Below are 144,179 nucleotides of genomic sequence, written 5' to 3' on the forward strand. Positions count from 1 at the left end.
CACAGCTTAAGGGCATCCAGTAAATAGCGGAGACGAAGCCTGTGCTCTTTGCCGTGTGTGTGTGTGTGTGTACAGAGGGAGGGCTGTAGTATAGAAGACTGACCCTATCCCTGAAAACTCTGATTCTGTAAGTCTGGTGTGGAACCAGGAAATCTTTATTCAAGCTCAAAAACAACCAACTTCACAGACTCATCTTAACACTTGCATATGAAACTGCCAAAATTGCAAACGCCTGCAATCTGTAGCGTGACTCCTGGGGTTCCAAAGCACCTCTTCAGGAATGATTCAGCAAACTGAACTCATGGGTCCCACAGGGCTTCTTTAAGGAGCCCCTTTTTTGGAATCCCCATTGGGTAGCTCAGAACAAAGGCCCTCTCTGGAGAAGGTGACTATGCATTTCCCCAGTGCCTAGATTTGTGCGGATTTCTGTGTGGCTTGTGGATTCGAGCAGATCTTTGGGGTCTTCTGTAGCTGGATGGGTGTGATGTGTAGAACAGGCAACAGAGGCTAAAGAGCTGTTAGTGCTGAGCCAGGGAACTCAGAGGCAAACCTATGGCTCACCTACCTTCTTAATCCCCTAGGCTAGCCTTTGGTTATATGGTGACTTATAGGATACCCATAGATCCCTATGATTCAATGACATATATTTATTATTGTTTATTAAGAAAAATTGGAAGACAAGCTTTTAAAGAAGAATGTATAAATTATCTTCAGGCCCATCATACAGGAAACTTCAGTTAGTAGTCTGGTATGTTTCTTCCTGGTCTGCTGAAGAGTGGGTGCTACAGCCCAGACCATCTGGGTCCTAATCATGCTCTTTATTAGCTGAATGGCCTTGGGCAGATTTCTTTTTTAAAAAAATGTGGTAAAATTCACAAAAATACAACAATACAATACACAATTCTTTTTTTTTTTTTTTTTTTTTTTTTTTTTTTTTTTTTTTTGAGACAGAGTCTTGCTCTGTGCCCCAGGCTGGAGTGCAGTGGCGCGATCTCGGCTCACTGCAAGCTCCGCCCCCCCGGGTTCACGCCATTCTCCTGCCTCAGCCTCCCGAGTAGCTGGGACTACAGGCGCCTGCCACCTCGCCCGGCTAATTTTCTTGTATTTTTAGTAGAGACGGGGTTTCACCGTGTTAGCCAGGATGGTCTCGATCTCCTGACCTCGTGATCCGCCCGTCTCGGCCTCCCAAAGTGCTAGGATTACAGGCTTGAGCCACCGCGCCCGGCCTACAATACACAATTCTTAAATGCACATTTCAATGTCATTTAATACATTCACTTTGTTGTGCAACCAACATCTCTATTTAGTTGCAAAACATTTTCATCACCCTGTAACCATGAAGCAGTCACTTCCCATTCACTACCACTACCAACCCTTGGCAACCACTAGTCTAGTTTCAGTCTCTATGGATTTACCTATTCTGGATATTTCATATACATGGGACCACATAATTTGTGATCTTTTGTGTCTGGCATAATGTTTAGAGGTTCATCCATGTTATCCAGCAATTCTTTTTTTTTTGTTTTTTTTTGGGGGGGACAGAGTCTCGCTCTGTTGCCGAGGCTGGACTGCAGTGGCGTGATCTCAGCTCACTGCAATCTCTGCCTTCTGGGATCAAGTGATTCTCCTGCCTCAGCCTTCTGAGTAGCTGGGATTATAGGTGTGCACCACCATGCCCAGCTAATTTTTTGTATTTTCAATAGAGACAGGGTTTCACCATGTTGGCCAGGATGGTCTCGAACCCCTGACCTCAGGTCATCCACCCTCCTCCACCTCCCAAAGTGCTGGGGTTACAGGCGTGAGCCACCGCACCTGGCCATAATTCACTTTGTAAAAGGTGGAATAACATTCCATTGTATGGGTATGCCCCATCTTTGTTTATCCATTCAACAACTGATGCACATTTGGGCTGTTTCCATCTTTTGGCTATAGCAAATGGTGCTGCTCTGAACATTCTTGTACAAGTTTTTGTCAGAACACTGTTTTTCAATTCTTTTGGGTATATACCTAAGGTGGAATTGCTGGGTCATATTCTGTGCCAATAATTCTATGCTTAACTTTTTGAGGAACTGCCAAACTGTCTTCCACAGCAACTGCGCCGTATGCTATGACCACCAGCAATGTACGGGGCTTCCATTTTCTCCACATCCTTACCACAACTTGTTGTTTTCCCTTAAAATATTATTGTAGCCATCTAGTGGCTGGAAAGTGGTGTCTCATTGTGGTTTGGATTTGCATTTCCCTAATGACTAGTGATGTTGAACATCTTTTCATGTGCTTATGGGCCATTTGTAGATCTTCTTTGAAGAAAGGTCTATTCAAGCTCTTTACTCATTTAAACAATTGGGTTGTTTGTTTTCTGTTGTTGAGTTATAAGAGTTCTTTATATATTCTGGACATTAAGCCCTTATGAAATATGTTATTTGAGGCCGGGGGCAGTGGCTCACACCTGTAATCCCAGCACTTTGGGAGGCGGAGGCGGGTGGATCACCTGAGGTCAGGTGTTCCAGACCAACCTGGTTAACATGGCGAAACCCTGTCTCTACTAAAAATACAAAAAAATTAGCCCAACGTGGTGGCGGGTGCCTGTAATCCCAACTACTCAGGAGGCTGAAGCAGGAGAATTGCTTGAACCTGGGAGGCGGAGGTTGCAGTGAGCTGAATTGCACCACTGCAATCTCTAGTCTGAGAGACGGAGCGAGACTCCATCTCAAAAAAAAAGGAAAGAAAATAAATATGTTATTTGAAAATAACTTTCCTCATTCTTGAGCAGCTTCTTAACCTTGTGTGCTTCCATTTCCTCATCTGGAAAATAGCTATAGCTACATTCTAGGGAAGTTGTAGGGATTAGATGAAAGGATTAATTTGTGGCAGTTAGCATAGTGCCTGGTATATAGTTAAATGCTCAAAAAATGTTAGTTGTGTATATACAGGCATCATTCTGAAATAAATGGGGCTCATAGTCTTCAACTTGAGATTATGAGTATCTTTTCATGGTACTGTATATTTTTGACAATATGCTGGTTTTTAATGCTGGTCTAGTAGTCTGTCATTAGAATGAGACATAATTAAACAATCCCCTACTTTTAGGTGTTTAGGTCTCCACCCAATTCCCATTTAAAATCCTCTGAGGTTTGTCAAGTTGTCAGTGCTTCATTTGTTGCCCCAAGTTTGATGTGAGCTAGGTGAGTATAATAATACAACAAAATTAGCCAACTCATATTTTGAAACATAAAACAGTGAACATCTTTAATAAGAAGATGAAACTTTGTCAGATACATGGACATTTTACATGGACAGATTCACATATATTACACACACACACACAGAGGTAGCCAGCTTCCACGATGGCCCCAGTGATTCCTGTCGCTCTGGAGTTCAGGCTCTTGCTCTGAGTGTACACTGGATTCCATAACTTGCTTCTTTTTTTTTTTTTTTTTTTTTTTTGAGATGGAGTCTAGCTGTGTTACCCAGGCTAGAGTGCAGTGGTGTGATCTCAGCTCACTGCAACCTCTGCCTCACGGGTTCAAACAATTCAGCCTCCCGAGTAGCTGGGATTACAGATGCCCGCCACCATGTCCGGCTAATTTTTGCATTTTTAGTAGAGATAGGGTTTCACCATGTTGGCCAGGCTGGTCTCGAACTCCTAACCTCAGGTGATCCACCCACCTCGGCCTCCCAAAGTGCTGGGATTACAGCATGAGCCACCATGCCTGAGCTCCATAACTTGCTTCTGGTGAATAGAATAAGGTGGAAGGACCAGGTCACACAAGGCGGTATGGCATCATCACAACTTAGGAACACGTGTACACAGACACACAGCATTTATATTTTAGCACATGGTCACAAGTCTCAGATGCTTGCTTGCTGATCTAATGCTTAGAAAATAATGAAGTATAATGCTTTATTTTTTTTACTGCCTTTTTTTTTTTTTTTTTTTTTGAGACAGAATCTTGCTCTGTCACTCAGGCTGGGTTTGCAATGACATGATCTCAGCTCACTGTAACTTCCGCCTCCCGGGTTCAAGCAATTCTTCTGTCTCAGCTTCCTGAGTAGCTGAGATTACAGACACTTGCCATCATGCCCACATTTTTGTAAATACAAGGTTTCACCATGTTGCCCAGGCTAGTCTTGAACTCCTGACCTCAGGTGATCCGCTTACCTAGGCCTCCCAAAGTGCTGAGATTACAGGCATGAGTCACTGAGCCCGGCCTTGTTACTGCTTTTGTAACATCTGGAACATAAAAAGGTAAGATGTGTTGCTTATATTAACACAATTCAAGGACCTTGGCACTGTCAGCATACACTAGTTGTCTAGCAGATATCACTTTATTCCATGGATGCATTCCCAGAACACTACATTAGGGAATACTGGCATTTTTGTAAATTGAATCATGCTTAACATTGATGAGGACTGCTAGCCAGAGGAGCCTATAGTGAGCACTTTTGTACCTGGAATAAATTTGGTAAATAAAGAGGCATTTCCTGACTTGTCAATATTATAATTTTAACATATTCTGTTTTCTTTAGATAGGGTACAACTGCATCATTCCTATTGTCATTATCATTTTCTTGACTTTAACAAAATTCACAGGTCTCAATCAGATTTCCATCAATGGGGAGTTTCAATGATAGTAAAAAAGGCATGGACAGAAACAAGATTCTGACATCACACACCCTTCCTGAGGAGGAAGACTGCAAGATATTAACAGGTAAATGATCTTACACTTCGAGAGAAAACACTATGGGGCCCAGGCATGTGAGATTTGTGGTAGAACCATCTTGAACTGATTCTCCAACTGCGGGCCAGGCATAGGGCCCCAGGAGATCAAGGTAAATGTGAGATACTGGCTTGTTATAAGTAAATGTGAGATACTGGCTTGTTGTAACACCAGTTGCAGGGCCTCACCTCCAGGGTTTCTGATTCAGTAGGTCTGGGATGGGGTCTGAGAATCTGTATTTCTAGCACGTTCCCAGGTGACGCTGATGCTGCTGGTCGGGGACCACACTGAGAACTGCTGGCCCAGACTATCACTGGAAGTATTCTTGAGAAACTCTCAGCGGAGGCTGCCTGTGCAAAGAAGAACTGGGGGCCAGGGTAAGAAGGGGGACGTCCATTACTCTATACACCATTTTTTTTGTATCATTTTGGTATTTTATCATGCACATGTCTTATCTATTCAAATAGTGTACTTTAAGTTCATGTTTCCCAGCACAATAAAGGAAGGTTTTGTTCTTCCCTGAGATGCAAAATAGTTTTGTGGTTAGGAGCCGGGTCTTATCATCTGGCTCAGTCACACTGCGATCTTCTGTAAGGTACTGTGGTAGTTTGAAAATATGTCCAAACTCTTTGATACGTTTCCCTTCAAGAGATACAGCCTATGTCCTCTGCCCTTGAATGTGAGCTATTCTTTGTGGCTTCCTTCTAATAAATAGAATATGGCAGAAGTGTTGTATGACAGTCGAGATATCATAAAAGGACATGCAAGACACTGTGGTTTCCTCCTTGGTCCCTCTCTTGGATCATCCACTCTGGGGGCAGCCAGCTGCCATGTTGTGAGGATGCTCAACTAGTCCTAGGGAGAGGCCTATGTGGTGAGAAACTGAGGCCTCCTGCCAACAGCCACTGAGTGAGCCATATTGGAAGTGGATCCTCCAGCTTTTAAAGAACTGTAACTCTGGCCAATTTCTTGACTACCACCTTCTGAGAGACCCCAAGCCAGAACCACCCAGCTAGGAGTTTCCCAATTGCTGACCCACAGAAAATGTGAGACAATTAATAAAAGTAGTTTAAGCCACAAAGTTTTGGAATAATTATTAACCTTGCAATGGATAACGAATACAGCAAGTTAGTCTTTGTAAGCCTCAGCTCTTTCGTGTGTACAATGGAACTGATATTAGTGTCGGTGCCATAGGGCTATTAGATTCAACTGAGACAGTACAGACAAAGCCTGTGAATGGTGCCTGGCACATGGTAACCACTCAGCAGATGCTAGCTATTGTCATTCATGCCCATCTGAACTTCTGGTCGGTGGTTTCCTCCCTGTCAGATGGGCTTCATCCAAGGCAGTGCGCAGAGCTCAATTCCCGGCCCAGGGAGTCACACACCTGTCACCATCCTGTGACCGACGGCCTGAGTTTTGTCCTTTTCTCTATGCACCAGAAGAAAGAGATTGCCTTCATTTTCGAGCTGTTCTGAGCCGTGTGGTCACACCTGGAAAAATCCCTGCAAGTTGTACAAATAGGCCTCCCTGAAGCTGGGAAGAGGAGAAAACTCACTCCCTTTCCTCGCACTGCTCCTGTAATCGTCCCACCATCAAATAAGCCCACTTTGTCCTCCTGAGTTTTCCCAACAGGATTTTAAAATCACGGCTTATAGAATCAGGCTGGATTTTAATGACTATTTTTAACTGTCAGGGCATTAGAAAGTCTTAGCCCTCCTTCTTCTTATAGCTGGGATTTGTCATGGCTTAAGTTTAAATGATCTCCATAAGGAATTTATTTTCGGTTTAATGGTCTACCCAAGGTCTGACTTTCCAAGTGATTTTCTTGCCAGGTATAGAAACAGTGTCAAAAATTTGATATGAGTCGGGTTTTGACTGAGCTGAAAGATGCCAATATGTTGGTGATATGCCTTGAAATAAACAGCAGGGAGGAAAGTGATTGTTTTGGGGGCAGCCTGTGTATGGCATGCTTGCACACTAACAGAATGGAAGTCTTGGTACTAGGAAATACAAACATGGTACAGAACTGGGCTCAAGGCCTGACATTCTGCCAGGGGAGCACAGCAGAGAACCAGAGCTGAACCCCAGAGCCAGCAACACAGCCTCAAGGGTTTCTCTGGGACCCTGATCCTCCCAATGGTTTTATTGAGTGATGGTGGCAGAAGGTGAGTGTTGAGGGGTTTAAGACGTTCTCCTTTCATCAGAAAGACAGGCTCAGAAACTACAGCAGACTCTCACCTACAAGTGTTGGTAGCACCCTAGACCCCACTGAGTTGAGCTAGGGAAGTTAAGGGCAAGAAAATGAAGGGGGGAGTTTATTAGTTAAGATGATTTTGTTTGTAAGTGGCAGAAACCCAACTTATAATAGTTTAAACAAAAAAGCAAATGCATTTGACAGAAATGAAAAGTTCGGAGCAGGGCACTGCCTTCAGGCCTGGCTTGATCGGACATTGTTTATTCAGTTATTGGTCTCAATTCCTTTTGCTTTGTTCTCTTGGTCAGGCAGGTTGTCCCCATGTGGTGATAAAACCTGGAACTAACATTGGCTGCATGTTTCAATCCTACCAACCCTGCAGCCCCAGGGAAAGAAAGGAGCCTTTTCCTAATGCTCCAACTGAAGTCGTAAATTTGACCGTCATTTTTCTAGGGTGGATCTCGTGTTGATTCTTGAACTGTCGCTGGTCTGGATCATGGAAGGAGGGCTGCCCTACCAGTTCCTCCTGTCCTGGGAGGGACAGACAGGTGGCATCCTGAAGGGGAATGGCGGTGGTGCTGCAGCGTAGGCCTCCACCAGTTTGCAGACTGCTGCTTCGGAAAATAGAGTAGCTCCTGTGTCCGCGGCTTCACTCTCTATGGTTTCAGTTACCCATGGTTAGCTGCGGTCTGAAAATATTAAATGGAAAATTCCAGAAATAAACTGTTCATAAGCTTTAAATTGCATGCCATTCTGAGGAGCGTGATGAAATCTGAAGCTGTCTGCTCCATCCCACTGAGGATGAGAACCCTCGCTTTGTCTGGCACATCCACACTGGTATTCCCTGGATTTGCTGCCTGCCCGTTAGTCACTTAGTAGCCACTTGTGACCAGATGGACTGTATCACAGTGCTTGGGTTCAAATAACCCTTATTTTACTTCATAATGGCTCCAAAGTGCAAGAGTAGTGAGGCCGGCGTATTACATTTGTTCTGTTTTATTATCAGCTATTGTTGTCGATTGCTTACTGTGCCTAACTTGTAAATTAAACTTTCTTTAAATTTACTTATCATTTATTTATTTATTTGGTTTTTAAATTTTATTATACTTTAAGTTCTAGGGTACATGTGCACAACGTGCAGGTTTGTTACATAGGTATATATGTGCCCTGTTGGTTTGCTACACCCTTCAACTCATCATTTACATTAGGTATTTCTCCTAATGTTATCCCTCTCCTAGCCCCCCACACCCTGACAGGCCCCAGTGTGTGATGTTCCCTGCCCTGTATCCAAGTGTTCTCATTGTTCAGTTCCCACCTGAGTGAGAACAGGCAGTGTTTGGTTTTCTGTCCTTGTGATAGTTTACTGAGAATGATGGTTTCCAGCTTCATCCTTGTCCCTGCAAAGGACATGAGTTCACCCTTTTTTATGGCTGCATAGTATTCCATGGTGTATATGTGCCACATTTTCTTAATTCAGTCTATCATTGATGGACATTTGGCTTGGTTCCAAGTCTTTGCTGTTGTGAATAGTGCCACAATAAACATACATGTGCATGTGTCTTTATAGTAGCATGATTTATAATCCTTTGCGTATATGCCCAGTAATGGGATTGCTGGGTCAAATGGTAATTCTAGGTCCTTGAGGAATTGCCACACTGTCTTCCACAATGATTGACCTCATTTACACTCCCACCAACAGTGTAAAAGTGTTCCTGTTTCTCCACATCCTCTCCAGCATCTGTTGGTTCCTGTAGATTAAACTTTATCATAGGAGTGCATGTATAGGAAAAAACATAGCATATATAGGGTTTGGTACTATCTGTGGACCCCACTGGGGCTCTTGGAATATATCCCCTGTGGATGATGGGGGGCAGCTACTGTACGGAAACCTAGCTTTGCTTATGATGACTGTCACAGATATGCATGCAGCGACAGTGCAATTTTGACTGCTGAAGGGAAAAGAAAGGGTGTTTTTGAATTTGGAAACCAAATCACCTAGTTGGTAAATGATGGAATATTTTTTACCCTTTTCCTCAGTATCTCCTCACTGTCCAGACTTGTGTTTCTTTCCCCACAAAGATTTTTTTTTTTTTTTTTTTTTTTTTTAACAGAGATGAGGCATCACTATGTTACCCAGGCTGGTCTCAAACTCCTGGCTTCAGGTGATCCTCCCAACTCAGCCTTCCAAAGTGTTGGCATTACAGGAATGAGCTTCCACACCTGGAAAAGACTTGTGTTTCTTTCAGGTTACCTTTCTAGAGCTTTCCTCTGATTAACAAAATTCTCCTCTGAACCCCGTGTGATGCTGGGCTTATGACTTTCCCTTTGTGGGCCTCAGTTTCTTCTGGGGAAAAAAATGGATGTAATAATTACCTTGTAGGGCTTTCTTAAAAGGCCAAAGGAAAAGGAATCAATTTAAACTAAAGTTACTTAAAATACTTACTGTGTGCCAGGTACTGGGTGAAGTGGCAGTCTAATGAGGTGAGAATTATTACCACTTGTTTACTTAACAGAGAGGTTAAGTAACTTGCCTGGATCACACCAGCGACTGAGGGACGGAGCAGGGATGTGGACTCATGTTGTCTCCTTGTAGGGCTGGAGCGTCTAGACACTACTCCCTTGCTCCTGCTTATCAGCAGAGGATTAAACGATGCACACACATAAAATTGGCACTCAGGGCTGCTAGAATCTACAGACCCTCCCCCACCAGGGATGTGCCAACTTAGACGGGAAAAGAACAAATTCTTTATTTTCACTAACCTCTCCCTGAAATTTGGGCATTTTGGGGCATTTTAAAAATATTATGAATGTAGGCTACAAACCAGTAAGTTTTTTTTTTTTTTTTTTTTTTTTTTTTTTTTGAGACAGAGTTTCACTCTTGTTGCCCAGGCTAGAGTGCAATGGCGCCGTCTTGGCTCACCGCAACCTCCACCTCCCAGGTTCAAGCGATTCTCCTGTCTCCTGCGTATCTGGGATTACAGGCATGTGCCACCACGCCCGGCTAATTTTGTATTTTTTTTTAGTAGCAATGGAGTTTCTCCATGTTGGTCAAGCTGGTCTCAAACTCCTGACCTCAGGTGATCCTTCTGCCTTGGCCTCCCAAAGTGCTGGGATTACAGGCGTAAGTTACCATGCCCGGCCAAACCAGTAACGTAATAACTGTGATACCCATATCACATTACATCTGCAGATATTTTATATCACTTATGCTTATTACTAATTTAAATTGTTAGATATTAAATCATGGTATTTTGATATTTTCTTTTTTTTGACTGCTGTTCTGATAGATCTTTTCTCATATTCCTTATTTTATTTGACAAATAAAAATTGTATATATGTATGGCATATAACAAAGTTTTGAAATACATATACACTGTGGAATGGCTAAATCAAACACATAAGTCTTGTTATTTAATGTAGAATAAAGAAAGCAGGCTGGGCACAGTGGTTCACACCTGCAATCCCAGCACTTTGGGAGACTGAGGCAGGCAGAACGCTTGAGGCCAGGAGTTCAAGAACAGTATGGCCAACATGGCAATACACCATCACTGCTAAAAATACAAAAATTAGCTGAACATGGTAGTGTGCACCTGTGCTCCCAGCTACTCAGGAGGTTGAGGCAGGAGAATCGTTTGAACTTGGGAGGCAGAGGTTGCAGTGAGCCGAGATCGTGCCAGTGCACTCCAGCCTGGGCAACAGAGTGAGACTCTGTCTCAACAACAGCAAGACGCACATATACAAGTTTCTCGTAAATTTTTTAAAAATCAAAATATTTTTTATTTCTAATTTTAAACAAATTCTGTAAATACATCTCAAAGGACAAACGTGCTTCTCTGCATAGCTTCAAAAGTTGCCTGTTTTCATTTCATTCTGGAACTAAAAATATTCTTCTAAAACTAAAATGAACCATTGGTGATCTTACAGTTTCTAATACTGTAAGATCTACAATAGGATAGATGTTAGCTGAGTTTATTGCAAATTGTAAAACATATTCTTAAAACTGTATTTTCATTTTCTAAATTTCCTTTGTCGTTTGCTGTATTTTATTTTATGCATTGAAAAGCATAGGTCTACGCCCTGGGGTCTCTGGCACAAAAGGGAAGAACCTAGGAGAAGGGGTCGGAAAGGAGGCAAGGCTGGACAGGGCAGGTTTAGCCCCCAGCTGTTCCTACTGAGGGTGGTGCTGGAGAGGGTAGGAGCCCCACACAGAGGCGGGGCTGGGTGAGAACCCATGGGCTGTACCCTCCACCATGCAGAGTGACCCACCCAGAGCCGGGCTGTGACTTTCCGGTTGCCAGGAAGCTGCTGGCCATGACAGGAGGTGAAGGAACTGAGGGCCTCTGACGTCACAGTTTCAGTGACACAGATCTTCCCAGTGGCCTCAAGCCTGTGGCGGGGCCAAGGTCCTGATGTGGGATCACCGGTGGTGTTCACCCCTGGACACCCACCCAAGGGCTCAGGAATCAGACAGACATGGGGCCCACTGTGGGCTCCTCCAGGTGCAGACCGTGGCCACCATTTCTGTCTCAGAGTCTTGGATTCCCCATCTGAAGAGTGGTCACTCAATCTCTGCCTCCCAGGGCTGGTAGATGATTGGATCAAATAAGGAATCTGAAAGTTCTTCATGAACTGTAAAGTTTTGTCTGAATGGTAGTTATTTTCCTTATTCCTGTCTTTTTAATCTTTTATTATTTTTTTTGAGATGGAGTCTCACTCTGTCACCAAGCTGGAGTGTAATGGCGTGATCTCGGTTCACTGAAAGCTCTGCCTCCTGGGTTCAAGAGATTCTCCTGCCTCAGCCTTCCGAGTAGCTGGGACTATAGGTGCCTGCCACCACAACCAGTTAATTTTTGTAGTTTTAGTAGAGACAGGGTTTCATCATGTTGGCCAGGATGGTTCAATCTCTTGACCTCGTGATCTGCCCATCTCGGCCTCCCAAAGTGCTAGGATTACAGGCATGAGCCACCGTGCCCAGCCTATCCTTATCCCTGTCTTCAGAGGGAGGGGAAAGAGACATTTTAATTAAGGCCATCATTCCCTCACCTGGAGAGGTTCAAGAACAGGGGAGGGGCAAATGGGGTCAACAGTTGCCCATGACCTTCAATGTGCCCCTGGCTACACTGGCCACAGGGAGGGGCAGTTTAGATTCCTGTGCCTTCTTTACTAGGAAGACCGTAGAGGCCTGGTTCATGCCTAAAAGGAATCTTTTCAAGACAGCTATGGGCCTGTGTGTTTACGTCAATACGTATGTATGTATGTATGCATGTCTCCCTTTAAAGCCCTCTATTTCTGGGAGGAAATTGGGTTTCTAGGACATAGCTATAGTTATTCAGTTGTCTAATACAAAGTACAGAAGATGGGGAACGCAGATGAGATGAACAGGCAGAATGTGATACTTCTTTTGAATTTACATTTAGATCCTAGAGGGGCTTTCTTGGACTAATGAAGTGTAGACAGTGAACGTGCTAAGTATGACTTGAGAAAGTAGAAGCTGCATGCGCACGTGCACACACAAATGCGCACGCATGCGCATACACACGCATGCACACACGCACACGCACACGTGCACACACATGCACGTACACGTGCACACATGCACACAGACGCGCACACATGCACACACACGCACACACACGCACTCACACATGCACACTTCAATTTCTTTCTGAATGGGATGTGAGTCTCTGCTCATTTACAGTCTTTTCCTGGTTCCATAAACTTGTCCAAAGTGATATTCCTGTCCCACCCTCCCTCCCCCTCTGAGCCCCTTCCCTCTCTCTCTTCTTTCTTTTTTTCTGGAGTGATTGATCCCTTGACTTAGGCTCAAATCCCAGCAGTGCCACATACAGGATGTTCTTGGCCACTTAGCATCTCTGGGTCAGATTCCTCCCCTTAGTGGGGATAGTAATAGCCCTCCTAGGGTAGCTGTGATGATTAGCTGGGATGGTTCAGAAAACAGGCTTGGTGCAGTCCTTGGCACCAAGATTGTCATCTATTCCCTGTGTAGGGGAAGGTGCAGTCGGCTGGGCACGGGGCAGGAAAACTGAAGAGAGGCTAAGTATTGTCATAAACATTTGTACAAAGTGCTTCAGGGACACCAAAGTAGAAGTGACTAGATAAAACAGTAAAACATTGAATTGTTCAGAGGCTGAGGGACAGAGGAGATGACTTGCTCAAGACACTGGGGATGTGTGTCATATCACTCCCTTTATATCAGCTCTATTTCCTTGCAACTCTCTTGAACTCTCAGAGAATAGTAATAAGTAACATTTATTTGCATTAATTATTGCAAATGTATATTTGAGAACTTTCTGATTTATTTATTTTTGAGAGAGGGTCTTGCTCTGTTGCCCTGGCTGAGTGCATCACAGCTCACTACAGCCTCAACCTCCCAGGCACAAATGATCCTCCTGCCTCAGCCTCCCGAGTAGGTGGAACTATAGGCGTGTTCCACCATGCCCAGCTAATTTTTGTGTTTTTGTGGAGACAGGGTTTTGCCATGTTGCCCAGGCTGGTCTCGAACTCCTGGGCTTAAGTGATCCTCCCCGCTTGGCCTCCCAAAGTGCTGGGATTACAGGCGTGAGCCACCACTCCCAGCTGAGAGCTTATTCTGTGCCGGGCGACATGTTATTCAATCTTCATAACCACAAGCAATGTTTGCCCTGTTAGTGCTCTTGCAGTACAGATGAGGAAACTCAAGTCACAGAAAGGGTAAGCCCCCAAGTTAGCATTAATCAGGGGCAAGTGGACTTTCTCTGTGGTCCCAGTCTCAGAGCCCCCTGGTGTCCTCCACTCCGTACTATCTCCTTACGCAGAAGGAGGATGACAGTTCCTTTTCCCAGGCCATTCCTAAAACACAAAATAACTCCTTTCTACTTTCATTTTGGGTTTAAGAGAGATAATTTTAAACCTGGGGTACATCAAACCTGGGTTGGAGTCTTGACGCCACCGCTTACTGAGATGTGGCCCTTGGAGAGCTCCTTCAACTTTTTGAGCCTCAGTTTCTCAGCTGTATATTAGATTGGTGTTTTTAATAAATCTGCAGTGGAAGCCAACATGGAGGACGCTGTGCTCCAAACTGACCTACCACAGTCACCTCACAGACCCTCCTGCCCCCTCTCCGTCTTATTCCCGCCCATGCCCTGAGTCCTTCGGGGTTCAGTGCTTATTTTGGGGTTTCCTCAGTGCTTTACGGTCCTCTGTTTTCCTGCTTATACAACACAGGGACACTCAGGGCAAAGTCACGGGCCTGGGCCTTGGAGCAGCACCTTCTACAGATGTCAGAGTTTGGAGCTGGGCCTTTTAAAGGATACTCAGAAGTTGAGAGTGGGGAAGACTCTGCTGGGACTTTCTATCAGCCCAACTGGTATTTGTGAAAAATCTGTATCAGGCTTCCTAAAACACCAGTTAAAAAAGGCACAAAGAGGCCATAGACCTGCCTTCAGGGCATCTCCAGTCTGAAGTGAAGGTGTAGAATTAAGTAGAATATTTCAACAAAATGCCCTAAGTTCTTTCGGGATCCATTCACCCACCCGTCCTCCCATTCATCTACCCACTCACCCATTCATTCACCCATCCACCCTCCCATCTATCCACACACCCATCCCATCCATCTACCCACTCATCCACCCATTCACCCACCCACCCTCCCATCCATCCAACCACCCACCCATCCTTCCACTCCATAAACCCTCTTATCCATCCACCTATCCATTCCCCTATCCATCCATCCACCCACACACCCATCTACCCATCCACCCATCCACTCTTCCTTCCATCCACCCATCCATAGACCTTCCCATCCACCCACACACTCACCCACACACCCACCCATTCATCCATCCCACAAATATTTGAGGGCCTCCTATCTGCCTATTACTGGAGACAAAATGGTGAGTGAAATGAATAAAGTTTCTGATCTTTTGGCAGCTAATAGACAAATAATCAAAAAACATATTTAACATGCCAGATGATATAAATGTTATGGAGAAAAGTAAAGCATGATGGGGAGTAGAGAGGAATAGATAGGAGGATTATGTGTGGGTGTGTGCAGGAATGTGTGTGCACATGTGCAGGTGTGTGTGTGGTGTTTTTGTGTAGTTGTAGATGTGTGTGAAGGTTGCATGTAGGAGTGTGTGTGTGTGCAGGCGAGTACTGATGTGCAGAAGTGTGATGTGTATGTGTGTGTAAGTGTGTATGTGTTTGTGTACATGAGGCTTTCTTTTGATGGGGAGATTTAGAAGAACACTCTGAAAAGGAGACACTTGGCCGGGTGTGGTGGCTCACACCTGTAATCCTAGCACTTTGTTACTTTGGGAGGCCGAGGTGGGTGGATCACCTGAGGTCAGGAGTTTGAGACCAGCCTGGCTAACATGGTGAAACGCCGTCTCTACTAAAAATACAAAAATTAGCTGGGTGCAGTGTCTTACACCTGTAATCCCAGCACTTTGGGAGGCTGAGGCAGGCGGATCATGAGGTCAGAAGTTCGAGATCAGTCTGACCAATATGGTGAAACCCCTACTAAACCCCTACTACTTTGTCTCTACTAAAGATACAAAAAAAAAAAAAAAAAAAAAAATTAGCTGGGCGTGGTTGCATGCACCTATAATCCCAGCTACTTGGGAGGCTGAGGCAGGAGAATCACTTGAACCTGGAAGGTGGAGGTTTCAGTGAGCCGAGATTGTGCCATTGCACTCCAGCCTGGGTGACAGAGCGAGACTCTGTCTCAAAAAAACAAAAACAAAAACAAAAATTAGCTGGGCGTGGTTGCGGGTGCCTGTAATTCCAGCTACTCGGGAGCCTGAGGCAGGAGAATCGTTGGAACCCTGGAGGCATAGGTTGCAGTGAGCCGTATCACACCACTGCACTCCAGCCTGGGGGACTAAAGTGAAACTGTTGAAAGAAAGAGAGAGAGAGAGGGAGGCAGGGAGGGAGGGAGGAAAGGAAGGAAGGAAGGAAGGAAGGAAGGAAGGAAGGAAGGAAGGAAGGAAGGAAGGAAGGAAGGAAGGAAATAGAAAAGGAGATATTTGACAAAAACCTAAAGAAATGAGGCAGCAGTCACATGAATGTCTGGGAGGGAAGCATCCCAGGTAGAAGGAAGAGCAAGTCAGAAACCAGAATAAAGAGAAAGAGATTCTCATTTTTCCAGGACAAGTTGCAGCAGGAAAAGTTCACTTAAGTGGATACTTTAAAATATGAAACTAGAATTTCATAGCAAATATAGTGAAATAAAAAGTGTGACTGGGATTTTATCTTGAAAAATGAAATGAAAAGGTCACAATAGACGTTTATTTTTATCTTATGTTCAACAAAATATACATTACAATTGCACCTGTGAGCAAAATCTTAACCTAACGAATGGCGTTGGGCTTTAGCATGCTATGTACGTACCCTTCAGATCACACTGACTTCCACAGCACATCACAGAGAGGATTGGTTTTATAAAAATATTTGAGGGTTTTGCCTGTTTTCCTAAGCCTCATTTTAAATGTTGCTATTTAAACTGTCTTTGAGGTGCTATCATTTATAAAGATCTTTTCATCAATTGTAAACTGTTCTAACTCCACCATTTCCCCACTTGTCAAAGCCTTGCTGAGTGATTGGAGCCGTTAGCCAGCATGACTCTCTTGATTTCGTGTGATCCTGTATTTTTGCTAGGTTGTACTGCTGGGTGACAGCACAGGGCAGTCAGCAGAAATGACAAGAGCGTGGACCCGCCTCTGCACACCAAGGGAACTCAGATAAGGGAAGCCATATCTGAGCAGGACTCAGTTTGTTAAATGGCCAGTTCATTAGTGAATATTTCCATGTTACAAAGGCCTATGCCTCCCTGTGCAAGCTCATACCAGGGGGCTCAGTGAACTCAGCTGAGGGGAGCCCCTACACAGCAGTAGGGTACTATGGGAATTCAGAGGGAGGGGACCTATCTTTTTATGTCTGTCTGTCTTTCTTTCTTTCTTTCTTTCTTTCTTTCTTTCTTTCTTTCTTTCTTTCTTTCTTTCTTTCTTTCTTTCTTTCTTTTCTTTCTTTCTTTTCTTTCTTTCTCTTTCTTTCTTTCTTTCTTTCTTTCTTTCTTTCTTTCTTTCTTTCTCTCTCTCTCTCTCTCTCTCTCTCTCTCTCTCTCTCTCTCTTTCTTTCTATCCTCTCTTTCTTTCTATTTATTTATTTATTTTTAGACAGAGTCTTGCTCCGTCACCCAGGCTGGAGTGCAGTGGCTTGATCTCAGCTCACTGCAAGCTCCGCCTCCTGGGTTCACGCCATTCTCCTGCCTCAGCCTTCCGAGTAGCTGGGACTACAGGTGCCCGCCACCATGCCTGGCTAATTTTTTGTATTTTTAGTAGAGACGGGGTTTCACCATGTTAGCCAGGATGATCTCGATCTCCTGACCTTGTGATCCGCCCGCCTCGGCCTCCCAAAGTGCTGGAATTACAGGCGTGAGCCACTGCGTCCGACCTCTTTTTATGTGTTTCTAAAAGTGCAACCGAATCCCATAAGCATAAGGAGTTACCCCAATACCCCATTACTTAGCAAGTTCCTAACATATGTTTTCTACCTGAACTCCTCACCGCCACTCTGTGAAATAGATGTTATTATTTTTACCCTTCTACAGATTCAGAAACTGAAAGGCTAAAAATGGATGTGCCGGCTCACTGTGGTGGTGTCAGACTTGAATCCTTACTCTGTAGCTTTCCAAATCACCAAGCACTCGTGGAACACAGTGTTTTTGCGGTTTCCAGCAGTTTCCCACTTATCATCTTTCATACACTGGTTAACAGAGGGCTTGCCCATCAGGAGTTCTGTGTTCTAGCTCTGTTCTGTTGCTGGGTGATACAGGCAAACTTCTTCCCATCTCTGAGCCCCATCTGTAAAGGAGACAGCTCCTCTGGTTCTGTCTCAGGAACTGAAGTCACTTGCTGAGAAAGTGAATAGCTCTGCTAGCCCATGAATAATATTACCAGGGATCAAATAGCTACTACGTATTGAGTACTTTCTCAGTGCCAGGCGCTGTGCTTCATGCTTGGTGAGCACCGTCTTGTATATCTTCAGATAACTCTGTGAGGCTAAGGAAAACAAAAATGGGAAAGAGCAGCTTTGGAAAAACAACACAGCTGGTGGGGACGGAGCTGGGGTCTGGCTGCCTGCCTCTCGCTGAGGATGCGCAGGTCACCGCATGCGGGAAGATCCCCAAAGCAGCAGAGAAGTGGAATTTTGGACATACAGCTCAGGTGTTTCCTGGGAACTCTAGAGTTACTCAAAATTGTTTTTGGTGAATGATCAGCTTGTTTTTGTTTTTGTTATTTCACTTAATCTTTTGTGGACTAATGTGTCTATAAGACACAGTAACAATGGATTTCTAGGGTAAAGTAATAGTGCAGTGATTTCTAGGAAGTGCTTGGATGTTGCACAATGTTAAGTGTAAACACTCATTTCAATTTATCCTTCGAATCTTCTTCAAGAAGGAAAAAGGAGGTCGGAAAGTTTGGAAGATTAGGCAGAAGAAGATACGGGAGACAGGCTGGAGTTTTGGAGGAGAGCAGCAAGGCTCAGACTTAGAAAAGCAATTGCTAGGGTAGGGAGGCAGGGAGAGAAGGGAGGTCTAGAGAGGAATTTCTATGTGGCTTTAGGCTCTGGGATGAGACCCTCATCCTTTCTTGTTTCCTTTTCCAAAGACTTCAGTAGAAACTGAGGTTATTTTCCAAGGCGCTAGGGGACTGATGAGGGTTTCTTTTGAATGCTACTGTGTGTTGAAGGCCACGAAGGTGGGTAAAGGGGAAATGCAGCTTTTCATGGTCTCTACCATTCATTTCCTTCCCCATTTACAGGAGAACGTTTCCAGGCTAGACTTTTCACAAGGCAGGTCTTAATGGTATAGTTGTATCGATAGTGATCAAGTTAGTAATAATGGTAATAGAAATAATAATAATAATAGTCAGAGCCATTAACATTTATTGTACACCTAATTCGAGCCAGGTGTTGCAGGAGGCAAGTTATGCACATTTATTACACAACAGTTGTATGGAGGTGGGTGTGAAATCTCCATTTTATGATTACCAAGTGTATAATTTATTTTTAACTCTCAGAGGAAGGAGGAGATGAACCCTAAATCAGGAAGTAAAAGAGCCGTAAGAGCTAATGGACCAAGGCTACCAAACTGGCAGAAATGGAAGTGACAACAGGAGTTGATGGGGGAAAAAGGACAGACATTAGAAAAACAATAGATAAATTATGAGCTGGTTGTGGTAGTCTCGGTAGCTTCCAAGATGCTACCTGCCCACAGGTGTCCTTGCCCTCTGCCATTCATGCCCTTTTGCAGTCTCTTCCTAACATGAAATCAGAGCTGGTCTGCACATGCATCCAACAGAATATGGTGGAAGAGGTGGTGTGTGATTTATGAAACTAGATTGTGAAAGGTCTTGTAAATTCCACACTGATGGCTTGGATCACCTGCTCTGGAGGAAGTCAGCGGCCATGCTATAAGTACACTCAAAGAGCTCTGAGGAGATGATGATGGTATGGAGAGGAATTGCAGCCTCGCACCAGCAGCTGTGTTGTGACTGCTCTCTAGACTGTTCACATGGATCCTCCAGCCCCAGCCAAGGCTTCCGATGGCGGTAGTCCTGGCTGACCTCTGTCGGCAACCTCATGGGAGATCCCCAAGCCACAAGGGCCACGCGGAGCTACTCACAAATTCCTACCTATAGAAAACATGTGAGATAATAAAGGATTAATGTTGTTTTAAGTCACTAAGTTTTGGAGCAATTGTTATGCAATCAGTAATTAATATATAACAATTCTAGATGAATCTCAGGAAAACCAAATCTTGTTTCTCTTGAATGGGATTTGGCCTTTCTCTCTGAACTAAGTGTGAATCCCTTAAAAAGAAAGCATTTCTTACTATTTATAATTCCACACACCTTTGAAGACGGGTTATCCTCCTAAATGTTGGGTCTGATGGTATCACTGGAATACTGAAATGGATGTTTAATTGAGTGCAAGAGCCTGGGACTAGCTGTCAGGGAGAACCAAAACGCTCCATAAATGAGGAAGAACATTTGGAACTTCCCTGGTGATTCAGGAGAAAGGGAGAGGACCAAGAATGAATGCAGAGGAGAGAAGGAAGGTGCAGAGTTGGAGGAAGGCTGCTTCTTTTCCAGGTTTTTGATGAGGCTGCCTAACTCAGCAGAACTCATGCTCAATGAAGTGTTCGTGTGTCCCCAAGAAGAAACCCTTTCTGTGCTGTTGGATAATTGCCCATGGGCAGCGATGGGGACCTAGGAGCTGGAGGCAAAGCGATGGGGACCTAGGAGCTGGAGGCAGAGAACCTCCCCATGTTTTTGAGGAGGCTGCCTAACCAGCAGAACTCATGCTCAGTGAAGTGGGTCCCTAAGAAGAAACCCTTTCTGGGCTGTTGGATGATTGCCCAAGGGCAGCGATGGGGACCTAGGAGAAGGAGGCAGAGCTGGAGGTTAGGGGAGGAATTTGTGCTTTCATAGGTCATGGAACTAGGTGTGAAGGGATACAGGGTGTCTGAGGAGCAGAAAAGGCCAACTCTGAGCTTCCTACTATGTGCCCGGAACTGATCTGCAGACAGCCACCCAGATATGAAGTCCCGTTCTCACGGAGCCTCCCTGCTGGGGGGACTAAGTTGGGTATATAACCCCATCAACTACTCTCCCGCCCACTTTGCTCTTTTGCATTGTATATGACAAACTTTTTTTTTTTTTTTTTTTCAAGAAGGCATAGGTCCTTATTGTGTCAGCTGAGCAGAACTGTAGTGAGCTGGACTTTGGCCTTTAGAGCAGGAATTTGCAACCTCTGATGCTGACGGGGCGTGACCAGGCATCTGAAACCAGGGCATGCTCTGCGTTTGCCTCTCCTGCTTTGTCTTTCTCCAACCTAGTGCTGGGCTGCACAGAAAGCCTGCAGTCACTGAGGTTCTCCCATGCGCTTAATGTGTAATATCAGCCCACTGAGGTGAATAAAACTCACAAAAGTTTACGGTGTGTAAATCACGGTTATGTTCCACCCTGGGCCTCAGCGCAGAAAGGCCTGATTCCTTCTTAAGAGTTGTAAGTGGAAACAGCTTTTCTTCAGTGTCAGAAGAGTTTTAGGATTGTAGCAAACATGTGAGAGGCAAGGCAGGCACAGCACCCTCTCTCTCTTGGGAATGGGCGTGAAAGCTTGGATGGGGGCTTCACAGCGGCTTTCTCCAGGGATCCAGGGCCACGGGACAGCCGCAGTGGTCAGCATGGCTGGATGACTGGGCAGTTCTAAAATCATGGATAACAGAGGCCAAACCCAGGTCTTCCCAGGGAAGCAGAGTTTTCTTACCTTCCACTGCCTCCTGCCACACCCTTCCCCACCTATCTCAGTAACATTGTTCCTAAACTGACCTATTTTTTTTTTTCCACACCATGTTTTCATATAATCAGGTCCCACTGCCAGGATATCAGACCTTCCTGCTTCCACCTTCTCTGTTCTGCAAATTCTTACCTATAGTTCTGACAGTAGCTGCAGCGGCCTCCCTCCACACCCCACTGCAGAGTTCCCACGGGCCCTGGCTCCTCCTGTAGTTTTACCCTCATCTATGGTACTTACTGGTGACACATTTCTCTCCCCTACAGAGGGTAAGCTCTAGAGATCAGAGATTATGTTTTACTCTGAACGATGACAGCTACGATTTAGGGGCAAGGTCAGGAGTCCCAGATACGTCATTGCGAGCCCTCAACATGGGAACTGCTCCCTTCCCTCCCATGTTACCATAAGGCAACAGAGGTTCAAAAGAGCTCAGTGCTTTGTGCAAGGTTTCATTTGGGAGGAAGCAGGGTCAGGAGTAGGGCCTGGACCTTCTGTCTCTGGAATTGAGGCGTTTCACCTTCACTCTGTATTGTTTGCTGTGAATGGGCATCAACCAGGAGTTTGAAATGATTTTAGTGCCCCAAGGTTGCCGTCTCCTTACCCTGGCAACCCTCGACCAAAGAGCACTTTGAAACCTGAAGGAGTCGAGGAGCCTTTTAAAAGCTCTCAGACAGAGACCAGGTATTAAGTCCCCTTGGGAGGATTTTAAAAAGTTCCCAACCAAAAAGCAAATCTTACAGATCATTGAGAAAAAAGGAACATTTGCTCAGCATTTTCTTAAAAAAAAACATTTTTTTTTCAATGATTAAGTCCACACTACGATCTAAGTTTCAAATACTCCAACAAAAATCCTCTTTATTTACATCCATTTATGTTCAATTCGAAAGGTACATCCCTTACAAATATTTAGAACAGAAAGATTCCCAAAAGAAGTGTCAACACATATTACTATCACCACCATTACTGTAAATAGAATCACCACACTCTAATGCTTGTACTAGTTTAAAGCTAGGATATAAAAGAAAATAGAATTTAAATGATAAAGAATTCTGATCAAATGTTAGCCTTTGGGCTTATTTTTCATATCTGAGAGCTTGTTGCCAACACCAGCTTTTGAGTGTGATCACCTAACAAAGAATGAGTTTCACTGGAGTATAACTTTTCTCTAGGTTCCTTCTCAAAAAATGCACCTGGCTTACTAGCAAGAGTTCCACATAAATGTGGGCTTTCCCCAGTTTGCTATTACTTTGTTTCTTCATTTGTCAGCTTCTGTATTGTCTGCCTTTCTGCACCAGAGTTTCAGTTCCATAAGAGTGAAAACCTAGCTTGGTTTATAACAGAATTTATGGCATTTAAGAGGGTATCTGGCCAATGGCAGGAACTCAATACATTTATCTATCTTTATTTTGCAGAAGTAAAGTGTCTTGCCCAGGGTCCCAACCACGTTTAATGACAAAGTAATAATTTGCTAATATAATCAACAAATACTTATTTAACATACGCAGCAGACCCCGGGCTAGGCTCTTGGCATACAGTAAGAAGCAGGAATAAGAAGATGAATAGGGTTTCTGCTTTTAGGGAGCAGGCTGTCTACTTATGGCTAGAGAATTGAACTAGCATAGTTCCTTGTTTCTGTGTTAAACAATGCAGGGACCCAGCAAAAACTAACTTTGCTGCATGCTACACAAAATAAGTTTGATTCAAGACCCCCGCCTTCCTCTGCCCACCAATCCAAGACGATATGTCATCAACTCTGCCCAATTTCAATCAGTTCTTTACCTTGCAAAATCTGTCTTAAAATCATCTGTCTCAGGACCTAAAACCCTACAAATATATATATATATATGTATTTTGAGATGAAGTTTCACTCTTGTCACCCAGGCTGGAGTGCAAGGGTGCGATCTCAGCTCACTGCAAACTTCGCCTCCCGGGTTCAAGTGATTCTCCTGCCTCAGCCTCCTGAGTAGCTGGGATTACAGGCACCTGCCACCATGCCCAGATAATTTTTGTATTTTTAGTAGAGACAGGGTTTCACCATGTCAGCCAGGCTGGTCTTGAACTCCTGACCTCTGGTGGTCCACCCACCTTGGTCTCCCAAAGGCAGGTAGCATGCGCTACTGCGCCTGGCCACAAATATATATATATATTTTTAAATTTCCGTTTTCAGTACACTACTGAGACTCTGTTAAGGTTGTCCTGTCCCTTATTGCAGAACTTCTTGTACACTTAGCTTTGTTGATGAACAGGTTTTTCTGGTAGTCTTTTGGGGCTCCCACAGCTGACAGGGCGATAAACAATATTTAAATACGCAAATAAATGAGCAAGATCATGTCAGAAATGACTCAGTTCTATGCAGAAGAAGGAGGAGATGACAGAGAGTGACGAGGAATGGGGTGGGGGGCACGGTATAGGAAGTATAGCTCTAGTGGCCAGAGAAGGTGTCTTGTAAGCTGAGACTTGAGGGCTGGGAAGGTGGGATTCTGGGATAAACTGAAAATTCCCAATAGAGATGCTAGCTTCTTCAGAAGCCTTGAGATGGTCTAGAAGGGCATAATAATAAAGCCTGTGTGCCTGGAATGCAGCAGACCAGAGGGCAATGTCATGAAGTCAAACAAAGGCCAGAACGTACAAGGCCTCACAGGCCACGAGAAGGAGTTTGGATTTTATTCTAGGAGCACTGGGAAGCCACGGACATTTGAAGCAGGGAGTAGCTATCAATGAATAATTTAAAAATAGCTGAAAATACGACTTATTCAAATACATAGTAAGAACATGCTAAAGATTTATGTAACTCATTAACAAGGAAAGCAGCAGGATGATAGAGCTGGTTCAAAGAACATTTGAGGAACTGAGATATATATGGTCCACTGGGAAAGGCATGCTAAAATAAATTTGCTAAGCTAGAAACATAACTATTTCATGTCCTACAGGGCAATAACATCCCAACTTTTGCAGTTATCTTTTCTATTTCAGATAAAAATTGTTTGTATTTGCATTGTGTAGACACTTACATGTTGCCCAGCATCTGAGCTCAACTTCTTCTGTCCAATTCTTCTTCTTTCTCTTCCTTTACACACATGGTGACCCCAAGAGTACCCTCTAAAGAGACTCATGTAGGTGCATCTCCATTTCAGTCAGGATCACGGAGAACCCAAGCAGCATCATGCATATCCACAACTCAGAAGTTTACAAGTTAATTTGCAACTTCACAGAGCTTGAGCCTTAATAATAGCAAATAGCAAATCAAACAAAGGTACATCCCCTGGATAATTAATGTTTTGTTATCATTAAGTTAAATAATTGAATGAACTCATTAGACAGCCGACTTTTTGCATCGTTTTCATGTTTTGGATACTTTTTTTTTTTTTTTTTTTTTTTTTTGAGACGGAGTCTTGCTCTGTCGACCAGGCTGGAGTGCAGTGGCGGGATCTCAGCTCACTGCAAGCTCCATCTCCTGGGTTCAAGCGATTCTCCTGCTTCAGCCTCCCCCAGCAGCTGGATTACAGGTGGGTGCACCACGCCCAGCTTTTTTTTTTTTTGTATTTTTAGTAGAGATGCAGTTTCACCATTTTGGCCAGGCTGGTCTCGAACTCCTGACCTCAAATGATCTGCTTACTTCTGCCCCCAAAGTGCTGGGATTACAGGCGTGAGCCACATTTTTCTAAATTGGAAAATGGAAGCTCTGAGAAATGCTGGAGTCACAGTTCTGGGAAGTGGCAACTCCAGAGTTCTGTCTCCTACATAGCCTTATTCCTCTGATGGTAACAGCCCTCAAGGTTCTTTCCTTGCCAGAACTGCCCCTTGTGCCATTGGGGTGGCAAGGAAAGATACCAGCTAATTCTCCCAGACCCCCAGGTGACTTCTTGACAGAACATGCAATACATATGCATGCAATTCAAATTTAATCAATCCATTCTGTAGGATTACCTCTTCAGGTATGCAAAGATACATGCACAAAGTTGTTAGTTGCAGCATTGTTAATAATAGCAAAAAGTTGTATGCATTCTAAACATCTATTTAGAGGACAGTGGTTATAAAAATGGTAGTTTCTCTATTCTACAGAAACTGAAGAAGTTGTTAAAAACAGAATGTAAAGCATTTGTTATGTGTGCTGATGAGGAAAGGTGCTCACATTAAATGAATCAAGAAGGTTCCAGACGGATTATGATTGTCATCCCAATTTACAAAACCTCAAATCTAATCATGGTGTGTTTGTATGACAGAAGCGTCTAGAAGGACACACAGCAAAACATGATGATTATTTCTGAGTAATGGAAGAAGACAGGAATGTTCACTTTTAATTTATGTAACTGTATTTTTTCAAAATTTCACAATGAGCACAAACAATGTCTTTAAAAAATTGAGGTAAAATCCACATAACATAAAAGTCATGACTAACAATTTTAAAACATACAATTCAGTGGTTTTCAGTGCATTCACAAAGTTGTGCAACTATCATCACTATTTAATTATAGTACATATTTTTCAACCTAAAATGAAACCCCAAACCAATGAGCAGTCACTTCTTATTTCCTTCTTCCCCTGGCCACCACTAATCTCCTTTCTGTCTCTATGGTCTTGTCTATTTTGGACATTTCATATAAATGAAAACATATAAAATGTGGCCTTGGCTGGATGTGGTGGCTGGCGCCTGTAATCCCGACACTTTGGGAGGCCAAGGTGGGAGAATTGCTTGAGCTCAGGAGTTAGAGACCAGCCTCGGCAACACATAGACACCTTGTCTTTACTAAAAACCAAAAAAATTAGCTGGGCATAGTGGCATGTGTTACTCAGGAGGCTGAGGTGGGAGTATCACTTGAGCCTGGGAGAATGGGACTGTGGTGAGCTATGATTATACCACTGCACTCCAGCCCGGGTGACAGAGCAAGAGCCTGCCTGAAAAGCCAAACGTGGCCTTTAGTGTCTGGCTTCTCTCACTTAGCATCATGTTTTTGAGGGTCTTCTGTGTTGTAGCATGTGTCAGTACTTCGTTCCTTTTTTATGACTGAATAATATTCCTTTGTGTGGATAGACCACATTTTGCCTCTCTGTTCATCAGTTGATGGACATTTGAGTTGTTTCCACATTTTGGCTATTATAAATAAGGCTTCTGTGAACATTTGTATAGAATGTTAAAGACTTGTTTTGTTTGAACACCTGATTTCAGTGATCACGGGTATATGGCTGTTTATGAGGAACCACCCTAGCTTTACCACAGCAGCTATGGCAAGTGAAAGTCCCACCAGTAATGAACAAGGGTCTTCTTGATTTCTCCATGTTCTGACCAACTTTTGTTTTTTTTTTATTTGACAAAATCGGAGCGTGGAGGGTGTGAAGTGATCTCTGGAGGGTATGATGTGATATCTTATTGTCGTTTTGATTTTTGTTTCTTTAATGACCATTGATGTTGTACGTTTTTTCACATGCTTGTTGGCCATTTGTATATCTTCTTTGGAGAAATTTCTATTCACTGCTTTGCCCATTTTTAAATCATCTTGTCTTTTTGTTGTTGAGTTGTGAGAGTTCTTCATATATTCTGTGTACCAAACCCCTATCATATGTATTATTTGACAATATTTTCTCCCATTCTGTGGGCCATGCTGTCACTTTGTTGATAGTGTTCTTAATGCATGAAAATTCTTAATTTCAATGAAGTCCAATTTGCCTATTTTTTTAAATTGTTTGTGCTTTTGGCATTATATCTAATAATTCATTGCCAAATTCAAGGCCAAGAAGATTTACCCTATATTTTCTTCTAGGAGTTTTACAGTTTTAACTCTTCCATTTAGATCTTTGATTTATTGTGAGTTGATTTTTTCTTTTTCTTTTTTGAGATGCAGTGTCACTCTGTCACCCAAGCTGGAGTACAGTGGCGTGATCTCGGCTCACTGAACCTCTGCCTCCCGGGTTCAAGTGATTCTCCTTCCTCAGCCTGAGTAGCTAGGCTTACAGGAGTGTGCTACCACACCCTGCTAATTTTTGTATTTTTAGTAGAGACAGGGTTTCGCCATATTGGCCAGACTGGTCTCAAACTCCTGACCTCGTGATCCACCTGCCTCGGCCTCCAAAGTGCTGGGATTACAGGCGTAAGCCACCGCGCCTGGCCATTTTTGTATATGCTATGAGTGGGTATGCAGTTGTCCCAGCACCATCTTTTGAGAAGATAATTCTTTCTCCTTGAATGGGCTTGAGCCCCTTGTCAAAAGCCAATTGACCATAAAACTGAGGTTTCATTTTAGGATTTTCAGTTCTATTCTGTTGACCTGTGTGTGTGTCCTTATGCCAGTACCACATTAATGTTGCCTTATAGTAAGTTCTGATATAAGGAAGTGCGAGTTTTCCTACATTCATCTTGTTCAAGATTGTTTTAGATAACCAAGCTCCCTTGCAATTCCATATGAATTTGAGAATTGACTTTTCCATTTTATGGCATAAAAGCCTGTGGAATTTTAAAAGGGGTTGCATTACTTTGGGGAGTATTGCCATCTTAAAAATATTTTCTTCCAATACAAGAACATGGGATGTCTTTGTATTTATTTAGGTATTTAATTTCTTTGAGCAGTGTTCTGTAGTTTTAGGTATAGAATTCTTACACCTCCTTGGTTACATTTATTTCTAAATATTTTATTCTTTTAGATGCTATTGTAAATAAAATTGCTTTCTTAATTTCATTTTCAAATTGTCATCACTAGTGTACAGAAATACAACCGGTTATTGTGTGTTGATCTTTTATCCTGCAACTTTGCTAAATTCTTTGCTTATGAGATATGAGAATTTCTTTTTATGTGTATTCTTTGGTATTTTCTACATATAAGATTGTAGCTTTAGTAAATAGAGATAATTTTACTTCTTTTTGTCCAACCTGGATACCTTTTATTTCTTTTTATTGCTAATTGCCATGGCTCAAATTTCCAGTACTAGGTCGAAGAGAAGTGGCAAGTGTGGACATCTATGTCTTGTTTCTGATCTTATGGGGGAAACTTTCAGTCTTTCACCATAAAGTATGTTTTCTGTGGGTTTTTCATAGATACCCTTTATCAGGTGGAGGAAATTCTCTTCTATTCCTAGTTTATTGACTGTTTTCATGATGAAAGGGTGTCAGATGTTGTTAAATGGTCTTTAATCAACCGAGATGATCCTGAGTAGTTTTTTCCTTCATTCTATTAATATGGTGTATTTTAGTGATTGATCATCCTATATTGAACTACTACTGAGATAAGTCCCTACCTTGTCATAGTGTATGATCTTTAGTATGCTTCTGGAATTCAGTTTGCTAGAATTTTGTTGAGGATTTTTGAATCTCTCTCTCTCTAGTAACTTCCTTGCTTTCATTGCTGATTTTCATAATTTGAGTGCTCTTTTTTTTCTGTCTTGCTAAAGGTTTGTGAATTTTGTTTTGTGGTCTTTTCAGAGTACCAACTTTTGGGTTCATTATCTCTATTTTTATATTCTCTTTTATTTCTCTCTGCTGTAATCATTACTTTTCTTTTCTGTGTGATTTGAGTTTATTTTATTTTCTTTTTCTAGTTCTTTAACATGGAAAGTTAGGCTACTAAGTTGAAATCTTTTGGCCAGGTGTGGTGGCTCACGCCTGTAATCTCAGCACTTTGGGAGGCCAAGGCAAGAGAATCACCAGGTCAGGAGTTCAAGACCAGCCTGGCCAACATGGTAAAACCCCAACTCTACTAAAAATACAAAAAATTAGCTGGGTGTGGTGACAAGCACCTGTAATCCCAGTTATTCAGGAGGCTGAGGCAGGAGAATTGCTTGAACCTGGGAGGCAGTGGTTGCAGTGAGCCAAGATCGTACCACTGCACTCCAGCCTGGCAACATTGCCAGACTCCGTCTCAAAAAAAAAAAAAAAAAAAAAGAAACCTTTCCTCTTTTCAAGTGTAGGCATTTATAGCTATAAATTTCTTTCTGTGCATTGTTTTCACTGCATCCCATAATATTTGAAGTGTTTTGTTTTCATTTTTATTCTTCTTAAAGGAGTTCCTATTTTCCCTTATGATTTACTCTTGGTCTGTTGGTTGTATAAGAGTGTGTTGTTTAATTGCTGCATATTTGTGAATTTACCATCCAGATTTATTTCTAATCTCATTTCATAGTGATCAGATAATATACTTCATATGACTGCAAAATGTTAAATTTATTGAGATTTCTTTTGTGGCCTAACATAATTTATTCTGAAGAATATTCCCTGTGTATTTTAGAAGAATGTGTGCTTCGCAGTTGTTGGAGGAAGTGTTTATATATGTCTGTTAGGTCTAGTTGGTTGACAGTGTTTTCAAGTCTTTTGCACATTGCTTGTAGGTCCCAACCAGGATATTGACATCAATTCAGTCAAGATGTAGGTCAGTTCCATCAATACAAGGATCCCTTGTGTTGCCCTTGTATAGCCATACCTGTCTCCTCCAAAATCCTTCAGCCCAACCCTAGGTAACCACCAATCTGTTCTCTATTTCTGTAATGTTGTCATTCCAAGAGTGTTATAAAAATGGAATCATATAGTATGTGACCATTTGGGATTGGCTGTCTTCACTTAGCATGATTTCCTGGAGATTCATCTAAGCTGTGTATATCAACAATTTGTTCCTTTTTATTGATGAGGAGAATTTCAGCATATATAACTTTCATAGTTAAAACATGCAGGAAAACCTTATTTTCTTAAAACCACATAAGTTCACCTTTACAATGTTTTAGAAGCTTGACCACTAGCTAAGGGTTATGGTAACATATAGATAAGGGATAGTGCCTGTCCTTAGGTTGCATAATTATGGACTAGAGGTACAGACAGATACAGGAAAAAATAGCTACAAGGCTACAAGGTGATAAGTTCCTTAGTTCTTAGATAAACAATGTTCTTTGGAAGCCCAGAGGAAGAAGACATAGTTTTACTGGGGTGAGGGAGGTAGACAAAGGCCAAGGGGTAGTAGTATTTTCCAAGTGAACAATGATTTCCAAAATAAAAAAGACCATGTTTGCCAAGGCAGTTTGAAGTGATGACTGAAGGGCCAGTGCTGGAGTACTCTTAGGACATTTAAAAACCTTTGTTCCACTTTATATTAATGTGTAATCTTAGGCAACTTACTAAACAATGTTAAGCCTCAATTCCTTCTGCATGTATAAAATGAGGATGATGGTTTGACATGCATCCCAGGATTAAATGAGATGGGAGGATTAAATATATACGATAGGCCTAGCACATAGGATGCACTTCATAAAGGTGATCTGCAATTATTATCATTATTACTTTTAGTTTATTGTTGCCCCACCATCTACTATTCTGGCCTCTTGACTTCTTTATTAGTGATTTTGGGCTGCTATAACAAAATACTGTAGACTGGGTGGCTTAAACAACAAAAGCTTATTTCTCACAGTCTTACAGACTGGAAGTCCAAGATTAAGGCACCAGCAGATCTGGTGTCTCATGACAGCCCTCTTCCTGGTTTGCAGATGGTCAACTTCTCTTTGTATTCTCACTTGGTGGAGAGCAGAGAAGGAGAGCAAGTTTCTCACATCTCTCTCTCTCTTTTTTTTTTATGATGGAGTTTTGCTCTTGTTGCCCAGGCTGGAGTGCAATGGGGCAATCTGGCTCACTGCAACCTCCGCCTCCTGGGTTCAAGTGATTCTCTTGTCTCGGACTCCTAAGTAGCTGGGATTACAGGCGTATGCCACCACACCTGGCTAATTTTTGTATTTTTTGTAGAGATGGGGTTTCACCATGTTGGCCAGGCTGGTCTTGAACTCCTGACCTCAGGTGATCTGCCACCTCAGCCTCCCAAAGTGCTGAGATTACAGGTGTGAGCCACCACACCCAGCCCCTCACATCTCTTCTTATAAGAGCACTGTCTTCGTTCATTTTGTCTTGCTATGACAGATACCACAGACTGGATAATTTATGTGGAACTGAGATTTATTTCTAACAGTTCTGGAGGCTGGAAAGTCCAAGAGTAAGGGGCTGCCTCTGATGGGTGATTTCTTGCGGTGTCATCCCATGGCAGAAGGCAGAAGGGCCAGAGAGTACTCACACATGAGAGAGCAGAAGGGGTCACATTCATCCTTTCATTAGGAACTCACTCCTGAGATAACAGCATTAATACATGTACAAGGACAGAGCCCTCATGATCCAGTCACCTCTAAAAGGTTCCACCTCTTAAAGTTTCCAACACATAAACTCTGGGGGAAGTTTTAAACCATAGCAGGCATGAATCCCATTTATGAGGATTTTGTCCTTGTTAGGGTCTCCTTTCCTAATACTATCACATTGGGGCTGGGATTTCAACATGTGAATTTGCAGGAGGGATGCAAACATGCTGTCCAAAACAACTTCCTTGTATCAGGAGGCTTGAAGAATGATCAAGACTTCTTGCCTGAAATTTCCCCAAGGTTCAGTGTTTAAGGTCACATTTTTCTGCCGTAACCATCCCACAGTGGAGTTTTTGCTTGGTCTTACAATTCTCGTTTCTCTTGGTGAGTTGCACAAGTGGATTTGGGCATCAGAGGATGACCCTGAAGAAATGCCTGTGATGGAGTGGCTTCTAATTAGGGATGACATCTGTGGTTGAGATGAGAGGACTTGTCGTACAACTTTGTGTTGAGTGTTGTCAGGAAGCCTTTCCAGCATCTACACACACTGGGTGTTTACTGGACCTCTCTGGATCTGCGCTACCTAACTGCTGCACGACTACATCCATAACTCCCCACAACTTGTAATCATGGCTGCCCTCAAAAAAGGTCAAGGGCAGCCGGGCTCGGTGGCTCACGCCTGTAATCCTAGCACTTTGGGAGGCTGAGGCGGGTGGATTGCCTGAGGTCAGGAGTTTGAGACCAGCCTAGGAAACATGGTGAAACCCCGTTTCTACTAAAATACAAAAAATTAGCCAGGTGTGGTGGCACGCGCGTGTAGTCCCAGCTCCTTGGGAGGCTGGGGCAGGAGAATTGCTAGAACCCAGGAGGCAGAGGCTGCAGTGAGCCGAGATTGTGCCATTGCACTCCAGCCTGGGTGACAGAGTGAGACTCCGTCTCAAAAAAAAAAAAAAAAAAAAAAAAAGAAGTCAAGGGCAAAGCCAAGGCAGCACCAACTCTCTGGTGCCATGAAAACAGGAACCTGGATTTCTAGTGTCCATGGTCTTCCTGGCTCATAGTCATTTCTGTCTGAGTGCATTGGCTAAGAACAGGGCTGGGGAAACTACTGTCATAGGCCTAATTGGACCCACCACCAGCTTTTGTATGGTCCATGAGCCAAGAACGGGGTTTATATTTTTCAACTGTTGGAAAAAAAATCAAAATAAGAATAATTTTTCATAATACCAAAAATTGATATGAAATTATAATTTTAGTTTCCATATAAAGTTTTACTGCTGGGCTCACTCATTTTCACAATACTGATAGCCACTTCTGTGCTACAACAGCAGAGTTGGAGCAGTTGAGACAGAGACTGGCATGCAAAGCCTAAAACATTTACTATTGGACTCTTTGCAGAAAGAGTCTGCTAAGCTCTGGTTTACAGCATGAGCCCTGGAGCCAGACTAACCTAGGTTTGAGTGCTGTCTAGCTGCACCCTGGGCGAGTGACTTACCTCACTGAGCCTCACCATCCTCGTCTGTACAGGAGGAATGAGAGAATGGCATGAGTCTCCTAGGGCTGTCATGAGGATTAAGGAAGATAGCACAGTGCTGGAACATAATCAGGACCTGGTAAGTCGTCATTGCTAGTGTAATGACAATGACCATTTTTTTTTTTTTTTTGAGACGGAGTCTCGCTGTGTCGCCCAGGTTGGAATGCAGTGGTGCAGTCTCAGCTCACCACAACCTCCACTTCCTGGGTTCAAGCAATTCTCCTGCCTCAGCCTCCCAAGCAGCTGGGACTACAGGCACATGCCACCATGCCTGGCCAATTTTTGTATTTTTAGTAGAGATGGGGTTTCACCATATTGGCCAGCCTGGTCTCAAACTCCTGACCTTGTGGTCTGCCCAGCTTGGCCTCCCAAAGTGCTGGGATTACAGGCATGAGCCACTGCGTCCAGCCAACAATTATTATTTTAACTGTGTGATAGGTACCACGGACACACACAAGAATGAAGTGCCATCTGTATCCTTGAGTTGCCCACAGTCTTGGTAGGGAGGCAACAAAAATGTAAGACAGTTATAACACAGTGGGTTAAATATCAAGAGAGGAGGAAACCTGGCCAGGCATGGTGGTTCACGCCTGTAATCCTAGCACTTTGGGAGGCCAAGGCAGGTGCATCACTTGAGGTCAGGAGTTCGAGACCAGCCTGGCCAGCATGGTGAAATCCCATCTCTACTAAAAATACAAAAATCAGCTGGGTGTGGTGGTAGGCGCCTGCAATCTCAGCTACTCAGGAGGCTGAGGCAGGAGAATCGCTTGAGCCCAGGAGGCAGAGGTTGCAGTGAGCCGAGATCGCCCCATTGCACTCCAGCCTGGGCAACAGGAGCAAAACTCCATCTCAAAAATTAAAAAAAAAAAAAAAAAAAGAGAGAGAGAAGAAGAAACCTAACTGCAGGAAGAGATGGATGGATGCATTAAAGGTGACAAAGGGGCGGGAGGGAAGCCTGCAGTGATGGGTTGGGGTAAATATTGAATATTCTTGAAGAACAATTTCTGTATTCTAGGCACTGGCTAAATGCTTTCCATGAATCTTCCTTATTTAGTCCTTATAATAATTCAGTGATTCTCAACCAGGGGGAGGAGGAAGGAGGTTTGACCCCCAGGGAATATTTGGCAATGTCTGGAAACCTTTTTGGTTGTCACGCTGGAGGTGGGGCTGCTACTGGCATCCGGTGCGTGGAGGCCAGTGACACTGCTAGCATCCCGCAACGCACAGGACAGCCCCACAACAAACAGCTGTCCTGCCCAAAATGTCCACAGTTCTGCGGTTGAGAAGCTTGGTGATAACTCTGAAGAACTGTTCCTGTCTGCAGTTTACTGAGATGTAGAGTCTAACTTGCTTCTCCCAAGGCCCCAGAGCTTCGCAGCCATGCCACAAACACGATTCTCACAGCTTCCTTTGGCCAGCCAAGGAGGAGATCTGAATGGCTTCAGTGGGGAAGTAACAGGGACAGATTTCTGCTTTACAAAAGATTATTCTGGCATCTCAAGTGGAGGAAGGACTAGAGGCCTGAGCTGGAGGCTGGGACCTGGAAGCAAGTTAGAGTAAGGTGCGGTGGGGTGAGCCCAGGGGCGGGGTCTCTTGGTAGACGTCCCGCCCTCTCCAGCCCTGCAGAATCAGCATTTCATCTCAGGATGAAACAGCACTTGTATTTCAGTGAGTGGCCCACACTGATTTTTTAAAAAACTTTTATTTGAGGCTCAGGGGTACGTGTGCAGGTTTGTTATATAGGTAAGTTGCATGTCGTGAGAGTTTGATGTACAGATTATTTCATCATGCAGGTAATTAGCATAGTACCAGATAAGTGCCGTCAGTTAAAATTGGCAGATACTGTAGTGTCTACTGGGTAGGTTGAGAGAGATCTATACATTTTGTTCTTTTTTTTTTTTTGAGACAGAGTCTTGCTCTGTCACCAGGCTGGAGTGCAATGGCACGATCTTGGCTCACTGCAATCTCCACCTTTCAGGTTCAAGCGATTCCCCTGCCTTAGCCTCCCTAGTAGCTGGGACTACAGGTGTGGGTCACTACACCCAGCTAATTTTTAATATGTTAGTAGAGATGGGGTTTCACCTGTTGGCCAGGATGGTCTCGATCTCTTGACCTCGTGATCTGCCCGCCTCGGCCTCCCAAAGTGCTGGGATTACAGGGGTGAGACACCGTGCCTGGCTGAGACCTATACATTTAAAAAATTATTTATTTATTTAATTTTTATTTTAAGTTCAGGGATACACGTGCAGATTTGTTATATAGGTAAGCTTGTGTCATGGGGGTTTGTTGTATAGATTATTTAGTCACCAGGTGTTAAGCCTAGTACCCATCGGTTATTTTTCTGGATCCTCTCCCCTCTCCTACCCTCCACATTCTGATCTGCCCCAGTGTCTGTTAGGCCCCTGCATGTGTCCATGTGTTCTCATAATTTAGCTCCTACTTATAAGTGAGAACATGTGGCATTTGGTTTTCTGTTCCTGCCTTAGTTTGCTAAGGATAACAACCTCCAGCTTCATACATGTTCCTGCAAAGGACATGATTTTGTTCTTTTTTACGGCTGCATAGTATTCCATCGTGTATATGGTGTATTTTCTTTATCCAGTCTACCACTGATGGGCATTTAGATTGGTTCCGTATCTTTGCTCTTGTGACTAGTGCTGCAGTGAACATACACATGCATGTGTCTTTATAACAGAATGATTTATATTCCTTTGGATATATACCCAGTAATAGGATTCCTGGATCAAATGGTATTTCTGTTTTTATGTCTTTGAGGAATTGCCACACTGTCTTCCACAACAGCTGAACTAGTTTACACTCCCACCAACAGTGTATAAGTTCCTTTTTCTTCACAACCTCGCCAGCAGAGAGGTCTATATACTTAAGCTGAGCTGAGGGGGCTGAGACTGAGAGCAATTTACATAGTTTTTCCAGGAGCTGGAGACATAGACATGAAATAACAGACAAGAACTAAGTAAAACATATAGTGTGTAAGGTAATGACAAATGCCTTGGAGAAAAATAAAGCAAGGAAGACGGATAGAAGTGAGGGGGTTTTCATTTCAAATAGGGAGGTAGAAAAGGTCTGTGATATATTCATGTGCAGAAAAAGAGCTTCTTCATGAGAGCTGCTTTAGAGCTGCATTAGAACCCCGCTCTGTAGTCAAGGAGAAACTCTTTATGAACTATCAGCCATTCAGCTGACAAACCATTTAAGGAACTGGCCATTCTGTGAACGGGCTTGCAGTGGAGAGTGAGGGAGGAGAAGCAGGTCAACGCCAGAGGGAGGTTAGTTCAACCTTGCACCTGCTGAGTGGGTGGCGTCCCCAGCAATGGGACGAGACCAGGGGAGCTTTCCCAGGCATCTTTGATGGATGAAGGGAGATAGAAGTTCATGCCCATTGTCCTGACCCAATTATCAAAGCGTCCCTCTCTCACTCTCCACAGTGTCTGAGTTGGGATGTCAGATTGGTGGTGACTCTCAAGATGCCACCTGGAGCATTAGGGCCTGTGAGCAGGGGCTTACAAAGGGGAAATAACTCTCTGGAAGGAAATGGACAGGCCTGCAGAATAAACTCTCTTTTCCAAATGAAGACCAGCCCTTGGCCACTGTCCCGGTACCCAGGGACAGCAAAGGAAGACAGCCTGTGAACAGCCCAGTGTCTGGCCAGGAAAACACGTATTTCCACGCCATTTTAAACGGGCGGTTGCTGAATTCATCACTCTGTGTTTCAACAATAGGTACTTAGTTAATTAAGTGGTTATAGCCAATCCCTGATGGAATTATATTTGTCTTTGCAATGCAGAAAACATGCGATAATGTGTTGAAGTGGGGCGGCGGCCCCTCCTCGCAGAAACCCTCCCCAGTCCCCCACCCCAGGCAGGTTTCCCTTCCCTCCCCTTCCCGCAGGCCCCGGGCTGGTTTGGGGCTCTAGTCTGAGCGCCTCCTCCGGGACGCTCCACATGGCTGGCACCGGCGCGCCCCCGCGCGGCCGCCTGCTAGAAGCTCACTCTCCGCGGAGGCGAAATCTGGTTTTGATTCAATTCGATTAAGTTCAGGGCCTGGGAGGGAGCCTTGGTCCTGGGCCCTGCAGGGACTATAAACAAGAACTTTTAGGCTCGTGGGGTGGGGGACGGGGGCACGTGGAGACAGATAAATACAAACATGGGGTTAAGAGTTAACGATTGGAGCCAGACTGTCTAAGTTACTCCCGTGGCTACTACTAGGGACTTGGATGACTTTGGGCAAGTCATTAAACTTCTAAACAACGGTAGTGTGGACCTCCCCGGGATGCTGCCAGCCTCAGACAGACAGTATTCAAAGTTGTCCCAACAGAGGTTTGGAAGCACAGAACATGCTTAGAAAGTGTTCCTTATTAATATGTATTATTATTATAATCAATCACCAGTGGTCTTTGTATGACATTTAAAAGATTCCAGAACGCACTCTCCCTTCTGTTACTCCATCCCTTACTACTAATTTTAAACTTAATGTCTTTGTAAAAGTATGAGGGAGAGAAGAAAAAGCGTATTAACACGTATGTCTACAACTAAATTATCTCCAGCTGCTACCACACTTGTTTCTCCTTTTACCTAACCCAGACCCAGGAGGAATTGAGGGTACATTAGGCCATATAATTGACATTTAAGTTCATCATATATAAAACAAATCCATATTAACTACGCTGTTTCCCTCTGTATTTTGCCGGTGGTGTGGATCGTAAAATAGGCTGGCCTCACGTCCATACCAGCGACTTCACTAAAGCACCTGGGAAAATACAACTTATTGTAAAGCGGGGCCCAGAAGCATAAATAAGCAAACAAATGGTAATTTGATTTGAGCATAAAGTTCATCCCTACGGAGCAGGGTTTCTCCACCTTGGCATTATCGACATTTTGGACTAGATAATTCTCTGTTGTGGTGGGGGTTGTTCTGCCGGCCTCTACCCACCCGATACCAGTCGCGATGCCGCCCCCACCTCTCCCCCGCCCTGCCCCCCGCTGACCCCTTAGTTGTGATCACCCAAAATGTCTCCAGACATCGACAAATGTCTCCTGGGGGACAGCATTGCCCCGAGTGAGAACCTCTAATATAGCGTGTGGTTTTTTGTGTGAGGCCATCTAGTTACAGCCAACAAAACGAAGCGTCCGGCTTGCACAATTCTAAGACCGCAGTTCTGGAATGGTATGTAGGCCCCTCCTCCCACAAAAACAGGCCTGGCTCTGATGTGGGAAAGGTCCCTAGGCCCCCTACTGAGTTGGAATTTGAAGCAAAGGAAGTGGGAATTGAAAACTGTTCCCAGGACCCACAGTTCTGCTGCCTGTAGAAATCCCCGGACAGTCCTTGGAATCTTATTAGAACATGGTGAGTTTAGTAAAAGATGCCTAGGTTACTCACCGTAAAGGGGTCATTATAATATTGAATGAAAATTGATTTTGTCTAAGTACCACAAAATCTCACCATCCTTGCAAACTGTAGCTTTTATTTTAGGCAGATTTCTTGTGGTTCTTATATATCAGGGGTTGGCAAACTACAGCTCATGGGCCCAATCTGATTGGCCGCCTATTTTTGTAAATAAAGCTTTATTGGCACACAGCCACATCCACCCATTTACATTACCACTGTGGCTGCTTTCACTCCGCTGTTGCAGATTTGTGACAGACACTAGAATATTTACTGTCTAGTCCTTTACTGAAAAATGTGCCCAGTGCTATTACATGCAAACAATGTCCACAAAACTTTAGTGGTCTTATGCTCTTTTGATATGGCACACAGTGAATTTTATATCATTTGGGCAGTAGTTTACAGACTTTCCTGCTGACAAAATTCCTTAGCAGCCATATCCTCACCTGATTATAGAAATGGCTGCAGAAGGTAAGTAGTCGTATTTTTCTCAAGGATCAGAAGAGATCACTAAGGCAAAGAAGGGTGGCATGACTGGCCCAAAGTCATGGTCAGTAAAAATCAGAGCTGAGACTCATGATCTCGTCCCTTGTTCCATCATCACACTTCATGGATTTCTACCTGTGCTGAGCTGTGAGTTGGTCATGTGTATGCTGTGATATGCAGATTCTCTTACAGCTATTTTTTTCCCTAAACATTCAGCTCTTTAGTAACCCGTGCAGATAAAAAACACACTTTTGGTTTGATTGTTCGTTTGTATTCCTAGGATGATGGCCTCATTTAGAAATTTCCCCAAACCAAGGTGACTTGCGTATTCTCTCCTACTGAATCAAGACAGATATATAATTTGCCCATTGTTTTGTAAATATGAACACCAAGTAAGTCACACCAACCCAGAAGGAATAAACTATGCTAATAGCATCTGAAAGCTAGATGGGATATACAGGCCTTCCACAGCAGATTTATTGGTGAAGTTATTTGTTTTTGCCCTGGGGCAAAATTAACTCAAGACGGGATATTAGATATTTAGACCAGCATTAAAGTGTTGGTTGGGGGGAAAAAGAAGAAAACTTGATTCTGTGTTTACATTTGGGAAACACTGTTTTAATAAAAAATGAAAAGGTTTCTGCTGCAGAACTTTTCAGAGCCTTTAATACATTAATACGCTTGTAACTTTCCACGGGGGCCAAGGTGTGCAGCACTTTGCAACTTCTCTTGAGAGTGGGCCCCCTTCTTTCCAGAAATATCCATTAGGGTCATTCCGTGGATATTTTTGAGGGTCTGTGCAGTGCTCCCCACACAGTGCAGCCCTATCTATGTGGGGCATCCCATGTACTCCTTATGGGAACTGTCAAGAAGGGGTCATTATTATCCCCACTTCATAGATGGAGAGTCAGGTTCAGGCTCCTCAGCAACCTGGGGTGGTTCCAGGATTCCGCTGCAGGCCGTCTGCCCCAAGCCTGCATTCCCAGCTACTGTGTCACCCCACTGCTTGGCTGGATCTCCCTTGTTAATCAAATTGATTAGCCCATTCAGCTTCATAAAGGAATCTGGAGGTAAAATGGTTTAATTTTCTCATTGAATTTCTCAGCATCTTGACGAAGAAACTGACCTCCTTTGTGAGCTTTGGTATTCTAATACAGCTTGAATTGACTAGCATATAGCAATTGTCTTTCTGGCCACAGCAATGCCTGATAATGATGTCTACTCAGGCTGGTGGCCCTGGCTCTTTGTTCTAAACCTTGAGTTGACCCTGCATGAACTCACAGGAACGGAGGTGCCGCTGAACCTCTCTTATCCTATGCCGCACCCAGTCTTTCAGTGAACTGAATCTGGCCCCCAGGGGAATGCCTTATATATTTATTAGTTAGGACTCTTGGTTGCAAGTGTTAGAAACTCAGCTCAAACTCGGATGAAGCTGGAAACCATCATTCTCAGCAAACTAACAAAGGAACAGAAAACTAAACACTGCATGTTCTCACTCATAAGTGGGAGTTGAACAATGAGAACACATGGACACAGGGAGGGGAACATCACACACCAGGTACTGTCGGGGGGTGAGGGGCAAGGAGAGGGACAGCATTAGGACAAACACCTAATGCACCCGGGGTTTAAAACCTAGATGACAGGTTGATGGGTGCAGCAAACCACCATGGCACATGTATACCTATGTAACAAACCTGCACATTCTGCACATGTATCCCAGAACTTAAAGTTAAAGAAAAAAAAAAATAAAAGAAAGAAACTCAACTCAAACTCTTAAGTAAAAAGAGAACTTTACTGGCACATAAATCCAAGGAAGGGGTGAAGAACTGGGCCTCAGGAAGGATAGCTGCTCAGCTGGACTCAGGAACAACCAGAACCAGGACACGGCATGTTCTGAAACACTGTTTCTGCCTTGTTTCTTGGCTTTTCTCTATAAGCAACTTTATTTTTTCTTACTATAGACTGCCTCTTTTGAGGTAAGATACATGGTGACATGGTCTGAGATTTTTAATGCCACCTTTTCGGCCACCAGAGGGTAACTGACTTGCATGTGGTTTCATCCCAAGACCAAGCCTCAGGGAAGGGACCCATTGGCACAGCGGGGTTGGGTGACCACCATGGGATCCACCAACTATGACCAGAGTGGGAGAATGTAGCCATAGGAGAGAGGAAGTTTCTAGAACGGCAGAGAGTCCCACCTATTCATGGAAGCAAATGACAGCCAAATGGGTCAGTCAATTAAATTCTAACCCTGGGTTTTACTTTACCTATGAAAGTTTACCATTTAGGTTAAACAATTCCTGTTTTACTGAAGTTAAACGTTGTCTTTCTCATTAAACAGAACAGTAAAGGGAAGTGGTTAAGCGGGGTATTTAAGGATATAATAGCATCACCTCCGAGAACTCTTGTGAGGATTAAATGCCGTAATACAGGAAAAGTGCCCAGCACACAGTAAGAACTCAATCCATGCTAGCTGTTGTTATTATAAACAAAGAGAATCCTTCAGAAGGCATTTATGAAAAGCCATTCACATGTGTGTCCTTTCTCCTTAGTTTCCTGGGGGTGGAAGTCTGCAGCGCAGCCAGCCTCAGTGATAGCTGGCAAGAGTTGGGTGTCTGGTTGGGGTATGGGTCTTGTTACTGCGTGTGCTTCTCTGGGGAATGGGCAACAAAAGTGAAGCCTCAGCGGTGTCCACAGCAGGATCAGATTCTCTGCCCATCCTCTAAAACCTCCACCCCATGCTGACATTAAAGTGAATTCGTTTCCTGAGACAACCTAATTTCCTCCGAAAAGGTCTAATTTTCCCAGGAAGTGGTTCATTTCATCCAAACCCAAAATGATTTCAGCTGTCTGACGGGATAGGTGTTCCTTGTTCTTCGCCCCGACGTCTACATCTCTGTCACTTCCTGGAAATGCAGACAGACAACTGCACAGAGCATTGCGATCCTGTCCCAGGATTTTCCAGACCATAAAGGAAATGTGGATATTAGACCGGCTGTGCCCTTGAGCAACACCCAGTACCTAAAATCACTGGGTTTCCAAGAGGGACTACGTGGAGGAGGCATATGGTTTTTATAACTGACAAGACATTCTGATTCATTAGAACCACTGAAATTGTGTGCGAGGGAAAGCTGCACAAAAGAAGACCCCTTAGCTCATAGCTGTCACCAGGCTAGTGGGTTGGAGCCTTCAACAAATCACCTCGCCTCTCGGGCTTAGTTCTCTCATCTCTAAAATGGAAATGAATGGGTTTTGAGGTGTAAATGAGACAAAGACTGGGAAATGGCGCCCATCGCACATTGCCTGACTCACAGGGAGCACTCCGCCTCCTCTGGGAGCACAGTAGAAGCAGAGAGGGAATCACCCACCCTCTGCCAACTGCTATCAGTCGGCAGTCAAATTGTTCTCTAAGCACCACTTTTCTTTAATCAGGCTATTCTTCACTGGGGCTGTTTTAATTAAGGGTCCGCTGTCAACACAAAACATATGTTCTGAAGTCTTGCTTTGGTTACTAATGATGCCCGGGATGATTAAGTCTGGAAGGAATTTCCAGCCCCGACTTACTTGGCCTCTTCTCCCTCCCCCCCAGTCCCTCAAGCCCCCATTTCGCTCACATCTCAGCTTTCACCCACTTACACTCAGTCCCTGGCACTGTTACCCTTTTGGAAACTGACCTAGAAAAGCAATCTGTTCCAATCAATATGCATGGTGTAATATCTCAAAACACGCTTCTGACCATCTCTCATTCCTGCTGATAATCGTTCCATTGAGATCCAGGCTAATAATTTGTTATTTTTCAAACTACATTATTCAAAAAAAGTTACATACACACACACACAACATATACCATATATATGTATAAACACACACACTGACATGTACTTATATGTGTATAAACACACCACATATACTTTATATATGCATACACACACTACACATACTGTATATATGTATACATGCACTATATACACTATATATATACACATACCACATATATGTGTGTATATACACACACATACTATGTATGTATACACACACACCACATATATACATGTATACACACACCACATATGTATGTATACACACACACCATATATACTATATATGTATACACACACCACAAATACTATTTATGTATACATACACACCACTTATACTATATGTGCATACATGCACACCACATATACTATATATGTCTACACACATATATACTCTGTGTACACACACAACACATATAAACATGTATACATACACCACATATGTATGTATACACACACACCACAGGTACTATATATGTATACACATACCATATATGCACACATGCACACCACATATATTATATATGTGTATACACACCATATATACTATGTGTGTATACCCACACCACATATATACATGTGTACACACATCACATATGTATGTATAAACACACAGCATATATTATGTATACACACACCACATATACTATATATGTATACACATACTATATATGCACACATGCACACCACATATATTATATATGTGTATACACACCATATATATTTATGTGTGTATACACACACCACATATATACATGTGTACACACATCACATATGTATGTATACACACACCACATATGTATACATACACCACATATACTATATATGTATACACATACTATATATGCATACATGCTCATCACATATACTATGTGTATACACACACACCATATGTACCATATATGTATACACACACCACATATACTATATATGTATAAATACACCACATATACTATATATGTGTGTATACACATCACATATATATTTGTATACACACACTACATATACTATATATATGTATACACATACAGTGAACTGGAGAAGGGGCAGAATGGTTGCCTATTGACTTAGCTCAGTTGTTTCTGAATTGTCACAGGTGTGGCAGACGACCTCTTACACTGGTCTCCACCTGTGGGTATTTATACTCTGTAATCCCTTTCCCTTGAGTGTGGGCAGGACCCAGTGACTTGTTTCTAACCAATAGAATGCAGCAAAAATGATGATGTCATTTCCAAGATTAGGTTATAAAAGACCCTGCCTTCTGTCTCACTGGGACTGTCTCCTGGCCTCTTGATTGTGTGCTCTGATAAAGCCAGCTGCATTGTGGAGGGGCCTGCCTGGCCAGGCACTAAGAGGGGCTGCAGCCTAATAGCCACTTGAAACCCTGAAAGTGAGTCCACCCCAGTTAAGCCTTGAGACAACCCCAGTCCTAGCTGACACCTTGATTGCAGCTGAGTAAGACACCCTGAGTTGGAGGACTGAGGAGCTGTCCCCAGATTCCTGACCCACAGAAACTGGGAGATAGTAAATGTGTGCTGTGTTAGGCTCTAAGTGTGTAGTCATTTGCTGTGCAGGCAGCAACACACAACTAATACCCCTAAGCAATTCAGCCTGGTCCGAAATTTACAAACTCCTGAGATTATGCGCCTGGTAAAGTGGAATAAGAGACTCTTGTGAAGAGGAAGATAGTGCCTAGCTCAGAGTGCTGGTGTATGAGATGAAATAGCATTTGCTCAGTGACAGCCTGGGCTTGGCTTATAGCAGGTTTCACATAGCATTAGCTATTATCACTGATTCCTCAAGGCCTGTTTTGTCTATTCCCCTCTCTGGAGACTTTTCTCAGTCCCTTTGCCTCCCTCACTAGGGAGAGCTCATCACTCACTGTACCAGGAACTCACACTGAACCTATTGGAACCTTGCCACTCTGTGCTATAGTCTTTTTATTTTATGCGAACCCCCTTCTCTCCACTATACTGTGAAATTCATCATTGTGTCTATAGCACCTATAGACCTATAGTCAAATTTTAAAAATCACCTTTTCTACCTTTCTATTCCAGGCAAATATGGTACCATGTTGAGACGCCTGGGGATGCAAATGAAAGCGCTTTTCTGAAGACTTTGTTGCCTTCAAAGGCAGGGAGAACTGTCTCAACCATCACAGGTGAGTTAAGCGCAAATAAAACTCATTATTGAAGGCAACAGCAGGAGTTCAGAAAAGTCATGTAGAAGAAGTGGGGCTTTGATTGTGAAATTCTTTGGTCCTCAAAGGCCAGGAACGTTACATTTCCTCTTCATTTTGCTCACAAAGAGATGGAAGTAGGAGTCAGGAGCTCTTGGAGATAGTCTGGCACGGGTAGGTACCAGTGTGTCCATTTTACAGATGAGGAAATGGAGGCAATTAAAGAAAAAAACAGGTCGGCCACATAGCTAAGTATAGGTCCAAAAGTGACTTTATTTTAAATGCTCATTTGCCTGACTAACCCTGAGTCTGGGAATGCCTCCAAAATGTCTAGTTGATGTATCACTTTTTATGTGGGACACCTATTCATTGTAGGTTTCTTCCAAAACAACCCTCGGTGCTGTTGCAGAAATCACAGGCTGTGGCGCCTGCAGTGTTCTCTCAGCCACCTACACATTCCTTCCAGAGCACGTATACTTTTGCCCCAAGATATACACCTTGGGTCTGGGGGGTGGCGGTGCAGAGAGCTACCTGTCCTTCAGCTGCCCAAGACCGTACTTCTGCTTGTAAGTTTCCCTTAATAAATCACCCCAGGCCAACAAACTGGATTGGTCTGCCTCATTCTTTGGTTTCTCGGCACCTTTGGAATTTGGGGGTCATTTTGGATACAAGGCCCTTTCACAGAAAGGCCAGTTAGTATGGGAAAGAGAGGGTAGAGCTGGGACTCAACCTTAAGCCTGCTTGTTGCAGGAGGTCACGCTCCTAGAGTCACCGTATCGTTAAAGGTACCCTGCAGTTCTGGGTGGATATATCTGCAAACTAGAGGGCCACTCATTTAAGATAAATACCAGGTTTCCCTTCTCCTCCCCTGGGCCGAGGAGGAGGAAGAGCAGCATGCATATCTCGTTAAGGCTTCTTCCTTGTTCCTCCCATCTAAAATTTTATTTGTTTCTTTTCTTTTTTTTTTTTTTTAATTATAAAAGTCATGAATGCTCATAGAAAAAACCCAGGCATTTTTAAAATTTTTATTTTATTTATTTTTTTATTGAAGCAGGGTCTCACTGTGTCACTCAGGCAGGAGTGCAGTGGTGCAAACACAGCATATTGTAGTTTTGATCCCCAAGGCTTAAGGGATCCTCCTACCTCATTTTAAATTTTTTTATAGAGACAAGGTCTCACTATGTTGTCCAGGCTTGTCTTGCACTCTTGAGCTCAAGCAGTCCTTCCACCTTGGCCTCCCAAAGTGCTGAGTTTACAGGCATGAGCCACCACACCCAGCCAACACATGCATTTTTTAAAAACAAAACCACAAGAGTTTTACGTGTGCACAGAAAAAAAAAAAAGTCTGTTTTGTTGACTAATGTGTCCACAATGCTTAGTTTGGAAGGAATTAGGTAATTATTTATTTAACACACAAACGTGTTATTGCCAAGGGGCTAGATTATGGGAGGCATTAATTTTTATTTTATACACTTCTGTATTGTGATTGGTAATTTTATGTGTCAATTTGAGTGGGCTAAGGATGTCCAATGAGCTGGTAAAACATTACTTTTGGGTGTGTCTGTGAAGATGTTTCTGGAAGAAATTAGCACCTGAATCAGTCGACCTGGTAAAGAAGATCTGCCCTCACCAATGTAGGAGGGCATTGCCCATTTCACTGAGGGCCCAAATAGAACAAAAAGGCAGAGAAAGGGCAAATTCAGTGTCTCTCCTTGAGCTGGGACATCCATCTTCTCCTGCCCTTGGACACTGGAGATGCTGGTTCTCAAGCCTGTGGACTTCAGGACTTACACCAGCCCCCGCTACTCCCTTTCTGTGTTCTCAGGCCTTTGGCATTGGCCTGGGAGTTACACCATTGGCTTTTCTGGTGCCCAGGACTTTAGAGATAGACTAAATTACACCACAAGTTTTCATGGTTCTCCAGTTTACAAATGGCATTTTGTGGGATGATATGGTTTGGTTCTATGTCCCCACCCAAATCTCACCTTGAATTGTAGTTCCCATAATCCCCACATATAATGGGAGGGACCTGGTGGGAGATAATTTAATCACAGGAGTGCTTCCCTCATGCCATTCTTGTAATAGTGAGTGAGTTCTCATGAAATCTGATTTTTTTCTTTTCTTTTCTTTTCTTTTTTTTTTGAGACAAGAATCCTGTTGTCACCAGGCTGGAGTGCAGTGGCGCGATCTTGGCTCACTGCAACCTCTGCCTCCCGGGTTCAAGTGATTTTTCTGCCTCAGCCTCCCAAGTAGCTGAGACTACAGGCATGTGCTGGCATGCCTGGCTAATTTTTGTATTTTTACTAGAGACGGGGTTTCACCATGTTGGCCAGGATGGTCTCCATCTCTTTACCTCATGATCCGCCTGCTTCGGCCTCCCAAAGTGCTGGGATTACAGGCATGAGCGACTGTGCCTGGCCGATCTGATGGTTTTATAAGGGGCTTTTCCCCCTTTGGTTCGGCACTTCTCTATCCTGCAGTCATGAGAAGGACGTGTCTGCTTCCCCTTCCACCGGGACCGTAAGTTTCCTGAGGCCTCCCAGCCATGTGGCACTGTGAGTCAGCTAAACCTCTTTCCTTTATAAATTACCCAGTCTTGGGCAGTTTTTTACAGCAGTGTGAGAACGGAATAATACGCGAGATTCCTTGGCCTCTGTAATCACATGAGCTAATTCCCATAATAAATCACCTGATATCTATCATCCAGTTATCAATCCATCCATCCTATTGATTTTGCTGCTCTAGAAAGCCCTGATTAACATATGTATTATTCAAATTTTTAAATAATCATCTACACGAGTGTGTGTGTATGTGTGTGTGTGTATATATATATTTTTTTTTTTCTTTTTTTCTTGAGATGGAGTTTCACGCTTGTTACCCAGGCTAGAGTGCAATGGCATGATCTTGGTCCTCACCACAACCTCTGCCTCCCGGGTTCAAGTGATTCTCCTGCCTCAGCCTCCTGAGTAGCTGGGATTACAGGCGCCCACCACCATGCCCGGCTAATTTTTGTATTTGTAGTAGACACAGGTGTTCTCCATGTTGGTCAGGCTGGTCTTGAACTCCCAACCTCAGTTGATATGCCTGCCTCGACCTCCCAAAGTGCTGGGATTACAGGCATGAGCCACTGTGCCCAGCCCCCGATTATACATTTTTATATACAAATAATTCATTGTTATACTTTAGCTGTAAAAATGCAGAAGGTATGGAGTAAATACTTATTTAAAAAATTAAAAAACAAAATTGGCATGTGTATTAGTTTCCTAGAGCACTGTAACAAAGTACAACAAACTGGGCAGCTTAAACAACAGAAACTAATTGTCTCAGAGTTCTGGAAACCAGAAGTCTGAAATCAAGCTGTTGGTGTGGCCACACATCCTCTGGAATCTGTAGGGTAATCTTTACTTGCCTCTTCTAGCTTCTGATGGTTTGTTGGTAATTTTTGGCAATCTTTGGCCAGCAGTTACATAACTCCAATTTCTGCCCTCATGACATCCTCCCTCCTGCATCTGTGTCTTCACATGGCTGTGCTGTCTTCCTATAAAGACACCAATCATACTGGATTAGGGCCCACCCTAAAGACCTCATTTTAACTTGATTACCTGTGTAAAAACCCAGGCTCTGAAGCCCAGAGATAAAAGGACAACACCCAGGTCCATGGTGAGCTTGGATGGAAACCAGGAATTCCTTTCAACTTTCAGCACGTGTCTAGTTCGGAAGAAATAACTGGAGATACAGTAGTTTCCCCTTATCTGCAGTGGATACATTCCAAGACCCCTAATGGATGCTTGAAACCTTGGATGGTGCCTGTCTTTGTTCATTTTCTGTTACTAGAATAACACAGACTGGAGAATTTATAAAGAACAGAAATTTATTTGGCCCATGGTTCTGGAGGGTGGGAAGTCCAAAAGCATGGTGCAGGCATCTGGCAAAGATCACGTCATAGCAGGAAGCATCATATGGCAAGTAAGTGCAGGAGACAGAGACAGAGGACTCAAGTCCTTGGATAACTCACCTGCTCCTGAGATAATGGCAATCTATTTATGAGGGATCCATTGTCATGATCTAATCGCTTCTCAGTTTTTCCCTTTTTGTGGAGAACAAGATCTCGCTATGTTGCCCAGATAGGTCTCCAACTTCTGCGCTTAACTTGTCCTCTCACCTCTGTCTCACTAAGTGTTGGGATTATAGGCATGAGCCACTACACCTGGCTTCTTTCCAGCTGTTTTTTTTTTCTATCTCTCTGAGATAGAACCTTGCTCTCTTGCCCGGCTGGAGTACAATGGTGCAATCTCACGTCACTGCAACTTCCACCTCCCAGGTTCAAGCGATTCTCCTGCCTCAGCCTCCCAAGCAGCCAGGACTACAGGTGTGCATCACCACACCCAGCTAATTTTTGCATTTTTAGTAGAGATGGGTTTCACCATGTTGACCAGGAGGGTCTTGGTCTCTTGACCTTGTGATCTGCCCACCTCAGCCTCCCAAAGTGTTGGGTTTACAGGTGTAAGCCACCACGCCTGGCCCAACTGTTTTTCTTTCTAATCACTTCTTTAAGACCCCTCCTCTTAATGCTGTAATGTTGGCAATTTAATTTCTTTTTGAAATTATTTTATTTATTGTTTTCTAATTTAATTTTAATTTTAATCTTTTCAAAAGACAGGGTCTTGCTCTTTTACCCAGGCTGGACTGCAGGGGTATGATCATAGCTCACTGCAGCCCCAAATTCCTGGGGCTCAAGTGAGCCTCCTACCTCAGCCTCCTGAGCTGCTAGGACTACAGGCATGTGGCACCATGCCTGGCTAATTTTTATGTTTTTTTTGTAGAGAGGGGGTCTTACTATATTGCCCAGGTTGGCCAGGAACTCCTGACCTCCAGAAATCCTCCTGCCTCAGCCTCCTAAAGCACTGGGACTGGAGGTATGAGCTACCATGCCCAGCCATGGTAATTACATTTTGACATAAATTTCTTGGACATATTCAAATCATAGTAGTAAGAAACCCTATATATATAGTACTATATAAAAATTTCTCTAAATACTTCTATATACATGATATATATGTCTTATACATATGTGCTTATGATAAAGTTTAATTAATAAATCAGGTAGAGTAAGAGATCAACAATAACAATAATTATAACAATGTACTGTCATAAAAGTGTGTGAATGTGGTCTCTTTGCTCTCAAGCTATCTCATCATACTGTACTCATCTATTTTCAGACTGTAATTGACCACTGATAAATATCTGAAACTGCAGAGGGCAAAACTACTGAAAGCAAAACTGTGGTTAAGGGGCGTATATACCACCCATTGCCATAGTGGGGTGAATGAATTTTCAGGGTGTGGGGTTAAATCCCATGCTCACTTCTGCTTAGCTGTGTAACACTGGGCCAGCCAGGCCTCCCCACGAGTGTCTGTTTTCTTGTGTGTAAAACGGGGAGAATAGCACCCATATTGCAGGGTTATCTTGCAACTCAAGGCAGTTGTAATGTAGCTGGCACATTATAGGCACTGAATAAATGGTAACTATGATTATTGTCATTATTGTGGTTATATTTACTGTCTTAACAGAAGACAATCTTCTTTTTTTTGAGATGGAGTTTCACTCTTGTTGCCCAGGCTAGAGTGCAATGGCGCGATCTCGGCTCACCGCAACCTCTGCCTCCAGGGTTCAAGCGATTCTCTTGCCTCAGCCTCCCTAGTAGCTGGGATTACAGGCATGTGCCATCGTGCTCGGCTAGTTATGTATTTTTAGTAGAGACGGGGTTTCTCCATGTTGGTCAGGCTGGTCTCAAACTCCCGACCTCAGGTGATCCGCCTGCCTCGTCCTCCCAAAGTGCTGGGATTACAGGCATGAGCCACCGCGCCCGGTCGCAAAAGACAAATTTAAATCAATGAAAGAATTTTACTCTAACACTCTTTTTGGGAGTGGCTGAATTCATAATCCGGGACTATATGAAACTAACTTTTCTTGACATTGTTGGAAAAATCAAGCATTCCTGTGAAAGCCAGGGAAACCAGTTTCGTTAACCTATATTAGGCAGGGATATTTGGCTGGTGACAGCCATTCTTGAGTAATGGGTGCTAAATACCACTTCCTTCTAGAGAGCTCTCAGGCAGCTCCCAGGCCTCATGCATTTTGGAAAGCAGTGTCCTTTATGTAATCGGCTGTGAAAAACATATTCCAAAGAGAAACATACGCCCCAGTAGTTACAGGGAGATTTTGCAATGCTGTCTTCTAAGAACAAATAAAGAGACAGATCTGAACCTGAGGGCCAGGCCACTTTGTTTGATGTGTTCAGATTTCATGCGACAAGAGGGAATAACTTCTAACAAAGTTACTTCTAACAAAGCATAAGTAACAGGACCAGGAAACCTCAAATCCCTCTCCTGAGGTGTCCCAAAGGACTCAGAAAAAGTTAAAAGCAAGTTGTGTTCTTCGTATGAAAACACTCATTTAATTGCTTCTGCAATTAATTAGTTCAGTTCTTGCCAAATTGCAGTCAGACAAATGCCCACATCAGACTCTCCCCTCCCTGGTCTTGTTAGGTGTTTGGAGAAGGGAGGTTGCCCTGACAGCAAATGCGCCCCTCATTGTTAGTTTCAGTGGCCATGTGAGTGGTTTTTATTGGTTTGTTTTTTTCTGTTTTTAGGAATATGGATGAGGCTGTCAATTTAAAAAGAAAAAGTCAGGCTCTAGCCCTTGATTGGCTGTTGCTGCTCAAGCTGGCTATTTAGTTTTAGAGCTGATTCTCTGCTTCCTTAGATGGTGCATTCACATGAAGCTTAGTTACGTAATACATAAGTTTCTAAAACAGGAGTCATCCCATTTACCAGGTGATGGAGAGGCCCAGGTTGGCCTCAGATGCAATCTCAATAGGCAGTTGCTACTTGGGATGACTTAAGAGGACCAGGGCCTTTATCCACTCCTCTCACCCCACTCATACCACCCGAGCAAGAATAGTCCTTTTTTTTTTTTCTTTTAATTAACTTATCAACATGGTAGCAAAGACCCTTTGGGTTTTCATTCGTTTGGCTTCAGAAATCTTCTCTCTAGGTACAAAATAACTAAGAAGAGATACCGCTATTCCTGTCACCGTCACCCTCAGACTGTTCACTTCTTTGCTTTTCCACCTCAAGGTCTCCGCACTTGTGGATTTGGTTTCCTGCCCTGCTGGCTTTCAGTCTGGTGCACTCTAAGGAACAGCCTGAGGAGGCACAAGTGGTCCTCTTGCTTCCTTGAGTTGGTCATCCAAGTTTCTGACAGTAACTCTTGCTTCCCTGATTCCCAGAACTGGGTTTCAGCTCCAGGGTCTCCAGATCTGCGCACACAGTTGGAGTTTTCAAACTAGTCTCTTTGTTTACAGAAGTATGGGCTACAGTATGTCTACCAAAGGATTTTCCTTAAACATCACCATCACTGTCTTCATCATTTCTGTCACAATTAACGTTCATCATTATTTGGTGCCAGGTACTATAACACTCACATTACATAGACAATTACATTCAATACTCATAGCAATCCTGTGCAAGAGGTGCTTTTCCTTTCCTCATTTTGAAGATGAGAAAACAGAGGCTCAGAGAGGTTGCATTACACATCCAAAATCACACAGCAAGTAGGTAGTGAAGCTGATGTGTAAAGCCATGCTCTCTGACTCTAGAACCTTTACCACTCCAATGTACTTTTCATATATTTTTCCACCTTGCCTCCCTGTTCAAAGATCCCTGGATGGGTCTGTCACCTCCAGGATAAAGGGGCAGCTCCCCAGTGTGGCTGTCAATGCCAGTCTGAGCTGATACAAGCCTTATGTTCCACCCAGGACAGGGATAGGCCTCATGGCCTCCCTTGCTTTTCACGTTCTGACCACGTCCAAGGCCCAGCGTGCTGGTCATTTCCTCTGAAACACTATTTTCTGAATCTCCCACGACACCCTCTTCCTTCCTGTAACTCTTCCAACCTCAACCTTTATCCCACCTTAGATTTGATAAAAACCATGTTTATTAAACAGGACACATTGTAAAGATTCTAATGGGAGGCACCTCTAGATTTTTTTTAAGTTAAATTTTAATATTTTTCCAAATAAATTTATGCAACTATTATTGCCTTTTAAAAGAGAAATATTGCTAAAAGACAATATTAATCAGCAACCTTGCTCTACATGAATCTTTTTCTCAGAGGCAATTACTTTCATCTTTAAAGCTGTTTCTTCTCCTTTTGAAAACATTTTATAAAACATGTTTATCCAGCTACCTCTTGATTCTCCAATTTTAACCATTTTTTTCTTGACTTTCTATTATGATATGTCAAGATTTTAGCTCTTATATACTCCCATTTCCTTCAACACCCCAAAATAGTTCTGTCACAATGTTTGGTTAAATTCACTTTCAATGTTTATATTATTGTGACTATAGTATATATCACATACTGCTAAGACAAATTTGGAATAGAAGTCTATTCCTATCTTTGTATAACTTTTTTAGAGTTATTACTTGCTTTATTATTGCTATTTTTATTTCCTTAATTTTCTTAGGGTCTCTGTATCTTTTAATAGCTCATATTTCCACATGGTCAAACATGTCTGTTGAACTACCAGTTCTGCATGACACTCCCTGGAGAAAACCTTGTGGACTCTGAGCTCTGCTCTTCAGGATGCAGCAGATCCATCATTGTCATTATCCACAGAATTCCTGTCAGGTATCTCCTTTGCTGGATTAGCCGTTTCCTGGATCTTATATCTTTGTCTCTTTTTAGTTAATTCCCTTGTGTGTTAGTTCGCTCAGGCCGTGAAACAGTCAAACACCAACTGTTTGATTTAAACAATATACATTTATTTTTTTCACAATTCTAGAGGCTGGAAGTCCAAGATCAATGTGCCAGCAGGTTTGGCTTATGGTGAGACCTCTTTCCTTGGCTTGGAGATGACACCTTCTTTCTGTGTCCTTGCATGGACTCTTCTCTGGGTGAGTGGAGAAAAACACAGAGCTCTGCTGTCTTTTCCTCTTTTTATAAGGACACCAGTCCTATTAGATTAGGAATCTACCCATATGTCCTCATTTAGCCTTAATTACCTCCTCGAAGGCCCTGTCTCCAAATATAGTCACATTAGGGGTTAAGCTTCAACATGAATTTTAGGAGGACATCAGTCAGTCTATAATACAATATTTATGGTGTTTACCTGCTAAAGGGTACAAGGAAAGATCACTTTTTGAGATGTTGGTTTATTTTTATCCTATCTTTATACTCAATAGACAATCTGGCTGCGTACAGAATCTCAAGTGAAAAATTACTTTTCTTAAGAAAAAAAATAGTTTGGCATTGTGTAGCAAGATTAAAAAGAGCATTTTCTTTTATCCAGCACTTCCACTCCCAAGCATAAACCCTAGAGACAAATTTTTACATATATGTGAGAACACCTGTATAAAAGTATGCATAACTTACTGTGTAAGCAAGGCGGTAAATATGACTCATAGAATGCAAGTATAAAGTACTTTTTATTTTGTCTAACATTGTCTCTTTAAAATTTATTGGCCCTAGATAAAAGCTTGGGCAAGCTCATGGCTTTTCTGGTTATTCTTAGAGACTAGAGAATACTACTGTTACTTTAAATCAGAGAAGAGAGTCATAGTGCAGAAATTACAATGTTTAGTCTAATACATACGCAATTTTTCAACCTTCACCCAAACATAATACTTTTCCATCCTCCAGGCCAACCCTCCATTTGGTGGTGGTCTGGGGGAGGGAAGGGATTGGGGGTAGGGGGTGCATTTGGTTCCTCCAGCTGCCATATCTTCCAAGGGTCTCCTTGGGCAAAATTCAAAATGATTGCAGACCACCTCTTTGTCTCAAGAGCCACCTTTGGTTCATGAGAACATGAGAAACATTCATACATCCTCTGCCCCTACGCAGAAGAGGCCAGGATGATCCAGTGCAGCAATCACTCTCCTTACTCGTCCATGCATCCATCCATGCATCCATCCATGTATCCATCCATGCATCCATCCATGCATCCACCCGTCCATCCATCCAACCATCCATCTACCCATCCATCCATTCATTCATCCATCCATCCATCCATCCATCTGTCCATCCACCCATCCACCCGTCCATCCATCCAACCATCCATCTACCCATTCATCCATTCATCCATCCATCCATCCATCCATCCACCCATCCACCCGTCCATCCATCCAACCATCCATCTACCCATTCATCCATTCATCCATCCATCCATCCATCCATCCATCCATCCACCCGTCCATCCATCCAACCATCCATCTACCCATTCATCCATCCATCCATCCATCCATCCATCCATCTACCCATCCATCCATTCATCCATCCGTCCATCCGTTCATCCATCCATCCATCCATCCATCCATCCATCCATCCATCCATCCACACACTCACCCATCTATCCATCCACTCACCTACCCATGTATTTATTCACCTACCCATTCATCCACCACCCACCCACCCATCCATCCATCCAGCCAGCCATCCACCCATCCAGGCAACCACCTAACATCCATTCATTCTTCTATGCATCTGTCTTGTCTGCCCCAGCATTTCTTGAGCCAGAGGCAGACAGTAGTTCTAAACTGCAGAGATCACAAAGGACTCTTTTGAGATCTCTCATAAAGCTTGAGGTGAGAGACAGGCATCCTCCTTCTGCCACTTAAGGGGATAGTGACACAGACATCATCACAACATCACTCTTCAAACAAAATCTCCTCCAAAAAGCCTCTTTCTTCCTCCAGCTTTTACAAGAAAATGTTTATGTTTTCACATTTGACACAAAGAGGCCACATTTAAATAAACACATTATGTCTTCAGACCACTTTCATTGCAGTTTTGAACCTCAGATATGACAAATTCTCATATCAATGTATCCCTAATTTCTTTTATAATTTATTTTTTACAAATTATGACATAATAAAACTTGATAAGTGATTACTCATGTAAAATATTTCCTTTAACACTTTATAAGTTAATCAAGTGGATAGCCCAGTAGATTTTAGTTGTTGCTTAAATAGGGAGTTCTCATTATTTTAGTATTATACAAGTTTAGTTGAGACTACACTCAGAAATAAGTTTAGAAAATAGCACTATAAAAGATGGGGAGTGAGCAGTAAAATAACCCATACAGGATGCTATGCCATAGGAAATGAGATGTTTTCACTGCTTCTGTGGTCTCAAAGTGACTAAAGGGCTCGAGAGTCATGAAGCTGATTTCTTCCATTGTAAAATCTGTGTATGGCCCTTGCTTTGGTATCTGAAGGTTATCATTCCCTGGTGCCTCAACAGAAACATCCAAGTTGACATCTTATTTATATATTTTTTGATATCAAAAGATTGGAAACAAACTTTATATCCATAAGTAAGAGACTACATAAATAAGTGATGCTATATCCATGCAAACCAACCATCCAATTATGCTAAACATGAAGCATCATACAACAGTGATAATGAACCAGGGCAACACTTATTAACATGGATAAACCTTACAAACAAAATTCTAAGGGGACGATTCCATATATTGTACGTATTATAATTTGTATACATTAATATGTGTATCATTCTATATTTTAAAGTGCAAAATAATATTGCTTAGGAATACATGGATATGTAGTGAAGTATAAGGAAATTTGAGGCATCAGATACAGTTAATGACAATGATGGCAATATTTGCTTCTAGGAGGTGGGGAGAAGGATAGGACATGGAAAATATATTCAGAGGGTTTCAACTCTCTTGGTAATGTTTTATTTTTTGAGTTGGGAGATACTCGGTTTTCCATTGTATTATTCTTCACACCTTGTGATTTATCTTTTTTTTTTTTTTTTTTTTTTTTTTTTTTTGAGACAAAGTCTCACTATGTAGCCCAGGCTGGAGTGCAGTGGCGCGATCTCGGCTCACTGCGAGCTCCGCCTCCCAGGTTCACACCGTTCTCCTGCCTCAGCCTCCTGAGTAGCTGGTACGACAGCAGCCTGCCACCACAGTGCCCGGCTACATTTTTTGTATTTTTAGTAGAGACAGAGTTTCACCGTTTTAGCCAGGATGGTCTCGATCTCCTGACGTCGTGATCCGCCCACCTGGGCCTCCCAAAGTGCTGGGATTACAGGCATGAGCCACCGGCACCTTGTGATATATCTTAACTAGTTTAGTTTATGTTTGAAAGAAAATACTTTTTTTCCTTCAAAATTTGAAGACTTTCATCCATTCACCAGTTTCCAATGTTGGTGGTAAGTAAGCTAATGCCATTTTCAGATCTGATTATTTTAGTGAGATCTATTTCCTTTGCCCCGCTTCCCAACTCTGTGAGCTATTAGAAGCATTGCTTTTTGAAACATTCTTTTTTTGGACACTGCTGGGCTCTTTAAGTATGGAACATAGACTCTTATATAGATATTGTTAAAGAGATCACTCAAATTTCCTTTAATCATGGGAAATTTGAGTGATCTCTTTAATAATATCCTCTCTCCTCCATTTTCTCTGCTCCTGTTTTCTCTAATTATAGTTATTTGGATGTTGGACTTCCTAGACTAATTCTCTAATTTTTATTTACTTTATTTCTAATTTTTGACCTATTTCTCTTTTCATTCTAAGGGATTTCTTCAAATTTATCCTTCAATCATCTAGTGAATTTTTAAAATTTCTTCTATTACATTTTTAATTTTAAAGGTTAATTTTTCTTAATTTTCTATCTCTACATTGTCATCCCTTCTTATTTCATGGATACACCATCTTTTCATATCTCCTAGAACATTAAATATATCCTTCATAGTTTTAATGTCTTTTCTATTCCTTGCATCGTGTCTGTTTGTTATGAGTTTCTTCTTTGTCTCCTCCTTTTTTTCTTCTCCTTCTTCTTGCCCCTTTCCTCCCCTTCTTTTTTCTTTCTTTTCTCCTCCTCCTTCTTCTTTTCCTTCTAGTTTTTGTTTAATTTCCTTCACAGTATAGGTTTTCATCAAATGTCTGCACATGCTTGGCAGACCATTTCTATGGAAGAGAATGTGCTAAAAAGCTGAATGAAGATTTGTGTTTTTGAGTTGAATGGCAGGTTTCACCATAGGGCAGCTGTTCTCAAAGTGTGGTCTGTGAAACCCTGAGAATCACTGGGATCCTTTCAGGGGTCTATGGCGTCAAAACTGTCTTCATAATAATATTGAGATGTTATCTTCCCTTTGTACTGGGTTGAAAATTATAGTGATTATGCAAAAGCAGTGATGGATATGATGGATAATTTCATGTGTCAAATTGGCACAGGGTGCTCAGGAATTTGGTCAAAAATTATTGCGAATGTTTCCGTGAGGGTGCTTTAGATTAAGGTTTAAATCTGTGGACTTTAAAAAATTGTAGCAAAATATACATAGTATGAAATCTACTCTCAACAAATTTTGAAGTGTACCGTATAATATTGCTAACTGTATGTACATTGCTGTATAGCAGATCTCTAGGACTTTTTCACCTCCAGTGACTGAAACTATATCTATTAAATAGCAACTCCTATTTCCCCCACCCTAACCCTGGCAACCACCATTTTACTCTCTGCTTCTATGAATTTGACTACATTAAATTACTTCATAGGCCGGGCGCGGTGGCTCAAGCCTGTAATCCCAGCACTTTGGGAGGCCGAGGCGGGCGGATCACAAGGTCAGGAGATCGAGACCACAGTGAAACCCCGTCTCTACTAAAAATACAAAAAATTAGCCGGGCGCGGTGGCGGGCGCCTGTAGTCCCAGCTACTCAGGAGGCTGAGGCAGGAGAATGGCGGGAACCTGGGAGGCGGAGCTTGCAGTGAGCCGAGATCGCGCCACTGCACTCCAGCCTGGGCGACAGCGTGAGACTCCGTCTCAAAAAAAAAAAATAAAATAAAATAAAATAAAATAAATAAATAAATAAATAAATAACTTCATAAAAGTGGAATCAGGTAGCATTTATCTTACTGTGATGAATGTATTTCATTAAGCATAATCTCGTTAAGTTTCATTCATGTTGTAGCATATGACAGAATTTCTTTCTTTCTTAAGGGTGAATCTTACCCTACTGTGTGCATGCACACACACACACACGTATACACACACACACACGTATACACACACACACGTATACACACACACACACACACACGTATACACACACACACACGTATACACACACACACGTATACACACACACACACGTATACACACACACACACACGTATACACACACACACACGTATACACACACACACACACACACGTATACACACACACATATTCTTTATACATTTATCCATTAATGAACATTTAGGTTACTTCCACCTCTTGGCTATTGTAAATAATGCTACGAAGAACAGGGGAATACAAACAAGAGGCCCTGTTTTCAGTTATGTTGTATATATGCCCAGAAGTGGGACTGACGGATCATATGGTAGTTCTATTTTTAATTTTTTGAGGAAACTCCATACTATTTTCCACAGCGACTGTACCATTTTACATTCCCAACAACAGTGCACAACAATTCTAATTTCTCCATATTTTAACCAACATTTGTCATTTTCTGGTTTGTTTTTGTTTTTGATAATCGGCCATTCTAGAATGTTGCTGTCTAGTATCCTTGAATTTCTTTTTTTTTCATTTCTTTTTTTTATTATTATACTTTTAAGTTCTAGGGTACATGTGCACAATGTGCAGGTTTGTTACATATGTATACATGTGCCATGTTGGTGTGCTGCACTCATTAACTCGTCATTTACATCAGGTATATCTCCTAATGCTATCCCTCCTCCCTCCCCCGATCCCATGACAGACCCCAGTGTGTGATGTTCCCCTTCCTGTGTCCAAATGTTCTCATTGTTCAATTCCCACCTATGAGCAAGAACGTGCGGTGTTTGGTTTTCTGTCCTTGCAACAGTTTGCTCAGAATGATGGTTTCCAGCTTCATCCATGTCCCTACAAAGGACATGAACTCATCCTTGTTTATGGCTGCATAGTATTCCATGATGTATATGTGCCACATTTTCTTAATTCAGTCTACCATTGATGGACATTTGGGTTGGTGCCAAGTCTTTGCTATTGTGAATAGTGCCGCAATAAACATACGTATATATGTGTCTTTATAGCAACATGATTTATAATCCTTTGGGTATATACCTAGTAATGGGATAGCTGGGTCAAATGGTATTTCTAGTTCTAGATCCTTGAGGAATCGCCACACTGACTTCCACAATGGTTGAACTAGTTTACACTCTCACCAACAGTGTAAAGTGTTCCTATTTCTCCACATCCTCTCCAGCACCTGTTGTTTCCTGACTTTTTAATGATCGCCATTCTAACTGGGGTGAGATGGTATCTCATTGTGGTTTTGATTTGCATTTCTCTGATGGCCAGTGATGATGAGCATTTTTTCATGTGTCTGTTGGCTGCATAAATGTCTTCTTTTGAGAAGTGTCTGTTCACATCCTTTGCCCACTTTTTGATGGGGTTGTTTGATTTTTTCTTGTAAATTTGTTTAAGTTCTTTGTAGATTCTGGATATTAGCCCTTTGTCAGATGAGTAGATTGCAAAAATTTTCTCTCATTCTGTAGGTTGCCTGTTCACTCTGATGATAGCTTCTTTTGCTATGCAGAAGCTCTTTCAGTTTAATTAGATCCCATTTGGCTTTTGTTGCCATTACTTTTGGTGTTTTAGACATGAAGTCCTTGCCCATGCCTATGTCCTGAATGGTATTGCCTAGGTTTTCTTCTAGGGTTTTTATGGTTTTAGATCTAACATTTAAGTCTTTAATCCATCTTGAATTGATTTTTGTATAAGGTGTAAGGAAGGGATCCAGTTTCAGCTTTCTACATATGGCCTTGAATTTCAACTTGATGAATATTCTTTACTGTTTCTTGTAAGGCAGGTATAATGGTGAGGCACTCTTTCAGCTTTTGTTTACCTGGAAAAGTATTTCTCCTTCTTTTTTTTTTTGAGACGGAGTCACGCTCTATCACCCAGGCTGGAGTCCAATGGGCAATCTTGGCTCACTGCATTCTCCGCCTCCCAGGTTCACACCATTCTCCTGCCTCAGCCTCCCAAGTAGCTGGGACTACAGGCACCCGCCACCATGCCCAGCTAATTTGTTTTTGTATTTTTTAGTAGAGATGGGGTTTCACTGTGTTAGCCAGGGTGGTCTCGATCTCCTGACGTCATGATCTGCCCACCTTGGCCTCCCAAAGTGCTGGGATTACAGGCATGAGCTACTGCGCCCGACCCTCCTTCATTTTTGAAGAAAAGTTTTGCTGGATACAATATTCAAGCTGGACAGGATTTTTTTCCTTTTGGCACTTTCACTATATCATCCCACACACTTCTGAATTACAAGGTCTCTGCTGAGAAATTTGCTGATAGTTTTACACAGACTCTCTTTTATGTGGCATGTCACTTTTCTTTTACTGCTTTCATAATTTTCTCTTTGTCTCTGACTTTTGAACATTTGGTTATAATGTGTTTGGGTGATAGACTTTTTGATTCATCATTTGGAATCCGTTGGGTTTCTTAAATCTGATGTTCATTTACTTCCCCCAGACTTAGGAAGTTTTCAGCCATTATTTCTTAGAATAAACTTTCTGCCCCTTTCTTTCTCTCTCTATTCTGCTTGTTCTGGAACATTCATAATGTATATATTTTTAATGGTGTTCCATAATTCCCTTAGGCTTTCTTCATTCTTTTTTCTTTTTGTTCTTCTGATTGGATAATTTCAAATGACCTGTCTTTGAGTTTGCTTTTTTCTTTTTTTGCGTGATCAATTCTGACATTGAATCCTTTAGTGAATTTTTTAGTTCAGTTATTTTATTATTTAGTTCCAAAATATATAATTCTTTTTTATATTTTCTGTCTTTCTTGATTTTCTATTTTGTTCATGAATCATTTTCCTGAGCTCACTGAGTATCTTTATGATGGTTATTTTGAATTATTTTTCAGGTAATTCACATACCTCTTTCCTTTTTTTTTTTTTTCTTTTTTCTTTTTTTTGTTTTTTTGAGATGGAGTCTCACTCACTCTGTCATCCAGGCTGGAGTACAGTGGCATGATCTTGGCTCACTGCAACCCTCTGCCTCCTGGGTTCAAGCAATTCTCCTGTCTCAGCCTTCCAAGTAGCTGGAATTACAGGCTCACACCACCACGCCCAGCTGATTTTTTGTAGTTTTAGTAGAGGTGGGGTATCACCGTGTTGGCCAGGCTGGTCTCAAACTCCTCACTTCAGGTAGTCTACCCACCTTGGCATCCCAAAGTACTGGGATTATAGGTGTGAGCCACCGTGCCTGGCCACATATCTCTTTTCTTTAGGGTCAGTTTCTAAAGATTTACTTTTTTTTTTCTTTTCTTTTGGGCCATGCTTCTTTGTTTCTTTGTATACCTTGTAACTTTGTGTTGGGATTTATGCATTTGAAAAAAACAGACACACCTTCCAGTCTTTAGTAACTGGCTTTGTAAAGAGAAATGTCTTTACCAAGCAGCCTGGTGTGACGTTCTGAAGTGTCTCAAACATTTTCTGTGGAGACGTCTTCTCTGGACTTGTGCATGTAAATTACCAATTAGAGAGATTTACTGTTTTCTTTTTTTAGCACTCATAATATCTTGCTTTCCCTGGCGTCTGTTTGTAGTATTGCAGGTTCTCTGGATCTCTTTTCAGCCTCCTGGTTATTTTCCTCAGAACTTCCCAGGCTTCTAGCGCATGTCAGATCCTGTCAGTGCTTTGAGTTGTGCAAGATAAAAACCAGTTTTTTTTTTTTTCAGAAGCCTCCACCACCACCCTACCCCCACCAAAACTGTACTAGTGGATGCATGCTAAGTTATTCTCCCCTCCCTCCAACTCCCAAGGAAGAGGTCACCAAGGCTGTGTCTGTTATACTGCTGGTCCTCTGGCTATGTCTATTATATTGCTAGCTCTCTTTTGTTTTTATTGGCCCCCAGACACCTAGAGTATGCCAGGCTCTGTCAGCACTCCCAAACAGGTGAGAAATAGATCAGTCTCAGCCTCCCAAATGGACGGAATGTTGGACACACACTTCAACTCTTTCTCCAGGAAGAAGCCAGGAGCTGGGAGTTTCCCCCAGTCATGGCATGCTGAGCTGGAGAGAAGAGCTTAGGCAGATGGGTGCTATGAATTTTTCTACAGTTCTGATGCAACTGGTTTTGTGCTTGCTGGAGGTGCAGAAAGCTCTTAACTGTTTTTGAGATTTCTCACAAAGGGAATTGGTTTATGTATTTTTGTTGATTTGGTGTCTATAAAGGAAACAAGGATTTTGGGCTTCCTACTCTGACATTTTGCTGGCCTAAATTAGTGGACTTTGAGTAATGCAGATTGCTCTCCATAACGTGGGTGGGCCTCATCCAATCAGTTGAAGGGCTGAATAGAACAAAAAGACTAACTTCCCCTAAGCAAGAGAGAGAATTTTTTGGCAGACTACCTTTGGGCTTCAACTGCAACAGCAGCTCTTCTTGATTCTACAGCAGACTGCCTTCAGACTGGAACTCACCATTGGCTCCATTTTGGACTTGTTGGTTTCCATAATAAGTCAACTTTTTATAATAAATATCATGTATGTGTGTGTCCCATTGGTTCTGTTTCTCTGGAGAACCTGGAGTAATACAATGGCTAAAACTACTGGTACAAATCAAGGCACCATGCTTTACTAATGTTTTTGAATTCTTTATTGCCACATGTTGAAAATAAAAACAAAATGCCAGTTTCACTTGGGAATGTTCTTCATGAAGCAGAAAATATATTGGTTTTATTAAATCTTGACCCTTGAGTAAATATCTTCTTAATATTCTGCAACAATGCAAAATATATATAAAGCACTATTGCTGCAGGTGAACTATGACCGTTAACTCAAGGAAAAACACTCTTGTGCTAAATTGGCAAGTGGAATTAGCTACTTTTTTTCTTGGAACTCCAGTTTTGTTTTGTTTTTTTTTAAGAATAACTGGAAGACTATTCAGACTTAGGTATTTGGCAGACATTATCTTGAAAATGAGTGAAGTTAGCTTATCACTTGAAAAAAAAATGACTGACAGTATTTTCCACCAATGATAAAATTCAAGCTTTAAAACAGCAATTAAAATTTTGAAAATTGTGTTTGTCAGAGTGAGATTGTTATCTTATGAATACTTAAGCTTTTCTGATGAGATCAGCAGTAATAATAATGACTGACATTTGATGTTATAGAATCAAATGTGTTAACATGTTGGAAAATCTGCATGATTCTGTGAGCCAGTACAAAATCACCTATTGGTAAAAAACTTATTCAAAATACCAGAAGGGCCAATGGATTTTAACACAGCAGAAGATAAAAAGTTTAACGATAAGGTTTCACATAACACACAGCAACTAACCTTTAAGAAACTATTACTTGTGCACTTTTGATGTGGTATTAAATAAATATATCTACAGTTGTTTGAAAAAACTATTGAAATATTCCTCTTTTCCAGCTACACAGCTCTGTAGTCCTCACATGTTTCAGCCCAACAATATCTCACAACCTATTGAATGCAGGAGCAAATAGGACAATTTAGGTTTATTATTAAGCCAAACCCTTAAGAGACTTGCAAATTTTAAAACAATGCCACTCTCTTCACGAATGTTTTTCTGTTTTGGATAAAAGTTATTTTTAATAAAAATGTTTTTTATGCACATAATGGGTTTGCTATTGTTATTTTATAGTGAACTAATCAATATTAAACATGTTTGGTTTTAGTTTCTAAATATTGGTGGATACAACTCACGTAAACAAAATCTCTCTGCAGACTTCAATACATTTTAAATATATTGAGGGGGGACCGGGCGCGGTGGCTCACGCCTGTAATTCCTGCACTTTGGGAGGCCGAGGTGGGTGGATCACTTGAGGTCAGGAGTTCAAGACCAGCCTGACCAACATGGTGAAACCTTGTCTCATACTAAAAAAAATACAAAAAATTAGCCAGGCATGGTGGCAGATGCCTGTAATCCCGGCTACCTGGGAGACTGAGGCAGGAGAATCACTCGAACCCAAGAGGCGGAGGTTGTGGTGAGCCGAGTTCATGCCACTGCACTCCAGCCTGGGCACCAAGAGTTAAACTCCATCTCAAAAAATAAATAAATAAAATAAAAATAAAAAATAAAAATATGAAGGGGTCTTGAGGCCAGACGTTTTGCTGCAGGGTAATGTGACCGGGCCGTTTCACCGGAGGGGCTCAGTTGCCCGTGTTCATGTGTCTTTTCTCTGGGCTATGTGGTGCGTTGCATTATTTGTCCATATAATTTTATTTTCTCCCTGCCTTTGCCATGAATCTGGGAGAGGTGCACTTCCCTGCCGTTTGGAGCTGTGTTTGGCCACATGACTTGCTTTGGCTTTTGGAATGTAGAGCTGAGCTTTTAAATGTTTTTGTGGGTGTCCTTTAGTGTGCCCTTTTGTCCTTTGTTATCCAGCATAAGAACATGAGACAAGTAGCCACTGGCCCCAAATGGGGAGATTCATGAAGAAGACCTTAACCCAGCCTTCAGTCTGGAGCCTCCATGAGCCTAGATGAGCTAAACTGAACCCCAGCCAACCTGCAGGCTCACAAGTATGAAAAATAAATGTCTGTGATTGTAAGCCAGTGAGAGTTGGGGCTATGACCCAGCCTTATTGTAATGGAAGCCTTATTCATACAGAGTTCCAGAGAGGACTTCTGTGATCTCCTGCCTCAGGTGGGTGTGGGTGGGTGTGTAGGGATAAGGCTGGCTGTGGGCCTTTCTCACAGCTGAGTGGGGGAAGAGGATTTAAAGGGGTTGGGGGATGGCATCATCATGGAGCGTGTGGACCTTTCACCTAATCCTCTTGTATTGAGTATGATCCTTCTACTCACACCCGTGTGCGGTGACCCAGCTCTTAAGTCCCTTTGATTGGACATCTAGAGAAAGGGAACCTCCAGGGTTGATGAAAGTGCAGCTGATAAACTATGCTTAGTTTTATCAACTGTGCTATTAAAAATCTGATGAAGGTGCAGGATCTGCAATTCCTTTCGGACCTGTGGACTTTCACAATCGATACTTCATTCCTTGTTATGGCTGGATGATAGCTTATTTTATGAACGTACCGCATATTGTTTGTCTATTCAACAATTGATGGACAAAGTGACCTTTAAAAATGGTAAATCAGATCATGTCACCCCCTTTCACAAAATCCTCCAGCATACCAGTAACAAAATTCTCATGGCCAGCCAGGCCTTGCAAAACTGGCTTCTGTCCACCGTTCTTACTTCCTTTATCACGTCTCCCCTCTTGGCTCATTATATTACCAATCACACTGGTCTTTTGTTTGGTTCCTTGAAAATCCTAAGTTTAGACCTATCTCAGAGCTTTTGCACTTGATTTTTCTTCTGACCAGGGTGCTCTACCTTCAAATAGCTGCTCCTCCTTCAAATAGCTGCTCCTTTCCTATCCTCCCTGTCATTGCCTCTGTGAGGCCTTTCTACATTCTCTACTCAAAGTATTCCACACACCCTTCAACATTTCCTTTCTAACCCTCAGTATTGCCCACTTTTGCCTAGTATTTCTACTTGTTCTCCTGTTCATGGCCTTTCTCTCTGTAATATAAGCTTCAAGAAGGCAGGTGCTAGCTGACACCTTTACTGCTCTATGCCTGGACATGGGGTAGGCCTGGCACAAAGTGAGTGCTAAGTCTGCATTCAATGAATGAACGAATTTAAGGTTATTTTTATATATTCCAATCCTGTAAAAAACTCCTGAATTACTCCTTTTATCACTTCCTGTGATAAGCAGAATAATGCCTCCTTCCAAGATGTCTATGCCATAATCCCCAGAACCTGTATGTTACTTTACATGGCACAGTGACTTTGCAGATGTGATAGAGATTACAGACACTGAAATTGGGAGATTATCCTGGATTATCTGGGAAGACCAAATCTAATCATATATGTCCTTAAAATTAAAGATGCATTTCCAGCTGAGACTTTTCAGAGAGATTTGTTGCAACATAAGAAAGGTCAAAGAGATGTGATATTGCTAGCTTTGAAGATGAAGGAAGGGACCATAAGCCAAGGAATGCGGGTGGCCTCTAGAAGCAGAAAAGTCAAGGGAACTGTTTCTCCCCTAGAACTTCCAGACGAAATGCAGCTACCTGCCCCTGGATTTTAGCCCAGTGAGACTTACGTTGTACTTCTGATGTCCAGAGCCGTAAGTTAATAAACTGGTACTGTGTTAAGGAACAACAGTGTGGAAATTTGTAATGGCAGCAATAAGAAACTAATATGTGACCTTGCCTCTGTTTTTTCTTTTCTTTCCTTCTTAGATGTTTGACTGAATTTAAGTCAGAATTTACTTGAATTTTCCCAGTGGTGACTAGTTTAAGCTTTCAGTTGGAATTTTAAGAGAGAGCTCTAGTTCAATTCTAGAAAAGTAAAGAAAATTCGATTTTGCCCATCTGACTTGTGGCCTGGCAAATATACATGCACTATGTATGGTTCTAGGATTCTTAGTGTGTCATTGAAGCTCTGCTTAGTTTATCAAATGTGCTATTAAGAATCTGATGAAGGTGCAGGGCCTGCGACACCTTTTGAACCTGTGAACTCTCGGAATTGATACCGTCATTGATCCTGATTTAAAAACCTATGCATGAGTTTAAGAAGCATGTAAACCACTAAGCTTTTCCTGCCATCGTAGGCTTTTGTATCTCATTGCTACCCTCTTGGTGGCAGCCGCCTTCCCTCAGATGAGTGCCCTCCCTGGCTTCTGATGCATTTGTAGTGCCATCAGCTGCTTTAGACATCTGGTTCCAACTTTGAGAGCTCTTCCCTGATGGGTCCCAAAGTAGCAGGCACTTGGTCGCTTCCTCCACCTCACTTTCTGTCCCAGCAGAACAACGAGACAACATTTATATCTTTCCTTGCGCTATTCACCTGGTCACACATTCAACAGCTATTTAACAAGAGGCACAGAGATTCTAGGCATTGTTACTGGTATAGGAGGATCAGAAATGAAGAAGTCTGACCACAAACAAATACAGAAGTCAACGATGTAGCATGTCAGCTGAGCAGAAGTGTGATGGAGAAAAGAAGAAAGCAGAGTAAGGAGAACATGCATGGGACTCCTGGTTCAGATCGGTGGTTGGGGAAGACCTCATTGAGGAGGTAACATTTGAGCAGAAGCCTGAAGGAGGTGAGGGAGTGAGCCAGGAGGCTATTGGAGGAAGGGCATTCTAGGAAGAAGGAGAAAGTGCAAAGGCCTTGATGCGGGATTCCACCTGGTATGTTTGGAAACAGCAAAGGAAGCCAGTCCCTGAAGGGATGAGTGAGGGGAAGTCAAGAGAAGGTACGCACAGAGAGGTAAGAGGTGATCTGATGGGCACAGGCTTCGTGGGCCACAGCAAGAACTTGACCGGCTTTTCCTCTGAGACTGGAGCCCCTGGAGGATTAAAGCAAAGGAGAGGCCTGAGTCTTTGAAAGTTTTGCTCCAGCACTGTGCTGAGCATAAGTACTGCGGGAAGAGTGGAAGCAGGGAGACCCGTTAGGGAAGGGTTGTAGAGAGGATGAGCACCTGGATCAGGATCATAGTGGTAGGACATGCTGGGATACTGTAAATATTTTTAAAAACTATTACGGAAAATTTAAAGCATAAAAGCAAAGAGAATAGTAAAATGAAACTGAGTAACCATCACTCGGCTTCCACAATAATCAACTCAGGATCATCTTGTTTCCTTGCTACCCACCCTGCTTCTGTATTATTTTAAAGCAAATTCAAGACATCTAATGATTTCATCTGTAAATATGTTAATAAGTGTCTTTAAAAGAGGCCATCTCATTACCTCCATACCATTATTGTACTAACAAGAAGCAACAAGAATTCCTCAAGATCTCCAAAAATGTCTAGCCCATGTTTGAAAGTCAAGCCAATGGAACTTTCTGATACATTGGATCTGGGATTGAGAGAAAGAGAGGGGTCCAGGATGTCAAAAATTTAGGGCCTGACAACTGGAAAAATTGTTTTACATTTACTGAGATGAGAGAGACTGTAGGAAGAGCAGGTTTTGGGGCTGGGGGTGGATAAGAATTTGCGTTTAGGCATTTTGTGACTTGCAGTACGGGTCTGGCTGTGTAACAGGAACGACCAGTGGATTAAATCAGAATTTTCTCCCCCTCTCATACAACAATTCTGAGAATAAAGCTATGCAAGGATGGTTCAGTGGCTACTGTGCTGGGGACTCGATCTCCTATTTTGTTGCTCTTCTATCCTTAAAAGAGCTTCCATCATGTCCTCCAATGGAAGGTGGAGCTCCACCCTCACTTCTACAGGAAAGAGAGAAGGAGAAATGAAGGGGATATGTCTTTTCTTTAAAGGCAAGACCTGAATGTGGCAGATGCCACTTCTCATGTCCCATCGGCCAAAACTCACATGGCCACATGTAGCAAGGAAGTAAATACAGGCTCTAGCTAAGTAGCCATATTCATAGCTAAAACCCAGAGGGTCTATACTAATGGAAGAAGGGGAGATTGGATGCTTGGAAACAGCTACTAAAAGTTAAGTCTGAGAGGCTAATGGGCATTCACATAGAGCTGTTGAGTTCATCATGGGTCTGGAGGTGGGCTCCAGTTGGGGATGTTTATCAGAGAGTTACCAGCATAAAGATGGCATTTCAATCCAAGGGACTGATAAATCCTCCCAAGAAGCATAGCCAGAGAAGAGAAGAGAACCAACACTGAGCCCTAGGCCCCTCTGGTATCTCAGGGTTGAGGACATGAGGACACATCAGTGCAGGAGACCATGGAAGAGTATACACTGAGGTAAAAGAAGAACCAAGAGGGTGGTGTTTTGGAAGCTGAGTGGTAATTTTGTGGAACTAAGTCGAATAAAACCCTCAGGTTTTAGTAGCCCAGGCAGGTGACCTGTTTATAATCTCAAATTGAATTTTGAGCCTTGCTATGTAGCCTATATATTAAATATACTCTTCAAATTTGAAAAGTATCCACTTAACCATTTTCAAAAGACACTGCAACCAATAAGAAATAAGGAAAATTTACCTTATTATTAAAGATTATAAAACTTTACAATGCCTTATAGTTACTTATGTGTATTTTCTCCATTCAATCATGAATATACCTCTAATGCAGAGACTGTGTTTTATGTAATTGTGTATTTAATTCTTTTTTTTTCTTTTTCCAACTTTTCTTTCGGGTTCAGGGGTACATGTGCAGGTTTGTTACATGGCTATATTGCCTGATGCTGAGGTTTAGGGTACAAATGATCTCATCACCCAGGTGCTGAGCATGGTACCCAACAGCTTTTCACCCCTTCTCCCTCTCCCCTCTAATAGTCCCCAGTATTTATTGTTGCCATCTTTATGTCCATGAGTACCCAGTGTTTAGCTCGTACTTATAGGTGAGAAAATATGGTATTTGGTTTTCTTTTCCTTCATTAATTTACTTAGGATTACAGCCTCCAGCTTCATCCATGTTGCTACAAAGGACATGATTTTTTTTTTTTTTGGCTGCTTAGTATTCTGTGGTATGTTTGTATCACATTTTCTTTATCCAACCCACCACTGATGGCCACCTGGGTTGATTCCACATCTTTGCTCTTGTGAATAGTGCTGTGATGAACATGAGTGCATATGTCTTTTTGGTAGAACAACTTGTTTTATTTTGCATATATACCTAGCAGTGGGATTTCTGGGTCCAATGGTAGTTCTATTTTAAGTTCTTTTATCTCCAAACTTCTTTCCATGGTGGTTAAGCTAAATTGCATTCCTACCAACAGTGGATAAGTGCTCCCTTTTCTCCACAGCCTCACCAACAAATGTTGTTTTTGACTTTTCAATAATAGCCATTCTGACGGGTGTGAGGTGATCTCATTGTGATTTTGATTTATCTTTCTTTGATGATTAGTGATGTGGAACATTTTTTTCATGTGTTTGTTGACAGCTTGTATGTCTTCTTTTGAGAAATGTCTGTTCATGTCTTTTGCCCATTTTTAAATGGGGTTATTTGTTTTTAGTTGTTCAATTGTTTAAATTCCTTATAGATTCTGGATATCAGTGCTTTGTTGGATGCATAATTTGCAAATAGTTTTCCCATTCTGTAGGTTGTCAGTTTACTCTGTTGATAGTTTCTTTTGCTGTGCAGGAGCTCTTTAGTTTAATTAGGTCCTGCTTGTCAATTTTTGTTTTTGTTGCAATTGCTATTGAGGACTTAGCCATAAATTCTTTCCCAAGGCCAAAGTCCGGAATGGTGTTTCCTAGTTTATCTCCTAATATTGTTATGGTTTGTGGTCTTACATTTAACTATTTAATCCATCTTGAGTTAGTTTTTGCACATGGTGAAAATTTGCATCTGGTGAAAGGTTGTGAGTTTCATTCTTCTCCATATGGCTAGCCACCTGTCCCAGCACAATTTATTGAATAAGGAGTTTTTTTCCCCCATTGCTTATTTTTGTCAACTTTGTTGAAGATCAGATGGCTATAGGTGTGCAGCTTTATTTCTGGGTTCTCTATGCTGTTCCATTGGTTTATATGTCTGTTTTTGTACCAGTACCATGCTGTTTTGGTCACTATAGCCTTACAGTATAGCTCAAACTTGGGTAATGTGATGCCTCCAGCTTTGTTCTTTTAGCTTTGGATTGCTTTGGCTATTTGGGCTCCTTTTTTGGTTCCATATAAATTATAGAAAAGTTTTTTCTGAAATGATGTGAAAGATTACTTTGGTAGTTTGACAGGAATAGCATTGAATCTGTAGATTGCTTTGGGCAGTATGATGATTTTAACAATATTGATTCTTCCAATCATGAACATAAAATGTTTTTCCATTTGTTTGTGTCATCTGTGATTTCTTTTGGCAGTGTTTTGTAGTCCTCCTTATAGAGATCTTTCACTACCTTGGTTAGATGTATTTCTAGATATTTTATTTTATCTTTTTGTGGCTATTGTAAATGGGATTATGTTCTTGATTTGGTTCTAAGCTTGAACAGTATTGGTGTACAGAAATACTACTGATTTTCATACATTTATTTTGTATCCAGAAACTTTACTGAAGTCATTTATGAGTTTCAGGAACCTTTTGGTGAAGTCTTTAAGGTTTTTTAGTTATAGAATCATATCATCCATGAAGATAGATGGCTTGACTTCTTCTTTTTCCTGTTTGGATGCCTTTTATTTCTTTCTCTTGCCTGAATACTCTGGGTAAAACGTCCAGTACTGTGCTGAATAGGAGTGGTTGTATTTAATTTTTTATCTCCCTTACTATGATGCCTGGCATATTACAGATGCCCAATAAATATTTTTGATTTAAAAAGAAACATATTTTTGGGAATTCAGATTTGACCATAATTGTGTGTTGAGAAAATTGTCTCTTGATATGGAAACTTCCCTGCCTTTCTTCCCTGACTTTCTAAAATATCCTGTATTCAGAGAGCATTTTAGTCAGTCCAGGCTACTATAACATAAATGCCAGCGACTGGGTGGATCACATAACATGCATTTATTTCTCACACTTCTAGAGGCTGAGAAGTCCAAAACAAAGTTGCCATGTGATTTGGTTCCTGGTGAGGGCACTCTTTCTGGTTGCCAGATGCTATATCTTCATATGGTGGAGAGAGAGAGATTATGTTTCTCTTGTCTTTTTAAAATAAGGGCACTAATTCCATGCCTGAGGGCTCCACCCTCCTGACCTATCACCTCCCAAAGGACTCACCTCCAAATACTATCAACTGGGGATTAGGACTTAACAACATAGAAATTTTAGAGGGACACAACATTCAGTTTGTAGCCAAGGGACTACAAATGGAGTCAGAGATGAAAAAGATGGGCTGTCCCCCAGGCTGAGCCTGGGAAATGGGAGGCAGAGTGGCTTTGGGGCAAAGTCAGAAAAATCAGTTTAGGCCTGAGAGGGCCTAAATGGGTGAAGGTAATTAACTAAGTGCAGCTTTGGACTGGAGAGTTCAGAGAGAATTGGCTCCAAATATCCAGAAGCAGATCTCAAAAGAGGAATGAGAACTAAGAGCTCTCTTGGTTCCTGACAAATTTTCTGATTCGTGGCCTTTTGGTAAAACTCCCTTATTTTGAAAGTAGCCTGTGTGTTTGTTCTTTATAATCAGTCATTTCTTGGGGATGGTTGTAAATTAAAGATAAAGTTTTTTTACTATTTATATTTTTCAAATATCCTGCAATTATCATAGCATTGCTTTTATTTTTATTTATTTACATATTTACAGAGACAGCCTGTTGCCCAGGCTGGAAGCTCACTACAGCCTCAAACTCGCGGGCTCGAGTGATCCTTCCACTTCATCCTCCAAGTAGTTAGGACTACTGGTATGCATCACCACTCCTGGCTAAAGTTTAACTTTTGTAGAGACATCATCATCATGTTGCCCAAGCTGGTCTTTTACTGGTATACATTTATGAGGTACAAGTATAATTTTTTTATATGCATAGTAATTTTTAATCAGAAAATAATAGTATATTTGGGTCTAAACACAAGTTAAGGAGGTGAGGAGAGGCTGGTGGTCCTCTAAGGGCTGGGGTCCAGCTTGGAACTGGAGCCCAAAGAAGACAGCAGTTAGAGGGGGCAGAGCCACGGGGGTCCGCCAAGGGCTGTGGGGTGGGGAGCAGAAGCAGAGATGGCCTGCTGGGCCTGAGTCAGGCCAGAGCCCCTCAGGAGCCCCCCAGAGCCTGTGGGTGGAGGGGAGCGCTATTTTGCCTTTCCCTCTCCTGAAGCCTTGGCAGCCCAGGTGAGGAGATGAGAGGTGCTGTCAGGCTTGCTAAGTAAGGTTAGGGGGCCGCTGTGGCCTCCAGTGCTGAAGGAGAGGCCAGATCCATCAGCTCTGCTGGCCCAAGGCCCCACATTTTTGTGTGTGTGCACCCCAGCACAGACACTTCTTGGTTTCTCAGTGGAGAGCACCCTCCTTGTCCCCTCTGCCACTAGAAGCTGCAGGAGCTAAGAGATCACTGCTGGGCAGCCCCACCTGGAGTGTCTTGTCTTTCATCGCCTTGGGGTGGTTGTGTTTGTTAACCCTCCTTTCTTGATCTGATTGAAATGAATGGGCCAAGTAGCAAAATATCCATGATTGCCCTCCCAGGCTGGAGTCTCAGGACCTGTGCTTTGGAAAGCCTCTTCTCATCCTAGGAGCAGTGACTGTGGCACTGACTCTACCCACACTCACTGCAGCGTCACGGTCCTGGGAGTTTTTACTGACTCTCTTGCCCTGAGATGCATGGTATTCTGTAGGGTTTGCCTCATCTGTTCTCCACTGTCTTCCCTACTCTCACATCATAGCCCCAGCTAACACCTGACACCTCTAATTCTCTCTGCCCACAGTGACCTTTCTCACTGCCTGGAAACACCCCCACCTGCGTGCTTCATGGGTGTCTTGAACTCTGTATGTTCAAAACTAACTTTTCTGTCTTCACCCCAAAGCCAGTGTGCCTCCTCATGTTCCCAAGCTGAGACACTTAGTGTCCCAAACTGAAAACTGTTCCCATTTGAAACTCCTTTTTGTCCCTCGCCCCTCCCTCTCCTATCTAATCAATCACAAAGTCTAACCATTTCCACTCCGACAATAACCTTAAATCCACTTTATCTTACCCATCGCTACCATTCCTACCTTGGTTAAGGCACTATTACATTTGTCTCTAACCACTTCCTTGTTGGTCTCCCTGCCTCCCTTAGACTTCCCCATAGATCCTCCCACAAACCCTTCCAGAGTGATTTTTCTAAGCACCAGAGCTGTCATGCCCCTGCCTAATGCCCTTGTCTCTTTTTCCCCACCAGCCTGACTCCCCGTCACTGTGCCCTGGGTTGCAGCCACACAGGGCTGCCACAGTTCCCTGGGCAGCCAAAACCTTCATGCTTTTTCCTCCATGTCCTTTCCCATTCTCTAGACTCAGCGCAGACACCACTTTTCTTGAGAAGTCTTCCGAGCTCCGTGAAGAACACTCTGTCCTTCCTCTTACTTCCCACAGCCCCGTCTTCTCTTTTACCTTGGTCCTCATGGTGCCGCGCTGAGATTGTTAATAAGCCTGACTGCCGTTGGACTGCACGACACCTCAGGGGCAGGGCCCCTTGTCACATTTAGTTTTGCACTCTACCAAGTACCTGGTCCTTAGTAAATGCTCCTACCATATGGAAAGAAAGACAAAAAGAAGGACTCAGTGGAGATTTTCTACTCAACCTTGTTGTGCTGGATTTTTAATGGCTGCCTCCTCACCAGGCATCCCCACTTCATGTAACTATGGCTCCTGCTATCTAGGAGGTACCCTCTCCTTCTGTCTCGGAACGCAATGCTCTGGGGGCAGCTCACGCTCAGGCCTGAGCAGAGCCAATCAGCACATCACATTCCTATGGCTTCGGTGAATCACTCCCTCCCCGCCTGCTTCACTTTTCATCTTTTAAGAAGGTTCTCTTTCCTGCTAGACTTGAACCAGGGGAGATGTAAGTCTGGGGCTGCTGTCACCTTCTTGCCACTATGTGGAGCCTGCAAATGACAGTGATTCCTGGAGGGGAGCAGAGCTGAACAGGTACAGAGGAGGTGAGGCCTGGTTCCTGAGTGGTTTACCCCTGGACTTTTCAGAAAACAGAAATGTAGTGGGTTGAAGAGTGACCTCTTTCAAAAAATTCATGTTCACCTGGAGCCTCAGAATATTATCTTATTTGGAAATAGTTTTGATTTTTTTTTCCAGACATAATTAAGGTAGGGATCAAGATGAGATCACACTGGAAAAGATGGGCCCTAAATCCAGTTAGAGGGTAGGAAGGCCATTATTCCGTCCTAATAAGAGACAGAGACAGGCACACAGAGATAGAGAAGAAGGTCATGTGTTGATGGAGCCAGAGACTGGAGTGAAGCCCTCCCAAGCCAGGGAGTGCCTGGGTCCACCAGGTGCTAGAAGAGGCACTGAATGGATGCTTCTTGAGAGCCTTTGGAGGGAGCATGACCCTGCCGACACCTTGATTTTGCACTTCTGGCCTCTGGAAGTGTAAGAGGGTAAATTTTTATGGCAGCCCTAGAACACTAATCCCAGAGCCAATAAAGATCCCTCCTCCCCCGACCTTTGTAAAAAATGTAAGCCATTTTGAGTTTTTTTCCCCCCTTTGCAGGAATCCTCATTGGTAAACTGGTGGAGTCCAGAGCAATTGTGCTTGACAAATAAAACCCAGTGATCTGGGTGATGAAAGCATAATAGCAAGACCAATCATGAGGAATCCTCAGGGCCCCCGATGAGGAGGGAGGTGAAGCTCCAGCTCTGCTGTACCTAAAGTCTGACAAATAAATGTCCTGAGAATGGAGGAGGTCTGGAGGTAAACGTCTTGTCTCCAGGTCTAACATAAACTACTTTTTGATGAACTTGGGAAGAGCTGACAACCCTCCATGAGGGATGAGAGGCAGAGTGAGGTCCTGGCTTGTCACCCTTGTTAGTATTTGAGTTTCCACATAAAAAGAAATGCCTGAGTTTGACTCCTCTGCATGCCATCCTGAGCACACATGGTATTTCTTATCGAAGTGCTGGGATGGGGAGCTTAGTGGTCCCTGTCTCCTAGACCACTACCAGGTGACAGAAGCACAACACGAACCACATAGATCATTTCAAGTGTTTTTGGCGCCACATTAAAAGGTAAAATGAGGCCGGGTGCGGTGGCTCATCCCTGTAATCCCTGTACTTTGGGAGGCTGAGGCGGGTGGATCACCTGAGGTCAGGAGATCATGACCAGCCTGGCCAACATGGTAAAACCCCATCTCTACTAAAAATACACAAAACTAGCCGGGTATGGTGGTGGGCACTTGTAATCCCAGCTACTCAGGAGGCTGCGGCAGGAGAATCGCTTGAACCCAGGAGGCGAAGGTTACACTGAGCTAAGGTGGTGCCACTGCACTCCAGCCTGGGTGACAAGAGTGAAACTTCGTCTCAAAATAAATAAATAAATAAATAAATAACTAATTAATTTTAAAAAAAGGTAACATGAAACAGGTAAAATTAATTTTAGCAAATGTACATTTGATTTAACCTAATATATCCAGCAGGTTATCATTTCAACGTGTAATCAATATAATAGTTATTAATAGAATATTTTTCATTGTTTTATGGACAGGGGTCTCTACCAGCAGAGCACGTCCATGTTCTGTGTGCCTTAGCACCAGCTTGTGGTTATCAGCAGAGGGATTTACAAGTTTTACTCAAGGCTCTCACACCCTCCAGTTCCTGCATCCAGTTTCCATGACGCCTCTTTCATTTTGGATCTGCCTGTCATCCACATTTCTCCATCAAGACTCAGCACCCCACCCTTTAAAAATAACATTTCAAATCATTCTTTCATGCAGCATGAGATTTTTGAGCTATGATTCACTTCAAATTTCTGCAGGGCTTAAGTGCTTTAATTTCCTTTAAAATAATGTTGGGAGAAAAGTCAAATAGCCCAGTGGAAAAATGTGCAAAGGATATTAACAAGCAGTTTACATACAAGGAGACACATTTGAGCATCATAAAAAATGCTCAGACTCCCTAGCAGCTGGGAAAGTATAAATCAAGGCAACCCTTTTTCCTACAAATGGGAGTTTGATACTGTTCAGTGTTGGTGAGGGTGTGGGGAAGTGGGTAAACCATGGGTGGGGGTGTTGTTTCCAACAATTTTCTAGAGAACAAATTTGACAGCATCTAGAAAGCTAAAAATGTGCACACCCTATGGCAGTTCTCCTTCCCGTCTTCCTCAGAGAAGTTATCTCACGTGCACACCAGGAAGCAAACGGGAGAGTTTTGTAAATGGTATTGGTGGTAATAGAAAAAATTTGGAATTACCTAAATGTCCTTCAATAAAGGAACATATAAATACATCATGATAGGCTCACATGAATAACGATGATATACCAATTAAAAAGAACGAGATAGATCTACATGCACTCATACAGCAAGAACTCTGAAGTTATACAGCTGAGGGTCAAAAAACAACTTGCAAAATAATACAAAGAATATGGTACTATTTGTATAAAAAGGTTACACTAAACAATACTAACATACTTTTATAGGTAATCACGCATATGTTTGTAATGATAGAGGGAAGCTTTGGGAAGGAGACACACTAAATTGATGACAGTGAATACTCATGGGGAGACACAAAGAAAAGTGGGGCCGGGCACGGTGGCTCACGCCTGTATTCCCAGCACTTTGAGAGGCTGAGGCGGGTGGATCACGAGGTCAGGAGATCGAGACCATCCTGGCTAACATGGTGAAAACCCATCTCTACTAAACATTAGTTGAGCATTGTGGCACTTGCCTGTAATCCCAGCTACTTAGGAGGCTGAAGCAGGAGAATCACTTGAACCCAGGAGGCGGAGGTTGCAGTGACCCGAGATCACGCCACTGTATTCCAGCCTAGGCGACAGAGCTAGACTCTGTCACCAAAAAAAAAAAAAAAAAAAAAAAAAAAAGAAAGAAAGAAAGAAAGAAAAGTGAGTTTAAGTGTGGTGGCCAGAGGAGACATCAGCTTTATGTGTAGTATAAAAATATTTCTGGGAATATTCACGTATTACTTGTCGACTTTAAAATTAATGGAAAACACGGGTGTGAGAGCACCTCCTCCCCGTTCCTGGCAATGAGAAGCAGAGGCAAATCTTTCTATTAATACTTTCTGGGCCATCTGATCTCATTTTATTTTACCCTGAGTTTCTGAGCCTGTGAAGGGTTCTGGTGCTTCCTCAACTCATGGTATGACGTTGGAAGTTTCCTTTTCTAGGCATCAGTTTCATCTGTAAAATAAGACATTTCTGCCAGATGATACCTTATGTTTTGTGGCTGCAAAGTATTGAGTCCAAATGACTAAATCAGATTGCTGTTTCTAGAGGAAAGCTAATCTAACAAAAACTCCAAATCAGATGTGAATCGCTGATTCCAATGGCCTGTTTTTTTTTTTCAAAATGAGCTTGGCTGAATTTTATACAGCCATTGTTTCACCATTAAAGTGTGTCACAGATAATGACACACAAAATAAGATAAAATGTAAGAGGCACAATGCTTCATGAAAATACTATCTGGTATCAAATGTCACATTGTTGATTCGTGACTGAATGCCAAAGTCCTGACTTTCCCAAGAGTACTGAGATGGCTTCCAGAACAGTAGACCGTGAATCTAAATAGGAACAGTTAGAGAAAATTGAAAGACCAGTCCATTTGGGTGCACTGCAAATTTGTTGTATAATAAATAATTTGTCTGGCTTCTGTCACCAGTTCCTGGGAGGTGGCCTCTAAAACACTGGAATTTCCCAAGTGATAGAAGTGTCTTTGTTTTTTGTGGTGGGTTCCTCAGACCACACCTGAGCTTATGTTAATGAGATAACTTAGAATGGAGACTGAGCATGTCAGAAAGACCAGCCATGTGATTAGAGAATGAGGGCCAAACGATATCAGCCCAACCTCTAGCCCAGCCTATAAGAAGGCATCTAGAGTTGGAGTCTCATGGCCAATGATTTAATCGATCATGCTTACATAATGAAACTCCAATAAAAACTCTGGACATGGCAGCTTGGGTGAGTTTCCTTGGCTGGCAGTACTCTGTGTATTGTCACACACTGATCTAAAGAGTCCTGACTTCACAGGGAGAAGACATGGAAGCTTCATATTTGGGACCCTCCCAGAACTCTGTGTCTCTCTCTCTATGGCTGATTCTGTGGCTCAAGCCTGTAATCCCAGCACTTTGGGAGGCCGAGACGGGTGGATCACGAGGTCAGGAGATCGAGACCATCCTGGCTAACCCGGTGAAACCTCGTCTCTACTTAAAAAAATACAAAAAACTAGCCGGGCGTGGTGGCGGGTGCTTGTAGTCCCAGCTACTCGGGAGGCTGAGGCAGGAGAATGGCGTGAACACGGGAGGCGGAGCTTGCAGTGAGCTGAGATCCGGCCACTGTACTCCAGCCTGGGCGACAGAGCGAGACTCCATCTCAAAAAAAATAAAAAATAAAATAAATAAATAAATAAATAAAAATAAAACTGTAATCACAAAGATAGTGCTTTCCTGAGTTCTGTCAGTTATTTTAGTGAATTATCAAACCTGAGGGAATAATAAAAACCTCTTGCAATGTTTTGGAACTGGTTTGAGTTGGCCCAATCTTGTGCAACAATTTATTCATCCAGCAACTATTGAGTGCTTACAAGTCAGATGAGATCTCTGCTCCCATGGAGCTTAAAGTCCACTAGTGGAGACTTTCCAAAGAGCAACAAAATGGCTAACACTTGCTGAGTGTTTACATGTGATTCTAGGGGCTGTCCTAAGTGCTTCAGTGACTTATTTCACTGGGTCCTCATAACAATAACATGAGGTATAATTATTAACACAATCAGCAGATGAGGAAATTAATTAAAGCCCAGAGGGATACACTGACTTCCCTAAGATGACATATCTGGTTGGGACTGAATATGGAATTTTCTCCACATGGTTTGATACCAAAGTCTACACTCTCAAGTAAATAAACAAATGAGCATAGAATGGAAAATTGTGTAAGTGACATCTCCTCTTGGATGTCTGAGAGGCATCTCAAACTCAACCATCTAAGCTAAACATCATACCTTTTCTCCCCCACTTCTAGCCCCCAAATGCTTCTCACACAAGCTACCCTATCTTAGCTGATAGCAACTTCATCCTCCAAGTTTCTTATCCCCAATCTTGGAGTCATTCTTCATTCCTCTCTTTCTGTCACATCCTAGTTAAATTCATTGGTTAATCTTGTTAGTTCCGTTACAAACATTATTATTATTAATAATTATTATTATTGCAATCTGACCACTTCCAGTGTTCCCAGTCTTGCCCAAGCCACTATTGTTTCTGGTTTGATGGCTTTCGTGGCTTTCTTTGTTTTTTTGAGACGGAGTCTCACTCTGTCTCCCAGGCTGGAGTGCAATGGCATGATCTCGGCTCACTGCAAGCTCCACCTCCCGGGATCCCGCCATTCTCCTGCCTCAGCCTCCCGAGTAGCTGGGACTACAGGTGCTGCCACCATGCCCGGCTAATTTTTTGTATTTTTAGTAGAGACGGGGTTTCACTGCGTTAGCCAGGATGGTCTCGATCTCCTGACCTCGTGATCCTCCCACCTCGGCCTCCCAAAGTGCTGGGATTACAGGCGTGAGCCACCATGCCCGGCCTTTAGTGGCTTTCTAACAGGGGTCCTTGACTCTAGTCTTGCCCACAAAAGACTTTACTCAGTGTAGAAGCTAGAGTGATTCTTTTACAGTATAAATTAGGTCATGCCACTCTCCTCTGCTTAAAACCATGCAATAGCTTTCCTGCATCTCATTAAGAGTAAAAGCCAAAGTCCATGATCTACATTCCACTAGCTAGGATATAAGCTCTATGAAACCAGAGATCATTGTTTTATTCATGGATGATACATAGAGGGTGTTCAGTAATATGGCTGAATAAATTAATGAATAAGCTCATTTTAACTACCCTTCTAGACATCACAGATCAAGTATGAAGACGAGTATCTTGTTGGGAAGAAGTTTAATAGAGTGGTCAAGAGCATGGGTTTTGGTTGGTTGGGCTCAGTTCTGGCTCCCTTACTTCCTAGATGCATAATCTTGGCCAGGATCCCTAACTTTGAGAACTGTTTCTTCGTCTGTAACATGTGGATGATAATACTTAGCACTTCCCTCATAGCTTTGTATCTGGGATGAAGTGAGAAACTGCATGTGAGGTACTTAGCCCAAAGAAATAACTCATCAATATTAGTGCCTACCCTTGGCACACAATAACTTTTGAGAACTTTTGGCACCAGATACCCAGAGTTGAGTCAAACCTCACAAGTTAAGGCTCAGTTCTCCACAAAACTATTCTCACTTTAGACATCAATCGCAACTTCAGGGATCCCAAGGCCACCAGAACTTCTGACCAACTGGTTACAAATTTGGGGGTTCTTACTACTCCGTCAATTCACTAGAATGATTGACAGAATGCAGGAAAGCGGTCTCTTTGTGATTACAGTTTTATTATAAAGCAAACAAATCAGAATCAGCCATAAGGAGAAAGAAGACATCGGGTGAGTTCTGGGAGGTCCCAAACATGAAGCTTCTGTTTTTTCTCACTGTGGAGTCAGGACGCTTTAACATATCAATGTGTGACAATACACAGAGTATTACCAGCCAAGGAAACTCACCCAAGCTGCAATGTCCAGAGATTTTATTGGAGCTTCATTACGTAAGCAGGATTGATTGAATCATTGCCCATGAGACTCAAACTCTAAGCGCCCTCTATTAGGCTGGGCTAGAGGTTGGGCTGATATCACGTGGCTGAAGGCTCCTGTTCCCTAATAACATGGCTGGTTCTTCTGACATGCTCAGTCTCCATTCTAAGTCACCTCATTGGCATATCAGGTGTGGTCTAAGAGATCCACCACAAAACAAAGACACTCTTATCACTTGGGAAATTCCAAAGATTTAAAGGCCACCTCTCAGGAACTGGTGACAGAAGCCAGCCAAATTCTTTATTACACAGTAAAGAGGAAGGAGCATGTTGAGAGTCATTGCCATTTTCATCTCAAATCTCCTCCCTGCTTTTATGAAGCTGACCCTTCTCAGCTCATTATGTCTTGTTATCTCCAGCTCCCCACATGATAGACTGACAACCTTCTCAGTCCTGCTATTTGATTGTCCCCACTGAAGAAAGCACAGGTTTGAATTTTCAGTGCCCAGGCCCCATACATGAGTTTATTTTCTCTCTACAGTCTTGTCTTTTTCATAGGACCCCTTAACTGACGGTGTTCCCCAGGGCTCTTCATCAGGGACCCATCTTCTCACAATGTCTTGTTCATACCCAAAGCTTCAATGTCCGCCTTTCAGCCAACCACTCCCTTGTCTCTCTCTCCAGCCTGAACCTTTCACCTGTGCTGCAGATTCCCATAAGCAACCTCCCACAGGGCACCTGCTCCTGGCTCTCCACAAGCTCCTGTTGGTCAGCATGTCCCTGAAGAAGCTCATTTCCCCACCTGCCAAACAAATTTCTTCTCCATGATTCCTCTCTTAGTATTGTCTTAGTCTGGTTTTTTGTTGCTGTAACAGAATATCACAGACTGGACATTTCATAAAAGAAGAGTTTTGTTTGCCTCATGTTTCTGGAGGCTGAGAAGACCAAGGTTCTGAGGCTGCATCTTGTAAGGACCTTCTTGATGTGTCATAACATGGCAGAAGGCATCATGTGGAGAGAGGACAAGAGCATGCATATGTGATCAAGTTTCTCTTCCTGGTTTTTTTTTTTTTTTTAATACACCAGTCTCATCATGGACCCCCATCCCGAAGACCTTATCTAATCCTAATTATCTCTGAAAGGCCCCATCTCCAATCAACATATAAATTTGGAGACTGAGTTTCTAACACATGAAATATGGGGGACACATTTAAACCAGAGTACTAATGGAACCTAACGGCCTGAGATTGAAATCTGAGCATCACACTCCTCCCCATAGCCCACCAGGACTTCAAGTCCTACAACTTCTGTTGTCTACATATGTCTCTGCATGTGTCCTCTTCCTTCAGCACTTAGTCCAGGTGCCAAGTTTTCTGTAACCCAAAGCCCTTCATCTTAACTCAACAAAGCCTCTTATACTGTATTATGACCTCCTACCTTCTTGACTGTCTCTCCTCCTTGGCAGACTTCTTTAGCACCTGTTTGAATGTCCAGAACATACGACTTGCTCATCCTCTGTGTGTTAAATGAGTGAATGAATGCACAAATGAATGACTGCAGGGAGAAAAGGTAAGATTGGACAAGGAGTTGGGGATTCAATTCTAGAGGCAGTAGCCTTTGGACCAGACTTGCTGGACAGGGGTAGTTAGTGAAGGTGTTAGATTGGTGGGGGAGGTGACATGATTTAAGGGATACTTCCCCAAGATCAGACAACAAAGGGACACAAAGTTAGATTACAGACACTTCCAGTAACCTTTCAAGGCTCAGCAGAGGCATTAGTGGTTATTTGGTAACAGTTTCCTTCAGTTGGTTCAAGGGCCCCATGGTCTGATTCCAGGGCAGTACTAGAACGTGTGAGAAGAAACACTGCAAAGACTTGTCAAGTATGGAGAGAGGGGATCAAGCAGGATTATCATGGCAAATAAACCTCTCCCTGGAGCCTGGGGAGATGATGAGCTCAACAATGGCATGAGTGCCTTTTGAAAACCCCTCAAAAATAGCTGGGATCTTTGGGGTTTAGCTTTCTCAACAACAATGAAAAAATGTCATAATTGCCCATTTTAAAAAGCTTCATCCTTCTTTCAACAGGATAAAATGATCCTGGTAATTTGGAGCTCAGAGAAGAAGGCTCATTATGTCTTGTTATCCCCAGCTCCCCAGCTCCCCACATGAAAGACTGACAATGCACTTCCCCGCCTCCTGTTTTCAGTCTCTCCCTGTTAAATCTTGTAGCAATTAGCAGGCATTTCACGGCCCATTTCTGTCAAATAATGTGACTTGGCAAAAACCAGTACCCTTGTAACCATCCGAGGACTGCAAATCATTTTCTGTGTTCCAGATGAAGAGAGATTTTGAAATTTGTGGTGGGTGAGTTGCTGGAAACCAAATACAACCTTCCTGAATCCTGATCTCCTCTTAAGCTTAGACTTGGGGTTAGAGAATAGCATGGACACATCTGTCCCCAAGTGTCCTGACCCCCCGAGTCATTTGCTCCTCAGTTCCTCCTTGTGGAAACTCTATTTTCTTGGTTCTACAGCACCTTACATCTTGGCTGGCTGTTCCTTGGTGTCCTGTGTAAGTGCCTGCTCCCTTGTTGACTTGCTCTGTCCTGCCCAGCTCTCATCTTGGTTTTCTTGGAGGCATCTTACACAATCTTAGCTTGTATTTATGTTCTGACAATTCCCAAGTCTATATGACCAACCTCACCTCTTTTCTGCGTTCTGGACCACACATCTAGTAACTTGCCTGATCTACCCTCTTGAGCATCTCGTTAGTTTCTCCAACTCAGCACGTGCTGGTGTGGTCCCTTCTGCTGTTCTTTTGACTGTTAGTTGGACTGGAAACAACATGGATTATTATTTCAGATAGCCTCTCCAATGCATTTTCATAAAATCAAGTCTGATAGCATTCCCTTATTCCATATCCTTCAATGACTCTGCAAATACATTCATATTAAGGTTAAATTTCTTACAAAACTCAAGGATTCCCTGACCATCTCCGTTACCACCCGTCTTGGCTCTGTCCATAGCCCAGAGGTTAAAACCCTGGCTCTGCTGCCAGTGAGAATTTAATTCAAATGTTGGCTTCACCACAAAAAAAGCCATATGTCCCTGGGAAGGTTATTTAACCCCGACAATCTTGAAGCTTCTAGCTTATGAGATGAGAGATCATAATTGTACCCTCTTACAGTAGGGGAGGTTATATCCACAATAGTACCCACAATAGGAGGGTCGTGAGGATTAAATAGCCCAATCCAAATGATATCCTGCCTGGCAAATATACTCAAGAAGTACTACTTCTAAGTAATGTCAGCTTACCGACTGCCTTAGGGCATTACTTACCTTGTTCCCTCCTCCCTGCCTCACCAGTTCTGATTTAGAAGCCCTACTTCTACTGTACAGTGATCAGGGTCTCATCCCAAGGCAGCACCTCACATCTATATGAGTTTACAGTTTGTCTGTCTCTTGCCTGGTACTATTAGAGCCTTAAGACCAGAAACTGGGTTTTTACCAAAGCTTGTTTCTCTAATATTGTTTGGCTCTGTGTCCCCACCTAACTCTCACCTTGAATTATGATAATCCCCATGTATCAAGGGCAGGACAAGGCAGAGGTAATTTAACCATGGGGATGGTTTCCACCATGTTGTTCTTGTGATAGTGAGTTAGTTCCCATTAGATCTGATGGTTTTATAAGGAGCTTCCCCCTTCACTCAGCACTTATTCTCTCTTCTTCTGCCCTGTGAAGAGATGCCTTCCACCGTGACTGTAAGTTTCACAAGGCCTCCCCAGCCATGCAGAACTGTGAGTCAATTAAACCTCTTTTCTTTTATTTGAGATGGAGTTTTGCTCTTGTTTTCCAGGCTGGAGTGCAATGCACAATCTCAGCTCACTGCAACCTCCGCCTCCCATGTTCAAGTGATTCTCCTTTCTCAGACTCCTGAGTAGCTGGGATTACAGGTGCCTACCACCACACCTGGCTAATTTTTTTTTTTTTTTTTTTTTGGTATTTTTAGTAGATATGAGGCTTTGCCATGTTGGCCAGGCTGGTCTTGAATGTCTAGTCTCAAGTGATCCACCCATCTTAGCCTCCCAAAGTGCTAGGATTACAGGTGTGAGCCACCATGCCCAGCCTAAACCTCTTTTCTTTATAAATTACCCATTGTGGGTATTTCTTCAAAGCAGTATAAGAATGAACTAATATAGCAAATTGGTACCACAGAGAGTAGGGTGGTACTATAAAGATACCCAAAAATGTGGAAATGACTTTGGAACTGGGTAACAGGCAGAGGTTGGAACAGTTTGGAGGGCTCAGAACAAGACAGGAAGATGTGGGAGAAAACTCATTTTATCAGGAGAAAGTCAACCCAGCTACAGAAATTTGCATAAGTAAAAGGAGCCAAATATTAATTGCCAAGACAATGGGGAAAATGTCTCCAGAGCATGTCAAAAGTCTTCATGGCAGCCCCTCTCATCACAAGCCTGGAGGTCTAGGGGAAAAAAAACAATTTTGTGGGCAGGGCCCAGGGTCTTGCTACTTTGTGGTCTCAGGACTTGGTGCCATGCATCCCAACCATGGCTAAAAGAGGCCAACATAGAACTCAGGCTGTTGCCTCAGAAGGGACAAGCCACAAGATTGGCAGCTTACACATGATGTTGGGCCTGTGGGTGCAAAGAAGTCAAAAATTAAGGTTTGGGAATCTTCACCTAGATTTCAGAGGATGTATGGAAACATCTGGATGTCCAGGCAGAAGTTTGCCACAGGGGTTGAGCTCTCACAGAGAACCTGGGTTAGGGCAATGCAGAAGGGAAATGTGAGGTTGGAGTCCCCATGCAGAGTCCCCACTGGGGCACTGCGTAGTGGAGCTGTGAGAAGAGGACCACAATCCTCCAGACTCCAGAATGGCAGATCCACTGAAAGCTTGCACCATGTGCCTGGAAAAGCCACAGATACTCAATGCTGGACTATGAAAGCAGCTGGGAGGGGTCTGTAGCCTACAAAGCCACAGGGTTGGAGCTGCTGAAGGCCATGGGAACCTACCTCTTGCATCACTGTGATCTGGATGTGAGATATGGAGTCAAAGGAGATCATTTTGGAACTTGAAGGTTTAATGATGGTCCTGCTGGATTTCAGACTTGCATAGGGTCTGTACCTCCTTTGTTTTGGCCAATTTCTGCTATTTAGAATGGTGTAGTTACCCAATGCCTATACTCCCATTGTATGTAGGAAGTAACTAACTGGCTTTTGATTTTACAGGCTCATAGGCAGAAGGGATTTGCCTTGTCTCAGGTGAAACTTTAAACTTGGACTTTTGGGTTAATGTTGGAGTGAGTTAAGACTTTGGGGTACTACTGGAAGGGTATGATTGTGTTTTGAAACGTGAGGACATGAGATTTGGGAGAGGCCAGGGGTGGAATCATATGGTTTGGCTCTGTGTCCCCACCCAAATCTCACCTTGAATTGTAATAGTCCCCATGTGTCAAGGGCGGGACCAAGTGGAGGTAACTGAATCATGGGAGGTGGTTTCTGCCATGCCATTCTCATGATAGTGAATTAGTTCTCATGAGATCTGATGGTTTTATAAGAGGTTTCCCCCTTTGCTTGGCACTCATTCTCTCTCCTTCTGCCCTGTGAAGAGGTGCCTTCCACCATGATTGTAAGTTTCCTGAGGCCTCCTCAGCCATGTGGAACTGTGAGTCAATTAAACCTCTCTTCTTTATAAATTACCCAGTCTCAGGAATTTCTTCAAAGCAGCATGAAAAAGAACTGAATCAGCATACCTAGTGCCTAACACAATCCGTGGAATTTTGCAAATGTAAAACAGATATGTATTGAAAAAGTGAATGGATGGATGGATAAATGGGAGGATGGATGATAGCTGCATAAGCGGGTGGTTGTGAGGAATTGATGGAACAAGTACTGTATGTGGAATTGTCTATACCAGTGCTGTGCCTGGCCAGGCTTGGTATATGTTGTTTCCCTTCCCTTTCCCTTAACAATCATCCTAGAATGCTTGGTAAGAACAATCTAGCAAGGCAGCTGGGGTTGAGTAATTTTGCCATCATTTTTCTCATTGTGCAACCTTGAGAGTGTTGTTTTAACCTCCTTGCCCCTCTGTTTTCTTGGGGATGAGTCAACCACCTATAGAAAGAGCTAAGAAATCTGTGCAATATGGTGGCCCTTACATAAGATTAACAGAGGGCCTCATGCCACTGGAGAATGTTGTGGGGGGTGTTAGCAGTGTGACCATCTGACAGAAGTATGGAGCAACATTTGGGGAATGACAGCTTGGTGAAAATCACTGGCACCATCCAAAGAGGACTGTGGGGTCTGGTTGAGAAATCATTAACTGTAAAGGCAGTGAGACAGTGTCATCATTTTATGAGACGTGCCAGGAGCCAGCTGCAAAATAGGAAGGAAAGAAAGACTTCTGAATTCCAGCCAATTTTGGGTAATCAGAGATTGGTGTGGCCGATTGGCCACTAGAGAGCACCACTAGCACCAAAATGTTGCAGGAAGAGTGGGCATAGGGTGGGTGAAGACCCCTTAGAGGAAGGAAGAATGTTTGCCGGCAAATTTTCTTACAGGAATTTAGCATTCTATGAGGCCATCTGTATGATTTGAGAGAGCAGAAACAACATCCAAATATGTTTGTGGAAATGAAGTGAATCAGAACAAAATTCACATGCATCTTTCTGATAGCTTCCTTGCACCGTGTTCCCAGTGTGTTCCTATGCATTCTAAATGTGGAATGTTACACAAAAGTTTTAGTATATTTTCATAGTTTACATTTGACAAATTGAAATTTTTAATACACGTACATTCTAAGGCTCTATGTGTAAACTCCTCAGGTGGTAATTGCAAAAGTCTAAATTTGAAATCTCAACTTGGGCCAAATAGCACGCACGTCTGCCTTTCCCACTGGTGGGCTCTGAATATTGGGGATGCTTTCATCCAAATAAATTATTTCATTGCAAAAAAAAAGGGAAAGGAGATAAACAAACATGAAGGAAGAAAGGAAGAGGAGAAAGAGATAAGAGAAGAGGAAGAAACCAAGGAAGAAAGGAAGACAAGCTTAAAATGTCCCTAGTCTAGATTACTCTTTAATAAGTTGAAATTCTCAAACTCATGGTTTCTTCCGAAAGGAAACAGGCAGGATTTGGTTTGGTTTTGCCAGTATCACTCTTAACAAGAGGCAGCTCTTTGAAAAATCAAACTGTCATTAATTTCTTGAATCCTGCTCTAAAACTATTTTTCAAGCATCAGTCATTCAATCATTTTAGCTCCTCTGCAGAAGAACCCTGAAATCTCAGTGTCTTGGCACAATCAAAGTTTATTCTTGAATCATATAAAGTTTAATTGCTATTGGGGTAGAAAGGGAGAGTCTCTGGTCACATGCTCACTCAGACTCAGGCAAACAAATGTGCTGCTAGTTTCCAAAGGGTCCCCAGGGCTGCTCTGGGTATAGCCATTTGATGAGATCCTGGGGGTCAAATGGGGGTATTCATGAGTCCCACGGACCAAATGTTGGTGTCCCCCAAAATTCATATGTTGGAACCCAATACCCAGTGAGACAGTATTCAGAGTTGGTGTTTTGGGGAAGCAATTAAGCCATGGGGGCTCCATCCTCATGAATGGGATTAGTGCCCCTATAAGCCAAGCACCCTTGCTACTTCTGCCATGTGAGGATGCAGCAACAAGGTGCCAGCTATGAAGCCCTCGCTGGACACTAAATCTGCCATTGCCTTGATCTTGGGCTGCCCAGCCTCCAGAACTGTGAGAATATATTTCTGTGTTTATAAATTACCTAGTCTATGGTATTTTGCTATAGCAGCTTGAAGGAACTAAGAGAATGGGCCAGGTTAGGAAGTGATGTGTGTCACCCGTGTCCTTATTCTATGCACATAGCTCCTTCTATCTGCGAAGAGGTGGGGAAATGTAGTCCCTGGCTGGGAAGTTGCCTCCCAGCAACAATTCTATATTAGAAGAAGTGAGAACAAATTGTTGGCCAGTTAGCCCTCTCCATCATATCACTTCTCAGTTCTTACCATGTCTGGGAACCATCTGGACAATTATGCACTTAAAATATTTCTTTAAATTGACTCTTTTTTTTTTTCTTTAAAAATGTATTTTAAGGGTCAGGTGCAGTGGTTCATGCCTGTAATCCCAGCACTTTGGGAGGCCCAGATGGGTGGATCACCTGAGGTCAAGAGTTCGAGACCAGCTTGGCCAACATGGCTAAACCCCATCTGTACTAAAAATACAAAAATTAGCTGGGGGTAGTGGCGGGTGCCTGTAATCCCAGCTACTCAAGAGGTTGAGGCAGGAGAATCGCTTGAACCCGGGAAGTGGAGGTTGCAGTGAGCCAAGATCATGCCATTGCACTCCACCTTAGGTGACGAGAGTGAAACTCCAGCTCAAAAAAATGTATTTAAAAATATGGATTTACTTCTCTAAATGGAAAGAAGCTGCATTACCGGCCACAAGTTAAATGTAGCAGAAAAAAACAACAGCATAAAAACAAAGCAAGATGATTAAATTCAAGCCACACACTGTTACCCAGAACAAGTGCTGAGCTTGAGGCCTGCTCTGTGTTAAAAAGGGAGGCAAGGCATGGGGCCAAACTGGCTTCTAACCCTGTCGGCATCATCACGATCAGGAGAAGGGCAAAGGTCAAGCTTTCCCTCCTGAACCAAGTCAGTGTCCCTAAAAAGACTGCTTCTGCCCATTGTCATTGTGTGCCACTTGCTCCTCTGACACTTTTGGAAGCTTCTCTGCAGGAAGAAGAGGGGGTACTCCTTGTAAGAGCAAAACAGCAGTGGCTTTGGGTTCTAATGTGTACATTTCTTATACGAACGCTTGTAAATTACTTTCTCTCTCAGTCTCAGCGAGGAGGGAATAGCTAAGTTATTGAAGGAGGCAAACATTGGCAAAGTGCTTTGCAAACCACTTGGTTGGGACCATATTGTTAGCTGAAAGTGTTTGCATAAAATGCCCCACGGCTATCCTTCAAACCCAAGACTCTAAAGAATTGTTCATTACAAGTGCTACAGACTGAATGTGTGTCCCTCAAAATCTGTATGTTGAAACCTAACCCCCAATGTGATGGGATAGGAGGTGGGGCCTTTGGGAGGTGATCAGGACATGAGGGAGGAGCCCTCATGACTGGCATTACAGCCCTTATCAAAGAGGCCCCAGAGAGCTTCAGTTTCTTCCACCATGTGAGGAAACAGTGGCAAGACACTATGAAGCAGAAAGCAGGCCATCACCAGACATTGAATCTGCCTGCACCTTGATGTTGGAATTCCCAGCCACTAGAACTGGGAGAAATAAATTTCTGTTGTTTGCAAGTACCCAGTTTATGGTATTTTGGTATCACAGCCCAAATGGACTAAAACAATGAGGGAGGCCAGAGCAAGGAAACTAATGTTAACCAGGAAGACTTCACAACAAGGTCCTCAAGAATAGCTAGGTATTCCCCAGGGGAGGGAATCCCAGGCAAGGTGGCAGTCATGCAGAGACCCAGAGCTGGAAGAAGGGTGGAGAGGCTGAAACTTGGAGTTAGGGCAAGATGGGAAGAGAGATGAAGTCAAACAAATGAACAGGACTCAGATCCCACAGAGCCTTCAATGCTGATCCAAGGAGCCTGGACTCTATGCACAGGCAGTGGGAGATGCAGAAGCATGACAGGATGAGATCTACATTTTGGACAGATTTGATCACTTTGACAGAAGTCTGTAAGAGGGGATACAACGGTGGCATGGCACTATAGGGAGGACTGGCTGAGGAGGGATAAGCCTGGAGAACCAGGCAAGGTGCCATGTGGCAGACTGAGGAGCAGTCAGGCCTGGGAGGATGAGGGGTCAGGAAGTGTAGCAGCCGCCCAGGGGAAGATGATGATCTGAGACTGTCAATGGCAGTGGGGTTGGAGACTGGAGGATGCTCTGGGTGTATTGGACAGGACTTGGGGAACTTGGGTGAATTTTGCACCCTTGACCTTGACAACATCAGAATTCATTCATCCCCAAAATATTTATTAGCACTGGGAATATGGCCCTGGGAATAGGGCTGAGAGGCAAGTGGGGTACCTAGGGCACACAATTTTGGGAGGTACTCCGTCTCTGGGCTGTGTGATAGAGAATCTGAGGTTGAGAGTCAGTGCCTCCTTAAATGCTGTGCTCAAGGCACCTTTCTTGCCTCATTCTGACAAGAGCAACAGGCTACTCTCATGGAGTTTATGATCTAATCAAATTTACAGACAACATGCAAATAACCCATGAAAGTGATTTTACATCATGGTAAGAAACACGAGGAAGACACCAAGGTGTGGCATATGTCTGTGGGGCAGTGGCCAGGTGGGGCAGGCCCTAGACCTTGCGAGGGGCCTGGGATGCATCCTCATCGCGATGGGAGCTGCCGGAGGGCAGGAACCCTGAAACTGTCCTCACAGGGCTCACAAGAATTATATGCCAGGCTCTGGTCAGAAATACATTTATAATTAAGTGCTAATCAGACTGCCCTTTGGCCTACTTCCTTGTAACCGAAAGTCACACAGCACCAGGTACTGACCATTTGCACCCCTATTGTTCCTGTAGATAGGATTTCTGATGTTAGAATCATAAGGCTTTTTCTTTAAGATTTGCTTAAGATGCTCTTCAGACTCTAAATTGCAGTGGAAGAGCTAATGCCAACCAATTTAAAGACCCCCGCACAGGAACCAAATCAGCGCAAGAAGGCAGTTTCTTTAGCTCCCTGTTACATGAATTCACCTGGCACTCTTCAACTAATCGAAGATCCCCACACCTCGGCCCACTCCGAACCCCTTAAAATTCCTACCCGCAGACCCCTCGGGAGACAGATTTGAGGTTTCCTCCTATCTCCTTGTTTGGCTGCCCTGTGATTTTTAACCTCTGTCTCTGATGCAACCTCTGTGTCTCATTATATTGACTTGCTGTGCATTGGGCAACAAACCCGTGATGGTTACAATACAACACAATTTGGCTCCCATATTTGTACAGCATTTGGCTACACGAGGAGAATGGACTGAAGGGGGAAAACTGGGAAGGCTGGAGGCCACAGGGAGGTCATGGCCATCGTCCATGCAAGAGAGGGTGATGGCTTGGACTGGGTGTTGGCCATGGGAATGGGAGGAAGAGGATAAATTTGGAGACTGTTTCTGAGACAGAGCAGCTGGGACCTGCTGTTGGAGTGGAGACATGGAGAAAAAAAAGGACAAGAGAGGATGGATGTAAAGGCACCTGAAAGAACAATTTCAGTGTCTCCAGCTCAGAACTCGCATTGAACAACATACGTTTCTAACGTTTTCTGTTTCTGCCCTTGTTTGGCCATCTGCCTTCTGGTTGATGAAGCTGGTGTGAGGCCTGCAGTTGCTGTCCACAGTGGTTTCTCCTGTCAGAGTCATCTTGGGTTAGGATGGCCAAGGGAGTCAAGGATGAGGAGATGCAGGGTGTTCCTGAAGCTTCATGGGGATGAGAACATCTTTTTAAGCCCTTCATTAATGAGAAATGTCCTCCCATGGGCAGGGAGAGAGCTTTGTGTTTGTGTGAAAGTCCATTAAACTTCATTATTTAGTTGGGAAGATCCTGCTGGGAGCTGGGGAAGGGAAGAGAATCAATTTTCCCTGAGGGCTGAGGCCCTCTGAAGGGTGAAAGAAAAAAGTCCAAGTTAAAGAAAGGAAATAATCTCCTTCAAACAGCAGGTAGACCTGGCAGGAAACGTTAGCCCTGAGTGGAAGAGACAGAGATTCTGGTAAGAAGGGGGCATTGTGTAGCTTTAAGAGACACAGCTTCCACCCTTGCTTCCTCACTTGAGGGCAGCTGCTTGCATCTGTGGGTCTGGCTTTTCTGCGGCAGCCTGGCCAAGGATTTTTGGGACTGGGGCTGGGTGGGGGTGGGAGCCTTGCCTCCCCGACCTCTGCTAGGATAAGTAAACAAGCAGGCAAGGACAAAGGCCAAGGGCATTAAATCCCAATTATTCACTAGCCCTAAATACTTCCTGTGAGAACAATTTGTCATTGACATACTTAATTAGACTCTTGACCAATATTTTCCAGATGTGGGGATTCTTGCTAAAAAAAAAAAAAAACAAAACCTCAAACACAGATGTTTTCCATATTTAATAGGACAGCTGAGGCAAACCCTTGGGGAAGGAAAAGAATAGGAGAGCTACAGGCGCTGCCATCATAGCTTAGTGGATCAGGAAAGAGGATCTATTGGCCTTGGGGTCTTTCAAAACAAATAAATGCTGGCAAAGACAGAGGTCACCAGGGGCTGTCTGCTGTGGCCACGGCCCTGGGCTTCCACATCCTCTGAACTTAGAGCATCCCTGACATTGGAAAACTCTGGGTCCATTTTACATATGTGGGCAACTGAGGAGGAAAACTCTGAGAGACCATGAGTTTGAGAGTCAGGATTTGAACCCAAGTCCCTAAGTCCTGGAGTGAAAGAAGCAAGTCAGTCATGTTGAGCAGGATACCAAGGAGCAGGATACCTATTTCCTTTGGAAAATAGGGCTTCAACAGTTACATATTCTTCCACACCACTAATCCGGGGCCAGTCCTGGGATGAGGCAAGCAAGAGACCCCTGAAAGCAAGCTTTAAGGGGGTGCTTAGTCTCAGGTGCCCACCCCTGCACTTGTGTGTCTCTGAGAGCCAGCACTTCCTTAAATTTTGCATCTTGGGTTCTTCATTTGTCTCATCCTAGTCCTGTCCCTGAATTTCCATCATTGTCCCAATCTTGTCTTCCTTGACTTCTCACCTAGATTTATCCAGTTGCCTCCTAACTGGTCTTCTGCCCTGTTTTTCCTCCTCATCTATCTACCCTCCACTGCGACAGAGAGATCTTCCTACAGCCTGAACTCCATCCCTGCACTCCCCGGTACAAAACCCTCCCAGAACTCCCGATGGCCCTTGGGACTAGGTCATGCTTCTTAGCAGGACATTTAAGGCCTTCCATCCTCAGCCCTGCTGGGCTACCTGTGAGCCTCCTGCCTTCTCTGCCTCCACCCCACAGTCTTACTCACACCCTGCAACTAGCCACAGGACTGTTTGTGCTTTCCCTAGTACATCTGGCTGCTATCCTGGCCTCTGTCTCTGCAACCCAGGTGATCCCGTGGCTGAGAACTCCCTGCCTCCTCTCCTCCCACTCTGCCCCCACTGCGGCTCCTTAACCAGGAGAGCCTCTGTCTTCAAGACACAACCTTTTCTGGCCAACCCTGCTCCCTGTAGACTCTCTCCTCCTGCTTTGTGTCTACACTGTGCTCTATGCATGGGCCTCTTGTGGCAGCCAGAATGCCTGACTTGTTCACCGGGCTGTCGCCATGGGGCAGTCCATCCCACGAGGACTGCCACATCCCCCTTCTTATTCCTCCCTGCTCCTCTGTGGAACAGACTGAGCCAGGCAGTGGCCACTTGTTTGCTGACTGAATTAATGAGGTAGTTGGGGTGGACGCTCACCACACTCTATAGATGAAGAAATAGGCCGGTCTAGCAGAGATCACAAACTCAAGTACCCCATAGGAACAGGTGGGAGCTGTACCTGAGCGAGGCACGGGGATTGCTCACCATGCATCGGGGCTGCTGGTCCTCTGCTGGGGCCCACGGTTGTCCTGTGCAAAGTGTCACTTGTTGTGGCTGCATCCATCATCTGGATGAGTTATAAAAGGCAAGACAGGAAGATTATATTTGACAACAAGTTGAAATGATTTAAAACACTCTGCATGCAGCCCAAAGCAAATCCACCTGTGTGCGAGTCAGTTTCCACCTGGGGGCTGCTGGTGTGCGACCTCTGAGAGGTTGGGTGATTGTTTCATGCATCTCAAAGCCAGGCCTTCCTCGGACTCTCTGCCCAGCACTCTCTGTACCTTCCTCTCCTCACAGCTCCCATGGCAGGAACAAACAGGTGGCATTTGAGCAAGGGGCAACAGTCAGGGACCTGCATCCCTCCGGCCCTCCCAGTTGCTCACGCCTCTTCCCCTCCCTTGGTCATGGGGCTGCTGCCTCCTTTACATTGTGACTCCCGTGGCATTTGGAGATTGAACTTGATAAAGCTCAGAAGGAAACTGGGATGCAAAGAGAAGAAGGTAATCATGGGGTCACATTTTCCTGTGCTTGTGAAATGACCTGCTTTGACCTAGGATAGTTTCTATCTGTTTTATACCTTTTATTCCTTTAAAATTCTCAAATTGTCAAAATCCTACCTCGGACATGTGGCTAAAAGGGACAAACTTGCCCAACACAGCAATCTGGTGAACAATCACTTGTCCTCTTTTTTTTTGGCAGAACCCCACCAGAGAGAGAGGGGGAGAGGGGGAGAGAGAGAGAGAGAGAGAGAGAGAGAGAGAGAGAGAGTGTGTGTGTGTGTGTGTGTGTGTGTGTGTTTAAAGAACAATCTTCATTTGATTATTTGATTTGTTGAAAAGAACAAAGAAACACCAGGCCTGCGATCAGGAAACCTGGGTTCTAATCACAACAGTAGTCCCTTCCATGCTCTGAGATCTTGAACAAGTCTCCTCCTTAGTAAAATGAGTGTGCGATAGAGTTTTACAGGTGATTCTGAGGGTAGCAGAGTCCCGTGTGGAAAAGCACATGATACACAGACTGCGATGTGGAGCAGGTGCTCAGTTAAGGACTTGTTGAATATGAGTTAAGGAACAGCAAAACTGGAAGGAATACTAGATATCGACTATAACAGTGGTCGATAATCTATAACCGATGGGCCAAATCTGACTTCATGCTTGTTTTTGTAAATGACGTTTTATTTTACAAACTCATTTACATATCATCTATGGCTATTTTTGTGCCACAACAGCAGAGTGGAGTAGTTGTGACAAAGACTGCATGGCTTGCAAAGGCTGAAATATTGATTGTCTAGCCCTAAACAGAAAAAAGTTCACCAACCTCTGATCTGAATTCCATTCAGTGTGTGTCCATGGAGCAACAGTGTCAGCCTCATCAGAGAGCTCATTAGATGTGCAGAATTTCAGGCCCCCATCCAGACCCACAAAATCAGAATCTGTATTTTAATTAGATCACCATCTGAGTCATATGCACATCAAAGTTTGAGCAGCACAGTTCTGGGTCTAGAGATGCATTCATTTTCCACATACTGCTGTTGCCCAGCAAGATGAAGTGATTTGCCCAGGACAGAACCAAGACTAAGAACTGGTCTCCTAATTTTCATCCCTTTCCTACATCTGCCGTGCCAAGTTTTGTCTCCTCTTTTCCTCTCTGGAGCCTCCTGTTTTCCATCTGCTTCTCGACCATCTATGTGGCACCCAATGTGTAAAGCGTGCTTGGTCAGCATCCATTGTTGGACTTGCTGATGAGAGCAGCTCAGGTTCTTTGAGACCCTGTGCTTTCAGCTGCACTACAGTTTTCCCAGATAAGGAGATTGAGGCACAAAGAAGTTATGGCACTTACTGAAGGTCACGGGGTCGGGATTTGAGCACAGCTGTCTGACCCAGGAGCTTGGAGGTCCTGTCATTGCATGTCCACAAGCTTGTTCTGTCTCTCTCTCTCTCTCTCTCTCTCTCTCTTTCTCTCTCTCTCTCTCTCGCATGGTGAGCCCTCAGCTTATCCCTGCACTTCCACATGGTGAAAACACTTTAGGAAATAACTTGGTTACCCCATTCTTTCATCTCCCGCTAATCCAGGGGTTTTCAAGCCAGAGTTTTATAAAAGGAGGGGACTTCTTCCTTGAAGAAATGGTCAAGACCACGTGAGACTGGAACATCTTGCTGAGCCAGAGAAAAAGGAGGCCCTATCAGGTAAATATGATCGTATCAGAAGGACAGGACAGCTAGCTTGAAGGAGCTCCCACTGACCAAATTTGGGATGATTTGATTAACAAGGTAAATAATGAAGGGAACATATTTTAACATATTAATTTAAAAATATCCATGACTCCATAGCAGCATGCGTATAATCTCCAAAGAGACCATCTGAGCAACCTGCAGATCAAGTAAAGCAATATTTATAAGATCTACTGCAGTAAAGGACACCATCTTGATAGAGTCTCAGAAGGGGAAATACAGGGAAGAACATTTGTAGCATTTTAGGGCCTGGTATAGGTGATATTGAGATTGCATGTAGGGTGATCAGCTGTCTCAATTTGCCCAGGGCCTTGATGGTTTTAGAGTTGAAAGTCCTGCATCCTGCGAAAGCCCTCGGATCACTGTCTTTTTTTTTTTTTTTTTTAACTGAGTTTTGCTCTTTTCATCCAGGCTGGAGTGTAATGGTGTGACCTCGGCCCACTGCAAACTCTACCTCCCAGGTTCAAGCAATTCTCCTGCCTCAGCCTCCCAAATAGCTGGGATTACCGGCACATGCCCCCAGGCTCGGCTAATTTTGTATTTTAAGTAGAGATGAAGTTTCAGCAGGTTGGCCAGGCTGGGCTTGAACTCCTAATCTCAGGTGATCTGCCCACCTCAGCCTCCCAAAGTGCTAGGATTACAGACAACAGCCACCATGCCTGGCCCTCAGATTACTTAGTCATTGTGAAGGAGAAAATGTGTCTTTATAATAGAGAGAGATGATGTAACAATTTGAACCAAATGGTCAAGTCTTAGAGCTGCCCGTAACAGGATGGCCTGGCATACTGTGCCTCCTGAGAGGACACAGTGGGAGGCATACAAGCCACCCATGCAGTGGTCTTATTGGAAACGTTTGGCCTGAATGTTTGAGTTGAATAACGGGAAGATAGCTGAATGCAGAAAGTACATCTGTTCTGGAATCATGACAGTATTTAATGAGGGGGGTACAAAAATTAAAAAGTGAAATGCAATCTATGTACCTTTACTGAATCCTGGAGAAAGGAAGAAGAAACAAAAAGAAGGAAGGAAAGATGGAAGGAAGGAAGAAGACAGTTTTAGAGAACATTTGGGGACAATCAAAATATATTGAACATTGCATGTTAGATGGTGTTATTGAATTAATTCTGCTTTTCTGATGTGAGATTTTTTTTCTGCTAGTGCCTTGATCTTGGACTTCTCACCCAGAATAGTAAGAAATCAATGTCTGTTGTTTAAATCACCCAATCTGTAATATTTTGTTATAGCACCCTGAATGGGCTAAAATAACCCCCAAATTTACAGCCCATTCTCTAAAAACTGACTGTTGCTCTGGCAAATGGCTCACTTGAGTTAGGATTTTTAATTTATTTGGGCAGAAGTTTGTCAATATCATTTAGAAAACACAATAGATGTCCGTCATGCTGCTCCAGAATGAAACGCTGTTATAGTGAGTTGCAGAAAAGCCACACCGGTGAGAACAGGGCAGTGAATCAGTGCACCTGTTGGGGTCCGTGTCGGGGGTGGTGGAGAATGAAAGAACACACAAAAGACAAAGACACATAGAGAACATGGCGGCCGTGTTCAGAGTCTTTGTCTCATTTTATTTATACTTTATAAACCCCACGTCAGTAGAAAGAATGTAATGTAAAACAAACTTTCTTTTCTCAGATGTAACCTTCTACTCAGTTCCTTGTTTCTATGCTCTTCCTTATCTGCCCGCCTTCTTGGCGCCTACGGGAGTTCATTAAAAGTTTAATTGGAGATACTGTCCTTGAGCCCTATCTATTCTCAGCATACTGTTTTCAAAGGCCCCTGCATTTTTTCCTTTTTGTTTTTGTTTTGTCTTAATTTTAAAAAGGTAGTCCATATTTGTTTTTGTGGTTTTTTTTGTTTTTGGAGGCGACGGAGGGAGTATTGAATTACTAAAAGAAGTAGACCCAATTTAAGTGCCCAAAGTAATATACTTTTAGAGATTGTAGAAATTTATGTTTTTATTTGGGTTTATGGGTTAAAGGCAGTAAGGCGTTGACCCGGTTTTTGTAGGGTTACGGTTTTAGACAACATATGTAATTGTTGTCGAAATGTTTTGGAAATGTTTTGAGTGAGTTTTTGGATGTTCAAACTAATATTTTTATGGCCTACTAATAATTTTTGGATTACGGTTTAATTTTGAGAGATGTTAAAAGGCATAGGCGTTACACAAAATTGAGTGGAGTTTTAATTACATTGTAATGTCATTTGAGTGCTGAGTACAGTGAGCTGATTTTTAAGCCATGTTAATGTTTGTTTTATGTTGTCCAATTTTTTAGTAAGTTGAGAGTCAATGTTTTGTTGTTGAAGTCATAACCGGTGAGATTGTTTGTGTCATTGTTGTACAAATTTAGTATTTTGTATACTTCGATGTAGAGTGAGTCCTGTTACGGCCGTAGTGGAGACGATGGTGACAAGGCTCATCATTGAGGCAATTATAAGTCTAAGGGCATGGCGGGTTTGTTGGAGAGAAGTCCAAGTATAAGTTTTAAGAGGTGATGCCCCCCACGGTTGTGTAAGATTAACAGGTAGTCAAATTTTTTTATGAGTCCTGAGGATATAAATATTTTTAGTAAAGTTATGCCACCAAGAATGATTGAGGCAAGACAAAAATGTACACGTATTTGTACAATTAACAATTTTTGTATTATTATTACATGTTAAATTTTTTGTTAATAATAGGTAGGGCTTACGGACACAAGTAATAATATATTGGGAGGTATTTTGATATAACTGAATATGAAAGGAGTTATTTGGGTTAGAAAGATTAAGGGACATATTTTTCACAAAAGTGTTAATGGCATTCTCTGTAGTTAACAACTTTTAAAGATGAGTTTGTACTTTAGGCCTTTTTTACGTTGTATTAAGGTTTTATTACTGTTAGTAGTAATACTTTTATTTACTCAGTGTTATTTTAAAGGTATGTGACTAAATTTTATTTGAAAATTATTGTGTACACTTTAATTAGTTATTTACATTTTATTGTATTTTAATAAAATTTGGGGTTTAGTTTTCCGACATTGTTGTCACTTTAGTATCTTAATATTAGGAGAAACCTCTAGAATAGGACAAAAAAGTAAAGAACTAGGAATAGTTTTATTACTATATATAGTATGATTATATTAAAAGCTTTTAGTTACAATAATAACAGTTTTAGTAGTCATATGACTATGATTATAGCGAACAGCCCAGGCTTTATGTGATTTTTGGAGACAATGAGGACTATTTTTTATACATATTGGAAGTCCTTTTACTTTAAATTGGTATGTGTTGATTATAATTTTTGTTTTTTGTTTTATGTTGTTTTTGTCCATATAGGGGGACGGCATTTAAGTAATGTTATTGGTGAAAACCTTAATTTTTGTCTCTTTTTAGGTGACTTTTTGATATAAGGGCGGAAAGGGAATATAAGTCCAATATTTATACAAAGTCTTACTAAGAGAAATAAGTCCCCCGCCGAGGCACATTTAACAAAGGAAGAAATGTATGTTGAATTTAGTTTTTTTTTTTTAACAGGGTTTTAATTATTTTGTAGGAAACCACTTAGGTTTGCTTTTTGTGTCCCGTTTTTGTTTTAGAACTTGTTTTTGAACATACTTACCTTTTTTATTAGGATACCAAACCTTTAAATTGTTAGTGGGGACTATCACCGAGGGAGGTGAGGAAAGATGGGTTACGGCAGTGGAATTTTGTAATTGTTTTTATTGATTTAAAAAAATTAAGGTAAAAAGAACCTTTAAAATTTGGTTTTTGGGGGGCTTTTGTTTGTTTGTTTGTTTTAGTAGTTGAGTTTTAAAGTTAAATTTGTGTGTTTAATGATGGCTTGACCTTGATTGTTGTCCGGGATACCGGTGATATGTTGAATATTGTATTGTTGTAAGAAAACTTGTAATTTATGAGAGACATAGATAGGGGCATTATTAGTTTTAAGTATGAGAGGAATGTCTATGATGGCGAAACAAACCAAGAGATGTGTAATAACAGAATTAGTTTTTTTAGATGGCAACGGAGTGGCCCATTGAAAATGAGAAAAGGTATTAATGGTATGATGAACATACTTTAATCGTCCGAAAGAAGGGACATCTCATGGATTAACCCCAGGATGGAAGGATGGAATGCTCAAAGGAGCACAGGAAGGACAAGCTCGAATAAGAGAACGAGCTTGTTTTGTTTTGTAGTATGTAGGTGGCCGATTAAAAGCGAATTAATTTGAGTATTACCATGAACTAATGGTCCAGGAAATTGAGAATGAGAACGAAGATGAGTGATGAATAAAGGAGTTTGACGTTGGCTCAAAGTAGAAGATAACAAGGAAAAGAGTTTTTGAAGAGAAGAAGTAGTACAAAGAGGTAAAGTGGCCTGAGAAATATAAGAAGTAACATAAACGGCGTATTGAGAATTACTAACAATGTTACAACCAGTAGTAGGGAAATTAAGTAAGACCATGAGAATAGTAAACAGTTTTTTCTGTTGCACCGAGGGATAAGGATAAACTGTAACTTGAGATTGATGAACACTTTAATATTTAGTCTTATTATTGTTACTAGTGTTAGTAAAAAAGGTAGGACCTTGAACAGGAAATACAGAAATTGGTGAGAAAGGCAACACAGAATGTTGCCTAAAAAATGAAAAGATTGGAGACTTAGGATATTGGGTAGAAAATTGTCCAACAAAAGAAGTGTAAGTAACTTGTCAAGAATTAGAAGTTGTAAGAAGATAAGTGATTTGATTATGAGTGAATTGAGGAATAATTAAGGAAGGATTTTTTTCCCAAAGTTGTTGACAGTGATGTTGTTCTTTGATGATTAGTTTAAACGATTGATATAAGTAGTTAAGTATTTAGATATTTTATTGGACAAAAAGATTTATTTTAGTGGTTGACTAGTTTGATGAATTATTTTTGTGGGAGAAGGTAAAGTATGAAATAAAGAAAAGGAAGGGCCTTTTGAAGTTGTTTTTTAACAAGTTGGAGTTTTTGTAAAGTTAAAAGAGTTAAATGGCGTGAGTTGTCCAAGTGACTGTTTTCTTTTAGAATAGAAAAAAGATGTTATAACTGATATGTTGGTATTTTTAAAACAGGACGTATTTAATTAATGTTTTTTAGAAGTTTTTGAAAATTATTTAATGTTTTTAAATGATTATGTCGAATTTGAATTTTTTGGGGTCGAATATTTTGTGTTTTTAAGGTATAACCTAAATATTGAATAGGAAAATTTAGTTAAATTTTTTTTGTGGCAATATTAAGTGAGTAGAAAGAAAGTTGAGTTTGTAATGATACAAAAGTATTTTGTTGTTTTTTTTTTGGTGGATGTAGTAAAAAGAATGTCATTCATATAATGATATAAAAAAACAGAAGGATGACGTTTTTGAACAGGATTCAAGGCCCTATGGACAAATTTTTGACACAAGGTAGGGCTATTTAACATACTTTGAGGTAAAACTTTTTATTGATATTGAGAAAGTGGCTGAAAATTATTAAAAACAGGGACAGAGAAGATCCATACAATGATAAATTAACACAGTTAGAAACTGATTGTTTACAGGATTTAAAGTTTTATGTACGAATTTTTGACATATAGTAGGGCTATTAAGTACACCCTGGGGAAGAAGTTTTTGTTGATATTTTTGAATAGGTTGTCTATTATTATATTTAGGAATAATAAAGGTAAACTTTTTACAATTTTGAGGTTGTAATGGAATAGAGAAAAAACAATTTTTGAGATTTATGACCATTAATTTTTAACTTTGTGGGATAAGGGCAGGATTAGGAAGACTGGGCTGTAAATTTTTTTGGTTGAATGTAAACATTTATAGTTTTAAGAACAAGACAAAGACGGGAATTTTATGTAGAAGTACGTGGCTTTAGATTTTTTTTGGCCATTTGTTTTTTGACTTATTTTTTTAAAATTTTAAGTATTTTTTTAGATAATGGCCACTGTTTTACCTAAAGAGGAGTGGTCGTTTTACACTTTAATTATAAAACTTGAGGCTGGTGAACAGTGGTTATGAGTTTAAAGGTTTATAGTCCATTTTGAACATTATATTTTTGACAGTTGAGGCAATATGAAGAATGTTTAAAAAAGTACCAAATTGTTATGAAAGATTTTGTCTCCAAAGATTAATATTGATAGGAATAATATAAAAAAAACTTGACCTTGTTGACCTTTAGGACCGACATAGGTTAAAGGTTTTATGTTTTGATAACCACAGAAGTAGTACCCAAGTCAGTGAGTATAACTGAAACTTATCTTTTTTTTTATTGTATAGGCCACTAATTTAAACAAATAATAGACATATTTACCCTCATATTAATTAACTTTTTAAAAACTATTTTATTAATATGTAATGAATATAAGGGCTTTTGATTAGAAACTAAAGTTATTTAAAAAACAGTTTTTTTGTGTGTTACCAAACCCTCCCTATTGAGAATACGTTTTTTTGTCTTTAGGCATATAAATTGTGAACCTGTACCATAATAAGAATTTTATTAGTAACATTAAGATTAATGATTTTTGAAATTATTATTAATTTTTATATAGTACTGTTGTTTTGACCTAACAAAAGTCCTACATTTTTTTTGGCAAAGGGCCACACACTTTAATAGTTAATTTATATACTTTTTTATTAGGAGACAAAGTATAAGGCTGAGTAATAGTTAAGTCAGTAGCGGCGTTTTGTTTAGTTGTCATATAAAGTTGAGAAACTGGGGTAAGGTGTGGGATTTTTAAGGAGGACTTGAATTTATTTTTTAATGTTGTAGGCCATTGTTTACTGAATATTGTAGTAGACTTGTATTGTAATTGTTGGGGCCTCAAACCTGTGGGCCCCGACTTTTGTTTTCCAGGAGAGGAGACAGTAAATTTTCACTTTTATTAGTTTTGGAATGACATTTATTTGTTTAATGTCGACCTTTATTACAACATTTGTACATCTTTGAAGGCAGTTTTCTGCCTCGAGGGATAAAAGTGTTTAATTTTTATGACATTTTTTTTTGAAATGTCTAGGTTTACCACACTGAAAGTAAATACCTTGTTTGTTATTTTTTTTTAAGGCTTTAGACAAAGTTTTAGTAAATAATTGAGTATTATAAATAGTCCCTTCAACACTAACACAAGTTTTAATATATTTATTTAAATTGGCCCCATTGGCTTTTAACGATTTTAACAATTTTTGACAGTCAGTATAAGTATTTTTAAAAGACAATGTTTGTAACAAAATTTTTGAAGTAAAGTCAGTACTTAAAATTTTTAAGACAGTATCCTGAAGACGGGCTACGAAATTTGGATAGGGTTTATTTGTGCCCTGTAAAATCTTCACAGAGGAAAGGGAAGATTTTTTTGTTATTTCTACCTTATTTTAGGCCCTTAAAAACAAAGTCTTGATTTGAGTAAAGGCAATATTATTTAGACCAGTCTGAGTATTAAGAGTAGTATATTGGCCTGTGTCTGTGAGTTGTTTCTCAGTGGGTCCTGGGGATTACACATAACATTTTTTTTAGCCTGTACATGTGCCTTGTCCATTTACCAGCTGTGCAATTATAACCACTGAGAACGATCAAGAAAAGCCTTCCCCAAAGTCTTTTAGTCTATAGGAATCATCAAATTTTTTGATGAAAAAATATCAAGAAGACCAAGGATAGGGGTCTATAGTTAGAAATGGCAGCTTTCATTTCTTTTAAAAATTTAATTTGTAAGGCATTAAATTGGACATTATTGCCACCATTTGAAAACTGAGCATTAGGAGTAAAAGAAGTACAAATAATTAGAAACAGATCCAGCTTCTTAAAATTTTTTTTTTAATTAAAAGTATATATAATATATAATAATACTCATATCCCCAAATATAAAGAATCCCAACATATTAATAAGAAAAGGCAAATAACCCAACCAAAAGTAGTAGAACAAAGAAATGACAATAAACCTATATGTCTAACATCATTACTCACTAGGAAATATGTATATTAATACCAAATTGAGAATCATTACATACATAATACAATGGTTAAAATTTAAAAACACAGAAAATATCAAGAGGTAGTTAATGTGTTAAGTAACTTGAATACTCAACTTCTGTTTGGAGTGTAAATTGGTGGAACCTATGCACCCCTATAACATAACAATTTCCTAGCTGGGGTTATTAATACTATATTAATATTAATAGTTAATATTAATGTGCTTATTTATTGACTATTGAAATACTCACAATATTTTAATAAACAATAAGATATACATATATACTGGTTTTGACATATTAAACAGGTGTTTAGTATAAATTTAAAGTATGTCTGATGTGAACAGGGCTTCAACTTTGCCAAACAAAGGTAAAGATAAGGAAGCCGGGGGGCTGGAGGCTCTGGAAAATCCTTTTTTAACAGGGCAGAAGGAAAAGAAACGGGGAAAGCTCGCAAAGGTGAATTAGAAGAATATATCTGTAATATTTGTTGAAGTATTTCCATAATACACTGTATGTCAGAATTTCCCTTAGAAGAAGGAAAAGCTGGCTTTTTCTCTTCTCCCCCTTTTGCTATCCCCCCCATCCTCTGTTATCCTGGCACAAATGCGCTCCATTTCAGATTTATTTTTTTTTCCAAATCCTCAGATACCTTTCCTCCTGTGGCTACATCACCACACTCTGAATCAGTCTCAAGTAACTCTAATGTCTGAGTGATAGAGTTACACAAGGTCCACAATTTTAGAGGCGTAATATCCCCTAACTGGAGAGCTCTAAGCAGAGCTTTTACTACCTGTAACCATTCTCTGCGATTCAGCTGCACTTTAGTCTGATACTGAAACCAGTAACGATGTTGTTCAACATGGGCAAACAATCACTTCAAAGTCTTTTTCTTTCACTTCTACTCCTATAGACAGCAACAGTCCTTGAAACAGCCGTAAATATTCTGAGGCCAGAGAGATGGAATTCCCATAATGAAAGCTTAAGAAGGTTCCCCTTAACAATATCCGGGCCTTACCCGCCCCTAGGGGGTTCCCCTTCTTGATCTCCCCTACTCACCCGTGCTGACCCTGCTCGCTGAGCCACTTGTTGGGGTCCGTGCCGGGAGTGGTGGAGAATGAAAGAACACACAAAAGACAAAGACACACAGAGAACATGGCGGCCGCGCTCAGAGCCTCCGCCTCACTTTATTTATACTCCATAAACCCCACGTCAGCAGAAAGAATGCAATGCAAAACAAACTTTCTTTTCCCAGATGTAACCTTCTACTCAGTTCTTTGTTTCTATGCTCTTCCTTATCTGCCTGCCTTCTTGGCGCCTACGGGAGTTCATTAAAAGTTCAATTGGAGATACTGTCCTTGAGCCCTATCTATTCTCAGCATACTGTTTTCAAAGGCCCCTGCAGCACCCTCTTTGTTTTTTGAATGAGAGTGCTGAAGGTCAGAGAGGTTGACGGTTTTGACTCAGGTCACACAGCTAAGTGCAAACAGAACTGGGGCTGGAATCAAAAACTGCATTATGGTGCCAAGCTTCTCATCCTTCACGTACTGACTTTTGCTTTTTAATCCTGTCCATTTCTCTGCTAGACTCAGCAGAAAAGCAAAGTAGCATAAGAAAGTAGCATACCTATAAATAAGAGAGACAAGGCACATGTCCCCGAAGTTAAATAATCACAACAGGGAAGCAGACTACAGGTAGCAGCTGCTGTGGCGTTCCCACAGTTCCCCTCCATCAAATCCTCTGTGTCCATACTGCAGCTGCTAGGACCGTCTGCAAGGCTCAGAGCTTATCTGTCACTGGAAATAGCCCTTGAGTGAGGAGGATTGCCCTTTTTAGGAAAGCACATGGCCCATGACTGGCTGATGTGTGAATACAGAAGCTGGCCCAACTTGCCTCAGTTTGGCATGACCCTGCAGGGTTAGAGCAGGCCCTGATGTCCCCAAGAAGCGATCAACATTGGACTCGGTCGCAACCGCATGTAGCTCAACTTCTCTCTGGCACACAGCCACTTGCGAATCTTCCTTCTTCTTCTGATCCCACGGAGCTTCCCTGGGTTTTGGGGTGTCCTGCTAGAGATATTCTCTCTCCATTTCTCTCTCTCTCTGTCTCTCTCCTCTATATATGTATATATGTATACATATATACACGCACACACAAAACTGCAAATATTCACATTGTAAAAGTATAAATGATGGAACACAATACAGTGTTTTTTTTTAACAAACAATGTACTTTGGAGATCATTCCATTTCATACATACAGATCTACCTCATTTAAAAATATGTATATAGTTATATAGTATTCCAAAGTGTGGATGAACTGATTTTATACAACCAGCTCCTACTGTTTAACAATTAGCTTCACACTTCTAATATTTCAATCAGGGCTGCAATAAATATTTGCATGCCCGTGTGATTGTTTCCATGTGTGAATATACATCTAAAACAAATTCCTAAAAGTGGAATAGCTGCATTCAAAATGGATGTACATTTTAATTTTGTTACAGTTTGGAAATTTGCTGTCAAGAAATGATACTAATTTGTACTCTCAGGAAACAAAGTGTCTGTTTCCCCATAGAATAGACACCAGATGAACACGGCTGCCATCTCCCCAGAGAGGACAAACAGTCGCTTGGTTTGCTGTCAAAATGCAACGCAAAGGTTGAAGCCACGCACCTCCTCGTTCAACAGCATGCAGGACAATGGAGAAAACCTCCAACTGGGACCCTACTGGGGCTTCTGTTCTTTGAAAAGCCTGCATCTCCTTGGGTGTTACTGCTCATCCTGTCAAAACCAAAACTTGGCCGTCCTCTGATGGAGCGGGGTTTCCATACAGGCAGAGCAGTCAGGTCCCCATGGAAACCCCAGGCTTGCTGACCCCAGAGGAAAATGCTGTTACTCACAGTGCTGGAGGCAGATTCATGTAGAATAACCATAATGAAAGTCATTATCCTCGTAACTGTAGGGCCTTGGGGTTTACATTCATTTTTTTCTGCTTAAACTCCCGTGATTTGCACATTTGCGTCTTTTGAATGGGGCCTTCAATGGAGAAGCTGATTACCACAGCATAAAAGAATCTTGTAGCCCTTTCTGGCATGAGATAGGTGTGCACTGCAGAGACGGTCACCACCCCTAAACCTAACGTTCTGGATGAATATTTATCTCCTATTCTCATGAGAGCCAAGTGGTGCCTTCTCACTCAACACCTGATCAATTATGTGGCAATCAAACAAAACCATCTTTAAAAGCACTGATTTCCAGCCCCAGTCTCATTTGGTCCTATTCAACACCAAATGCCTAGTGACAAGCATCATCATTGCCTCATCAGAAACATTGAGAGGCCTCTTTCAATGAATCGTCAACCCTTCATAAGCGTTAGAAAAACTTTTAGCTAACAGAATGATTCTAGACATAGATATTTAATCATAGCAATCTTTACCATACAGATATTTTATGTATCAAGACAAAGATATTGGACATTCCCAATTCTTGCTTTTTCTCCAAATATAAAATCTTCCAGGAATTTATGGATATTAAAAAATATTTAGACCGGGTGAGGTGGCTCACGCCTGTAATCTCAGCACTTTGGGAGGCTGAGGCTGGTGGATCACGATATCAGGAGTTCAAGACCAGCCTGGCCAAGATGGTGAAGCCCCATCTCTACTAAAAATACAAAAATTAGCCGGGCATGGTGGCGGGTGCCTGTAATCCCAGCTACTCAAGAGACTGAGGCAGAGAATTGCTTGAAGCCAGGAGGTGGAGGTTGCAGTGAACCGAGATAGTGCCACTGCACTCCAGCCTGGGTGACAGAGCGAGACTCCGTCTCAAAAAAGAAAAGAAAAAAAAAAAAAAAATATATATATATATATATACACACACACACACACACACATACACACACACACACATATATATATGTGTATATATATATTTAACTTGCTCTGATTAAGCCTGTGTTTTAACAAATACCCTTAATAGCCTCTCTTGGGATTTCCTATTGGTATGTGCTTATCTTCTTTGTTAACTCAGTTTTGCAGAGGAAAATATGTGCTTACTTTCAAAATGTATATATGGCCACATCTTTCGTGAGAATGGTGGCTCTGGACTAGGCTGATGGTCAGAGGGGATAGAGGGGGAGTGTAATGTGTCATGTGGTCCAGCAGGCATGCTCAAATCCCATTAGCTTTATGACGTTGCGTGGCCTGCCTAACCTTAGTTTCCTAATCCCTCTGCATTCTCTAAACTGAAACAATTCCATAGCAGTAGACTCCAGAAAGGTTGCTTGCATTGCAAACATAGTAGCTTAAAACAATCACCTTATAGAGTATCTGTGCTTTGGTAGATCAGGAATTTGGGAGCAGTTCAGTTAGGTGGATCTGGCTTGGAGCCTCACACGAGGTTGCTCTCACATGATGACTAGAGCCATGGTCATCTCAGATGTGTTTTCTCTTATACCTCTGAAGCCTGGGCTGGGAAGACTCAACAGCTAGGGGCTGGGAAAGCGGGGGATCCTCAACCTCTCTGTCACGGCGGCTTCAGAGTAGCTGCACTCTCCATACAGTGACTCCTGGAGCCAAGGCAGCATGTGTAGAAAGACCAAGAGCTGAGCGGAAGCCACACCTTTTCCATGACCCGGCCTCGAGGACAGGCCACGTCACATCTGCCTCTGCCACTCACTAGAATTGAGTCCCTAAGGATGGCTTATATGAAACGGGAAAAGGATTAGTCGCCGTCTTTGATAGGAGGAATATTAAAGAATTTGTGGGCATATTTTAATATCACCTCTATATAGAACGCAGTATTGCAGCCCTTGAAATGAAGAAGACTATTTGCGCTGTGACAAAGAGAAGAAGCTGGGAAGGTCCCAAATGTGTTCTTGTGTACCCAAGAGTGTGGTGAGTGTGAGGAGGAGAGATAGGGGCTATGGCAGGGTCTCTAGCATCCCCAAGGACAGTGGAGGGGGATGGCAGTGGCGCTTGTGCCGCCTAAATCCCAGCGGGGACTCAGAGACTCAGAGGGTTTCACCGTGAGCAATGAGCAGGACTGGACATTGCAGTGGACACCAGCATGGACTAAGGGCGGCTGTGGGCCAGACCCTCCCTCGCCCTCCTTTTGTCTACATGCCATGGAAGGCCCCCAGAGCTATGACCAGGGAAGCAGGAAGAAAAGGGCCAAAGAGGGAAGTTCTGAATTGACAGAGTTTATGTCAGTGACTGAGTGTGTCTGGATTATATGTTCTGATATCAGGACAAATAGAAGCTTGAGATAGAAGATGTCTTAGTCTGCTTAGTGTTGCTATATAGGAATACATGAGGCTGGGTAATTTGTACAGAAAAAGGTTATTTGGCGCATGATTCTGATGGTTAGAAAGTCACAATTGGGCATTTGCATCTGGGGAGGGCCTCGGGCTGCTGATTCTCATAGTAGATGGTGAAGGGGAGAGATCACATAGGGAGAGCAGAAGCGAGAGAGTGGGTAGGTGCCGGGCTCTGAAGGAATTAATAGAGTGAGAACTCACCTCCAAAGGAGGGCATTCATCTACTGATGAGGGATCCACCCCCATGACCCAAACACCTCCCATTAGGCCCTGCCTCCAACACTGAGGATCACGTTTCAACATGAAGTTTTAGGGGACAAACATCTAAACTACAGCAGGAGCTGAACTCACATATAGGAAAAAAAAAAAAAAGCTGCATTTCTTGCATATTAGAATTTTTTCTTTTTTCTTTTCTTTTTTTTTTTTTTTTTTTTTTTTTGAGATGGAGTCTCACTCTGTCGCCCAGGCTGGAGTGCAGTGGTGTGACCTCAGCTCACTGCAAGCTCCACCTCCCGGGTTCGCACCATTCTCCTGCCTCAGCCTCCCGAGTAGCTGAGACTACAGGCACCCGCCACCACGCCCAGCTAATTTTTTGTACTTTTAGTACAGACGGTGTTTCACCATGTTAGCCAGGATGGTCTCGATCTCCTGACCTTGTGATCCACTCGCCTCAGCCTCCCAAAGTGCTGGGATTACAGGCATGAGCCACCAAGCCCATCCAGAGCTTTTTCTTAAAAACATCATATATACTTGAAGATAGGGGACCTGGATTTAGTATCTGAATAATCTTGAGTAAGTTACTGAATATGCCTACACATCAACTTTTTTAACCCAGGGAAACTCGATCTTAGTGGAGTTTTGTGAGTAATTCAAATGATACAATTGTTGAGAAAATATATTCAAAAGTGGAAAATGCTGCAAGCACGTGAGGGGCAGCACAGAGCCACTCCCTATCACCCCTCTGAGATCCCACCCTGTGATTCACCACCCACAGGCTTCAGGTTCACTATTTTCATAAATTCGTTGCCTTTATGCTGAGAATTGCCCATGAAATCACACCCTTGTCAGAAGTAAATGAGAGTTTTGAGGAAATAGGAATGTCAATGTTTTGCCCTTCCAAACATGACAGGATTCCTAAGTGATCCCTAGGCATGGAATAAGAGCAGAATAGGCATTAGTACCACTGCTTAATATCTCAGGACAAAGTTTCTAGGACTGTCTTGAAGGCAACCTTTTATCTTGTATCTGCAGAGCCAAGACTTCTGTAAACCAAACCTGAAGTTTATTCCTGCAGGTGGCGGAATTACAATGGAAGTTAAATTCTCAATCTCACAGTGTTTCTTTTGTTAAAGTCTGGGGAAAGAGAAGACAGATTCCAGTGAAGTCAGAGACATTAGATCCCTAAGTTCCACAAAGCAGCTCTCCCACCCCTGCCTGGGGGAGCTCACCCCTCCTTGACCTGGACAACCTGTGTAGTTTCCTCATACGGCTCTGCTGGTCCTCCCCAGAATCTACCCCCACTACCCCTCCTTGCTTCTTGATCTATGACTAGGCTCAAGTTCTGGCCAGTCCTAGAAGATGAGGTGTAAAGTGTGACGTGTGACGAGGTGTGATACCGAAAGATTGGTGAGATTTTTCCAAGTTATATCGACAGAAATCAGAGGAATGTGTGTGGATTTCAAGAGATTAAAGTGGAAAAAATGTAAAGGTAGATCAGGTTGCATTGACTGTTGTGCATCTGCCTTAGTTAGTTTGGGCTGCTATAACAAAAATACCCATTCAAACGGGAGCTTAAACAACAAAAATTTACTTCTCATGGTTCTGGAGGCTGGGAAATCCAAGACCACGTGCCAGCCGATTCTGTGTCTGGTGAGGGTCTTCCTCCTGGTTTGCAGATGGCCATCTTTTCATTGTATCCTCGCATGGTAAGAAAGCAAAGAGAAAGAATAAAAGCTCCTTTGTGCCTTTTCATTAGGGCATTAAATTCATTTATAAGGGCTCCACCCTCATAACCTAATTACCTCTCGAAGGCCACACCTTCTAATACATTACATTGGGGGTTAGGATTCAACATATGAATTTGAGGAGAGGGGTGGTGGTGACACATTTAGTCCACAGCAGGGTCCATTAGCACACTGCAAATTTTGTATTGTAGCTCACAGGGCCAGGAGTGACTCTAAAGTTTGCTTGATGGGTCAACTGAAATATGGACCCAGAGGTATGTTAGACTAAATAAAAGTGAAAATGGTGGAATTCCTTTGCCATACTGTGAAGGAAGGTATCCAAAACTTAGGGAGATTGGAATGTTGCATTTAATTTATCATGTATGACTTGTTCACATTCCCTGGGAGGGCCCAGAGGACATGCTCCTCATCATGGTTGTGGGAAATAAACTAGTGAGGAAAATCTGGCAACCTTGAAGCTTTCCATGGTGGCTGTCAGAAATTAGCTTGTGAACTTCTACCACTGATCTGAGACTCTAACACAGTGGGGATAATGGGATTTAAGGTGGGAAGGCCCGAGAGGTGGCATTTAATCACAAGATGAGGTGGACATGGCTAGGGTAATGGACAGAGGAGTCAAGTCAGTCAGTCATCAGAGCAGCCTGAGTTACAGAGATTGTTGGCATCAGCTAGTTAGTTGTGGCATCTGTAAAACTGAAAGAGATGGTCAATGTACTGAAGTCTTACTTGATCTGTATAAGCAGAAAAGCTCTAGATCTAATGATCAGAGTTCTGGCTTGAAGGATCAAAGCAGAGAATAATGACCCCTCAATTAACTCTCAGGCTTGAGTTAATTTACAGACCCCACACTCCTTGAATGAAGAGGAGGCTGGATCCCCTTGAAGAACGGCCCTGCTATATTGCTGAGAATGTATACTGTTAATCTTCCTCCCCAGCCTTCCACAATGGAATCTGTGGCTATTTACACTGGGGAAGGGAAAATAACAAGACTCAACCAGGATCACTGGATAATGGCTGTGAATTGACACTAATGCCTGATGATCCAAAACATTACTGTGGTCCACTGGGGCAGGTAGGGGCTTATGGAGGTCAGGTGATCAATGGAGTTTTGACTCACATCTATCCTGCAGTGTGCCCAGTGCAACCCAGAGGCCATCCTCTGGTTATTTTCCAGCTCTCTGCATAGTTGCAATATACACATTCAGCAACTGGCAGAACCCCTACATGGGTTCCATGACTCATGGAGTATTAATGCTGATAAAGATCAAGTGGAAAGCACCAGAACTGTGTCTACTGATGAAAATAGCAAACTGTATTCCTAGAGGAATTGCAGAGATTTGTGTCGTCATCATCAAGGACTTGAAAGATGTAAGGACAGTGATTCTTACCACATTTCCCATTCAACTCACCTAGATGACCTGGATAGAAGATAGATCTTAGAGAATAACAGAGATTTATTTCAAATTTAATCAGGTGGTGATTGTAATTGCAGCTGCTGTGGTTTTGTTGCTGAAGCAAATTATCGCATTATCTGGCATCTGCTATGCAGCTATTGATTCACTTTTTTTTCTCTGTATCTACTGGCAAAGACCATCAAAGGCAACTTACTTTCATCTAGCAAAGCCAGAAACACACCTTCTTTGTCCTACCTAAGGGGTACATCCACTCTTTATTCCTAACTTTTAATAGTCTTCAGAGATCTTAATTGCCTTTTTCTTCTAGAAGATGCTGGTCCATTACATTGATGCTATTATGCTGATCGAAATTGGTGAGCATGAAGCAGCAACTGCTTTAGACATATTAGCAACACACCTGCATATACCAGGGTGGAAAACTTCAGGGTCTAGCTATGTTGATGAAATTTCTAGAGATTTAATGGTCCAGGACTTGTCAAGTCATCCCTTCTAAGGTAAAGAACAGGTTGATGCATCTGGTCCCTCCTATTACTAAGAAGATGACACAATGTCTAGTGTGCCACTTGGGAGTTGAAGGGAGCATAAGTTTCACTTGTGTACATTTACTGAGTGACCTGAAAAGCTACTAGTTTTGAACGGGGCCCAGAGCAAAAGAGGGTTCTCCAAAAGATACAGGCTGCTGTCCCTCCTGCTCTGTTCCTTGAACCGTATGACCGAGCATATCCTACAGTTCTAAAGTGTTAGATAGGGAAGCTGCTTGGAGCCTTTGGAAGAGCCCTGCAGGCAAATCACAGTGAAGATTCTTAGAAAAAATTTTTTTTTCCAGAGACTGGGTTTTGCTATGCTTCCCAGGCTGGACTGAAACTCCTGGGATGAAGCAATTCTCCCATCCAGCCTCCACAGTAGCTGGGACTACAGGCATGAGCCATGATACCCTGCTAGATCCTTAGTATTTTTGAGCAAAGACCTGCTATCTTCCGTGAATAACTATTCTCCTTTTGGGAAGCAGCTTTTGGATTGTTACTAGACCTTAGCAGAGACTAAACACTGACCATGTTACCATGTGATCTGAGCTGCCCATCACAACCAGGGAATTGTCTGACCCACCAAGCCATAAAGTTGGAGGTACAAAGCAGTATGTCAACCTCAAATGGAAATGGTATATGAGAGATCAAGCATAAGTAGGTCATGAAGTTACAAAGCAGTTGCATGAGGAAGTGGCCCAGATTCTCACATCCCCTACTCCTGTTACATTGTCTTCTTCCTCCAACCTGCATCTATGGCCCCATGGTGAGTTCCCTGTGTCCATTTGACAGAGAAAGAAAAAGCTTTGCTTGGCTTACACATGACTTACACGATACACAGGACTCATGCAAAATTGGAGAGGTGCAATGCTGCAGCTCCACTCTGAGTTGGATCTGAGGAGCACTGGTGAAGAGAAATCCTCCCAGTGGGTAGAACTTTGAACGATGTGTCTGATTGTTCCTTTCACATGGAAGAAGACATGGCAAAAGACATGGATCTACATTGATCATGGGCTGTGGCTAAAACTTTGGTTACATAATCAATGACTTAGAATGAAATGGATAACTTCTCTGGTGACAGAGAAGTCTGGGAAAGAAATATGTGAATGGACTCCAAATGGGCACAGAGTGTAACAATCTGTGTTAGCCAATTTTTATTGCTATAAAGGAATACCTGAGACTGGGTAATTTACAAAGAAAAGAGGTTTAAGTTCTGGGTTACAGTTTTGCAGACTTTACAGGAAACACAGTGCCTGGGTCTGCTTGGCTTCTGGTGAAGCCCAGGGAGCTTTTGCTCATGGCAGAAGGCAAAGCAGGAGCAGGCTGGTACGTGACGAAAGAAGAGGCAAGGGGCAAGAAGGTACCAGGTTTTTTAAACAACGAGCTCTCGCATGAACTCACAGAGTGAGAATCAGAAGAAGAACTCACTTATTACCATGAGAAAGGCACCAAGCTATTCATGAGGGATCCACTTCCATTACCCAAACACCTCCCACCAGTCCCCACCTCGAACATTGGGGATCACATTTCAACATGAGATTTGGAGGGGATCAAATCAAATATATACCATGTGAATGCAATTAAAGAATGACTCCAGGAGAGAGAATTCTAATAAGGGCCTGTTCTGTGGACCAGCCTCCTTTCCAGACTCTTCTGTCATTGCCTAATGGGCTCATAAACAAAGTGGTCATGGTTGAGGGGGTGGAGATTATGTTGGGCTCAGCAATGTGGACTTCCATTTATGAAGGCTGACCTGGCTATAGCCCCTGCTGAGTGCACAATCTACTACCAGCAAAGACCAACACAGAGCCTTTGATATGGCACCATGCCTTGGGGGATCAGCCCGTTACCTTGTGGAAGACTGGTTACACTGGACAACTTCTATCATGAAAGGGGCAATGTTTTGTGCTTACTGGAATAGTCATGTATTTTACATATGGATTTGCCTTCCCTTACTGTAAAGCTTCTTGTATCTTTCAGGAATAATTCTTTTTTTCACATAGGTTTTGCACATTTTTTGCTAAATTTATTCCTAAGTATTTAATCTCAGTTGTGATTTAAAATATGGTTTTCCTTAATATTATCCCTCCTCCCTCCCTCCATCCCACGACAGACCCCAGTGTGTGATGTTCCCCTTCCTGTGTCCAGATGTTCTCATTGTTTAATTCCCACCTATGAGTGAGAACATGCGGTGTTTGGTTTTCTGTCCTTGCAATAGTTTGCTGAGAATGATGGTTTCTAGCTTCATCCATGTCCCTACAAAGGACATGAACTCATTCTTTTTTATGGCTGCGTAGTATTCCATGGTGTATATGTGCCACATTTTCTTAATCCAGTCTGTCATTGATGGACATTTTGGTTGGTGCTAAGTCTTTGCTATTGTGAATAGTGCCACAATAAGCATACATGTGTATGTGTCTTTACAGCAGCATGATTTATAATCCTTTGGGCATATACCCAGTAATAGGATGGCTGGGTCAAATGGTATTTCTAGTTCTAGATCCTTGAGGAATCTCCACACTGTCTTCCACAGTGGTTGAAGTAGTTTACAGTCCTACCAACAGTGTAAAAGTTTTCCTATTTTTCACATCCTCTCCAGCACCTGTTTTTTCCTGACTTTTTAATGATCACCATTCTAACTGGTGTGAGATGGTATCTCATTGTGGTTTTGATTTGCATTTCTCTGATGGCAAGTGATGATGAACATTTTTTCATGTGTCTGTTGGCTGCATAAATGTCTTCTTTTGAGAAGTGTCTGTTCATATCCTTTGCTTACTTTCTAATGGGGTTGATTTTTTGTTTAAGTTCTTTGTAGATTCTAGATATTAGCCCTTTGTCAGATGGGTAGATTGCAAAAATTTTCTCCCATTCTGTAGCTTGCCTGTTCACTCTGATGGTAGTTTATTTTGCTGTGCAGAAGCTCTTTAGTTTAATTAGATCCCATCCCTCAATTTTGGCTTTTGTTGCCATGCTTTTGGTGTTTTAGACATGAGGTCCTTGCCCATGCCTATGTCCTGAATGGTATTGCCCAGGTTTTCTTCTAGGGTTTTTATGGTTTTAGGTCTAACATTTAAGTCTTTAATCCATCTTGAATTAGTTTTGGTATAAGGTGTAAGGAAGGGATCCAGTTTCAGCTTTCTAGATATGGCTAGCCAGTTTTCACAGAACAATTTATTAAATAGGGAATCCTTTCCTCATTTCTTGTTTTTGTCAGGTTTGTCAAAGATCAGATGGTTGTAGATGTGTGGTATTATTTCTGAGGGCTCTGTTCTGCTGCATTGGTCTATCTCTCTGTTTTGGTACCAGTACCATGCTGTTTTGGTTACTGTAGCCTTGTAGTATAGTTTGAAGTCAGGTGGCATGATGCCTCCAGCTTTGTTCTTTTGGCTTAGGATTGTCTTGGAAATGTGGGTGCTTTTTTGGTTCCGTATGAACTTTAAAGTAGTTTTTTCCAGTTCTGTGAAGAAAGTCATTGGTAGCTTGATGGGGATGGCATTGAATCTATAAATTACCTTGGGCAGTATGGCCATTTTCACGATATTGATTCTTCCTATCCATGAGCATGGTATGTTCTTCCATTTGTTTGTGTCCTCTTTTATTTCATTGAGCAGTGGTTTGTAGTTCTCCTTGAAGAGGTCCTTCACATCCCTTGTAAGTTGGATTCCTAGGTATTTTATTCTCTTTGAAGCATTTGTGAATGGGAGTTCACTCATGATTTGGCTCTCTGTTTGTCTATTATTGGTGTATAGGAATGCTTTGATTTTTGCACATTGATTTTGTATCCTGAGACTTTACTGAAGTTGCTTATCAGCTTAAGGAGATTTTGGGCTGAGACAATGGGGTTTTCTAAATATACAATCATGTTATCTGCAAAGAGGGACAATTTGACTTCCTCTTTTCCTAATTGAATACCCTTTATTTCTTCCTCCTGCCTGATTGCCCTGGCCAGAACTTCCAACACTATGTTGAATAGGAGTGGTGAGAGAGGGCATCCCTGTCTTGTGCTAGTTTTCAAAGGGAATGCTTCCAGTTTTTGCCCATTCAATATGATATTGGCTGTGGGTTTGTCATAAATAGCTCTTATTATTTTGAGATACGTTCCATCAATACCTAATTTACTGAGAGTTTTTAGCATGAAGGGCTGTTGAATTTTGTCAAAGGCCTTTTCTGTATCTATTAAGATAATCATGTGGTTTTTGTCTTTGGTTCTGTTTATATGATGGATTATGTTTATTGACTTGCATATGTTGAACCAGCCTTGCATCCAGGGATGAAGCCCACTTGATAAGCTTTTTGATGTGCTGTTGGATTTGATTTGCCAGTGTTTTATTTAGGATTTTTGCATCAATGTTCATCAGGGATATTGGTCTAAAATTGTCTTTTTTTTTGTTGTGTCTCTGCCAGGCTTTGGTATCAGGATGATGCTGGCCTCATAAAATGAGTTAGGGAGGATTCCCTCTTTTTCTATTGATTGGAATAGTTTCAGAAGGAATAGTGCCACCTCCTCCTTGTACCTCTGGTAGAATTCAGCTGTGAATCCGTCTGATCCTGGACTTTTTTTGGTTAGTAGGCTCTTAATTATTGCCTCAATTTCAGAGCCTGTTATTGGTCTATTCAGGGATTCAAATTCTTCCTGGTTTAGTCTTGGGAGGGTGTGTGTGTCCAGGAATTTATCCATTTCTTCTAGATTTTCTAGTTTATTTGTGTAGAGGTGTTTGTAGTACTCTCTGATGGTAGTTTTTATCTCTGTGGGATCAGTGGTGATATCCCCTTTGTCATTTTTTATTGTGTCTATTTGATTCTTCTCTCTTTTCTTCTTTATTAGTCTTGGTAGCAGTCTATCAATTTTGTTGATTTTTTCAAAAAACCAGCTCCTGGATTCATTGATTTTTTGAAGGGTTTTTTGTGTCTCTATCTCCTTCAGTTCTGCTCTGATCTTAGTTATTTCTTGCCTTCTGCTAGCTTTTGAATGTGTTTGCTCTGGCTTCTCTAGTTCTTTTAATTGTGATGCTAGGGTGTCAATTTTAGATCTTTCCTGCTTTCTCTTGTGGGCATTTAGTGCTATAAATTGCCCTCTACACACTGCTTTAAATGTGTCCCAGAGATTCTGGTATGTTGTATCTTTGTTCTCATTGGTTTCAAAGAACACCTTTATTTCTGCCTTCATTTCATTATGTACCCAGTAGTCATTCAGGAGCAGGTTGTTCAGCTTCCATGTAGTTGACCGGTTTTGAGTGAGTTTCTTAGTCCTGAATTCTAGTTCAATTGCACTGTGGTCTGAGAGACAGTTTGTCATAATTTCTGTTCTTTTACATTTGCTGAGGAGTCCTTTACTTCCAACTATGTGGTCAGTTTTGGAATAAGTGTGAAGCGGTGCTGAGAAGAATGTATATTCTGTTGATTTGGGGTGGAGAGTTCTGTAGATGTCTATTAGGTCTACTTGGTGCAGAGCTGAGTTCAAATGCGTGTTAACTTTCTGTCTCGTTGATCTGTCTAATGTTGACAATGGGGTGTTAAAGTCTCCCATTATTATTGTGTGGGAGTCTAAATCTCTTTGTAGGTCTCTAAGGACTTGCTTTATGGGAGCATATATATTTAGGATAGTTAGCTCTTCTTGTTGAATTGATCCCTTTACCATTATGTAATGGCCTTCTTTGTCTCTTTTGATCTTTGTTGGTTTAAAGTCTGTTTTATCAGAGACTAGGATTGCAACCCTTGCCTTTTTTATTTTCCATTTGCTTGGTAAATCTTCCTCCATCCCTTTATTTTGAGCCTATGTGTGTCTCTGCACGAGATGGGTCTCCTGAATACAGCACACTGATGGGTCTTGACTCTTTATCCAATTTGCCAGTCTGTGTCTTTTAATTGGAGCATTTAGCCCATTTACATTTAAGGTTAATATTGTTATTTGTGAATTTGATCCTGTCATGATGACGTTAGCTGGTTATTTTGCTCGTTAGTTGATGCAGTTTCTTCCTAGCCTCGATGGTCTTTACATTTTGGCATGTTTTTGCAGTGGCTGGTACCGGCTGTTTCTTTCTATGTTTAGTGCTTCATTCAGGAGCTCTTGTAAGGCAGGCCTGGTGGTGGCAAAATCTCTCAGCATTTGCTTGTCTGTAAAGGATTTTATTTCTCCTTCACTTATGAAGCTTAGTTTGGCTGGATATGAAATTCTGGGTTGAAAATTCTTTTCTTTAAGAATGTTGAATATTGGCCCCCACTCTCTTCTGACTTGTAGAGTTTCTGCCGAGAGATCTGCTGTTAGTCTGATGGGCTTGTGGGTAACCCGACCTTTCTCTCTGGCTGTCCTTAACATTTTTTCCTTCATTTCAACTTTGGTGAATCTGACAATTATGTGTCTTAGAGTTGCTCTTCTTGAGGAGTATCTTCGTGGCGTTCTCTGTGTTTCCTGAATTTGAATGTTGGCCTGCCTTGCTGGATTGGGGAAGTTCTCCTGGATAATATCTTGAAGAGTGTTTTCCAACTTGGTTCCATTCTTCCTGTCACTTTCAGGTACACCAATCAGACATAGATTTGGTCTTTTCACATAGCCTCATATTTCTTGGAGGTTTTATTCATCTTTTTACTCTTTTTTCTCTAAACTTCTCTTCTCACTTCATTTCATTCATTTTATCTTCAATCACTGATACCCTTTCTTCCAGTTGATCAAATCAGCTACTGAAGCTTGTGCATGTGTCACGTAGTTCTCGTGCCATGGTTTTCAGCTTCATCAGGTCATTTAAGGTCTTCTCTACACTATTCTAGTTAGCCATTTGTCCGATATTTTTTCAAGGTTTTTAGCTTCTTTGTGATGGGTTCGAACATCCTCCTTTAGCTCAGAGAAGTTTGTTATTACCAATCTTCTGAAGCCTTCTTCTCTCAACTCATCAAAGTCATTCTCCGTCCAGCTTTGTTCCATTGCTGGCAAGGAGCTGCGTTCCTTTGGAGGAGAAGAGGCACTCTGATTTTTAGAATTTTCAGCTTTTCTGCTCTGGTTTCTCCCAATCTTTGTGGTTTTATCTACCTTTGGTCTTTGATGGTGGTGACGTACAGATGGGGTTTTGGTGTGGATATCCTTTCTGTTTGTTAGTTTTCCTTTAACAGTCAGGACCTTCAGCTGCAGGTCTGTTGGAGTTTGCTGGAGGTCCACCCCACACCCTGTTTGCCTGGGTATCACCAGTGGAGGCTGCAGAACCACAAATATTTCCGAACTGCAAATGTTGCTGCCTGATTGTTCCTCTGGAAGCTTCATCTTAGAGGGGCACCTGTCCGTTGGCTCCTACTGGGAGGTGCCTCCTAGTTAGGCTACTCGGGGGTTAGGGACCTACTTGAGGAGGCTGTCTGTCCATTCTGAGATCCCAAACTCCATGCTGGGAGAACCACTACTCTCTTCAAAGCTGTCAGACAGGGATGTTTAAGTCTGAAGTTTCTGCTGCCTTTTGTTCAGCTATGCCCTGCCCCCAGAGGTGGAGTCTACAGAAGCAGGCAGGCCTCCTTGAGCTGTGGTAGGCTCCACCCAGTTAGAGCTTCCTGGCAGCTTTGTTTACCTACTCAAGCCTCAGCAATGGTGGGCGCCCCTCCCTCAGCCTGGCTGCTGCCTTGCAGTTGGATCTCAGACTGCTGTGCTAGCAGTGAGCAAGGCTCCATGGGCACGGGACCCTCTGAGCCAGGCACAGGATATAATCTCCTGGTGTGCTGTTTGCTGAGCCCGTTGGAAAAGCACAGTATCTGGAGTGACCCGATTTTCCAGGTGCCGTCTGTCACAGCTTCCCTTGGCTAGGAAACCCTGACCCCTTGCACTTTCTGGGTGAGGCGATGCCTCGCCCTGCTTCAGCTCAGTCCATGGGCTGCACCCACTGTCCCGCACCCACTGTCCAACAAGCCCCAGTGAGATGAACCCAGCACCTCAATTGGAAATGCAGACATCACGTCTTCTGTGTTGCTCATGCTGGGAGCTGTAGACCAGAGCTGTTACTATTCAGTGATCTTGGAAACTTCCTCCTGACTTTTTAATAATCACCATTCTGACTGGTGTGAGATGGTATCTCATTGTGGTTTTGATTTGCATTTCTCTGATGATCAGTGATATTGAGCTTTTTTTTCATATATTTGTTGGCCATGTAAATTACTTTTTTGAGAAGTGTTTGTTCATGTCCTTTGCCTACTTTTTGGTGGGGTTGTCTTTTTCTTGTAAATATAAGTTCCCTGTAAATTCTGGATATTGGGCCCTTGTCAGATGGGTAGATTGCAAAAATTTTCTTCCAATCTGTAGGTTGCCTGTTCACCCTGATGATAGTTTCCTTTGCTGTTCAGAAGCTCTTTAGTTCAGTTAGATCTCATTTATCAATTTTGGCTTTTGTTGCAATTGCTTTTTGCGTTTTTGTCATGAAGTCTTTGCCCATGTCTATGTCCTGAATTGTATTGCCTAGGTTTTCTTCTAGGGGTTTTTATGTTTTTGCATTTTGTAAGTCTTTAATCCATCTTGAGTTAATTTTTGTATAAGGTGTAAGGTCAGGGTCCAGTTTCAGTTTTCCGCATGGCTAGCCAGTTTTCACAACATCATTTACTGAATAGGAGATCCTTTCCCCATTGCTTGTTTTTGTCAGATTTGTCAAAGATCAGATGGTTGTAGATGTGTAGTGTTACTTCTGAGGTCTCTGTTCTGCTCCATTGGTCTACATGTCTGTTTTGGTACCAGCACCATGCTGTTTTGGTTACTGTAGCCTTGTAGCATAGTTTGGAGTCAGGTAGCATCATGCCTTCAGCTTTGTTCTTTTTGCTTAGGATTGTCTTGGTTATATGGGGTTTTCTTTCATTCCGTATAAAATTTAAAATAGTGTTTTCTAATTCTGTGAAGAATGTCAATGGTATTTTAATGGGAATAACATTGAATCTATAAATTACTTTGGGCAGTATGGCCATTTTCACGATATTGATTCTTCCTATCCAGGAATGTTTTTCATTTGTTTGTGTCCTCTCTTATTTCCTTGAGCAGTGGTTTGTAGTTCTTCTTGAAGAGACCCTTCACATCCCTTGTTAGCTGTATTCCTAGGTATTGTATTGTCTTTGTAGCTATTGTGAAATGGAGTTCATTCATGATTTGGTTCTCTGCTTGCCTATTGTTGGTGTAAAGGAATGCTTGTGATTTTTGCACATTGATTTTGTATCCTGACACTTTGATGAAGTTGTTTATCAGTTCAAGAAGTTTTTGGGCTGAGATGATGGAGTTTTCTAAATATAAAATCATGTCATCTGCAAACAGAGACAACTTGACTTCTTCTCTTCCTACTTAGATAACCTTTATTTCTTTCTCTTGCCTGATTGCCCTGGTGAGAACTTCCAATACTATGTTGAATAGGAATGGTGAGAGAGGGCATTCTTGTCTTGTTCCAGTTTTCAAAGGGAATGCTTCCAGCTTTTTTCCATTCAATATGATATTGGCTGTGGTTTTGTCATAAATAGCTTTTATTATTTTGAGATATGTTACATCAATACCTAGTTTACTGAGAGTTTTTAACATGAAGGGATGCTGAATTTTATCAAAGGCCTTTGCTGCATAATCATGTGGTTTTTGTCTTTGGTTCTGTTTATGCGATGGATTATGTTTATTGATTTGCATGTGTTGAAACAGCCTTGCATCCCAGGGATCAAGCCAACTTGGTTGTGATGGATAAGTTTTTTGATGTGCTGCTGGATTTGGCTTGCCAGTATTTTATTGAGGATTTTCTCATTGATGTTCATCAGGTATATTGGCCTGAAGTTTTCTTTTTTTGTTGCGTCTCTTTCTGGTTTTGGTATCAGGATGATTCTGGCTTCATAATATGAGTTAGGGAGGAGTCCCTCCTTTTCAATTGTTTGGAATAGTTTCAGAAGGGTTTGGAATAGTTTCAGAAGGAATGGTAGCAACTTCTCTTTATATTTCAGGAAGAATTCAGCTGTAAATCCGTCTAGTCCTGGGCTTTTTTTTTTTTTTTTTTTTTTTTTTTTTTTTTTTTTTTTTTGGTTGCTAGGCTTTAATTATTACCTCAATTTCAGAGCTTGTTACTGATCTATTTTAGGGATTCAACTTCTTCCTGGTTTAGTCTTGGTAGGGTGTATTCATCGTGGAATTTGTCCATTTCTTCTAGATTTTCTAGTTTTTTTGTGTAGTGGTATTTATAGTATTCTCTAATGGTAATTTGTATTTCTGTAGGGTCAGTAGTGATATCCCCTTTATCATTTCTTATTGTGTCAATTTGATTCTTCTCCCTATTCTTCTTTATTAGTCTAGCTAGTCATCTATTTTGTTAATTTTAAAAAAAAATAGCTCCTGGATTCATTGATTTCTTCGAGGGTTTTTTGTGTCTCTATCTCCTTCAGTTCTTCTCTGATCTCAGTTATTTATTGTCTTCTGCTAGCTTTTGGATTAGTTTGCCCTTGCCTCTCTAGCTCTTTTAATTGTGACGTTAGGGTGTCAATTTGAGATCTTTCTAGCTTTGTGATGTGGGCATTTAGTACTATACATTTGTGTCTTAACACTGCTTTAGCTGTGTCCCAGAGATTCTGATACACTGTCTCTTTGTTCTCATTGGTTTCAAAGAACGTCTTGATTTCTGCCTTATTTTCATTGTTTACCCAGGAGTAATTCAGAAGTTCGTTGTTCAATTTCCATAAAATTGCATGGTTCTGAATGAGTTTCTTAATCCTGAGTTATAATTTGATTGCACTGTTGTCTGACAGACTGTTTTTTATGATTTCAGTTCTTTTGCATTTGCAGAGGAGTGTTTTACTTCCAATTATGTGGTTGATTTTAGAATAAGAGCCATGTGACACTGAGAAGAATGTAAATTCTGATGATTTGGGGTGGAGAGTTCTGTAGACATCTACTAGGTCCACGTGATTCAGAGCTGAGTTCAAGTCCTGAATATCCTGGTTAATTTTCCATGTCATTGATCTGCCTAATACTGACAGTGAGGTGTGAAAATCTCCCACTATTATTGTGTGGGAGTCTAAGTCTCTTTGTAGGTCTCTAAGAACTTGTCTTATGAATTTGGGTGCTCCTGTATTGGGTGCATATATATTCAGAATAGTTAGCTCTTCTTGTTGAATTGTTCCCCTTACCATTATGTAATGCCCTTCTTTGTCTTTTTTGATCTTTGTTGGTTTAAAGTCTGTTTTGTCAGACACTAGGATTGCAACCCCTGCTTTTTTTGCTTTCCATTTGCTTGGTAAATTTTCCTCCATTCCTTTATTTTGAGCCTATTTGTGTCTTTGCACATAAGATGGGTCTCCTGAATACAGCACACCAATGGATCTTGACTCTTTATCCAATTTGCCATTCTGTGCCTTCTAACCAGGGCATTTAGCCCATTTACATTTAAGGTTAGTATTGTTATGTATGAATTTGATCCTGACATCATGCTCCGCCTCCCGGGTTCACACCATTCTCCTGCCTCAGCCTCCCGAGTAGCTGGGACTACAGGCATCTGCCACCATGCCTGGCTAATTTTTTGTATTTTTAGTAGAGATGGAGTTTCACCGAGTTAGCCAGGATGGTCTCGATCTCCTGACCTTGTGATCTGCCCGCCTCGGCCTCCAAAAGTGCTGGATTACAGGCGGATATAGTTTCTTTATAGTGTCATTCGTCTTTATATTTTGGTGTATTTTCACAATGGCTGGTACGGTTTTTCCTTTCCATATTTAGTGATTCTTTCGGGAGCTCTTGCAGCACAGGCCTGGTGGTAATAAAATCCCTCAGCATTTGTTTGTCTGGAAAAGATTTTATTCCTCATGGCTTATGAAGCTTAATTTGGTTGGATATGAAATTCTGGGTTAAAAATTCTTTTCTTTATGAATGTCAGATATTGGCCCCCAATCTCTTCTGGCTTGTAGAGTTTCTGCTAAGAGGTCTGCTGTTAGACTGATGGACTTCCTTTTGTAGGTGACCTGGCCTTTCTTTCTGGCTGCCCTTAACAGTTTTTCCTTCATTTTGACCTTGGAGAATCTGATGATTATGTTTTTTGGGTTTGGTCTTTTCATGGAGTACCTCAGTGGTGTTCTCTGTATTTCCTGAATTAGCATGTTGACATATCTTGCTAGGTTGGGGAAGTTCTCCTGGATAAGATCCTGAAGTGTGTTTTCTAGCTTATTTCAATTATCCCTGTCTCCCTCTGGTACTCCAATCATGAAGTCCCATATTTCTTGGAAGCATTGTTCCTTCCTTTTCATTTTTTTCATCTATTTTTGTCTGCATGTCTTATTTCAGTAAAGGGGGCCTTCAAACTCTGGCATCCTTTCTTCCACTTTGTCAGTCTGGCTATTGATATTTCCATATCCTTCACGAAGTTCTCATGCTGTGTTTTTCAGCTCCATCAGGTCATTTATGTTCCTCTGTAAACTGGTTATTCTAGTTAGCAATTTCTCTAATCTTTTATCAAGGTTCTTAACTTCTCTGCCTTGGGTTAGAACATGCCCCTTTAGCTCACTGTAGTTTTTTATTACCCATCTTCTAAAGCCTACTTCTGTCAATTCATCCATCTGATCCTTCGTCCAGTTCAGTGCCCTTGATGGAGAGATGTTGCAATCGTTTGGAGAAGAGGAACTCTGGCCTTTTTGATTTTCAGAATTTTTTCATTGATTCTTCCTCATCTTTGTGAGTTTGTCTATTTTTGGTCTTTGAGGCTGCTGATGCTTGGATGAGGTTTTTGTGGGGGCCTTTTTGTTGTTGCTGTTGATGCTATTGTTGTCACTTTCTGCTTGTTTGTTTTTCTTTCAACAGTCAGGTCCCTCTTCTGTAGGGTTGCTGCTGTTTGCTGAGGGTTCACTTCAGGCCTTATTCTTCTGATTCACTCCTGTGCCTGGAGATGTCACTCAAGGAGGCTGGAGAGCAGCAAAGATGCATGCCTGCTCCTTCTTCTGGGACGTCTGACCTTGAGGAGCACCAACCTGATGCCAGTAGGATTCCTCCCGTATAGGGTGTCTGATAACCCCTGTGGGAGGGTCTCACCCAGTTGGGTGGCACAGGGAGCAAGACCCATTTAATGAAGCACTTTGTCCCTTGGTGGTGGGTGTGCTTTTTGCTAGGGGGAAACCCACTTGTCTGGGTTGCCCAGATTCCTCAGAACTACCAGGAGGAGAGGCTAAGTCGGCTGGTCTGCAGAGACTGTGGCTACCCCTCCCCACAGGGGCTCAGGCCCAGGAAGATACGAAATCAGTCCCTGTGCTTCTGACTGGAGTTATTGGAGATCCTGCAGGGAAGCCCTGTCCACTGAGGAAGGATGGGTCAGGGATAAACATGAAGAGGTACTCTGGCTGCAGACTGCCACAGCCAGTGTGTTGGGCCGTGGGGACAAGTCTTGGGACCAAGCTGTCCAGCCTCCCTTGCCCCAGCAGGGGAAAAGCTCATCCTGGAGCTATAGAAATGGGTGCCGCCCTGTCCCCACCCAGGGAACTTAACGTGTTAGTCAGTTGTGAGTCCCAGTGCTGGCTGCTGCCTCTCCCCCAAGGAGCTCAAATGGCTTAGACAGCAGGTAGCCACAGCTGGTGCTGGTTGACCTTCTCCTCAGGAGTTTGGTAGGCTTAAACTGATTCCAGCTGAGAGGCCGTAAGAATTAGCATGTTCTGGGGTTGGGACACTAGGCCCTGGTGACATGGGTTTGTGAGTGGGCTCTTCCGATCCATGGGTTGCGTAGTTCTGTGGAAAAAACACAGCTTCCTCAGCTGGGGTAGTGTGCTCACTCACTGCCTCCCTCGGCTGGGGGGCGGGGATTCTCCTTCCCTATGTGGCTGACAGGTGGGCTGCAGAACCACACTGCTTTTCCTTCTCTCCGTGGGTCATGCCAGCCTTCTAGTCAATTTTTTTTTTTGAGACAGAGTTTCACTCTTGTTGGCCAGGCTGGAGTGCATTGGCACGATCTTGGCTCACTGCAAGCTCCACCTCCCGGGTTCAAGCAATTCTCCTGCCTCAGTCTCCCAAGTAGCTGGGATTACAGGCATGTGCCAACACGCCCAGCTAATGTTTTTGTATTCACCACGCCCAACTAATGTTTTTTGTATTTTTAGTAGAAACAGGGTTTCACCATCTTGGCCAGGCTGGTCTTGAGCTCCTGACCTCAGGTGATCCACCCCCTTAAACCTCCCAAAGTTCTGGGATTATAGGCATGAGCCACTGCGCCCAGCTTCTAGTCAATTTTGATGACAGAACCTGGATACGTTGGTTGCCAGTGAAGGATTCACATACTTATTATGATTTTTTTCAACGGGGGCCTCCACATGGTGCTGCTTCTAGTCAACCATCTTGGACCCACCTCCCCTGTAGTAAATTTTTAACTTCAATTATTGTATTTTTCAGCTCAAGAATTTCTCTTATTTCTTTTTATGTTATCTATGTCTTCAATGATATTTCCAATTTGTGCATACATAATTTTTTTGACTTCCTCCATGTCTTCCTTTAGTCGAAGGAAGCATCTTTAAGACAGCTGTGTTCAAGTTTTGTTTGTTTGTTGCAATCTATCTCTGTGCAGAGGAGTAGTGGCAGTAGTAGCTCCTGTTACTGAGGAGCTCTAAGTAAAAAACCTTGCTAACAGATTTAAGAGCATTATCCTGTTTAATTCTTACAACAAACCTACCTGATGGATATCTTTAGAAATAATTTTTTTTTTTTAAAGGCACCAGCCTTTTGCATGCCCTGGAAGTCATTTCAGCAGGACAGGGTCTTACAACAATGCCTACTTTTTCAGACAGAATCATGCTTCTCCAGAGGTTCAGGGTAAAGATGGCTAGAAGGCCTGTCGGGAAAAATCTCCTCTTAGTATTTTTTTTTTTAAGTGTGATGAATATATTTCTTTCTTTCTGTATATGACCCACTCTGTATACTTAAGATTTTCAAAGGCTACAATCTTTCCCCAAATTGCATATTTGTCTGTGGGAGTCTGAGTTATGTAAACTCTGCATATACTCTAACCTGAGGCATTTTGAGGTAGATTAGTTTTTCGGTGGTTAGATCTGTCAACAAACCACGAATTCACACACTGTGATGCTGGTATTTCTCTTCCTCAACTTTCTGAATTGCATCAGCATAACACTCTCCGTTCAGGTGCCCAAGCTCATCATCTTAGAAGCATTTTTGATGTTTCTATTTCTTCTTTTTGTAAGCTCTCTAAATTACGTTTGTTACCAAATTCTGGTATTCTACCAGGGTAACATCAACAAAGATCTGCTGAGTGTCTCCTACGGGAAAAGAGCTTTCCTGCTCATGTTTTCCAACCCGCCCAGAGCTGGGGTATAAACCCCATCAACAATGGCCTCCTGCCTCTTTGTCTGCACCTCCGTGATCAGAAGCTGCAATCAGTGATCCGTAATCAGAGGACAGGACAGATCCCAAATATTTGGAGAACAAGGTCCTTTCTGCCCACTCTAGTTCTATAAGGCTGCAAGCAAGCTGCTCTGGGAACACACGGACAGCTGCCTGCCATGGGGCTGGGTAGGGGCTGGGTAGCCACTGCTGTGCTAAGAGTTGAAATTGACTGAAATTAGCTGTAATTTACCATCCAAGCCTCCCCCTGGAAGTTAAAAGCCTTCAATAGATCCAAGGTTTCAAAATACTTACCTCATACATATTTTGTCAGTGCAATTGTTGTCTAGGTGGGTAGACAGATTTCTGGTGCTTCTATTCTGCTATCTTCCCAGAATCCTTTAACTGAAGGCTGCAGATATTTTATGTCAATTTTATATCTTGCTATTTTACGGAATTCTTTTGTTGTTTGAGCTAGTGTCATTGATTATCTGGGATTTTCTAGTTATACTAATTACAACATCTGTAAAAAGAGAGAGTTTTGCTGCTTCTTTTCTGTTCTTATGCTTGTAATAGGCTTCTCTTATCTATTAAAAGTAATGGCAAAAACCACAATTACTTTTGCACCAAAAAAATAATTGCATTGGCTACTACTTTTAGTTCAATGCGGAATAGTAATGGAGGCAAGTTACTAATTATTGATAAAGAAATCAACATTTCTCTTCCCCAAGATATTTTTATATTAGAAAAAGGGTCTCAATAAAATGTTAGAAACTTATCAAAGAAATAACATTTCAGATGTGAGAGTTTTCATATTGAAAGAGCTTTATCCTGAAATACTTCAGAAGTAAAATACATGTATTTAACCCAGTCATTCTGCTTACTAGCAATCATCGCCCTGTTAGTATTTTGAGCTATGACAAATCGAATTGGTGGTTTCTCCTCTATGGCAAAAAGTGAAATGACAAAAAGAATAGGTAAAGGCTGCCCGAATGCAGAACGTTAGGCTGAGATCCTTCTTCCCGTTACAAGTCCAATGACATACAGTTGCAGAAGTGTGTAAGAAGACAGCATCCTTTAGAAATGTTTGTTGCTGACTCCTCACCATTGTCCAAGAGTCAGGAAGGAGCTGGGCTTTTTAGACCTAATATATACATTTATTAATATATAGAAAAGAAATAAAATCCCAAAGAGAAAGGAAGAAAAATGTTCGCTAGAACCATGTCTGTAAGTTGTAAATCATATGCTTTAGAAGTGAAAAATTTACTCAAAATTTCTTGTTAGGTAGTTGTTCATATCACACTCACTACATCATTTGGTGAATTACTGAAACTTTTCACTTGCGTCCAAAATATTTAGTGCAATATAGATATTTAATAATCCTTTCAATAAATATTTGAATTGGAGTAAATTTCTACCAATAAATAATCACCATACAGTGAAATGAATTCTAGAATAGAGATGTGTGCAATAGAAGTGGTCCCTAATTTAGCCGGGCATGGTGGCTCATGCCTGTAATCATAGCACTTCGGGAGGCCAAGGCTGGCGGGTCACCTGAGGTCAGGAGTTCAAAACCAGCCTGGCCAACATGGTGAAACCCCGTCTCTACTAAAAATACAAAAACTAGCCAGGCACGGTGAAAGGTGCCTGTAATTTCAGCTACTTGGGAGGCTGAGGCAGGAGAATTGCTTGAACCTGGGAGGCGGGGTTGCGATGAGCTGAGATGGCTCCATTGCACTGCAGCCTGGGTGACAGAGTAAGATTCTGTCTCATTAAAAAAAAAAAAAAAGTGGTTCCTAATTTTAATTTTGGTAGGAGTGCGAATGAGCCTTAACATAAGAAGGTATTTTATCAACTAGATCAGAAAGAACATTCTAAGCAGAAGGAGAAGCTGATAGAAAGGAACAGAATCTTGAAATGGGGTACCAATTTTAGGAAACTACAGCTGAGTCATTCCAAGGAACTGGAGCTCAAACCCGGCCTCCTGTTGGATTTCAGCCTTGGCAGATTCATGCGAACTTCATCTGATGGCATCATAAGGTATGATTGGCTCTTCCTGTCAATTCCACCAAATGTCACTCTTTGGTTAAATTGCAATGAATTCTCTCTGCAGAAAAAAGGTCTTAAGAAATTTTGTCTGACTCCTTTTTCTCATTTAAAATTCCGAATCTCTTATTGCTTTCCTTGCTTCCCTGAACCTTTTTTTTTTAAAAACCAATTACCTTTTCTTCTTGTTTCTCAGTCCAAGGTACGTGGGCAGTCTTCACCTGATAAAACTCAAGTTAATTAACTCTTCTGTTACCCTCAGACCATCTGTTATTTGAGAAATAGTAGAGAAACATGCTTTTCTCAGACAGAATCATCCTTCTCCAGGGACTCAGTATGTACGGCTAGAAGAGCTGTCAGGAAAATCTCCTCTTATTATATTTCAACAAAGTGTGATAGATATCCTTCTGCATATGACCCACTTTGAAAACTTAAGATTTTTAAAAGCTACAGCGTTTCCCAAAATTGTATATTTATTTGTGGGAACCTGAATAAAATATATCTGCGAATGCTTTCTAGCCCAGGCATTTTGAGGTGCGTTTTTCAGCTATTAAATCTACCAACAAGCCACCAGTAAGTTTACACAGTGCGACTCTGATATTTCTTCTTCTTCTTTTTTTATTTTTATTTTTTTGAGACAGAGTCTTGCTCTGTTGTCCAGGCTGGAGTCCAGTGGCACGATTTTGGCTCACTGCGACCTCTGCCTCCTGGGTTCAAATGATTCTACTGCTTCAGCCTTCTGAGTAGCTGGGATTACAGGCAAGCACTACCATGTCCAGCTAATTTTTGTATTTTGAGTAGAGACAGGGTTTTGCCATGTTGGCCAGGCTGGTCTTGAACTCCTGACCTCAAGTGATATGCACACCTGCCTTGGCCTTTCAAAGTGCTGGGATTACAGGCACGAGCCGCTGTGCCTAGTGGACTCTGGTATTTCTATTTCAGGTGCCCACTCCCATGCCCTGCTGTCATTACCAATAACTATACTTCCTCCATCAGTTCACCCTCTGCCATCCCACTCTCTGATTGCTGCTTCCTGTCTTTCCAGATTTAGTGCCTCCAATGCAAAATTTGAACCCTACCAAGACCTCCAGTCCAATGGCCCTACCACATACTATTCCCTACTGGTCACTTTCTTCATGCACCCCACTTCTCTCCCTACCCAGTTTATATTACATATTTCAACATTCTAATCACTGCCGTGTGCATCCCTTCATTACCTTGTACTTTAGGTCTAATTGTCTGATGAGATCTGAAAGCTTGTTACATCCAACTTTCCAGAACTTCGAGTATGCACTCAACCAGCAAATGTGGCTGAAGAGAAACCCCCTAACCACGCTGATCCTCTTTCATCACAGTGAAGACCACACATCCCAAGCATCCATGTGGGATGCCAGATAGTCTTTGCATTTTTCCCAAGTCTATTCACTCTCCTATTTTTCCAGACACCAACCTCACGAATTCTTCTCTCTTCCTCAAGTCCCTAACACCTCTTCCCCACCAAGGAAGGCCTTGATTCTTACTTTGCTAAGAAAATTAAGGTAATATAATGAGAATTTCTACTAGCATCCATTACCACATCTACCTAAGCTTGTGCCTATCTCATCAGTCCATTCATTCATTCATTCATCCATTTACCTAACTAGGCACCCACCCCCCAACTCACCTATCCATCCATCCATCCATCCATCCATCCATCCATCCATCCATCTCTCCACTCATTCATTCATCTATTATCCATTTGTTCATCTATTCACCCACCCACCCACTTACCTATCCATCCATCCATTGTCTATCCATTCATCTCTCCACTCATTCATTCATCTATTATCCATCTGTTCATCTATCCACCCACTCACCCACTTACCTATCCATCCATCCATCATCTATCCATTCATCTCTCCACTCATTCATTCATCTATTATCCATCTGTTCATCTATCCAACCACCCACCTACTCACTCACTCACCCACCTGTCCATCCATTCATCCATCCATTCACCCACCTACCCACCTAGGTACCCATTTATCCATCCATCCATCCATCCATCCATCCATCCGTAATCTTTCTTCCAGTACAACAGATAAATCCTCTTCTCTCTTATCCATGGCATTCCCTCTGCATCCACAATGGCTCTCCTCTCCTCTCTCTTACTCAAGGACAGCTCTTCAACAATTGCCTTCACTCCTTATTCATCACCAAGGTTCCCATTTAAGCAGGTGAATCCATTAATGTACAAACAGGCTCCTGTTTGTCTCATGCTAAAAATAAACTCTCTGGATGCACACCAGTTTTTGTTCTACTTTTCTGCTTCCCTTTAAATCAAACTCTTCAAAATAACTAATTTCACTCACAGTGTCCATTGCTGTTTTTTGCCCATTCTTTTTCAAGTAATTTCAGTCAGATTTTCTCCCCAGGCATTCCACTTAAACTTCAGCTGTTCCAGTTGTTATTTTGATAAATCCAATCTTTATTTTCCTTGACTTTTAGTAGAGTGGCCATGTAATTTATCCTTCCAAACTAATAATTGTAAAAGTATAAGAGGATGCTATTAATAATTTCTTTGGAATAACACGTACAAACTGAGACCATCGCAGGAAAACCCTAATACATATCTATTAGTTTATGCTAAGTGCTCAAATTCTCTCAACTAGAGGTCTGAGATTTTTGTCTGCCTTTTCACTTTGAATTTCCAGAGCTCAGAACAGTGCCTGGTGTATATTAGTTGTTGAGTATTAGTGACTGGTGTTCGGTGAATGCATAGTAGGCCCTCAATAGCAGTTGAATGACCAATGGTTGAATACATAACAATTTACTCTTGTGGTGGTCTTAAGCACTAGGAATCTGATGGATCTGGACGTATTGCGCTCTTTTGATTCAATGACTTGAATTTCCCTACCCAGTAGGGCAATAGCCCTAGAGGCACCATATTTGTTGTGCCTTCTCTTCCAGCTCTTGTTTTTGTCGTAGTCCTTTGACCAGTTTCTTGGATAAGCTTCAGGGCACCTCCAGACTGACAATGATTCATTTGCCTCCTTTATCCAGGATTAGAAGCATAATTTCAGAGGTCACCCAAGAGAGGAGGATTTCCCCATCAGGCCACTGAGCCTTCTGGTATTGCTCATGACTCAGAAACTTGCCCCTGAGATTATCCTCAGTGGGTTCAGAGAAAAGGTAACTGTAAGAGATTAGGAGCAATTACCCTTCTCCAGAGAAAGAATGACAGGCATTGGGCTTGCCTGGTGTTTTTTCAAGCTTATTTTAGACTCTGAATAGAAACTACTTATCCCCTTTTGTATGAGATGAAGTCATAATAACTTGGAGTCATTCAGCCAGAAGCCTTTTTCCATTTCAGTAAAAATTCCACCTTCATCCTCATCATCACTGATTCCCCCTCTTTATCCTGCTACACACACACACACACGTGCGCGCACACACACACTTGAATGTACTCATCATATACCAAAGATACCTTTTTTCTTCCCTTAGAACTAAAAACAAATTGTCACAACCTCACTGATCTAATGATTCTGAAAGAACAAAGGTTAGACAAAGATTCCTAAAGAGCCATTTGACAAACACAGGTCATGACAATTAAACAGTACCGTTCAGAGCATGCAGGACAAGAAAATAAAATATACATTATATAATTGCGGCCCCTCCCCCTCATGCATTTTAAGGAGGGAGGGTGAGGTAGCTACAGTGCCCTTCGCTGGTGGGTGTGGGCTGGCGGGTTGGGAGGGGCTGTGTCAGAGCAGGGAGATATTATGAGGACAGAGAAGCCCTGAGTCTGCTGGGCTGGTGGCAGGTGGGCAAGGGAGAACCCCTGCCAGCCCCCACTCCTCCTTCTGGCGTTTGGGAAGGAGGTGTGAGAGGGGGTGTTGGGCAAAGTCTTCCGTGGGGTATGTGGTGTTTTCTGTCCTTACTGCTAAGTCTTCAGTGATGTTTCTTAGGAGATTCACGTGGCCTTCTCATTCCTTAAAAGGGCTGGCAGGTGTCCCTCTCGTTAGAAGTTTTCTGTTTTACAGATCTGTTCAATATTGCTGACTCCTTGAAAGTAGCTGAATACTGAGATTATCCCCAGTGGGTTCAGAGAAAAGGTAACTGTAAGAGATTAGGAGCATTTACCCCTCTCCAAAGGGTAATTGGCCTAGAATATGGTAATTTTATGAAAGTTTTACGGTCGCTTAGGAAGGATGAGGTCCCTCTAGCGATTGGCCATAATGATTCATTTCCCCAGTGCTCATCCTAGAGCCTGACATGTAGTCGAAACCTGATGAACGGAGAGAAGGGTAAGGTTCAGAGTGGTCGAGTAACTTAAGCCAAAGGCCATATAGCTGGTAAAAGGGAGGCCTGGAGTCAAACCCAGGTTCCTGGATTCCAGAACACAGGTGTTTATTCCCTGCCCTAATGGTTTAGCATAGCCAGGAGCACACAGTAAGCACATAATCCTTATTGAACTCATTTATTTTATTTCTTAAAGTTTATCTCTCCTGCCCCAGCCTGGCTAGGATCAAAAAGCAGGGATTAAGTTTACAACTTTCCCTTTTTTAAGAAAAAACACTTTGATTTCGGGCAACGATGAGTCATTATGCCACTGACTTTTGCTAAATTCGCTGATACAAGTCCCATCTCTCATGGTGCTGTGTTGAAAGGCTGGGGCTTTTATCCCAGGGCACTTAGGTAGATAAAGGAATAATACAGGCTGAAAAGCTTAACTACTCACTGGGGGAGCAGAAGGCTGATTATTCCAGCCACAAAAGATATACTTTGGCAGAAGGAAAAAAAAATTAAAATCTCAGCATTAATATGTACAAGCTCAACAGTGTTAAAATTTATTTTATAAACACAGTTATATTAAAGGTAATTTTGATTAAAAAAAGTCTCACATAAATGCTAATACTACTATTTTCATTGCTGGGAATTCCTTCTGAGTCCCTGGTTGAATGGGGACACAGGTGAGATGATAAGGAACTTGAGTTGTATTCTATTTTCATTTAACATTTTATTATAAATATACTTTGTTGTTGCTAAATATTCATAATTACCATTTTTATTGACTGCAGAATATTGCTGCTGCATCGTGTGTTATTTAGCCACGATACTGTGGTTGGACATTTATATTGTTTTCAGGTTTTCCCATTTTAGATCATGCTGTAATCAGCCTCCTTAGATCTTTAGCATTTTACTTGGGAGCTTCTCCTGCTTTGGTTAAAACCCTCCATTAAAAACAAATTTGTTTTAAGCTCTGGGGTACATGGCAGGACATGCAGGGTTGTTACAGGTAAATGTGTGCCATGGTGGTTTGCTGCATCTATCAAACCATCACCCAGGCATTAAGCCCAGCATGCATTAGCTATTCTTCCCTATGCTTTCCTTCTTCCTGACCCCACGACAGGCCCCAGTGTGTGTTGTTCCCCTCCCTATGCCCATGTCTCATTGTTCAGCTCCCACTTATAAGTGAGAACATGTAAAAACCCTCCAACTTTTATTACCAAGCAAAAGGATAGAAACGTCGTGTGTTCTAGATGTGTACTGTCAAATTATTTCCCAAAAGCCTTGTACAACTGGACCATGGCTTCCATTAGGCATGAGTGAACCAGGTTCACCTCAGCATTCCCAGCAGTGGCCATCATTTACTAAAAAAATACTTAGGGTCAATTTAATAAAGTAAAATGGTAATTTGATGTCTTAGTTGCATTTCATTGAATATCAGTGCTGTGAGTTTTCATACATTTGTTTTCGAGCAGTATTGCATATTCTATGTGCCAAGTGCATGTGCCATGAGAACAGTTTTTAAAATTGTAAATCGTATAGCCTTTGATAATGCACTTTTAACAAAACACTGTGTCATCTGACCCTTGATTTGCTGGCTTGGCTCTGGGAATCATGTCAACTACAGAAGCTAATTAGAGAGATTCACTTTGATAAGTTTGCCAGAAAAAAAAAAAGTGTAATAAAGAAAGTGGAAAATTGCTTACAGTACTCCCTTCATACTTATATCATCATCATGTCACGGCTTCATAAAGCTAATTTGCTTCTAGGTAACTTGGCTGATGAGGCTGAGAAAACCCTGTTCTCTCCCAGGGTTCTTCAAGTCAGCAGGAACCCGAGTGAGAATGACAGCATTCTTAATGGGAGCGCTGAGATGCTTCCATCACAAGTACACACTGACTGTCACATTCAGCCTGCTTCATGCTGTGTTCCCTCTCCCGCGAGGAGCTTCCAGAGTGCTCACATCTGTGGATGGACCAGCCTTAATGGCAGTGAGCAGATGCCCTAGCTGCACCTGTATCTGCTTCTCAGTGTTGAATCTCCCTTTCCTCCTGTCAGCAGGACCTGGGTTAAACTGATGATTCATGATTAAGACAATCAGGTGCTGTGCTTTTCCTGAGCTTTCAGAGGCTCAGGACGATGAGGCTGAGACCGGGGATGGGAGGAAAGCTGGAGTGCAGGGAGCAGAATTCAGGTGAGTCTAATGCATGGCTGAGACACTGAGGCTGGGAAGCCAGTGATGAAGACCATGCAGGAGGAAGATGATGAGGCCACAGGGGCTGGGGTGGGAAGTCCATGCTGAAATTGGGAATGAAGTCAATGCCTGGGGCTCTTCTTTTGGGGAGAGCGGGTCTGCTTCTGGAGAGGAACAGATAAAACTAGCAGCACCGGGGTCTCTGGAATAGGTGTGATCTGGCTTGACTGGGATCCACCCACAACAGACCCACAGCCAGTACAACATGGTGGGTAAAAGCATGCACCTCTAAGTCAATGGGACTGCCTTTGAATCCTGGCTCGTCCACTTGCTAATTGTGTGACTCTTAAGTAAAAGTTCTTAGCACTGTCTAACACATAAGTGCTCAAAAAATGTTAGTTCTGAGTGGTAAACATTAGCACGATGCTTGCTATTTATTTGTGAACTGCCTACAACATGCCCAGATCTGTTCTAGACCCTGCAGAGGGCTACAAGGAAGCACACATATGTGGACCGCATGTAGGACTTTACATCTATCCGGTGAGAAATGTATATTTCACTGAATAACTGTTTTTGGAACTCAGAAGAAGAAGCAGGCAGGTGGGAAGGCAGCTTGAAGTCTGTGGAGTCTGACCCAGTCGTTTCTAGAGAGTAAAGGCCTAGACGAAGGGGGCACAGGAATTTCAGGGGCTCAGCAGGGGCACAAATGTGCAGGAGACATAAGCGCCCCACCTAGGCTAACTGGACCTCAATGCACAGTACTATATTTATATGAGACATTTTATATGTGTATATGTGCATGTACATATATGCAAATGAATACAAAGGGCAGATGAATATACACCAAACTATTGGCAGAGGTTGTCTGGGGCAGTGAGTGAGAGTTAAGAGGGACTTGCATATTTTACTCTTTATAAATTCATTTCTGTATTGTTAGAATATTTTACACCGTCAAAGTATTTATTCATTATTAGTGGAAGCAAAAGGATTTTAAAAAAGTAATTTGAGACTGTAGTGTGAAATGCCTTCGAGATCATTCAACCTGCAGAGGGCAAGAAACAGGTTGTGGGCAAAGGGATGGAGAAGTGAAAACCAAAAGCACAGAAGCAGAAGATGACTCTTTCTGGGATGTATCAGGCTGCAGGGGACCCGAGGATGAGATGTAATGTCACTGCTCAGGAGCCCTGAGCATCTGCCCTGTGCCAAATGTCATCGCAAGTTCTTACAACAGCCTTGCAAAGTTTTCCCCATCCTACAGATGGGGAAAAGGACGCCCAGGGGAGTTAATCCTTCTCCCCAGGTCACATAGCCTGTGGGTGAAGGAGCCTATGTACAAACCCATGTTGGCCTGAAGACTCGCCTCTTCCCTTTCTTCCAAGGGAGTAGGTGGGGACAGTCAGAAGGCCACTGTGGTTCCAGCTCCACAGTGGGTGTGGGAGGCACCTCACTTCTATAAATAATGATAATAAATCAGAGCTTAAGCTCTGGTTAAGCTCTGGTTTATTATTATTTTAAGAGAGGATCTTGCTGTGTCTTCCCAGCTGGAGTGCAGTGGTGAAATCATAGCTCACTGCAGCTTCAACCTCCCAAGCTCAAGCAATCCTCCCACTTCGGCCTCCAAAGTAGCTGGGACTAGAGGTGTGTGCCATCACACCCAGATAACTTCGTGTATATATATACATACACACACACAAACACACACACACACACACACACACACACAGATATATATGCTTCTGGATATGTGTGTATGTGTGTATTTTTTCCTGGTAGAGATAGGGTTTCACCATGTTGGGAATGCTGGTCTCAAATTCCTGGACTCAAGCGGTCTGCCCACTGCCCACCTTGGCCTTCCAAAGTGCTGGGATTGCAAGGATGAGCCATGATGCCTGGCCATCTGATTTTAAAATTAGATATTCATTCTTAACCTTCTCAACTGTCTGAGCTCCCCTGAGCTGGTATTGGCCTTGACTGGGTGCTCACTGGCTTTGTAGAACTTTTCATGGCCAATCTATTTCCCTGTCATCAGCCTGTCTATATAAAGCCACAAGATAACAGCTGGCTACTGTTGGTTTTACTGAGAAAAACAAATAAGGACCTGAGTTGACATTACTGAGGGCTAGAGGAACCAGATGTTAATGACCTTGCCTATCTGACCAAGGCTTTGGGCAGGGTAGAAAGGTGAAATTAATTTAATTTGAATAGCAAAATAATGCATATTTACTGAATGTAGTGGGCAGAATAATGGCTCGCCAAAGATGCCCAGGACCTAATCCTCAGAATTTGTGAATATGTTTGGTGACATGGCAAAGGGGAACTAAGGTTGCGGATGGAATTAAGGTTGCTAGTCATCTGACTTTATAAAAGGAGACGATCCTGGATTATCCAAATGGGGCCAGTGTAAGCAGAGAGGTCCTTAAAAGTGAAAGATGGAGGCAGAAGAGATCAGAGTCAGATGTCTGGACCAGGAGTATTCACACCACCTGGGAGCCTGTTAGAATCTCAGGCCCCACCGCAAACCTGCTCAATCAGACTTTGCCTTGGAGCAGAAGCCCGGGAGATTTGAGAGAGGCCCTGAGGTAGGTCTGAGCCCCCCTGATGCAGAGCAATGGGTCCAAATCCTGACCACTGTTTGTCATGTAGGAATGTGGGTCACTGTCATCAGGTCTAATTTTTCAAGAGAAGCTGGAAAATCGGGATTTTTAATGTGAATGATCTTAATTTTTTAATACTTTGTAGGAAGAGACCGAAGTTTGCCTATGGACCACCAGTTTGCAACCTTTTCTCTAGACTTCCCTCTACTACCCTAGAAGACTTGGGACTCTGGTTCTAGTTCAAACATAGATGAGAAGAATGATATTGAGCAAGTTCTTCTGTGTGGAACTCCAACTCCTTCATTAAAAAAAATGAGGGTGGATAATGATACCCATTGTTCCATCTTCCATCAATGTTGGGGACAGCAGGTTTAATGTATCTTCTCAAACTCAAACAACATTTGAACAGCTTTTAGAGGGAAGAAGTTGAATGACCCCCAGGTATCCAATTAAAAATTAAATCTTTTTTTTTTTTTTTTTTTTGAGACTGAGTCTCGCACTGTCACCTAGGCTGGAGTCCAATGATGCGATTTCAGCTCACTGCAACCTCCACCTGCTGGGTTCAAGTGATTCTCCTGTTTCAGCCTTCTGAATAGCTGGGATTACATAAGTGCCCACCACCACACCTGGCTAATTTTTTTGTATTTTTAGTAGAGACTGGGTTTCACTATGTTGGCCAGGCTGGTGTCGAATTCCTGACCTTGTGATCCACCCGCCTTGGCCTCCCAAAGTGCTAGCATTACAGGTGTGAGCCACTGCACCGGGGCCAATTAAATCATTTTTATTAGTCAGTGAAATGAGCATCAAGATCATTTTATGCTTATAGTATTATAGATTTCTAAAACTAGAAATTGCAATACAATACAAATAAGGCCATAAAGCCAGATACAGTTTAAATTAACTAGTATGCTTTAACATGACAAACGCTGCTGTTTTGATGCGATGATATCAATGACTGGCGTGGGCGCGCCCAAGGCTCTGAGTGCCGTGGCTCATGGTGTTTTGGGCTATGAGAACCCGGGCCATGGGAGCCATGTGGGGTATTTCAGTTCTGTCACCACTCCCTCTCTTCACATCGCTGTGATTCCATTCATAGAGGAGGCTGTGACTTCATTTCCTGCTCTCATGTCACAAACATATGTCTGAGATGCAATATCTGCCTTTGCACTGTTGACTAAAGAAAAAAACAAGCTTTTAAAGAATCAAAGTTAGTTTTATTGAGAAGTCTTACTGAAGACTGCAGCCCAGGGAAAGTCTTTCTGAGAGATTCTGTTAGACTGCCCCAGCGTAGTGTTTTAGCTTCTAGTTTATAGATGGGCTGTGGATGTTCAGTGCATACAAAACCACATCACACTTGCTCATAGATTACATTAAAGCAGAGTCCCACCAAGGTTGGGTATAAGAGCACACCTGTTGGGAGGCTGAGGCGGGCGGATCACGAAGTCAGGAGTTCGAGACCAGCGTGGCCAACGTGGTGAAACCTCGTCTCTACTAAAAATACAAAAAATTAGCCTAGTGTGGTGGTGCACGCCGGTAGTCCCAGCTACTTGGAAGGCTGAGGCAGAAGAATCTCTTGAACCCAGGAGGTGGACTTTGCAGTGAGCTGAGATCACACCACTGCACTCCAGCCCTGGGTGACAGAATGAGACTCTGTCTCAAAAACAAACACACACACACCACAAAACACATCTGATTATTGATTACAACAGCATAATCACTAGCCCTGCCAGTTGTTATGTGAAGAAAAAGGCAAGGACTAGGGTCATTCATCCTTTCAGGAATACAGTGACCCAGGCAGGAGATGTTGGGGCCGTGTGCTGTCCCCTGTTTTGTTTTCAGAGCATCTTTCTGGAGAGCTGTGTGTCGTCATATAGTTAGGGGCTTGTGACATTTTACTGGCAGGCAGAAATGAGTGTGTATGGCTTCTGATGTTAGCTACCTTGTCTCACAGTACCATAGAATCCCTCGGAGTCAACCTGTCACACACCCTGCGGCAAGGACAGGCACCAAAACCCCATAGGTGTGTTCCACCTGATGGTGGTCACCCCAGTGACCTCAAGAAAGCTCCGGGGCTTAGGTTAACATTAAGAAGATGGTGAACAAAATGAAAATTTAAACTTCTTGTAGGCATCCTGAGCTCTTCCAGAGGTGACTGCAGATCCTCTGGGGTTCAGAACCCCAGTTTAAGAACAGTGGTAGGGACAGGGAGAAAGGTAGGGCCTCCGATGATGGCCTGGCCTGAGCCTGCATCTCTGCCCTGCCCAGCAACCACTGAGTCATCTCGGGCAAGGGTCCCATTGCTGAGTCTTGGCCAAGTGAGGCCAACAGCACCTCTCTGGAGGAGTTCTTGTTAAGACCAGGGATAATGTTACAAAAAGTACCTGGACACAGACCATAGTGGCCTCTGTGTTCGTGGTGAAGATCAAATGCAACGATGAAAGCTGTAGTGTTTTTTTTTTTTCCCAGCTCCATTGACGGTTAACTGACAAGTAAAAATTGTGTGTATTAAGATACACAACCTAATATTCTGATGTGGGTATACATCATGAATTCATTACCACTATCAAGCAAATTAACCTCACATAATTATTGTTATTATTATTTTTGTGGTGAGAACATTGAACATCTACTCTTTTAGCAAATTTCAAGTATAAAAGATAGTATTGCTAACTATAGTTGCCATGCTGTACATTAGCTCTCCAGAATTTATTCATCTGCAGAACTGAAACTTTGTATCCCTTGACTGACATCTCCCCATTGCCACTCCCACACACTGGCAACCACCTGTGTATTCTCTGCCTCTGTGAGTTAGACCTTTTTTTTTTTAGATTCTAAGAGGGAAATTATGCAGTATTTGTCAC

The 144,179-nt window shown here is 42.4% G+C and overlaps 2 long non-coding RNA genes across 20 annotated transcripts; both read right to left on the minus strand.

The window, feature by feature from the left end:
• Positions 1-3,222: 3,222 nt before the first annotated feature.
• Positions 3,223-9,009, minus strand: LOC135971474 (uncharacterized). Its single transcript, XR_010587720.2, has 2 exons — positions 4,910-9,009; positions 3,223-4,234 (listed from the first exon to the last, which is right to left on the minus strand). It is a non-coding gene; the product is annotated as an uncharacterized lncRNA (long non-coding RNA).
• A 9,838-nt stretch (positions 9,010-18,847) lies between these two features.
• Positions 18,848-106,866, minus strand: LOC135971475 (uncharacterized). Of its 19 annotated transcripts, none has more exons than XR_012414359.1 (5): positions 106,782-106,866; positions 95,489-95,596; positions 83,372-83,449; positions 78,041-78,158; positions 18,848-19,613 (listed from the first exon to the last, which is right to left on the minus strand). It is a non-coding gene; the product is annotated as an uncharacterized lncRNA (long non-coding RNA). The 19 variants fall into 19 exon arrangements; XR_012414362.1 differs by lacking the exon at positions 18,848-19,613 and adding an exon at positions 53,589-53,738 and having other exon boundaries at positions 95,515-95,596; XR_010587725.2 differs by lacking the exon at positions 18,848-19,613 and adding an exon at positions 53,589-53,738.
• Between the last annotated feature and the right edge of the window lie 37,313 nt (positions 106,867-144,179).

The sequence above is a fragment of the Macaca fascicularis genome, chromosome 6 (assembly GCF_037993035.2).
Source record: "Macaca fascicularis isolate 582-1 chromosome 6, T2T-MFA8v1.1".
Taxonomy (NCBI): Eukaryota; Metazoa; Chordata; class Mammalia; order Primates; family Cercopithecidae; genus Macaca; species Macaca fascicularis.